The following is a 144,179-nucleotide window of genomic DNA, read 5'->3' as shown; positions in this document are numbered from 1 at the left end:
GCTTTACCTCCCCACCCCACCAAGCACGGCTGTAAGATACAATCTTCCACAACATACTCAAAATACGCATAAACAAAATATCCAAGGCTATCGACTTTGCACTAGTTTGAAGCATTTATACTAAGTAGATACAAGACACTGGAAGGGTTGTGAATACAGGGAAGAGAAAAATCCATAAAGGATACCGTCCCCTACTAAACTCCTGACTTGATAAAGTCTGTGTTGTTTTTATCATGGTACCTGTTTGCAATATAGAGCAGCACTGCAACATTCTCCGCCATGGGAACCAGCAGTAAAGAACACACTTGGGAAAGGGGTCCTGCCTAGTCAGGCACAGAAATAGGGCTAAGATTACACTACGATACTTCCACACCAGTTGTCTCTAGCCAATAATCCGCTCTTGAACATAAAAATGAGCACTTAGTACAGCCAGACTGATATTCACATAACTGACAAGGTTAAACTTCTATTAGTATCAGCATCACAGCAATTGAAATCAATAAAGGAAATAAAACCCATCATGAAGAAATTATTTGCCTACCTGATCATCATCATAATTAGGATCCTTAATATCTACTTCTTCCACATCATACACTTGGCCTGGTGTTCCCCAGACTCCTTTACCACCCGCTCCACCTGGTAAAATATGGGGCAGTAAGTACGAACGCCAGTTCACAAAGAATACTTCCGAGTTCAACCCAACATTCTTTCACTTAAGGGTAATGTATCACTGCTTGTGCCCACCTCCTGATTCTAACAATATATGCTGAAAAAGGTGTGTTTGTGTGACGTGTTCCCACATTACCAACCAGTCCTTTCATCACTTTCCAGTAAGATACTAGAAGCAGTATGAAACTACACATGCATTACTGAAGGCTGAAACTGCACTTTCAAACATAACCATGCTTTAAGTTTGCATTAATAAGAGTCCTGTGAACCACCAACAGTTCAAATTCTTGTACTAATTTCCAAAGAAAACATATTTATCTTAAAGACAAAAGTTAATTGTTGATACACACAGGAAATTTTCTGACAAGAATGCCACATACTATGAGCTCCCATTGCCATCTACTATCCAACACAAAGAACCAAATGCCTGCACAGAGACTGTAGCTTATGAAAATGATTCCCAGTGGGGAAAAAAAAAAATATACTACGTTTTAGACAGAATCTTTATCATGCTACTCTCTGCACTAAGTTACACCAACCTTTCTTTGGTAGACCTCTTCCCTTTCCAGACCGGGATCGCCTGTCCAGGAGCTTCCCCTTGGGGCTCGTCGGTACACCACCAATCTTCAGCGTCTCTCCATTGTCACTAACAGAGTCTCCTCTCCCAGAATCTCTAGAAGAATTTTTCCTCAAGCGCCTCTTTGCTTTAGCATTTATTTTGGCTTCAGTAATTGAAGTTGCAGGAATCCAATTTCCATTGATTTCAGTCTTTTGTTCCCCAGAGACCCCATTTTCTTCATCACCGGAAAATGGAGCATCACTTAGATTCTCAAGTTCTTAAAAAGGAGACAGAGCAAAAAAATCTGTTATGAACAGTTTTATGTTAGAATACCAAAACACACTATATTTAAAAAGGATTACAACATTAAATAGAACTCTCATTTCCAACAGCATTAAGGCAAATGATGTTGTTTTTAAAATATGCCTACACATCACAGTAATAAGGAGTTCCTTATTCTCCTGCGCAGACCATCCACAATCTAAACAGAGCATATGTCGAGTTGGAAAGCAAATGAATAAACCATTTATAAACAGGTAAACCACAGAAAACCCCACCCTTGTTGAACAAAAACTATCAGAACTCTGCAGCATGTAAGATGTAAGCGCCTAGTTCTCACTCCACCCACACATCTCTTGATTTAGAAACAAACAAAACTGCCAATAAGTATATTCTCTAAGAACTCACTAACGTTAACAGACTAGTCACCGAAGTAAAATTAATTTCCTAAATCATCATGCAACATTCCCCTCATTCAAGGAATTTCAAACAAAGCTCACCAGCTGGAAAAGCAGTAATGCAGACTTAGAGGAATAAAAAAAACATCACTACTCTTACTTTTTGTTTTTAAACCTATGAAAAAAAAAGTCATTTAATACAAAGCCTGGGGAGTTCCATAACGAAGACTCATAGAAAAGTAGTCTTTTGAAACAATCTGATCTCTCTCTTCTCTATGGATTGCCCCTCACTGTAGCTTTGGTCAAGACTGTTTAAAAAACGGCCATGGTTTATTTCCCAGCACAATCATATATAATAGGAAATTAGCTTTGTTTCATACCCAACAAAAAACTCTCACAACTTAAGGATATATACTTAAGGATAGATACAGTCTCTGAACACTGAGAAGTTCAGTAACTTCACTCTTCCAGGTAGTTAATGCACATTTAAAACTTGGATCTAAAGTCTTTTATTTCACAATGTTAGGATGTCCTGCACTTGAGCCATACGGTTCGGTACCAGTAGAATGTTTTACTGGGAGCATTATAAGCAAACGCCTAAGTTCTTCTTCCCCTTCTTAATCAAGATTAAAAAAAGCACCTGCGGAACTATTTACAGTCCAGGTAGTACCCTGGGAGTCCTTGCAAATTGGAAAACACACAAAGGAACAGCCTCAGCTCTCTTGTTACAAAGCCCTTCTTTTCTTTAGGATTCAGTAAAGTCTCAAAGATACTACCCATAGCTCCAGCCTTAGGAAATGCAATGACGAGGCACACAGAAGCTGCTTTTCCAGCTGTGCCAAGCCTGCATTACAGAAAAGCTCACTGCCATAAACCCAGAATATGAAAAGTATTTAAAATTTTTATTTGAACTTAGCTGAATGTATTACTTCACCATTCCAATACACTCTAGTTAGCAATGTTCATTTGGCAATACTTCTCAGAACTGTATTTTTTCAATTCAAAACAGGTTCATGAAATACTGTTTTGAAAACAAAGTGCACTAGTAAAACATTTCCAACCTCAAAGTACTTACCCATATCAAAGAGGATACTACACTACAAAATGAAGAAAGCTTGATGCAAGTGCCACCTCCATGATCAAAGTAGTAGCATTTAGATACTAGTGTTCAGAAATGTGAATGTTATACTGAACAATAATGCAGCCATTCCAGTCTAAGCTTCATCTTTCCACTCGTTACTCCCACAAAAGCATTCCTTTTATGCTTGCAAGCTAAAAAAGTATGCATTGCGTCCAGAAAAAGATCCCCCACAACAAGCTTTCTCAGTTTGTCTAACATTTTAATAAAACAATGAGAGATTTGCATAAAGCTAGCAGAGGGGAAAAAAGAGCAAAACCAAACAGAACAGGTTTCCTTCCTCTCATTCCCCAAGGAGACCCCATCAGCACAACCAGCTCATCTCAGACAAACGAATTTAAATTCTTCACATCCACTCTCCCATGAATTTCTCTAATTTAGACCTTCGATGTGGCTGCCCAGGAACTACACTCTTTAATGACCACTTCTTTCTCAGTTTCCCAAGAAAATGGCCAACAATTAACGCAAGAGGCTACATCCAACCTCCTTACACAAACCTGATCTGAGGTTCAAGACTAAAGGAAATACTCCACAGGAAACATCCAACCCATACGACTTAATGTTTCTCACTGCGTTACTAAACTACGTTTTTATATAACACTATCCCTTCCAGCTGCAACCTTTCTCCATAATACTATAACCAGCTGGCCCTCCACTGTTACTTAGTTACTTAGGCTGAAAAAATAGGTTAAACAGACAGACATACTTGTTTTCAACTATTTTCTGAAATAATTTCATAAAAAATACGTAAGATGCAGATCTTCCTTTCAACTTCTCATTTTTACATCATGTAACATATACATACACATGTATAAGCAAAAACAGTGTTCTATAACTTTAAGCCTTTCCTTACTATGTATTAAAAAGTTAGCCAAATTTACCTTATTACCCTGCTATGAAGCCTAGCAGGCACACTTAAAACCTGTGCTTTCATGGTGCTACCTTAATTAACAAAGCAGTCAGCAACTACTTACCTACATACAAATTTCATTTGACCAAATTAGGTCAATTTAGGTATCTAGCAGTTTCCCACCTATTATCCAAATATAATTCTAAAATGATAAGAAGCAAGGTATCTTCTACATTAAACTAATGCTCGTTTAAGATGTAATACAGAGCATGTTGCCACTTTGCATTACATACCACCTTAACATATAAATTATTTTTTTCCAAAAAACGTTTAAAACCTACAAAAAATCTTTGGTATAAAATGGTCAGTGCTGATCATCACAGCCTTTCGGAAGACACAGAAAACAACATGAAACTGTATTAACTTGACTAAGCATCATAAACCACGTCTGTGATACAGACAAAATACTCAATTTCAGGGCAGTCTCTAACACACATTCAGTAATTTTTTCCCATGCCAGCCCACTTCCAGTCAAGCCTTTTATCATTTGTTTCCTCTAATTTTAAGCTAAATAGCTACATAAAACCACAATTTGTACCTCTTAAATGCACCTACACGTTTTACTTCTGAGCTCATTCTTTTCTTCACAGTAGCACTACTTGAAGTCAGATAATAAGGAGTCCAGAGTCACTATTATTTAGTAAGCTAAAGAAATATTAACTTCATGATTTTAACAAATTGAAATAAATATAATCAAGCAGGATACTATAATATATAATTGAAAGAACAATTCTGTAAATTTTTTATGGAAGATTTTTTTTTTAAAACCAGTACTGTTAAAAATTGACAGTAATACCATTTTTCTACAGAGAACACTAAGGTTAGCTAAGCAATTTTAAATTAAAAAAATCCAAACAAACTCTGAACATATTACTTACCTGTTGGAGTAACGTAAATGTGCTCCTTTTCTACTTCCATAGCTGCTTAACAGAACTGACTCCGAAATGTGTAAGTCTTAACGCTTTCTCCTCCAAGGCCTAAACAGAAATGGAGAAGCTTAGGGGAAGAAAAGCACTAGACCAAAACTTAAAGAAGTAAAAAAGCTGAAAAGGCTTCACTCACAAAATACAGTGCAAAAACAAGAGTGGGGGTGTGTGTGCATTAAATTATAATTAACTATCAGGAACCACCGAAAAGTTCCTGGGAAGGTAAATGCTGTAACATGAGACAGCACCACCCTCAAACACACATCTATCTGAGCCTTGATGTCTTAGCAGCTGTCAGTTCTCTTGCTTATAAAGGAAGAACCAGGATAAAAGCCGTTACTTTAAGGGTGAAAGGCCTGTGTATGCAGGGTTTGATAAAAGCCACCTCTATCAACTTAATATTGTCGTATTCTGCAAAGTGGTTATCTACATAAGCATTCAATATCAATGTTATAACTGCATCCACAAGAAAAATGTTCTTCAGGTGAACTACACTGATAAAATAGTACCAATTTATTGAGTTCAGACCAGCCCTTAGAATACAAGCTATTTTTTGTTCCTCCCCTCAGAGTCTTTACATTTTACTGTATGCGTACATACAGATGACAAGCTTTCACATTTGTGTTTCTGCACCCTCTAAACACTCCTTATAACCACCATCCAATCTGCAAGGGATAACGTTGAACATTTCTCTCTCCGTTACTCTTTCTCCCTCTTCCCAGTAGCTGCTATTCTACAAACCACCCATGTCGCTGTGAAAGAGATGGTATCACCCATCCTTCCTTTACGTACACAAAAAATTAAGCAGCCCCATATACTTTTTCGCCTGAGAGTTTCACAAACCATTCTGTATCTGTGAATATTACTGGTATTTGTGTCTGCTCCAAGAATTCAGCAGCTCTTTCCCCTTTCTCATCCTTTGCTGTCCTGAAAACAGCTTACCGTTGAGCAGCAAGATTGTGACACTAAACGACAGCACTCCCTTCCCCTTTTCTTCTCTTTCCTTGGTTTCCCCTCTTATGCCCGCTTGCCTACCACAGACCATTAACGGCAAATGATTCATTACAGACCGTTGGCAATAAAGAAACTCTGGTTTAGGGCACAGTATCAAGCTGTCATGATCTTGCATTTCCTAATCTCAACTCAAACAGTTAACAGCTTTGTGTAATACGAAGTCTTTCCCACCCCATGTAATTTTTTTAGAAAAACATTTTTTCAGAGTTACCTCAATTACTCATTCAGGAGTTCTCAAGTATTCCCAGTCACTGTTGGTTGAGAGATTTTTTTGTATAGATCTCAGTCTAAACTGAGCAAACTACCTTGTAATAACAGTTTTAGTCTTCCTAGTGGAACGTTCCATCAGTTGTCCACCTCTTTGAGAAAGAAGACAAAGGACAAAACCTATATTAAATAACAATCATGACTTTCAGCATTTGTAATCAAGTCCCAGATGTCAAGGGGAGAAATACTTTTTCCATACAGGACCCTAGTTAAAACTATAGTTAGTTTCACCTATTGCCACATAATAAATAACAACACAATTTATATGCTGTCTTTTTGAGATTCAGCACCCTGCTTTCTTCCTAACAAGGGTGATGGAATAGCTGAGCTTTACAATGCATCTTTTCATACTGATCAGGAGACATACTCTCAGTTAAGCAACGCACCCTCTCATCCACTCAAGCCAACAGATCTGCTGGAGCTTCAGGTATTTATCACTGTATATATATTAAAAAAAAAAAAATACTTTATATTTTACAGAGTTATACTACCCAGTACTATCAATCAACTACAGAACACAATTTGAAAACCTGCATTAAAAACATCAGAATAAATAACTTCAAAATTTTACATCAGAGGAGATAAGGGAACACAATGGACAAGTAAACGTAAGCATCTGCAAAACAAGAATGCTGCAAGAGATCTTAAGAATAATCAGTGATACAAATGGTACTTTTAAGGTAGTTCAGCAGACGAGGGTATTTCCCAAGTCACTGAAAACCACCAATAACATATGCTCAGCTCTCTGCACTCACCACCACCACATGTACTTTATCTAAATAGGCAATTCCACCCCAACAGGCCAGTAGCAGCAAATTAACGTTTAGGAACCACGCAAACTGCAGAAAAACACTTCCAAAACTTATCAAGACCTTACGTCTATGCAAAACATCCCTGAGGAACTTCCACACAAGCTTACACGATTTTTCTCCCTAACTTTCGGCGAACGCTCCCCACCACCAAGCCCCTGAAGGCATGCTCCCCACCACCAAGCCCCTGAAGACATGCAAACACCAGCTGCTGCTCTGCAGCCACACGCAAGAACAAGCAGGTAAGGTTTAACTACCCTTACACAACTCGTGCCGCTGGAAGAAATCAGCGGCGGAGCAAGCCCGGCCCTTGAGGGGAGCCGTGCCCGAGGGCTGCAGGCCGGCGGGAGCACGGCGGGGCAGGACCCTGACGCCGCACGCTGGCACAGGCCCGGCAGCCCCTGACTCGGCCCAGCTGCGGCCGCGGAGCACCCGCACCTCACGGGACGGCGGCGGGGCCTCCCTGCGCAGCCCTGCCCGGCTGCCACGGGCGAGGGACCGGCCTCGGCGGCACGGCGGGAGCGAGGCGGCCTGCCCAGGGGGCCAGGAATCACTCAGGGCCAGCAGCTCCTCAGCGATCGCCCCGCGGCCAGGCCACCCCCACGCACCCTGCAGGGCCGCCGCGCCCGCACGGAGGAGGCCGGGCCGGGCCGCCCAGCCCTCACACAGCGCCCGCCGGACCGTTACCGGCCGCCCGCCTCCCCGGCCGCGCCGCTCCCGCCGCCCGGCCCCGCCCCCTCGGCCGCGCGCGCCCCGGCGTGCTTGTTTTTGTTTTCTTCCCCCCAGCGACACGGCCGCCAGCGGCGCCGGGGATTGGCTGGCTCCCGCACGCCGCCGCAGCCAATCGGCAGGCCGGGATGCCCGTGGGTGGGGACGGGAGGGTGCTCAGCCCTCAGAAAGGGGGGGCGTAGAGGGGGAGGGCGCGAAGCTTTCTGGGGCGCGTCGGCGGGGAGGCAGCGGGAGGGAGCTATTGGCGTGGCGTGGCGAGGCGTGGCGTGGCGAGGCGAGGCGGTCGGGCGGCCCGGGAGGACCCGTTCCGGTGTGCAGCGGCAGCTGGCATGGCATGGCATGGCACGGCGCGGCACGGCACGCGGCACGGCACGGCCGGCTCTACACCGCCACCAGCGCCGCGTCACAAGGGGACGCGAGGGGAACGCCTCGGTGCGTGAGGGCGTCCGAGAGACTCCACCATGCTGCCGCCTGGCTCCCACCTGCTCAAGCCCTGGCCTGCAGGCCCTCTGGCGCGTACCCGCTTGGGATGTCTGGCCTGGTGGTTAAAATAAAGCCGGGTTACCCTGCCTGTGCAGGTGCGGGGCGTCCTCTGCAGCTATCGCACACACACCAGACCTGCAGCTTCCATTTCCCTGTCTTAACATACCCCAGTCCACTCACAAAAGCTTACCAGGTCACCATCTCCTGACCTACCAACGTTTGAGGCGAGCATTATGGTGAGAGAGCAATAAGTTTGACAGTTGTTTACGTTCGATCTGAAACGCCAGATCCCAAGGACTGGGGGGACAGTTGCACCCAGAGACCATGTAGGGGACGGGCAAGCGTTTGCAGGCCTGCTGACAGAACCCGGCCAAGGAGAGGAGAGCCCTGCATGCACCAGTACCACAGGCAGCCATGGAAACCTGGGCAGCTCTGCCTAACTCTTCTTCCAACATTGTGTCTTCCTCCTCTGATCAGAAATTTTAAAATGTGTTTGGTTTTTTTTTTCTTGAAGCAAACCCATCAGAAAAATAATGTACTACCTCTTTGTGTTGCCCCCAGCTAACATGGGGATTTCAGACATTTTGCTCCCTCCTCATATAAGACCCCTCTACCTTCTCTTCAGCGCTGGGTGTTACAGGACAGAGGTTTAGGCAGAGGAACTGGAAAACACCACAACTGCCTCAGAGCTGGCACACAGGATTCCTACTGTTCAGGCCATCCCACAGGTTAAAAAGGTGCTGCAGCCACCTTCTCCACTGCTGAAACTCTTCAACACAGTGCAGGTTTAGGACTGACAACTAAACCATGCATATCCATCCACAATCTCTCAAACTTTCTACTTTATTTTAGTTTACAGTTACCCTGTTTATTGCATACCCACTGCCTGAGGCCAGACTCCTAATTAGAGATGATAGTCTTTCATTGTCATGTATTTTGCTTCCATTCACACTCTCTCCTAAAAACTCAGCTAACCCTTTGTTTTCTCTCTATAATTTGTCACTCCAAGAGCCCATGTCCAGTGGTACGGCAGAAGCAAATACAGATCCCTTCTGCTTTAGTACTTTTGATCGCAGGATTTTGCCAGCAAAAGGACCCTCCCTCAGTTAATAGATTATGACTTAACTTTTGCAGTGGTTTTACATATTTTTCCAGTATAATTCTACTTCAAATCAGTGTTCTTTTGACTGAAATAAGAGCCAAGCTTTTCTTGTGTAAGAGCCTCTGAATTAATTTACTGGCCCAGCTCTGCATGAATCATCTAGGTTTAAGAATTAAAACAATAGTGTCTGTTAAAAGAATGTGCAGCACGATTGCTGTAGTTTTAATGATAAATACTTGACCAATTGGACAAATGACAGAAAGAACATCTTGTTCAGGAAGACACTAAGTTGCAGACATTTTCAAGTCAGGACAGTTCAGCATGCTCACACAGGACTTTTTTCATGTGCAACCCAGAGGCAGCCTCAAAAGATGTTGTTTCCCCATCAATCAAAAAATAATTTCTAGTTTGCTCTTTGCACCTCCACTGCCTAGTATGTACCAAGCAAAACACTACAATGTCATCACCGAGATTTGGAAAATAAATTCTAACTATTAACACAGATTATTCAGCTTCCCCTGCAAGACAGAAGAGGGGCTTTAAAGTGATTTTTCAGTGAAGAGGAAAGAGGTGGCAGAGAAACTGAAACAGTAACCAGCACCTGCACGAGAGAAGATGCCACAAAATACTGCATCGCTGCATCGTGCCAATTACAGAATTTAAAGCACTGTGGAAAATGCCTAGAGGATTTTCTGGTAAAATTTAGGACTGTATCACTTCCAAAAGGCCCAAAAGCTGGGTGAGTAATCACAAGAAGATGAAACCCCCTGAACCATCCAGCACACCTCCAGACAAAAAATGGTGTGATTTTTCTTTCTTCTGCTGAATGACTTTATTAGCAGCTGGGTTATCAATCACTGAAAATCTCATTTAGATTTAACTGCACATACTTTCTGATTTCTAAAACACTGTAACCTGAAAAAGGGCTGATGTGCATGAAAGATTATTCGTATTTTTCCATTGTATCAACCGGTCTGCTAAAAGGTATCGCCTCTTTTTGCCTTTCTAACCTCTAAACCGCCTGCAATATTTACAAGACAGCTGATCACATGCTAATCTCTGAGCTGTAGAGACCTGCTTACTCCCTCCCAGCCTCCGTCCCCTAGCCGTATCAACAGCAAAAATACCACCAAAATCCCCATAAAAACAACACAGCATTCCCTCTCCCACAGAAGAAAACCCCCTCTTTCGACCCACTTCTGGCCAGTTGGCAGCTCGAGGCAACCTGCACGGGCTGCGCAGCTCAGCGTCCGCGCCCCGACACCTGTGTCCCAGGGTTACCTGCACCCCGGACCTCCGCCACGCCGACCCACACCAAGCAGGGACCCACCGGCAGCTACCAGACCCTTCCTGCGCTTCCACCCCTAACGCCGCTGATCACCTGGAGCAAAATGTTTGCACAGGGACGAGCAGGTCACTTTCTAGCTGCCTTCCTTCCTTAGAGCCTGCTGGGTTGTTTTCAAACTCTCCCCTCCCTTTCTCACATGCTGGCCAAACCCTCCCGTAACACCCAGGGGAGGAATCCATTGGCTGAAGTTCCCCAAAACGTGTGGAGCAGCCCTTCCCCCCACACAGTGTCTAGTGCACAATAGACACCACGAGTCTCAGGACTGCCCTAGCCACTTGGCTGCTGGTCTTTGCTTTTCATCAAGGTTTATCTGAGCTGTAAGCTGGGGTGACTTGTGTGGGTCATCCAACCTCCAGCACCAGAGATAGCAGTGGAAAGCAGAGAGAAGTTGTGTTGGGTTAGAAACATTGCAGAGCATTTTCGTTGTGCTCCCCGCTGCGGATTTTTCAAAGTTTTACTTCCTGTTTTAAATATTTTCGATAGGCAGCATCTGTGCTCCTGACACCTCAGCCGTGCTGTTTGATTACAATCAAGTCTGTTACTGTGTCACTTGGAATCTAGATTTCCACACATAATGCAGACAGCAAAAATGTATCGTATCTGTTAAATCAGTCTGCTCTGTTCAGTTGCCTGTCTCTTGGCCTTCTGCTTTCTTTTCCTTCAGCCTGCTTTTACTTTTGCATCTTCTGCAAAGGTGCCTTCATAAAATGAACTGCAAGCACAGCAATCCCATTCTTCATCAGGCAGCGTCAGCGCCAGGTTGAAAGGATACTAAAACACGCCTCTGCTTTTTTTAATGCTCAGTAATTGGAGTTCTTTTTGAACATCCTCCTGCAACTCCGACCTTGAGGTGGGAAAAGGGCTGCGCTGCAGACCTGCGTGTGCAGCGTCCGTTGAGGCTGGGCACCCCGGGAGGTGGAGGGGGATTGTCTTGCATTTGCCTGAGCATGGAAACTGGTGTCGCCCACTGCAATGGCTTTGGATAAACACTTTCCCAAACCACAGCTTGCCTTGTCTCTGTTGTGGCTTTCCAGGACTTGCCCCTCACATTGCAAAAAAAGCCTTCCCTCTTCACATTTCTGAGTACGCCCTCCTGGCAGAAGCATTAGAATTGGGTTTGCTTTGTAAAACTGTTCCAGGCATGTCTCTTCTATGCTGCAGTTGTCATCTGTTCATTCTTGCCTTAACAAAATGCAATCACGCATCTGAAAAGATGCTTTACTGGAAAGGGCTGAACTTGTGAAATGTGCAGAAGAATGATAGTACTTGATTTAAGAGTTCCACACAGGGAGTTCATTTAAAAGCTAACAACCAGAAACATGGAATACCGCCTTTACCTCAGAATAATTGTCTTTTTTTACTGGTTTACTGTGGGAGAAAATCTTAGCGAGCCATTGATTAAAACAAAGTGTGTTACTGCCTTGTAATTATTATTTGACAAGCTGAGGTCCTGTGATTAATAAATCATGTGCCTGCTTTATGTCTGTGTATAATCACATGCTCCATATTTATATTGACAGAGGGTTACAGAATATTTACTTTTGTGCATAGGACTGGCAGGAACTTCTGTGCTACTAGTTCTGCTATCACAGGCACCATGTGATATAATCCTTTTCATAAACTTATCAAGTTCCGTCCTCAAAGCAATTTAGTATTTTGCATGCACAACTGCAGTGGGGAGGCTATTACAGAACCACGTTGTCAAATGGCTAGTAAAGATCTTCTAACCAAAATGTTTGATGCCTCTTTTTGATCATTTACTCTGTAAAAGCACTGATCCTTAGCACCATCATCATACCTTCCTGGGAGTATTTACACAGAGAAATCCTCCTGCTCTCAGCATTCACTTTGCAAAATGAAGGGATATAGCCTCTCCTCGAGCACACCCCAGCTGTCACTGCAACCTGGGCTGCACCTTTTCTGCTGCCTTCCAGGACTGCATTTCTCACTCCATGTTTCCACTGTGTTGGCAAGTCAGTTATTCGGTGATCCAAGTGTGAGCTGCCAGCTAGCTTGTAGGAAAGGGTTTGGTCATTTGTGCCTATGACCACCACTTTCAGCTGCTGACTACTTTTTTCTGTGTCCTATCTCAAACCTCCTTTGTCCTGAGGTTGATTCCTATTTTCTGTCATCAGCAATTTCACCGGTTCTCCACTAACATTAGTGCCAAGCTCATTTACAAAAGCACTTTGCCAGATCTCCAGGAGTGATGTTTAACACTCCCTTGGTAACTGCCCTCCAGCCTGACAGCCGTGTGCTGCTCTCACAGCAGGTCTTTATGGGGTTTATACCTTGTGCTAAATCACTTCTCCCTTTTCTGAAGAACTTTCTACATGGCACCCTACGAAATGTGCAATTTGAGTCCAGATAGGCGAGATCCACCTCATTTCCTTCACTAAGCAAATGGCTTGCAGCTTGCCTTGCTCAAGAAAGATAAATGGGCTTGATAAACTCATTTAATCTCATGCCATTTGCCTCCCTCTCTTTTGCTAGCCTTTCCTTCACCATTTTTTCTGAAGCTTTCCATACACTATTAAGCTGAAACCTTCATGCCTGTTCTTGTCCAGGTCGGTTCACTTCTTCTGTACAGGCTCACTGTGCTCCTGTCCCTGACTGAGGGACCTGTTAAAGACATCTGGCCAGTTCTTCCAGAGCTCTGGCATGTGGATTAGCCCGTTCCTCTGCCTCCAGTGCACCAAGGAGCCCTGAGAGTTGCTTCTCTCCTGGCTGTGGACATTTCCATACCCCCGTCCTATAATCCTTCTCATCTGCAGCCACATGATTAACATCCTCAGTGAAAGTTAAGGCAAATTACAAGTTCGGGTTTTGCACATAGCTAATACACATTAACCTCTATCCCATGTAATCTCTCTTTTTCCTTCCCTGTTTTCTTCAGCTGTATGCAACCAGGAAAAATGTTTCCCCATTTTTATGAATATCCTTTAAAAGACAAAACTCTGACTCACTTTTGAGAGATAGCTTTTGTACCCGATCAGCTATTTTGCTTTTTAAAGTGATTCCTTGTAATGACTGCTCATTCTCAGTATCATTTCTGAGATTCATTTCTGAAATTCATTCAGGTGCAGCCTCTGTCTTCAAGTTTTTCCCATTGCCTGTGTTTTATCCCCAGTGAAATTATGCTTAATTAACTAGAATTTTATCCCCGGTCCTGGAGTCTCATCGCAGTGAAGTTTAGACATGTAAATCCCCAGCTCCTAAGGAAAGCTGACTATATGGATTAGTTCCTGTTATTTATTTAAATACACCCCTTGGAAGTCTGAAGCTGTATCAGTCATGCCTGCCTTGATCATAGGGATATAATATTCCAAGCGAGGTACTGTTCATCATTAAAAAACCTGAAGCATCTCAAGTCTCCCAGAAAAAAATTTACTAAAGTGGATTTTCCTGATATTTCTAGGGTAGAAATAAGGAACACAGTGGAAGAGCGTAAGCAGATTAGCTGCTCTTTTAAGAAATATTTTTTTTTCGTTAAAAATATAACTGTGCAAGTCACCTTTTGTGGTAAACATCAAAAAGGTGTTTTACCCCAGTAGGACCAAGAGATTCAGTCAAGGTCTTCTCCTGGCCAGTGAGGTCTCAAAGTCTACCTGCCTCTCTTCACCCTGTTTCACATCTGCTTTTTTTCTCTGTCTCTCTCCTCTCACTCTTCCTCTTCATTCCCTCTTTCTGGCTTTCCTCCCTGCTGATGCACTGTCCCGAAGTCCTAGCACTGAACTGAAGTCAGAGAAGTGTCGGTCTACAAGGGCTTGATATTTTCAGGTCTCTTGCTGCAAGGCATGGAAGGTTGGCACACAGTGCATCCTGCAGCACAGCCGGCTGAGCCTGAGCCAGCCAAAGAGCGTAACATCTTAGAAATGTATTTCTGATCTCCTGGCGGGTATCTGCACGTATATCTAGGCTACTTGGCAGGCTTGGACCACCTGGTCTGGAGGGAGTCAGTGCTGCCACACCTTCATTGTAGCCAGAGCTTGACCAGTGGGAGAGTAGCAGCCTAGCTGCAGTGCTGATATGAGCAAAACCACCTCTGGTCCTCACCAGTTCTTGCATAGCATGTTCTAGGGTATCCAGGTTGAAGCGTCTCTAGAAATGTCCCCCGTAAAGGAAGGTCCTCGCAGTTTTCCTGTGGGCATACGGCCAGCAGGATGTAGGGAGCGTGCCGGAGATGGGGGCTGCAGTGGAGATGCTCAGCCCAGGGGCACACCACACCGCACCTTGCTCCCCCTCCCAGGCCCTCCATGTTGCTGCTGCTGTGGACTCGGCCACACTGTGCAGTGGCAAGCTGGGCTGCAGCCTCAGGCACGGCAGGTCCCACACAGCACCTCTGCAGTGTGCAGGGTGCGCCGGGGGGAAGGAGCAGGGCTTGGGAGCGGTGCGGTGGGTGCTGCTCCCAGGCAGGTGCCTGATGGGCGCTGCCCGGGCTGTGCTGACCCTCTGGGTGGGCTGAGCGCTTTTCCCATCGCTGCATCCCCCAAGGAGCTGGACTGGAACAGGAGAGGGTGAGATGTGTCCTCACGTCAGGGCATGAGCCACGGAGTCAGCACTTCGGGGCCGAGTTCCCACCTCTGACGCTGACTTACTGCATGACCTAAGGCGAGTCACTTAGCTGCTTTCCTTCGTTTCCTGACTCTGCTAAATGCTAGGGATAATAAGTAACTTTGTGTGAGTGCTATGAAGCTTTGAAATCTCTAGATGAAAAGGTGCTGTATAATTGCAAAGCATTTTTAATAATGCTAATCATTTGCTTCACTCCGCATTACCCGTCAGTCTCAGGCTGGAGTGCTGCAGCAGCCACCAGCGTGCAGTCAGCGAGCATCAGGCTTTGCTGAAGTGAAGGGTTTTCCTGAGTTTGTTTCCATTTTGACCTCACGCTGGTCCAAACAGGAACCTGAGCTCAGCCCAGGACCCGACAAAAAGCCACAGACTCAGAAGAGCGCCCGGTCCTGGCAGGCAGGACTTTTCTTGGAAAGCAGGGGCGTTTGGGGGAAGGGATTCGCGCAGACAATAGGGATCTGATTCAAGCTGAGGGGGGCTGCGTGAAAGGTGGCACGAAGCTGAAATTAGAGCAACAGTGAAGAGGAAAGGGAGGGAAGAAAGGAAGATCTCTTGGCCTGAAATGCTCCCAGTTTGGAAGCAGCTGTAACCATGTGTCCCAGGAAGTGCCTGGCTGGCACCAGCCTCCTCTGCATCCCAGAGAGGGCTTTATACTTTTAAATGCACTCTGCCAGGGGTGCAGGGCCTTCTAGGGCAGAGCTTGAGTGTGAACATTAATCCGGAGGATTACAAAGGCAGCGCTTTTGTGAAGGACTGCAGCTAGGAAGAGATGAGGTTATCTTCTTTAGTTAGGCCTGCAGAGCTGATGTTTAATCACAGTGTTATTTTTATTTGACTCACTAACACGACAGTAGCTAGTGATGCCTGCAGCTCGCTGCAGTCCAATGCCTCCTCTTCCAAACAGAGGAGACTCTGTGCAATGCTGGCAACTCCTGTGATTTTATCACAACTTTAATGCTTTGGGGAATATATCTTAAAATCCCAGCTCCTTGAAACAAGGGAATTGTAACTTTCATTTACAAACAAAGTATGTCCCTAGCCCTCAAGGTTGTGGATAAAAGATTCAAAAACATGAAACTAGTACAACCTAAATGCTCAAAATACTGAGAGGTGAATAAAGAGATCCTGAAGTTTGTGGGCTAATTATAAAAATAAGTTAGGAAAAGAAAGAGTTGGCAAACAACTTCTTCTTGGGAAATGGGGCAGGGCTTGGGCTGACTCTGGGCTTTTCGGGACTTGGGATTACCAATATGCCTTTGAACTTTGCAGCCATTCATAAATCCTTACATAACAAGAGCAGCCACAACGCACTAGAGCTCTAGAAATGCTGACATGAGGAAAACGGTGGGAAAAGATTATTTTAGCAACCTATGACAACTCAGCTTGAAGCATTAATCTTTAAAGATGGAAGACCTGGAGCCTCAACAACCCATATACCCTTAGAAAGGAGTGGCTTTTTGCTCCAGGAACTCATTTTGCACTGCAGTAAACCTCTTGTAGGAAAAGAGGAATTCAACGGCTCCACAAAATCATAGAAGGGCATTGAAAGAGGTTGAATACATGTCTTGGTTACTTGCATTTCAAGAAAATGATTCTTCATTTCAGTGGGTGGTCTTTGCTGAAAGCCGCCAGGACCAAATAAGCAGATGCAAGCTTCAAAACCCTCCTAAGCACTGCTCTGCTTTATACCATCTGCATCTTCAGGCATGTTCACACAATCACAAGCAATCAAGATACCACAGCGGTGCTGGTTATCATGTATCAGCTGACCCACACTAACTCCTGGTGCACGCACTTCCCCTGCTCCTTCGGAACTAACATCCACTGGTTGCGACCACCTGCATGGTGGTTTAAGCAAACATAATTTGCTTCCCACTTTGCTTGGCTGACAAGAAGTAATTCATGAAAGTGAGTTCATGCCATTCCTTGCCATGGTGTGAACATGCCATGAGTGCAGCAAGATGGGGCAGCTCCTAGGGGAATGCACCCAAACCGTATTTCTGACAGGTTTCTTTCACTTTGTTGTTTGGTTTTTTTTTCTTGTTTCACTGGGCTAGCAGATCCCAGTGCTTTCTCACGCTGCTTAGGCACTGCTTGCATCTGATGCTGTTGTAAACAGGTACTTAACTTACCTTAAGGCTCAGGTAGCCCTCAATCCAACCAGACTCTCACCACTGGTTTGGGGATCAGACCCCATGGAGGAGGTTTGTGAAGAGACATGCCGATGGCTGAACAGCATCAGTAGCTCGTGAATCATCATCTGCCTTTGCAGGAAGAGAAAAGCAGAGGAGCAAGTAACACATAGCCTACAAACGTGAATTCACAGGGCCATCAGCTTGCTAGTGAGAAATACCCATGAGCATAGCCCTGCCAACTTATTTCAGACCTCTTGGGTCCATTTCATACACAGCCTGGCATCAGTCACACAAGGCACTGCCAGATCTCCGTGCACCCCTGCGGCAGCTCGGCTTCCTTCTGTGGCAATATCCAATGGCAAATCCCTACCCTGCCTCACCAAAATACCCCTTGTCCCCACCCTCACCCCCAGCCAGGCTAATCTGTGAGAGAAAAGGAAGGAGAAGGCTTCTGGGAACATTTACAGCATCCTGGCTGCCTCGCTGATCTCTTGGCAGACTGATATCTAGCATATCCTGCCTGAGTTAATCTTTCCCGATTGCAATCAGATGGAAATAGGCACTGGAATAGCCCCGCCGGAGCGGTGCCGATCCCCAGAGCATCAGGACGGACCCGTGCTGCTCTTCCTGTTGGTCTCAGTGTACTTTCTTTTTATGGGCCCAAACCTGCTATAAGCGTGCCTGTTTAGGGTCTGCCTTGTTCCCAGAGACCCTGCACCTGGGGCACGGGCACCTCGGGGGATACTGATACCAGTCCCTGCGTATGTCTCAGTGCAGCCAGTGGCTCTGCAAGCTCACCACCACAGCTCGTACCCACAGACAGAGTGTCATGGGCAGGAATAGTGAACAGGGGAAATAAGGAGGTTAGAAACTCCACTTGGGCACACACCAAAACAGCATTACTTGTGACTGTAATGTTGGAGAAGTACATCTGATTGCCAGCTGCTTAATGCTAAAGTCCATGCAAGGCAGCACAAGTCTTGCTCATGCACACACATGCACGCATGCACGCTGCCCTCCAGCATGCCCACATCTCGGGAGTCGGGACCTCTACCAAGCACTAATAGCACCTCTGTGAAACTGGTTTTAACATCTCAGCAGTGATGTTAAAACAAACAGGCAAATTTTTCCTAGTTCCCCACCACAGGTGTGCAAAACACAGTGTGGCTACGCCCCCTGAGCTCAAGGTGAAAGTTTACTGCCAAGAACACGTTGCTATCTGCCAAAGATAAACCAGCTGCAATGCAAACACAGCCCCACCAGAGAAGAAACCCACAAACAAAACAGGCTTCCTGTGTCCTCTAAAGACACCAGGATGGTGTTTAAGGAAGGTGGAACTAATATGCATGTCCTCAAACAAGGCTTAGGAGTAAGGGGAGCACAGCTTGTGAACAGGAACCTTCATTTCTAAAGCACTGGGAAGAAATCGGGCTGGAAAAGCTGCTGCTTCACCCAGGGCTGTGCTGCTGATACTGAAGTCTTACCTTGAGGAATTGGCCAAGACTCTGCCTGGCAATTATTTAAACATTTAATAGGCTGTATTCAGCCTGCCCTGCGTGGCTTTCTAGTTTACAAAAAGCTTTTGGACATGCCCACTCATTCAGATCTGACCCAGTTAATTAAAAATTGACGTATGCTCCTATTTCAGTTTAAGTGAAGCTACTTCAGGTAGCTGCTCCTGACAGATGGCCCTTTAACCAGAACCCTGATGTGAACTGAAAGGAGAGAGCTTACTGGCTTTAATCACCTTGGCTATCTGATTAGAAATCTCACCCTGCAGTAGGCTGATGCAATTATGTGCCGATGAGCCCTAAGAAAACCATCTTCACAGTGCGGAAGGTGGATCCTGGTGGCCCCACCACTTCCCTGCCTGCTCCCAAGCTGCAGGATGCCCAGCAGGGCCTTCCTGAGCCTCACATGGGCTGTAGAAGGGGGCAGTTAGGAAGGAAGAGATGGAAACCACCCCTGCTTCTGTCACCTCAGCATCTGGGGAGTCGTGTTTCCATGGTGCTGTGAATATATTAAGTTAGGATGAGACAAGTGTGTTTCATGGAGACTGGGGCCAGATTGCCAGTGCTGTAACACACCGTAGCTCCGCTGAAGGCAAGCAGAGGGGAGGTGTGACACGCCAGGGGTGGTGGAGGGGATTCCTGGCTACCAGGTCAGTAAGGCGAGCTTGGGCCCTGCAATGAGAAGCCTGACCCCTATGGAAATTTCTTTTGTGCAAGGGAAAAGGCTGTTTTCTGTTTCACTGCTGCATTACTCGGTTCCACTAAGATGTTGTGGGGAGAATCCCTGGTCCTTGCCCAGTCCCCCTCTTCTCCACAACAGGAGAACTTTTCCTCCACAAATACATACCGCATACTCCCATGGCTTCACGTTGCAGCACTGCATGAGGCAAGCCAAGCACCTGAGGAGCGCTCAACATATTGACATAGATAAGCGGAGGCTGGTGGAGTCGGATGTAGAAAAGTAAGCAAAGGCAAACCTGTTCTCTTGGGCTGCCCTTGCTGCCACCTGCACAAACAGGGCCGAGCCCCAGGCTGCGTTGGCGCTGAAAAGCAGGCGCAGGGTGGCTGCTTCGCACAGCGCCGGCATGTGCTGCAGCCCCAGCGCCGCTTGTGTCGGGGCAGTGTGTCCACTGGCCCAGCCCCACAGCAGCCCGATCCAGAGCAGGCAGCGCCATCCCAGCTCCCCACGCACCCCTGCCCTCCCTCCTGGTCAGCTTCCCGGGGAGGGTCCTGTCTTCAGACAGCCTGGACCTGGTCCGCTCCGTGGGTCAGGCAGCACAGCTGGGCTGTGGCTGGCTGTCCAAGTGAGGTCAGTCACAGCCTTGCGCCAAAAGGCCAAGCTGGTACTTGGGTGCGGGCTGGTGTTCACTAGTGAAGTCTTTCACACCTGAGTTCCCCCTTCCAACAAGAAAATCGTGATGTTTAGAATTTTTTCTGTTACAGATATATGATGCCTAGTTAACACTTACAAAATTGGTTTGCCCAGTTTCTAGAGTGAGACATTCACGGCTGCAGTGAGGTGGTATCAAGGTCACATGTATGAAGGTTTCACTACATCTAGGACAGAAGAACTGAAACCATTTGTGCTTAAAATACATTATATGTGTGCCTCAGCTGCAAAACAGTTACTCAAAAGATGCTAAAGCACTGATCTCATGAACTGGGGAGTCAGAAAACCCGAGTGCCAGACTTTTTGCCCATGACCCATTGCCCTGGCCATTCGGTGGGGCTGACAGACCCATCTCCCTCCCTCAGCAGGTGGCGGGAGGCACAGCTCCTGCTCTGATGGTGCCCCATGGCCTGCCTTGCACATGGACCGGACGTCACCTTGTCTCAGTCTTTCTCCTAGTGTTTTCCGCTGAGTGAATTAATCAAAGCTGGTGGTGAAGTTTCCCCTTGGCTTTTGTCCTCATTGCATTCTTTAAATATTTAGTACAAGCATGTCTTTACGTCACCCTGACTGAGGCTGAGTATTTCCTCCCAGGAGCTCCAGTTGCTGGCGATGGAAGTGAGCCAGGGAGAAGGCTGGGGAGTGGGAAAGGTCCCTGTGGAGCTGGGAGAGCACCCTGGAGGGCAGTCTGCTGAAAAGAAGAAAAAATCAGCAAAGGCAGAGGGAGAGTGCAAGGGAAACAGGGTAAACGGGCAAACATGGGGACTTGGGTAGAGATGAGCTGGAGAAAGTGCCTGGCTGGGGCTGATTTTGTATGGTTCTTTCAGGATGAAAAGACAACCTGGATGGAGACAGAGAAAAGCCAGTGCGGACCGACAACTTGCCCATTCATTTGGAAACAGAAAAAGGGAAGTGAGGACATATCTAGAGGGACAGGAGTGGGTAATAACAATAATAATTACAGAGTGAACTGCTGAGATATGTACACTTCAGCACCAGACGATGGCAATCACTCGCAGTCTGTACAGCAGGGGCTACCTGATAAGAATCACAACTTCTAGAAATTACATTTAAAAGGAAACATTTTGGTCTCCTGTTTCTTTCTTACCCCCAAACTATCTTTTATTTATTTTTTAGTTTTTAATAGATCCCCTGGGAAGCTAGAAGCATGTTGTTGCTGGGACAATTGCCCACCCATGTATATGCTTTATAATTCTCTTTATTAAAATCTTTCTTTTTAAGAAACACAAATTGAAATACTTTGCAATCAGTTACACAGATCAGTTAATATTGGTGACAGTTCCTACATAATTAAACAAGTACTAACAAATTCCAACTGTTTACAAGCCAAAATTTAAATTAACAAGATTATATAAGCTCAATAAATAGTACATCTGGTCCAGTTCAAGTATAATTCAACAAATCACAGCCTTAATCCTTAGAGAATAGAAAAACCCTGAATATAACAGCCTAACACTAATTTAGTGTTAAAGCCAATATGAAACTTTGTCTGATTTTATGGGGCAAATGTTTAATTCTCTTATTTTTTTACTTCAAGGAAAGTAAGTTGCAGATTGACATTAAAGACTATTTGAGATCAATACATATTTCACAAAGATGAAAAACATAGTTCCTATTAAAAAAAGTGCAATCTTTGGTTGAGATGTGTTGAAATGATTTCTATATATTAAGGAAGCTCCTTTTTAAATATCAATAGTTGTTTGGCTAGACCTGAGCCTGTTTTGTGGTTTGTATATATATATATATATATATAAATAAATATGTATTAATAAACAGCGTGGATTATATTTATAATGAATTATGCCAACTAAAAAAGTAGTCAAGATTTTAAATATAATAAACCAAAAGAAAGAACACATTTTTACACAAGCTGAGAAAGGTAAGTGGCTGCCTACGGTGGCCTTCCTCCTCAGCAGAATAGGTAGTAGAGAGAAGTTGGGGAGCTGAGCGCCTGCCAGCATTGCATGATGGCCTGTTGGAGGGGGAAGGAGATTATCTCTGAGTTCTTAAAGTGCATCAGGCTGAAAACTCATCATAGGGATCATTAGGACCTGGTTGAGACTTAGGATTGCTTTTAACTGCTTTCAGATGCTGAGTTTTAGGGGGAGAAAGGACCTTCTTAGAAGAGGAATTGCCTGTTTGGCCGTACCCAGGATTTTGAGGATCGCTGTTGCGTCAGGACAGAGCCCAAAGAGACAGGGTGTCCAAACCACCTCTACAAATATCTGGGTCTGATCACATCTGTGGGGCTGGGCACTGCACCTGCATCACTCACCTGAGTCATCTACCTCCAGAAGAGGAAACTGTATACAGAGGGCAGAGATGCCGTCTGGAGCCTCCTCCTTCCTTAGCGGCAAGCAAGGGCCTGTACCCATGGCCCTGACTAGGTACCTGGAGCCAGGACAGTTCCTGGTGAGCTCAGTCAAGACTCCAGCTTTTGGAGCCCTGGATGGAGACCGAAACTTCAGAAGGCAGGGACTGAAGGATGCCAAGGCCCACTCTCTCGGGGATTTTGCATGTCTAATGCAAGTGGCCAGGGGAAAAAAAAAAAAGAAAAAAAAAAAAAGAAAAAGGTTAAATAGGCAAGCTGTGAATAATGGGAGTGAACCTGGTTCAGAACCAGAGGAGGGGGAAGGTAGTTTGAATCATCTCCTGTACATCCCAGAATAAGCCCCTGGGTAAACACTCATTTTCATTATTCTGCTGCTGCCAGTCAAAATCCCATGGTTACCTACTGCTTTCCCTGCCTGCCTGTATCCACCTGTTGTCTGTTTTCAGAAAGTCTGATTTAAAGCGCTTTGGCCTGGGAAAGCCTTTGTTGTGGATGTGTACCGTGCCTATAATAAAGGCAGTGGACCTGTAGCTTCTACTGCAATACAAATAAAGAATAATAACAGTGATACTTTTCTCATTTGAGGTTACCTGGGGATAAAGTTGCTGGAGGCATATGACTTTGATATACAGTCAGCTATGTCTCACATCCAATTAAGCTTAACCACATGGTCTAACAAGCTCCCATTAGGCTGGTGAGAGCTCCAGTTTGATAGCAGGGTTAGCTTCAAAGATTTGATGCTTGCATTTGTAGTGATTTCCTTCCCTTGCACTCAGTTTGTGCTGAAGGGCATGAAGGGAACTTCATATTCAGATGATACATGACAGCTTGAGAGCTGTGCTTTTGAAGACAATTGCACAATCTTTACTGCCATTTTGGTAATCTTACAGCTTGCAATACAAGCTCTTGCCTTAACAGCCCTGTGCTCAAATTTCACTGCAACGTGAAAAACAAACAAAGAAAAACCCCAATCCTTGAAGGAAAAATACCTGGTTTGCAATATTATTTTTTTCCATATGGAAAAACAAAAAGAAAGCTGTTTTAAATGACAGATGGACCCAAGTCTTAACATACTTCAAGCCTGGACAAAGGAGGATTTAGGCTGCAATGTTTTTCATTTCCCCTTGTCTTTTGGATAGGCCACATCTGAATCCGGGATGCAAAGAATCCCTCAACTTGTGAGAAGCAGGAATTCCAAATATGAAATCTGACCCCACCTCTGGTAAAACGAGTGGAAAGCACAGGCCATGAAATGGAACAGGACTTCAGGCAACACCACCAGGCACCTCTGAGACACACTGCCTGGCTACAGGCTGCTTCAGAGAACAAGCATGGCTGCTGGCAGAAGACATAATGGAACAAATACTTTGTTGGCAATTTAGCCACTTTGCAGTATTTTGTGACATCCATGTCATTCTTAGGGATGCCTAGAACCTTCTGGGAAATGACTTCCTCTGCACAATGTCTAAACAGGACATCCAGCACCAGTAATTTTTACAGAACGTACTGTGATGAATATTAGAGTCAGGCAAAGAACGGAAATATGGCTGCAAACCCCCACCTGTCTAGATTGTGCAGGGCATTTTATAAAAGCATAACTCCAGGATCAATTCTGGCAATGGTTTGCCTCTGTATTCATTTTACTACACAAAGCCCTATTGAAATGAACCAGAAACTTGTACAGTGCGTTTCAAAGGGACTTTGCAAAATACTAAGCAACAACTGTGCAGAAACAATAGCTCATAATAATGCCAGAGCTGCTGGTGCATCCTGTGTTCTCAGTGCTGCACTCTGTGAGCCATCAGTTGCTGTATTCACCTTAAAAAATTCAGGGAAATAAAATATAAAAACAATATTAAAAGTCTGGCATCTTTCCATAAAAACCAGGAAAATTCAACATTGCCAAGCTGAGGAAAAGCAAGCTTGAAAGAGAACAAAAAGACCCCAAAAGCAAGGATCTTGAATAAAATGTCTAAAAGAGACATGGTCCAAACATGTGGCACTTTAAAAAGCCTCTCATGAGAGTTTCAAGTCAGTAGACTCAAAGTTGGCACCCTTTAGAACTATCAAAATGAAGGGTTTCAAACACAGTGGTACCTGGAAAACATCCTGATCACACCATGGAAAACGCTGGAAACCAGAGCAGGTTGGCTGTCAGCACATGCATTCAAATTGCTCTCGCTGTGCTGCGTTCAGGCTATAAGGTCCCTGGGACAGACTGTGGCTGCCTCCGTGCTCGTACAACACAGTCAGTGTACAGTCAGCACTTAACACCACAAACATTTTATCATTTCACCCAACTCTTACGATACACAGAGGTGGATGCTTATGGGGTTTATATTATGCCATCTACTGACTAGTTTTAGCACAATGGCTTTAGATGTCCTATGCAAATGCTACTTCTTACTGGGGCAGCGAGTGAAATGGCTGAAGATATTTTAAGCAACATTAAAGCCTATTTATAGTGACATCTCCTTTCCTTTCAGCGTCCACTGGAGGATGCTGAGTGCTTCTAAAATACTCCACCTGACCTGATGCATCACATCAGAATTAAAACTTTAAGAATCCCTGAGAATTCTGATTTAATCTAGGAAACCACTCCCAGCACACAGAGTGTGAGAAAGAATTGCTCCACTTCTTACAGATATGCCAGCATTGCTTCACCGTGGGAAACAGTTTCAGGCATTTTGGTTTTTAATGGCACTCTGGGCATAGATGCATGGAACATGCTCTTTATTTCCCCTCCTCTGTACAGTGCAAATTGACAGTTATATCATAGAAATTAAAAAAAAAAAAAAAAAAAAAAAAAGAAAAGGATCAGCATTCACTCATTATAGTTCTTCCAGTTCATCTGCATCATAGTTTTTTCTTCGTGAAGTGAGGAACAATGCCAGTGTCATCCTGAGGCAGATGGCTGCCTTCTTCCTTCATTTTCAGGCTCTCTTCTGCAAGCTGGGACAGATACTTCTGCAGTCACATCAAAAACAAAGCATTGTTACCAAAACTTAAAATATTCAACATGGGATGCTTTGTGCCTTTTCAGAGCTCCCACACTATCCCAGCATCTCAGAAGGGAAGAAAGCACACAGAAGGCCCATTTTGGTGAAAATTAAAGCCGGGAAATACAGCTGCATCAGGCAAACTACCTGAATACATGGAGAACCTCAAAGGTTCAGTGATTTACACTGTGCCACATGGGGAACTGTTGACAGAACCAGAAGGACCATGACTCCCCATCAGTTTCTGTAACTAGACCTCACCTTTTCTCCTTGCAAACTCCCTACTCCCATACACCACAGGACAGGAACTAACTCCACTGAGTCAGCTGCATTATGCGCGTATAAAACTGGTGTGTCAGAAAACAGATGCAGTTTTTGAGTCACATTTTAAAGCAAATATATATATATATTACATTTTCAGCATGTCCAGGTCAAAGATATACCTTTTGCCCAAGAACATTTGTTTTAAGGGAATAATCAAACTCAGTAATAATTAACACAATTTAGCAGTCTGGCTAGAGCATTTACGTTTATTGTGTTTCTCTAAGGTAAAGACTCTTGGTGCTTTAAGCAATCAGTGTGATTTAAAAATACAGGCATGGCCAGTGAGGCTTTCAGCCTTTTGGCAGTGCTCTTAGTTGGCAGAGCTGCGCACAAAATAGACGATGAGCTGGTATGGGTCTGAAAATGGTGGTCAGAGTAATTATTCAAGGTCAACAGACCTAGAAATGGATTGAAAGAAGCTTCTTCAGCAGCAGCTAGTGTAAAGACACACATGGGAAATTACCACATAATAACATAGAGATGTTCTTATAAATTACTTATACATATACCACATGTAAGAATAACTGACCTGCACATTATTAGGATTATAAAACTCTTTTCTACCTGATTATTCATTCTGATTTGTTTTGAAAAGACCATCTCACATCACTGGAAAATTTCACCTACTTGCAGGATTCCCCCAGATTACCGATTACTCTTTGGCATCCATGGGGAAGAAGTAAAATGAGAAACGGATGTTAAAAAATCAAGAGCTGTGTTAGGACTGGCAGGTTGTCTCATGTAAATACAAGTTTTGGATGTCAGAGGTAAATCTGAAAGGGACTCAGTAGTGGTAAAGAATGGGTATACCTGTGACAAAATGACGACTGTACCCTTGTTACTCTGAATATAGAGATTTGGCTGTGGAAATTACAAAACTCTCAGTCTTGATCCCTGGGTACAAAATTCCGTGTGGCAGAAAGCCAGAGTAAATGTTACAGTAGTATACAGAGATATAGGGTCCATAAAGGCTGGGAGAAGTGATCCATGTACCGTACTCAGTACACGAACATGTAGAACATGTTCAGAACATGAAGAAGTACACCATGAACGGTAGTAAGTCACTAAAACTTGTCGTTGGATCAGATAACCCATACATTTTTGTTTTTCCGTGATTACCCACCAAAATAAGACTGAGGTTTATCCACCACCTTTAGCTGACATTGTCAGTTATCATAAGCACCACAAACATCAGTTTTGAAGTTCACAGACCAGACATTCAAATTAATTTATAGCAAAATGACAGTCAAGGAAAAGGTATTTTTTCATTTAAATACAAGTTTTGATGAACACTGCATAAAGCCAGTGGAAAATAGGATAAAATGCTGCACTGAGCTGCCAAGGTAGTTTACACCAGATGAATCTGACAGCTTTTTGTGGTAGTGGTGGGAAGGACGGCCAAATGAAAAATGCAGTGGATGTGTAAATATAAATACCACCTGGGAAAGTCATTTATTAAGCTGAAGAGAATGGAAAATTACAAAAAGTCTGCAAGGTTGACAAACAATTGTGGGTTTTTTTTCCGTGACTGCTGTTCTTCAAGGGGCACCATACTCCGATGAAGCTGACTATTTTAATTCAAGACAAAATCATCATCGTAATCTAAGCAAGGCTTTTGGAATAAAACTCATAAATAACCTGTTTGGTTTTGCATTCAAATTCAAACACTGAACATATATTTTTCGATGTCGCCTCAAGGAGACAAATAGCAGATGAACTTATAGCCATAAGGGCATTTGGAACAATGTCATTGTCATGGGACAATGGTGTTTGTCATTTAGGCAAGATGACAGCCTGCAGCGGCAGTCCCATAGCTTCACATACAGTAAGAGTTAAAGTCCATAGTTCTTATGTTGGTGGATGCACTCGCTAAATTGCACCACCATAGGAGAAGACTGACATTTCTTGCAGAGTGCATAATTGCAACTAAAAGAGTTCTAGTAATACAGAACAATTATTTAAAATTTGCTGAGTTTCCACTTGAGCAGGCAGAAGTTGGATGCAATGTTTACTTCCTCCATTTAGTAAGATAAGAGGTACGGCTCACAGAACAGCCTGTTTTTATTACCGTATTTGACAGATTTAATTTTAACAGCTTTTGTGGTCTTTGTTCTCTTATCTCAAGTCAGTGTTAGAGATCTTCCACAGTGCTCATGGGAAATGTCTTAACAGGGACAAAAAGATGTTTTTTTCACACTGGCTCAGTTTTAGTTGGACCTTTTTTTTCTAAGACTAACAAAATAACTTGGAAAATGAAAAAAACCCTCTTCTTCCCATGGGACTAGTTGCCAGGGGCAGGGGCTGGAGTTGCAGTCTTTGCTTTAGCATGAGTTTCTTGGGTTTGGTGTTTGGGGTTTTTTTTGTATGAAACAAAAACAGGCATGAAAACTGGGCACCTGTTTTTCAAGCTTACACTCGGAGGCTCCATTATTAGCAAGCATCGCAGCTCTGCAGGCACAGTCTTTTGTGTGTAATCATACAAAGGCCATACAGAGGCCTTTGTACGATTACAGCTATGTAACTTTAGCAAAGTCAAGAAGAAAAATTCTCCCAGAGAAATTATTTGACTCTGATTGTCACTAGAAAAGCCAATGCCTACTAGCTAGCTAGGGAAGGATAGCTATTACTTGAAGATAAGCGGAGCTCCAGCATTTACTATGGGCAGAGGGAAGAAACGGAGAAACAAGGCACAGCTTTGCTTTGCTCTTTCATGACTAAGAGTATGCGAATGCCAACAAAAGTGTCTTCTGCAGGGTGCACACCCTGTACACAGGCAGGGATTCAAGGAGATGACAGGCAAGGCTACCTCCTCTGAGGAGTCCTCAGCACAGGGCAGTTAGTGCTCATGCTGTCACGACTGATGGTATCAACCGTGCATCTGAAAAGCGATAAAGGTACGGTCTTCTGATTGAACTGCAAGCACCCGTGGTCTCTGTGTGCTGTTATCAAGTGCTGACATGCTTATGGAAACCATAGAGGTAATTACACATTTCTGCCTACCCTTATAGGAATTATTCAATAGCGGTGTTCGGCGTGGCTGACCCGCCGTGCTGTTCTGCAGCACGGGGAGGTGGTTTCAGCGGGTGACAGGAAATGCCTCGGAGAGCCTGTGCGTCACAGAGGGACTGTGTGCTGAAACACGCTGCAGAAGTTCACACCAATGCACAACTAAGTCTGGCAACATTATTAAATGAGTGGCATGTTTAATGCTGCTGAAATTAAGAAATCATTTCTTATTTCAGCAGCAGCCCTGCTGCTGCTGAGCTCAATCCCAGTGACAGAAACACCTGGGACCCTCAAGAACAGGGAATTAAAGATGTGAATTGCATGCTGTACTGGTGATGAGGACCAAATATAGATGAGAAAATGAAGTTATCACCTGGCCTCACTTTTTTATGACCCAGAAGTTGATTTCAAGGATCAGGGAGTGAGAAATGACTGTACTACTGGAACTACTGAAAAGTTTTGCTTATCTAAATTTCACTTCATCTAAATTCTGTCCCACAGAATAAAAACTAATTTTTTGTAGCACTGTCTATGTATGCGCAAGTTGTTAGCTACCTCCAAGCATGTTTTTACCTGAAGATTTTTGTAGTGAACAGTACTTCTGCAGTGACTTGTCTTTGCTGTCTCTTCATTTGTATAGAAGAGTCCACAGAGCTTGCAATAAAACCCAGTTCTAGGCACCACAAATTCCACACCTATTGAGAAATTCTGAATTGCATTAAAATGTCAGTTGAAACCCTTCCCCTCCATAATACTTGTTTTCAAAGTAAAAAGTTGCTGTTTAGTTAAATGACATAGATATGAAGACTGAATCCTCGATTCACTTCTCTGATTTCCCTAATTTCGCAGTTTTAAATCCTGTGCATTGCAAATACACCTTCCACTTCTCTCTTAGATATTATACATATCTTAAAAAGTACCTTCTTGTGCATAATACTGACTGGAAACTTCACTGCACAAACTCAAGAGCTAGAATAGCAATTAGCAGTAAAATTATCCTTAAGTTACACAGATGCTCTTTAGGATGTACATCTTCCAGGTGTTTTACTCGTGATCAGTAAGACAAATACTTTTGCTTATAGTGAAAGTATAAGCAATACTTTTATGACAAAGACTTTTAAATTACTAAGTATTTCTCATATATAGTCCAAGGCAACTTATTTCATCTCATCAGCGACATTAACAGCTATCTTTTGGCATTCACGTGGAATGAAATTAGCAATGATCTATAATCAAAAGCCCATTTCTTTCAATAGCTACCCCTCTGTCATGTACCCGGTTCCTTCACTCTACTCACATCTGTTCTGAAAAATAAATACAGTAGGTAGCCTTAAAGTGACATCTTGTTGTAGGCTCTAGGTATTGCAGTGGGTGGTACTGCAGGCCGAGGGTGGCCTGGGTGTCCCAACGTACCCAAGGGGATGCTGAGCTCGGTGAAGACATCCTCTTGTTCCCAGCCTGGCAGAGAGTGCCTTCTTTTAGGCTCTACCTCCGGGTATTCCAGAGATCTCATTTCCAAGTACCTAGAATTTGCTTAACAAATGAATAAATGTATTGAATGAAAACAGTTTATTAGTTTAAAGAAACGTTAGTAAACTTCTTGGGAACGTTTTCTAGGTGGATCTATATATGAAGTAAAATCTGGAAAAAATGCTTTTCCATTTAAATCAGAGGCCTGCTCAGCACAACTCCCAACAGCTGTACTACACTGTGCAGTCACTCCTGTTTCTCCCAGCAGACCATTTTTCTATTTCTAATTTCACATTCATTATGTTTTTTCTTTTCATATTTTAATCTCTAAATAGATCTATAACACTATACGTGCCTCTGGCACCAGCATGGTCCGACTGCAGCTCTGTAACCACGTATGGTACTGCATGACCAGAGACAGAGCTGGGCTAACACAGGGGCTGCTGAGAAAGGGGGTGCAGCAGGACCTGCTGCCAGCAAGTCCCCACGCTGCCTAAGGAGGTGTGCGGGCAGAGCAAACCTTCCTCTTGTAGGACCCCTGCAGCATCACTGTCATCCTCTCCCCTGGAGCCACTCTTCTCCCATCCTCAGCTCTCCAAGGGACAGTTTCTGCTTTATGGCTCTTAGCCACTTGAAGATTTTGGTTCCTGGCCAGTAGGGATGGGATGGTTGGTCCCTGCTGACCAACATTAATGTACACAGGCTGGAGATTCAAGGCGTGGAAAACAGTGAATTGATTTGCTGAGGCAGGTAAAGCCAGTGAAAGGAACAGATGCTCTCCCTTCCCAACATGTGAATTGCTTTTATTCAAAAAAGAGAAATTTGTTATCACAGGGCAACAGAGTTACAGATTAACTGGTCTGATTCCTATTCTTCAGTTCTTACATCAAAGAATTAGTTCCCTTACCCTGACAACATTTCTATTGCATTGCAAATTTCATCTATATAAGGGATATATTTTCTCATAAAACAAATACATTTTTGCCCAAACCAAACCCTTCCTGCCTTTCAAGTCTGTAGTTCAAAGATCTGCAATTTCTGGCTATGAGAATGAATTTTTCTTCATTGTTTTAAATATGCCTATTACATGATTTAAAATAAAATAATATAAAATGCTGATAGGTTGGCTTTCAGATTAACTTTAACCCCATCCCAGCTTTCCAAATCTGCAGCAGAGATCCTGGAAAACCCACAAGCTTCAGTTAGGTCTTCTTAAGAGACCCAGAGTCTTTGTAGCAATTTAAGTTGATTTCTGGGCTCCTGAGCTGGCAGCTGCCTTTGCAGAAAGCCTAGAGCCTTGCACTACAGATCCCAGATATCAAGTGCATGGCAGAAACCTGGGAAGCACAAGATCCCCTGGAGCTTCCAGGCTCCCTGCTGGCAAGTTGGAAGCTGAGATGCTGAAAACTCCAAAGTAACTATGCTCTTGGGGTACCCAACTCTTTTGTCAGCCAGCTGCCCGTGAAGTGGGCAGCCCAGGGGAGCCAACCTTGCCATCCCCAGTCCGAGGGAGTTTGCATGGCAGTGTTATCTCCAAATATGCAAGCCTAGCAAGCTGTCTTCAGGCCAAACAGGTAAGTATTGTGAACTGAGCAATTTGCAAATCTGTCCTGGAGGAATAAGTCAGTTCAAAATCAGACGTTAAATGTTCCAGCATTTTCTGGTGAAAAATTGCACCCATAAAAATCTTTCAGCAACTTCTGTTCACAACCCCTTCTCCACCACACGGTCTCTGGTAGCAACAAAAAAGAGCATTCCTGGCCAACATGGTCTACGTTGTTTTCTACTTCACCTCATTATACACACTCCATTCGCTCAAGTTTCATTTGAAAGTGTGACGAGGAACTGAACTCATTTTCAGACACTCAAGATCCCTTTTTTCCTGACAGCTAAAATATTAATAGGCAGCTATGATTACATTTATTGGCATTATCTCACAGCATGTCCTATCAGTTATATTAAAGGCAGCATGCGGTAGATAACAGGAGATGATAAGGCAAGTCCTGACAAAAGGCATGTATTTGCATGAACAGGGACTGAGAAATAACAATCTGCAGATAATTTCCATGTTACTAATACTTCAGTACAGTGTGTAAGAATACCCACCTTGTCCAGGAGCCAGCCAGACATTACAGATACTTTTCTGTTGACCTTCAGAGACTGTCGCTCATTTCATTGACAATTCGAAATAAATTTAGCAGGGCACTGAAAGACTTCATCAAAACTCATGTGAACCTCGACATGACAATTATAGCAGCTTATGCCTTTCAGAAAGCTTGCAAGCTGCTTATCATATTTCCTTTACACTATTCAGCTAAGAGGCTCTAATGGTTTAGCTTGGCGAAAGGCACTGGGGTTCTTTTACTGAGCCGCTCCAAGGACAAGTCTTGATACTATTAGCAACATTTACTCTTGTTAGCGATAAATTTCAGTCTACTGTCAGAGAAAACATGCAAGGCTCCCTGTGGGCTGAAAAGAAAAAAAAACCAAAACAGTAGTTACCCTTGGCCTCTGGACTCTCTTGGCTTCCAGGTCTTGTTTCTTCACTAGTGTTTTTAACAAGCATTTCCATAACTTCTCTGCTCTCAGCTCCTTGTGATCCCATCTGTTTGTAATCATCTATAAATGTGTCAGGGAGCTGGAGAGTCTCTTCTTTCAGATGAACAGAAGGTATATGGTGATCTTCGAGCTCTAAACGAGTGTCGGAGCTCTTATCAATTTTTCCTTCCTTCTGCTGGGGATCAGACTCCTTAGCAGATTGGTCTTCTTGCAATTCCTCTGGCTTCTGCTCAGGGTCCAGATTTAGGCTTGATGCTTCAGTTACAGCATCATCATTATCATCATCCTCATCATCATCCCGACAGCCGCTAGAAGCTACACTGCCCTTTGCTGATCTGAAGTTTGTTTCTAAAGCTTTATGGGCAAATTTGTCTTCACTCCTGGTTAAGCAGCTGTGATCATTTTTCAGTTCTAACATGTTTGACATACAGAGACACATTTCTGAAGCAGTTTTATTTTTTTGATCAACTGGTACTATTTCTTCAAGCTCAGTTATATCAGGCTCCATGATTAAATCATCTTCTCCCACTTCATCTACTGTTACTAATTCCTCCATGTTAGCAGGATACCAGGTCTCACCCTCTACCTCACTTCCACTCTCCCAGTCTCGATCCTGTCACAAAGATGTAAAACATTTGAGACATCAGTGATTATAGATCATACTGTTAAAAGTAGGCTTTGAACATCAGTAACTGGGAAGAACTTCCATCTGGCTGTGCCTAACCCCTCTCATATTTTAGTTTCAAAGAACAACAGGCCTTGGTGTTGTGATTTTCAACTTTACGCACAAGGACAAGCAATATCTTTTTACATAAACTTCATTTTGAGGAGATTCTGTAACAGCCTTGGGGATTACAGTCTCTCCAGCCTCCTGCTTCTTAGCTTTCTATAAGCAGTAGAACAAAGTACAACCTGTTATCCTTTATTATGCTACAGATGCTACTGTGTGTTCACCAAGGAAATGAATCTCTCCCTCTCTACCTCCATCCCAGGGTGGCAAGAAATAGGCAGCACAATGGCAATACATTGAACCCCAGTCTAGCCACTGTGGCTTTCACTTCGCTGGACTAGGTCCTTTAAACTCCTGCTGTGACTGAGAAAACGTAGCTACCTTCTGCAGCCATTTCCTTCCACCAGCAAGAGCCCTCTGCCAGGGACTGTGTTGGTAGAGATTGGCCTAGACCTTAAGAAAAATCAGTTTTACAGTTATACTCCAAGGTACATAATCTGAAATACCTCATACATGCAGTTATAGACTTATAGGACTCAGGCATTAATATTGGACGTCAGAAGTATTAGAATTATAAGGTATATGTCACTTTTAAGACACACTTGCAGCTTAGATTTCAACTCCCAGACTCATTGAGTACACATAATCTATTAATAATCTGTATTCTCCTCCTATTTGGCCATTCCCACACTTCCCCTCCTTGAATCCTAAAAGAGCATAAAAACTCTGGGCGTTGACACTGTTCTTGCCAGGAGATCGGTTTTCTACAGCAGCAGATATCAATAGCTTCCATATCTGGCCATCAACCCATGACCCTACAGATATGAAGCTGGAGGAATTCCAAGGACATTGCTGTCCCCGACTGTGATGCTGCAGTAGGGGTGCTGTACAGATATAATTTAATTAAAACCAGAAACAATCAGAAGAGGCTGTTATCTATAGTCCATCTAAGGCCAATGTTCTGAAAAGTTTTCATCATTAGTCCCCTTCTTCTCCACTAACTGACCACATCTCCTATTTTGGGGCATGGTTCACAAAATTACACAGTTCACTTGGGCATACGTTACTTACAGTTGCCAGTGCCAGGGGCTATGTATGTACATGGGCAAAGAGCAACTAAAAAAAGAGTTCTGGAGACTTCAGGAAAAGCTAGCCCTTAAAGCAGAGGTCAAGAGTAGACAAGTTAATTTAGACAACCCCCTTCTTACAACCCCTTTACACGCCTTTCCGTGGGGGTTTAATATTTCAGCTGGGAGAATGTGCTACCAAGCCTGGGTTCTCACTCATTTGTCATGGAAGCTGCACCAACAATGCGTCACCAACCTTCTCTTTTCTGGTGTTTTCAAAAATCTCTCCAGATTCTTTTCCTTGTTTATTAGCTGAAGGTGAGCTCTTCTCTGGAACTTGCTCCTCTTTTCCAAGCTAAAATAAATACAACATATACATGTATAGTAACACACAGTGGTGCTTTAGTATGTTTCTATTCTGGGTCTAGGGAAGCAAAGTCACTCACAAGGTCACATTCTAAGTTTATGCAAGTCAACCGGACTGTGGGAAAAGACCCAACACTTGGATTTCATTAGCAAAGCGGCACAAATAAGGATTAAGAAAAAGAAATTTAAACAAAATTAGAGAGATGTAATTTATATCATAGAATTGGCTAGAAGACAGGTGGGGGAGAATGTGAATTCGTTAAGATTTCCAGTCTCCACTCCTCTGTTCTCTACGCACATCTGTTATGTTGGCTCAGACACAGTAAGGAGAGCAGCAGTGTTAAAACTCCGCAAAAGACCTCAACTGTTTTGTTCATTGATGTAGGATCAGCCGAGAATGCAACTGCTTGCACGTTTCATACTTCAAAAGAGCAAAACCATAATACTACCTGGCACTTGGTAAAGAGCCACAAAGCAAAAGTGTGGATTCAAGGCATTAAAACCTATTTCCTCCTTTTAAAATAAATCATTAGCAGAGGTCCCTGGAGAGGTATGCCTTTAACAAAGTCACTTTAAAATAACTTGAAAAACATGCAAAGGAGTGTGCAGCGCTTGTGATTTAGGATGCTGTCTGACATTTCTCTCTTGACATCTGCTCCCAAGGAACCATCCATCATAGTGAAACACCAGCCAGAGGAGAAAGATGGCAAAAGGTGGTACCGACACACATATCTATGGCATGACTTAGTGCTGCTGCCTGTTACAGAGACTAGCTGAGTGACAAGATACAGAGATTTCCACCAACCTTGCCTTTGAGAAGAACTAACACAAGGTCAACTAAAACCAACCACAGATGGCCTGGCAGCGCAGTCACGAGCTAGAGACAGACCCCCGGTCAGCAAAGCAGCCCTGCAGCCGCCTCTGCCAGCATCCCGGGGGGTGGCTGGCGGCAGTGTATCTCCAGGGGGTCTGGGGGAGGCAAGGTGGCCAAAAGCCAGTAACAAGATCCCTGTAGGGTAGGGATGTAAGCATGGGCTGTACTGGGACTGAGCAAATGAGGCATATTAATCTGTTCCCCCTCCACTTTTTTTCCCAGTGGAGAATCCAACTCACAAATGCTGCCGCTTTACTGACTAGGAGCATTTCTCCAGAGATCCCATAATTTTACAGGTGAGCTGATTCAGTGTTCAGCCATGGGAAGATTCTTGCCAGCACTTTGAAGGGATTGGTGAGAATTATCCCTGCCACAGCTGAGGGTAAGGACATGGAATTAATAGAAACCAATTACTCTGCTGAGTTGACCAAAAGTAAAATGTTTCTCATTAAAAGTTCATTCCCCATTTTAGCTGTATAACAACCAGTTCCTTGTATTGTCCTACAAATATTGTGTGTCCCTGTAAAATACCCCTTAATTCCTAGGTAACTCCGTCCAAACCGCAGGCAGTGAAAGGAGGAGCTGGATGCAGAGGGAGCAGCTGTGAGATATTCTGCACAGATTTAGAAGAGACAGCAGCAGGGCAATTGCCCCTGCACACACAACCTGCATACAAACAGCAGACTGTCACTTGGTTTTGCTTTCAGTTGGCTGTCCTCTTCCCCTCACTGGTTACCCAGAGGTTTTGTACTTGACACAGAAAGACAATGTCCACGTACCCAGCACCGCAATGCTATACTAGATCTGCATGATCTGGGCAAAGACATGGACAAGATAATCTCCCAAGATCTCTGCTAGGACTTTATTCACGATTTTATCAAGGCAAAACACTGGATGTCACCAGCAACACACCCAGAATAACTGACCTAAAATATTACAGAAAATATATTACTTCAGCATTTACCGCCTTCTTACATACAGTTTGAAATCTCTATTTACCTCATTCTCAGCAGGTTTGGTTTCCTTCACATCGCTGCCTTCAGTAGCAGCATCTTCTTCTTGGTCTTTTTCAGTTTTCTTCACCTTATTCTTATCATTTTGTTTTTGCCTGGAGCCCTCAGATGCTTTGCTGTGCTTCTGTTCAGCCACCTCCTCCCTGGCAGTGTCCTCACTGTAAGAATGCCTGCGTTCCCTTAACTTTGCTTCTTCCTTTCTCTTAGATCTCCCAGGTAAATCCTGCACCTGCCTCTGAAACTTTTCAGATTTTGACTTGGAGGTTTTTCGGTAATAGTCATCTTCCCTGCTCTTGTAGCCAGATAAAGGGTGAAGGGAGCCAGGGGAACTACTCCGTAAGTATTTTTCTCTGTGCCCTCTGCCTCCTTCAATCCGTTCATCCAAATCAAACTTGTCCAGCTGTCGGGAATAATGTTTCCTCTCGTGTACCCATGTGTCAGTCCTGTCCCTCTTCTCATCCCCATTCTCTCGCCATTCTCTGCTGTCTCTTTCCTCTTCCCGTCGAGAATACGGGGACTGATCCCACGACTCTCTCCCATTTCCCCAGTCGGTCCTGCCAGTCCCCATTGGGCTGTGGGGTGAACTGCAGGAAGTAAAGCTGGGAGTGTGGGAACGGGGCGACAGGGAGCGGCTTATGGGGCTGCGAGAGCGGGGCCTCTCCGTGCCATACCTGCTGCAAAGAGAAAAGGCAGTTGTAACTAACTGGCTGACCCGCTGTGGCCTTCCAAGTTCTTGTACATTGGAAACACATGGGGACTGCCCTGGTGCCTGTGAACCCGAGATCCCAGGCTTTTCACGGACATGCACTGCACAGCTGCAAACACAGCGAACAGGAGAAGAGGCAGTGTCATGTCCACAGAGCTTAACTAAATCCCCACAGATCTGTCAAGAATACATTCATTCATTCTTAAAAGCATCTCACAGGGGTTTAGCATTAAAAGCTTATAATATGTTAATACCTTTACAATGACCCTAATGTCTGTACCCTTAATACCCACTCATCTCGGGCATCTCTGAGACAAAAATGACAAAGGTCACCTGCTTAAAAGAGACATTTTAGGACTGTGATTCCTCTCCATTTTTGCTGGAAGGTCCAGAAGTCAGGCAGATCAGATATATATCCAAGTATGTTTAATCTGAACGGGCTCTTTCCCTCTAGGTCTCACAGCACTCCCAGCCTTTACACTTTTTACTCAAGCGGGAGGGCAGGGGAACAGCTTCATTTGTGTGTTCTTCGCATGCCAGGCACACTTTCTGCGTCATCATCAGCAGAAAAGAGTTCATTTATGTTCATAACATATACAGTTTCAATCTGATCTCATTATCTAGACCCTGTACCTACTGTTGTACCCACTTACATTTTTACAGTGATTTGAGGTGAAATCCAAATTAAGAAAGCAAATAAGAGAAGGAAGCACACAATGCTTTTTCTGCCTGCAGGTTTACAGACTTATCCAGGTCCAAATTCCAAACTACGGAGAAACTTTACCTGTCCACTTCACGCAGCAGGTCCCTCTCCCTCTGTGAATGAATGTCCTGGATGATAGCAGCCACATTCTTACCTGGTTTCTGAATAATACAAAGACACTGCTTAGCATGCTGCACTACTCTCCAAGCTAATATAGGTGATTTGCCCTTCAAGAAACAGCATCCATGCATCATTCCCTTATTCTGCTACTGAGGAATATTTGGTTTCAGTGTTGTGGTTACACTCTTTCCTGCAGCTGGTATCAACAAAGCAGTAAAATGATACAAATGGAAAATTTGCTCTGTTACATTGTAGCACTGTCTCCTCATATTTGGCTGTGGCAACAGACTTTGAAAACTAGCTCATCCTTTACACATGCGCCACAGAGTATTTGCTAGGAATTGGATGTAAGAGGAAACAAATCAGACATTTTGTCTAGTATCTGAATTAAGTATGTTTAGCTGTCTCTCTCTGATCCTCTGGGAATGAACTGCCTTCTCTTCATCTGAGTTTAGCTCATTCCTGGAGTATAGCTCTAAAAAACTGCTTAGACACAAGAGATTCAGAAAAGCTAAGTGCAAGAAAGATGCATACTGGAAGTGTTGATTACTTGAGATTCAAGGTCATTTACAAAAGATGCAGTACTCCAGGCTCAAGTGCATGCAGTTTATCAAAAACCTGGAGCATGCACAGCTGATCAACATAGTCATTCAGAAACTCAGAACAGTCTGCAGCGGTAAATAGCTCATGCATATTCCCCCTTCCATATTGCACATTTGTTTGTTTGTCTGTTTTTCACAAAGAGAAAGGGCTTTTGCTGATGCAGAGAAAAAGAATTTCATGACATCAGAAACTGCCATTTCATGACATCAAAAGCAGGCTGAGAATCTTCCTGAGATCTAGGCAAACTACCACACTCTCCTGGCTAATTCCTGTTCTGCCTCTATGTTAAAGATGCACAGTCTCCACCACCTTACATCTGAACCTCTCACCATACCACACTAAGAAAGATTGCCCTGGTTTACAAACTTTTGGCAACTCATTTAACTCTCCTTAATCTATTACAGATGTACAGGAGAGAAAGAGACTTTTCCAAAGGTAAGACCAAATCATCTGAGTTACTTGGTTTTCCTCAATGTATGAAAGGCCCCTTAACCTCATAAACTGCAACATTACGATTCTTCTATAAAATAACTTTGTGCTGTGTTATGTAATACAATATGAAGCTTTTCAGCTCTGCATTGCCAGTTCCAGTCCAAGTCTCCATAAAAAAAGTACTCTCTTTGCATTACAAATGGCAGTATATAAGCATCCATAAATATGCTTACAAGAGCACTCATATTTGGACATCACTCAGGTGTCCAGATCAGAAATATCACACATACAGAAAGTCAAAAGACTATTGCTCTGTTCTGACTCAATGTAAAAAAACCTAGATAATCTTGCTTTTTAATTTAGGTCATTCACAAGAAAGAAAGAAAAAGAAATCAGTGTGATGTTTAGCCCTCTCATCACCGCTTAGTATGGAGATTGTACCGTGGCTCAAGCATGCAAGCAGTGAAAAGCATTGCTTCAGGCTTAACGCCTGACTAAAAGCATAGGACTGTCTTATTTTTGCTGACATGTTGTATCTTACACATGGTTGTGTTTCAGACCGTTGTTAGACAAAGCAACGTGGGGAGCCTGCCCAGAAGGAAGCTCAGAAGTGATTTTTGAAATAATGGTATGCAAGGACCAGAGAAAATGGGATCTCTTCCAAGAGTTATATTTCAGAAAAGAGCAAGCAGCTAAGTGAAAAAGATCGTTAACATACATCCATTAATTTGCCCTTCCTAATTTCTTTTTCCATAGTATTAAAGCATTACTTAGAAATCAGTAATCAGCAAAGATTTTTAGATGTATTCTCCAGGACGTGCCATGGAAACTCAGGAAAACTGATCAGGAATGACTATCTTACCTTCAGCTGCAATTCCTTGTATCTTTTAGACATCCTAATAAGTAACTTGTCATCATTTATCATAGCAGGTTTTTCTTTGTAGTACTGTACCATGGCTTGGGCTGCTTCACTGTAAGCCATTTCCAGAAAGGCCTAGCACAAATGGGGAGAGCTTTAAAATCTACTACAAAATTAAAAATACAAAGTATAAGAGAGAAAAAGGCAGCACAATAATTTTCATTTATAGTACGGAACTAGGTAGCTTTCCAGCTCTGGAGCTGAAATAGTAACACTCAGTCCATTCCTCAGCCTTCTTTTAACTGCAAATAATAGTTTCAATCCAGCTATTAAAGCCGATACACAACTTTAGAAGCCAGTTTAGTTAAAACCTAAATGTCTGGAATCTAATCTTGCTCAATATAAGATAGCATCACCTTTGCCTTGCTTCCTCACTGGTGCTTCTACACCATGGTCAGCTGCTGCTGACAGGATGCAGAACTGCAACGTTGCAGCACGCACCAGTCCTGAGATTGTAATCTGTGTCTTGCAGAATTGCAAGAGAGCCAGATAAAAGCAGATCAGAGCATGAACAGCCAGAAAAAAGCTCCCCCCCCCAAGTCTTAAAAACCTGAATGATATCAGCTAGCACTTTTATTTACACAAAAATTGCATTAGAAGTGACTGCGGTTTAACTGGTTGAGGAATACCGCTCATAGCTGCGTAATGACTGCATTTTGAAACATTACAGTCTCAAAATTGCCCACTGGCTTGGATTCTACATCCACCTGTACTGTCTCATGCAGCTATGTGAGACAGTATTTTCAACTCTTCCCAGCCTACCACCACTGGTAGACTTCAGGTACCTTGAAGAAAGCCCTCTACTACAATCTGGTGCAGATTAAAAGGGAGGGAGGGAGGTGTCAGTGCCCCCTGTAAGGGGACAGCCTTTACAATGGTCACCCAGTGCAGCCATGGCATGGGGGCTCTGCCACCAGCCTGGAACTGTAATTACACCATTGCAGGATCTGCCTCTGCTGTAACAACAGTTCAGCAGCGTAGGGCAGCCAAACCAGGCTAGAGTGCAAATCATTCTCCAAAACCCAGTTCAGCTCTACAAGTATGGGTAAGGAAGCAACAAAAACCTCCCAAACAGAACAAAAGAAGTCTGAAAGTAACCCTAACAAATGGCTGAGAGAAGAAGGCTAAGTTACTAACTTCTTTAAAAATTAATATTATTATTATTATTATTATTAAAAGTAAAGTTTTACAACATTTCATTGAGATTTCTGGGTTTTTTAACAAGAACTATGAGGCAGTAGTCATGGCTATGCCATCATCTCAAAAAAAAAAAAAAAAACCGCCACCTTTTTTTTTTAAGGGCAGGCTTCCTTTATTTAAGTTTCTATTACAAAAAAAAGAGATTTTCCCCAAAGACTCAGTCTTCATATCAGTATGTCTTTATGCCAATAGATGTCAATACCAGTGACCACAAATACACAGTACCTGATTAGTGGATTTCATGAGGATATAGTTGGTGACCTTCCCAAATGGGAGGCCCAGGTTAATGACATCATTCTCTGTGCAGCTTCCCTCGGGGAGGTTGCAGATGTGAACAACTCGACCCAGTGTAGATTTCCTTTGGGGAAACTGGGGAAAAAAACAACTCAAAACAATGTTTTTATCTTAGATACTCCATCCACTAGATAAGACCTTACATTTCTGGAAAAAAAAATAAATGTTCTGTTCTGTGTACCTGTTAAGGACAAATATTCTTTTTTTAAAACCTTGGTTTTTAACATCTTGGTTTAGAAATACAAATGCAAAGGACAATGTTTAACTGCAGTGCAGCTTGCAATGGAGTCTCCATCCCTGGACATTAGAAAGTCCAGAGAGGATCTAGAGAAGAGATGCTCTCATTCAAACCGGATTAACGATACTGCTGCAGAAGCTAACTTTCCACCTCAAACATTATGGACTCCAGGGCTTCAGTTCCCAGGCATGTCACATCAGAGGGCTGGGCTGCCACAGACACAGGCCACTGCCCCTGTACTTTGCACCAGCAAGAGTTTGGAGGCCCCTCAGTGTTTGGATACAGAGGGTGCCCCTGCCACGGGGGTCTCAGCCCCTCCTGATGAGCTCCCTGTGGGGCCACTACCCATCTGGTACACCAGCACAACCCCTGTGGCTCCTCTGCCAAGCCAGATGGGCTTTCCCAGCCTGTCTGCATCTCTTGGTCCCACTGGGGGCTCTGTGCCTTCCCCGCACATGAAGGCACCATGCACTATTGCTGAGTAAAAGGCCCTTAGCAGACAGTTTGCAAGCAACACGCAAAAGATTAGTATTTTCAAGTATTCCATAAACACCCATTTACATGGTGCTGGTGGTGCCTGGAAATGGAAACAGATGCTCACTGCAGTCCCTGCTGAATTTGTGGATGTTAGAAATCAGTTTAGGTGACTATAGAGGCATTCCGGACAGCAGGGGCTGAATTTAAACCCTCCTTTTTTGCCCTGGTGGAACAGACCAGGCCAGGGGTAAAAGTGACCTCATTTAACTTGTGAGATGACACACAGCTGTACCTCAGGTTGGAAAACCTGCTACTCTCCCCTCTCATTGCAACAACACACAGTAGAAGGGACTTCTCACCTCAGGGGGGGCACGGGGACCACTGGACAGGCAGAGGCAGAGCTCCTGAACTGGGCTGGCACAGGCACACAGCACCAGTGTGGTAATCACTTCCGAAGGGTGGAAGTCTATTTTGGAGTGCTGGGGCAGTTCCCAAAGAGCCGCCTGTCTCCCTGACATGGAGAGCAGGCTCTCTACTACTTGTGCAAAGAGGCATCAGGGTATACTCAGAGAGGAACATAATTTACCCCAGCTAATGACACGCAAAACATTGCTCACACAGGATTAAGCCTTCCCGGACTACTTCCCTGTTTATGACCTCTGCTGTTGGGATTTTACTGAAGAAGTAACTTTACCTTCAGTTAAAATTGTTCCATTCAAGGGAAGATGCAAATCACATAGTCTTGTGGGATCAAGTTCACCAGAGCCATCACAAATGTTTGGCTTGTCATCAAGTTCACAAGTTACAGAGCTGATGTTATCTTATTTACACCTTCATCCCATTACCTTCCCTCCAGGCTTCACCACTTAACCATTTGTGTATTTTTGCTGCAGCAAGACCCTGTATTATATAGTGCTTTGCTATTCAGCTTGCATCTTACAGAGCCTGCCCAGGTGCGAAAGGTAAGTCAAAGACGTGCAAAAGTCCAGAAGTAAGATGTTTTCTCTAGCAGAAAAACTAACAAAGACCTGATCCTGAAAAAGATGAAGCAACTCAACTCCACTTGAACAGAAAAGGAAGTGATGGCTGCATGCAACTGGCAAGGCAGCATGTAGCACACAACAGAATACAACTACAGCTAGCAGAGGAAAAGGAAACTTTCCTGACAGCAAATGCAGTCCCAGTGTAGGAACACCCCAGGTCACCTGGCACCTTCTGTTTGTTCTGTTTGATCTGTTAAGAGATGGTATGTTAAGAGTCTATGGGACTAGAAAGACTTAGCTGTTTCCTACCTAGACTCCAGAGCCCATGTTTGGACACGTGCTCAGCGGTATTAAATCAAACAACTGTAAGATGTTACCATCTCCCCACAATTGGCAATGGCTTAAATCAAAATGGTACGCTATAAATCTGCTGTAATTCATGATTAAGAATGGTCACATACTTGTACTAGAAGTCAACGGGCTGTACCAAGCAATAATTTTGTCAGCTGATTGAAGTTAAATTGGATCCATTCATTAAATAGAGCTGTAAATCACAGTCAGAAAAGGAACAGACACCTTCCATATCCACAGTCAGGAAGTTAGAGGAGCCGTTGTGTGTCAAGCGTTGAATGTAGTTTTTAATAAGACTGTAAGTTAACTTTGCAGCCAATGTCTACAGAGGTTTACCAAGGCAGCTGCACAACTACTACAAAAATAATTGGATGCACAGCAGCAAAATGCACCTCATACTGTTTGCCTATTATTTCACCAATCTAATTTGGTTATTTTTATTACAGCTTTTTTTTTACCTTTTTTTTGTTGGTTTTTTTTTTTTGTTTCTTGCTCTTCAAAATCTTTATCCCTTTCTTGAGCTTCACCTGAATTTTGTCTAAATAAGAAACTGACAGTCCCATCCCTCCAGTGCTAATGGCTCTCCATGCCCGAGCGAAGACTTGTAGCACTATATTTGCCTTTTGAAGAGGGATAGAGTTATTTGCAGATGGAAAGCACAGAGCAAGCTCTTCCAGAAATCTGAACACTTTGTTTATGATTACATGCAGGGTCAAGTATAATCTCGCACTGCTCAGTTAAATGGCAGCAGCTTAGTTGAAAGTGAATACTACCGTGCAAAGGTGTAATAAATTATAAGCCACCTGGGTTGCAGAGTGAATGACAGCTGGCAAACTCTGTCTTAACACCTCTAATATAGCTCGCTGTCCACTCAGTGAGCTTCTGAAGAAAAAGAGGATTTACAGTGTCCAGCAAAATCAAAGTTATTGTTTCTTTTATCTCTTATAGTACTGCAGGTCATTCAGATGGAGGATTTCTGCAGGCAGCTTAAATGATAAATAGTGACAGATTCTAAGGAGAAACGATACTGGTATTAACAGTAATTTCATTTGTTGCGAGGTTGACAGACATGATGAAAAGGAACATTCCTCTGCACCCGCTGCTACTCCACCTCTGACCTTGGAGGCAGCTGTCATGAGCAGCTCTGCTCTTTGCTCCCCTGCGCACACAGTGTCTGTGACAGGCAGAAGCTCAAATCCCTCCAAATAACCTCCTGCACAGCAAAACCACGCAGGAGAAAATTGGTTGGATTAAACAAATCTGGGTGACGATTCTGTGAGCAATGCCTGAGGCGAACTGGAGTGCACAGGGACACAATTCAACCGGGCTTTCCAAAGTGCCTGAGACCAAATCAGGATATATACACAAAAGCTAACAAGGTGAAAACTTGGAACGCCTGGATTACTGCTGCTATTCCATGAACGCCCTAACATGAGTCCTTGATGTTTCTAGCTGTAATCATAGCTTTCCGATATATGTTAAGCTTCATTTTAACTCCAACAACTTTGTATTTCCATTATGTATATGATTTGTTTTTATTTCCTTTTTTTCCCCCTTTTTTTTGTTGTTTGTTTTTCCTTTTAAAATCTTCCTGCTTTGTCAGTGTAAGAACCACTTTTAACGCTATCCTTTTTTTCTGGTATTTTTTGATTATTGGGCTAGGAATTCAAGTGGGCATTAGAGCGATATAACTGGGGACCGGCGTTGAATGTGGGGGTGTGGCACTTATAAACTTAAGTCATAGAAGCCTGTACACAAAAGCAAACTGGCTGAAAGGCTACTGGTGGCAGCAGATGATATAAATGGTACACTAAAATAAACTAAGAAAAATTTAGTACAATATAACGAATTGACCTGGGACCTCCAGGTGAGTAACAGCGAAGGTGCAGCCACTATCTTTGCCACTATTGCTATCTGGGAGAAGGACCCCAGCATGGGAGAGGCAGAAAGCAATTGCTACAAATAAATAACCAGAGAAATGGAAGGCTGCTTGCTGGGATCAATACTCAGAGTAAGTAAAAACTAATCCAAATATTCATTCCAAGCTGAAGCTGACTTCCCTGGGCTGAAAAGACTCAGAAAGCTGGGGGGAAATGTCAATGGGATATACACAAAACCATTTACCCTCCTCCCCAAATCCCTCTAAAAAGCAAACAACCTTAAGCACTGAAAAAACCCCCTAGAATCAGGTTCTGATTTGGCCAAAATCAAAAGCATAAAAGCACTGTGGAGAAGTTGAAATAACAGAGTGAATAATCAGATTGTTGTCTAAAATGAAGCCTTCATAGTTTTAATTCCAGTAAGTAGAAGTGGCTTCAACAAGAATCTTGACAAGGAGATCAGTTTGCTTAGGTACTCACTCTTACCCCTGATGGAGGAGAAGAAAATGTAGGACCTGGCTGGCCAAAGGATCTTGCTGACGTAGTGATAAAAGATGCGCCGACATTTGGTGGATAATCTAAATAATGGATTATACAGATTTCATGAAAATCTTGACTCATATTAATTGCATTAGTGTGCTCAGTAAGCAATGCCCCATTTACATAATTCATTTCATAGTCTCTACACCAAATTATAGACTGTTTCATTGTACTGTGAAAACAAGCCATTGTTTGGAAGAATAATAAATTCATACTTTGAAAGGCACAGTACTGGCTCTTAGCTTTTCTGTGCACAACCTTGGAAACTCGCACTGCATGTAAAATGTCCACTTTTCCCCCAGAGAGTGACTTCACTTTCAATTAAAAAAAAAAAAAAAAAAAAAAGTGTTTTTAACTATTGCACATACAACCATTCACCTTCGATACTAGATGGATTGAAAACTGCTGCATTATTTGGTGATAAATGCAATGTTCCATCTGCTGAGCTTAACACACATCGGACACCAATGCTGGAAAAGAAAGAAAAGAACTTTATGAACATGCATAAAGTGCCATAAATATTAAAGCTTAATTATTAGACAGTAAATACCCGGTGTAAAGCCACTGAAGTAAGGGATGGTCTGTTAGAAATTCAGTTGGAAGACTGTCTCTAAAATAATACTTACTTATCAGAAAAAGCCATACATTTTTGGATGTGAAGACTTCCCTTAATGTGCTGATCCCAGTCCTATGTTGAAACAAAGAGATTATGAGCATAGGAAATTCCTGAGACAAATTTACAAGAGATTGCTTCTCCATTCAGTTTACCTTATTCTAAAAACAATACTGAGACACTGAAGATCATGTTGTGCGATGCTGGAGCCAAGCACACTTTCATCCAATGCATTTACTGATTTGTTATTTGTAGGTAAAATTATCGTTTGCTTTACAAAAGGAGAGATTCTCTGTATTAGTTTTTAAATCCAGTATATTTCTATTAATTCAGTTACTTCACCCTAGCTGAAGAGCTCATCCTGCATGTGCTGAGCACCCTCAGCTGCTGCAGTGTCCATAAAGAAGGTGCTCAGCACACAGGGCAGCCAGGGCAGCACTTATTCATTTCAATAGATTAGCAAAATCTGTGCAATCACATTTAGCTCTTTACACTTCTATGATCCAAATGAGGCAGTGTATTAAACGCTGACGAACAGATGAACCAAAACTCGCTGTGATGACATTTCCCCTGCCCTTTTTAAATGGTAATGAAGAAAATAAATGCCCAGCATGCCCTAGATGGGGGCTGCCTCAGACCAGCCTTGTAGCTGCAGTAACCACAGCAAATCCTTTTGCAAGCAGCTGCTCAAAGAGTAAAAGGGAAACATGAAAGAGCCAACGTATTCAAATATCCCAAAGCCCTGGGCCGTGTAAATATCAGGGGCTATTTCATTTGCTGGACATCTTCCTTCCTATACACACGCTGTTGTAATGTTTTCGTCAGGCCACCATCAGCATGAAAACACATGCCTTTGTGGTTAGGTGCCAGTCCTGCGAGGCGATGGAAAAGATTGTGAGGACTTGTTGAGCAGGGCTCCCCAGGAGGCCAGAATAACCCCAGCCAGAGCCCACGAATGGCTGTGTGGCTCTGAAGGCCACGTAAGTGGCCTTCTTCAGACCTGACCTGTATAACATGACCTAGCACACAGGCTCTCTGGGCAACTGGGAAGCTGCTTCTCAAGGGTGGGGTTGGATTTGCAGCTCCCCTTGGCAGCATGAACAGAGAAGTGGGACCGTGGTCTGCACCACACGTGCTGAGCAGCTTCTTGCTTTCAGGACAAAGTTTCTGGGGACCCTGAGTTCTAAACTTTCCTTAGAGATTCTAGGAGGAGGAAGAGATTCCAACAGAGGAATTATTAAAATAGTTTTATCAAAATGCACTGTTTTGTTTAAGCAAACTGCTTCCACAAGGCTGTCACAGGAAGATGTTGGGATCAGAAATGCAAAGAGAAAGGGAGAGGCAGATGAAACTGCTGATGTGTGGTTACAATACTGGCTTGGAAAGCGGGGGATCGGCTTCAGGCTCCTCCTCCCCTCGCTTCGGGCCCATGAGATGAGCTGCGACCCCAGCTCAGACCTCACGTTTCTCACGCCAGCGCTGTAATCTCACCAACTTTCACAGCGAGATGCGGAACAAAACCAGATCTTGAAACCCCACTAATTGCCATGAAACAGATGGACGACACCCTACGCGAAACTATGGCCCTTTGTTTCCGCTTCTCTCGGGGCACCTCGGTGGCAATGGATGCTGGTAGCAAGGGGTGGCAGGAGCCGGCGGGCAGATCAATCGCCAGGCAGCCTGTTCAGGGGTCCAAACCGTGCCCTGGGGGCGCCTTAAAACCGCTCACCTTCAGATCGAAGATCTTCTTGTCGCACAGGGTGCAGATGTGGGGGAAGTGGAGGGGGGCTGTGCTGCGGAGGTCGCCCAGCTGGTGCGGCGGCAGGGAGCGGGCGGGCAGGTCGGGCGCGCCGCCACTCCGCTCCTCTTTCTGCCTCATGCGAGGGCTGCTGAAGCTCTGCTTGCTGTGGTTGAGGCGGCCGAAGGCGGGGGGGGCAGCCGCGCTGAACTTTGTGTCAGGTGTCGGCTCTTCAGGGTTGTAGAGCTCGTTTCTTATTTCATACTGCTGCTGACTTGCTGACGACCACAGGCTGTCGCTGGGCACGAGGTCAGGCTTGTTTTGGCCGGGGAAATTAGGGATATTTTCCCACTGGTTGCTTGTACCGCTGCCATGCAAGACGGGGCCGGGATCTCCTTTCGGATGGGAGCCTGTGTGCGGGTCGCTGGGGAAGGCCCGCGGTGCCCCATGCTGTGCTGCTGCCACCGCCCCATAGGCCTCCTTGGGAAAGGCGCCCGCCGCCGCCTCGTGCTGCAGCGGGCCGGGAGCCCCGAAGTGACCCTCATAGCGCGGCCCTGCTGCCGAGGAGGCTGCGTGGGCCCCGCTGCCGTGGAAGCCATGCTGGCTGGGCTGCTCCCCCTCCGAGGCGTACGTCTGAGGGGTGGCGGCAGCGGTGTTTTGCTTGTTGTACTCATAAAAGCCCCCCGCAGCAGCTGCAGCAGCGGAGGTGGAGGCACCCACCTTGTTAAGACCCACCACCACAGGTTGCTGACTGGAGCCGGAAGCCATGACGCCTCCGAAGGGACTCATGACGATGGCGTTGGGAGTCTGGGCCTGGACGGGCCCCAGGCTGCCCCCCGGCGTGGCTAAGGCTGGGCTCTGGCCAGGAAAGGCAATGCCGCCGGAGGGGAACCCAGTGCCGGCGATGCCAGGTCCCTGCGGTGGCCCCGTGCTGTGGCCCTGCGGGGTGTTCATCACAGTGGGGTGCCTCAGCTGGTTGAAGAGCGGCTGGGACATGGCGACTTTGGAAAGCACCTGGTTGAGGACGGTGGCAGCGGCCGGGTTGTTGGTGACGGCGGTCTGAGCCAACTTCAGCCTGTGGAGCGTGAGCTGCGCCTGGAGCTGCGCCAGCTGCAGGCTCGCCGGCGAGGGGAGCAGGGGGCTCGGGGTGCCGACGGAGAACGGACTCTTCTCCAGAAGCTTGGCAGCGCTGCAAAGGATCAGAATCTGGGTTAGCCAAATTCATCCAACATCTACCCGTGCTCACCTCCCGCTAAAGCCTGGCATGGGATATGCAGCTGCTTCCGGAGATTTAGCTTATCTAAACCCAGAGAATGCAAGGTGGTGATTGAGAACGTAGCCATAACATGTCATCTTCCCTTCCACATCTGCTGCTTTCAATCAAAAAGCTACTAGGGAGACAACTACACCAAAGGTCTCGCTTTAAAACCCCCATTGCACCCCTCATCAACGTCTGGATCAGGCCTCTTCAGCTCATTTTAAGTACCTATAGGACTCACACCTCTAATGCAGACCAGAAAGAGAGGTGACACAAACCCTCCCACACCATCGCCAAATCTACAAGTTTTCCTCTTTGCTGCATTTCTTGCAATCCCCAGCCTTTCTGTTGAGACTTCACCGCTCCTGACTGATTTTGCAACGTCACCATGACTCCCTTTTCCCAGAGAGCAAGGGGATGTGAAGAAAAGGGCATCAAATGGGACTGTAAAGCCAGCCCTATAGATACTTCACACCTAGCACATCTGGCTGAACAAAGCAAGATGAAATGCACCTTGTGTTTTAATTGTTTACAGTTCTCGTTTAATTAACCTGCATGGCAGCCCGTTCTGTAACAAAGTATATCGTTTCCCTGTTGTACAGATGCAAATATAGAGGAGGGGAAAAAAAAGGGAATGACTTGCCAGAAGCTGGAGCAGCTACGAACAAAATGTCCCGAAGAGTTTTCACAGTTCATGGGAATGTAAGGCAAAATTTCTGCAGTGCCAGCTGGTGAAAATCAAGGTCTTTATACTTTCTAGAAATCAGAGGTGCATTAAGTGCTCTTCCTCAAGTCTTGTACATTAGATGGATAAATGATGACTAAACTGCCTGCCTGAATTCCAGAGTTGGGAAAATAGATTATATTTTCAGGCATATGGTGATTCCTGGCTTTGGAAGGCACCTTTGGGACATCTCACCAGTTCACAGCACCACACAACACCACCACCAACCCTTCTTCCCCCCACCCCATCAAACCCTACAAACATAAACCAGAAAAAAAAAAATCAAAATGGGTAAAGTCCAGCAAAGTTATAAGCAAGCAAAATGTCATAATAGAAAATACTAGGCAGCGCTAGCTTCCAGGCAGCTGCACCCATCCTGCTTCTACCAGCCCGCTGCTGTGCCCTTTCAGGGTGCCCTCTGCATCATCTGTGGCAAAGCCAGCCTGGTCCACATGTAGGTACACCGTCCCATGGCCACGCTCCCTTCTGTATGTCATGCTGCTTACGCTTGGATATCACCAGACATTTTCACACCCCTAGAAGAATAATGTTAGCCATCACTTTTTCCACCACCAGGAGCCTCTGCTCACAGACAGCAGAGCTACGCAGCACATTACAAATGGCTGTTCATTCTGAAAATGAGAGCAGAAAGCACTCGAATAACAGGGATGTGGTCCAAAGCTCAATTAATTTATATTGTAAAAATGTATTGAGTTTCAATTTAGGCCTTTCAAAGCAGCAGGAGCTATGCATCAACCGCCACACAACCCTCACTGTTAATAATTGGCCAATTTGCTAAACTGCATGGATGAAGTTGTAGTTAATGATAAATGTCTTGTCAGCATGCTACATTTGAAAACCACAAATTAGGAAAACATCTGCTTAAATCCAAAGTATGACTAAGAGAAAATGAATGGGTTTCATATTTAACGTTTAACTTCCACTAGCAACTGCAAGGCACATCTGTCTCCCAAAATACAAAACGCCGTTTGGATGAGTGCATCATTATGTAATGACAAGACTCCCTGCCAGCACAAGCTGACACCAGTGAGCTTCAGAGCTGAGGTGCCTTTTGTTTTCCTGTGTGGTTTCCATCGCTGACTCTCTGACTTGCACTCATAGCACACTTTGCTGTAAATTTGATTATGGATGAGAGTCAGGGTTCAAGTACAGTCAAAACAATATGGAAGCTGTCAGAAACCCAGCCCGTGAGTCCTTGAGGACCCAGAAAAGCTACCGAGGAGCCCCGTGGGGTGCGAGGGGCTCAGTGAGCGGGGGATCCCGCACTGGCACGCATACTGTTGTCACTGCTGGGGAACATGGCAAAAACCTGTGCCCAGGCTGTATTGTGCCACCAGCATCTGCAGCATCCCAACTTATGATGTGCTGTGTGGGACATGCTGCAGTCTTAACAACTGATTCATTTTATAGCTGGTTATACGTTCAGTACGCTAAGTAAGCTGTAAAACTCTTAAAAAGAGTTTTATAGAGCGTGCAAGTAAGAACAGCCTGGTGGTCTTAAAATAAAAAGAAAAGCCAGCAGCCAGAATATGAAGCTTTCAGGCTCAGGAGCCACAGATTACTCCTGTTCCCAGCAGTCCCATTCCACCGTGCGGCAAGCCTACATGGCAGCATGCATATCCCAACAGCTGCAGCTGCTTCCCAACTCTGGTGGCTACCTGCTGGATGTGGGCACGGGCTCCCTCTCTCCAGTGAACCCACCTCACTTGACACTGCCACAAGCCCTGAAGCTCCCTCAGCCCCTCCCTGTTTTGACCAGCTTTGGAGCACTGTCTCTGAGAAGCCCCCAGCACATCAGTAGTGCCCTGCCAGAGCAACCCCCCGCTGGGCATGCCCGGGGCGCTTGCTGCTCCCTGGCTCTGCAGCAAGGGCAGCAGCGCCCTGCACAGCTGCATGGTGGGCTCCTCTGGCCATCTCAGGCCAACAGCTTTCAAGCCCTGCTGTGGAGCCAGGCAGCACCCTGCTCCCTGCACCTGCCAGCTCCATCCCTGGACCGCAAGTCAGCGGTGGGGTGGGCTGGGGGGCTGCAGGGAGCCTTACCTGCAGAAAAAACACGTAAGGAGAAGCTGCAGCCCCCAAGCCACTCACAAAGGGATGGAGTTAGTGAGAAGGGTCATTCCCACACACCAATAGGTTTGGGAATAGCCACAGCCTCCAAATCCATTTGCCTGTTAAGAATTTTCAGATTTCAGGGTGTTTCAGGTTGCAAGTTTTATCCTCCCACAGCAGAAACAGAATATTCTATCATCTAATCAAGGCAAAGAAGCAAGGGCATGTTCATGGGTCAGTGGGAAAAGCAAATACACAGATGGGAGGTTGGAAGAAGAGCTGTGTATAAAGCATCTTTTAGAGTGACACCCACATTTAAGGATTTCTGTTCTGTTATGAAATACAGGACGTAAGAGACACATGGGACCAGCATGCACAGCTTTGAAAGTTCCTTTCCCTCTTTCTGTTCTAGAACCATAATATTTATATCTTTGGTAACATCATTTTGAAAATAATCCTGCTACAGATTTACTAAACCATTGGAAACTGCACATGCAAAGTGAAGATAGCACTCTGCTAAGGCATTTTGTGGGGGCCACTGACCACTCGTACACATACACCTCCCACCCCATCTCATCCTCAGGTTACCAAAACACAGCCCCCATCTGCTCGTGGGGGGTCTCTGCCACAAGATGAGTCAAAGCAGCTGAATGAAGCTCTCATTCTCCATCAAGTGCCCAGGGAATTAGCCTGCGTCAGCCAAAGTTAGCTCTATCCTGTGCAAAACATTCCCAATTATAAGGTCAGTGATGTAAAAAGTAAACAGAAGTTGTCCTCTTTGTTTATTTATTTAATGTTAGTTGTACAGCAGGGCTATACCAGCAATCTCTTTGTACAACCAGGAGAGCCAGAAATGGTCTTGCTTTACTAAAATAATGACAGGCAGGAGCGCTGCCGTACAGTTTCCACAAAGAAATCCATAAACCAGGCAAGTTTTCACAGCTCTGGGAGGCAGGAGCTGAAGATGTGCACCGACTACTGCAATACAATGAGATTGCAAACACTGGCAAGCTATATTGCTAGAAATCAGTTCAGCCCATCTGTTACCCCTGTAATCTTTATTATGCTTTTAGCATCCAAGAACAGTGAGCAACACACAGTGGCAGAGGTGAAGTAATCTAGATGGCTGGATTATTTGAGTAATCCTGTCTACAAGAGCAATGAAAAGGCCGAACACAAAACACATCTATTAGAACAGACCGACAACCTAGAGCTTGATTTTCAAATGACAAAATTAAGGATTTTAAAGTGCTGCCCAGCACCTTTTAAAATTAAGAAATAACTAAAAAAAAGATCTGAACTAACAAAGTTATGACCTTAGCTGCAACTTTTTATTTAGGAAGTATTTATACTCACAAATCTTTGAAATGCTGCTTCCCTCCCCTGTGACACATTTGCCTTTACACGTAATCACATCTACTTGTCAAAATCTTTAAAAGATAAATTTTTAATCTTTTTTGTTCCAAAATGTGCACATTTTTTCCCAAGCTGTCTGTATTACTGTGTTGATTTCAGAATTAAAATGGCCAAAGATATTAAGATACCCAAGTATCCTAGATGTGACTACTCTGCGTTAGGATAGTATTAGACCTGAGACTGTATTTGCAGTAGTACACTGCTCTTTCATCCATTAGAGCTGTTTCTAAATCAGTTTTTCTAACAGTTAGAAAACTTTAAATCTTTAATTCAGAGCTCTTGAATACATCAAAGAGAACCATTTCCTAATTCTCCAAACACAAAATCAATTATAATCTGCTATGTGGAAGTGTGAACAGCCCTTCCCTGTAATGCATCATGTATTCAAAACACATGGGACTGCCTTCTCAAACTCCTCCAAAACAGTTGCCGCTGTACTAAAAGACAAATTTAAAAAGCCTTAAAAATAAACAAATTAATTGGTGTATGGATGGAGCTGGTAAGATATTTAGAGGTAAACCTAGTCTTCAAATAAAAATGCACCATTTGACAGTACTTCAGTGAGATTATGTTTGTATGTGACGACAGAATTCAGCTTCTTGAATTCAAGGGAACTGCAAAGCCACACTTCAAACACTGGTAGAAGTAAAGACAAAGTTCAGCAATCTCAATTATAGATATTCATTATTAGAATAATTTAAATTATATTTTATGCTATGCTATTTCGCTGACTCCATTAAGAATACAAAGTTTACGTTCATTTTTGCTTGCTGAATAAACTCAGCACTTTCATCAATAAAAAACTGGAGCGCTGGCTAAAAAATGGACACAGGAACTTTTTCCTAAACTCTAGACTGCATCTGGCTGATACTAAATGACTGTTTACTTTCTCTTTAGCTCCACAAGTAGATAAGAAATATTTTCTTTGGCTTTTAGTAAAATTACTTTCTTGGTCAGAAAAGCTTGGAAAGTCTGCTGAATGGAGAAAACCCCTCCACCCTTATAATTTAAGCTCCAAAATCATCTGCCACCAAACTTTTTTTTTTGCTGAGTTCTAGTTAGAAATGACAAAAAAGAAGAGATCATGTTTCACAGTAAGTTCAGCTAATGATGGGGAGCACTAAAAACCTTAAGCTACTTTAATACATTTATAAGCTGCAAGTAAAACCCTTCTTATTCCAAATAAAAGTTTTTAAAGCTCTCCATTATACTATTGAGGGAGTAAAATACAACATCAGCCAACATATACATGTGCTTTGCCAAGTGAGTTTTGCATATGTTTGACAATGCTAAACTCTATTATCTGGACAGTCATCCAACCTAACAGCTGGAAGACGAAACATAAAATGTTATCACAGAGCTGCTAAACTCAAGGTTTACAAAGCTAATAGGAGTTAAGTGCCTGCCTCCTACTGAGAGTCCTCTTTACTTATTTGAAACTTTCAGCCAAAATGTTCTCTGCATATAAACAAAGGCAGAGAAGTCAGGCAACTTCCACTGGGAAAGGGACACGATAAAGGGGCAAACACAGTCGCTGTGTCTTGGATAATGGTTGTCAGCACAAAAATAAAATGGGGAGCAATCTTAGGAGGATGGTTAGACCAGCTCCTGAGGTGAGATCAAGCTGAACTCAGCCACTCCTGATATATTTATTTAATCTGCTCTTAGGAACCTTCTTTGGTGGAGATTTCACAACCTCCAGGGACAACTGATTGTTCAACAACCCTCAGTCTTATAAAGCTCCTCTTAAAGCCTGTGGTGGCTCTCTGCTGACAGCACAAACCAGTCTCCCCATGCACACCAAGAAGGGCTTCTCTTACCTTCCTGCAAGCTGCTATCCAATCTTCTCTACAACCATCCCAGCTCCTTTCGCTGCACGTTTTGTGCATTGCACTTGTTCATAACGCCCAGTGTGATTGCTTTGCTTCGTAACAGCACAGCCCCGCGGTCCCCTGTTACATCCAGCCCCTGTCCAGCCGAGAGGCGTTGGTTGGGAGTGTTCTCTGAAGCTCAGCTGGTCTGACTTCCCACACAGGAAAGGCTAGCTCAATCCTTTCTTCTTTGGACTGTCCAATGGATTTATCATATCACCATTTCATACTGTCCTCATCAATGCTGCATCCAGGTTACGTCAGGTCCGGTTTGCCAGGGTTACTCTGGATTCCCATTCTGCCTCCAGAGCAATCATAAATCCTCTCCTCCTGGCGCTAGCTGCAGATTTAATGGGTGCTTTGTTCACCCAAATCATCAACAAAAGTGCCAAATAGACTAAAGATTGTTCCCAAGAAGGGAATCGCGATGCACCTTTCCATTTTCTCCCCAAACACCAGTAATTCAAGGACAACTTACCAACCTTGCAGCTCTGCTTTGTGTGCTGAAAAGACCATGCTATTTCCTCCTTGGTGGTCCCTTCTGCTAAAAAAAAGCAGCTGTCCTATTTGCAGTTGCAAGATAAAAAGGGTGGATCATCTCTGGTGAGACTGATTTCTTATAAACAATTCTTGCTTTATAGTTCTGGGAGAGCTGTTTGGAATTGTTTAAAATCTGATCTGGTTTCATTACAGCAACATTTGCTTCTGTTTGATTTAGCCGCTTTCAAATGCTGAATCCAGTGCCATAGACAACAGCCTGCACTTATGGCGCAAGAACAACAAAACCAGGTACCACCGAAGTCCGCACTGGCCATCACGCTTCCTCACCCCGTTATTCAGTATATATTTTACCCTGGAAATATGTTTCTTATGTTGCGTGGAACTCCAGATTGTATACTGGGCTTGTTTCTTTCTGCTTTCCCCCATGCAACAATAAATATTTAATTAGGCAAAGTTCAACTCCTTTCAAGTAAGGGACACAGTCCTGCAAAAGTACCACCTAAAGCCAAGGTTGTAAGTAATTTCCAGAAGTTGGAAAAGTTATTGCTTTGTTTCATGACATTTAAATCTTGTTCTGTTTTGATGATATGCCACAGTATGTCAGGGATGTATCTGAGGATTATTGTGCGCATACAAACACTGGTCTATACTTTAAATTTCAATAGGCAGCCATACAAATTCCCTTAGCTATATTGTAACCATCTATCTGCAACTGCTTCCCAAGGAAATGTAACTCTTTGTTCACTGAAATTAAAGAATTTCAAAATTGTATTTTTAAAAAAATAAAAATACTTTAAATGTATGCTAAAAACTGTCAGAAACAGCTATAGCACCAGATCAGTGCCCTCCGTAACATGTCGCAAAGGTCTAAGTTAGTAGAGAAATGGCATCACAGATTTATGGAGCTTCCAGGGCATGCTGTGCCCGTCTGGCAGTGCCACGCTGCCCGTGCCTGCCTCCCCAGCACCCTTCCTGCAACAGCCCTTATCATCTAGGCTTCAAATACCCTTTACAGTGCAAAATACCCAGGCTGGACTATCCCTGCCAACCAGCATCCCAGCAGGGCTCCTGCAAGAAGGGGTGTTAGGGGTCCCCAGCCACCCTGACAGCCACGGACCGCATGCAGAGGACAGTGCCAGGGTGCTGTGCGGCCATGTCCCCAGCCCCCGTCTGCTCCTGCCCGGGCAGCGAACGGCACAGCCCTGGGGGCTTGCCTGGAGGCCGAGGGGCACAGGAGGCCTTTTGGGAGGGGAAAAGGAGAAGAAAAGGTGGTGTGGACAGTGATGCAAATCCATAGGGTGAGCAGGGAGGCCAGGACAGAGATTAGCGCTGGCAGAGCCAGGTAACCCCAGGGGAATGGGGCGAGCGACTCCAGCAAATGCACCCCTCCTTCGGGGACTGCGCCCGCTGCTGTGCCCCGTGCTTGCAGTGCTGCTCCCAGCCTCCCCTCAAAAATAAAAGAAATCTGAGGAGAATAAAGCTTATTATAACTTAAGGGAAAAAAAAAAAAAAAAGAAAATACAGCCTTTAAAAAAAAACAACAAAAATGCCCCCCAAGTCAGAAACCTTTCAAAGGCTTTCTACATGAGCACATAGACAAATGCCCAACTGAAGAATAATCCTTGGCATATAACACTTACTAGAAAAGATATTACAGTAATATCTCACCGCACCTTCTGCTGATGTGCTTTCTGCACGGTATTGTTAACCACTACAAAAATAATAAATTTGAGCATATCAATATCTCGCACAGCCTGGAGGCGCAGCCTTTTTCATTTGTGTGTCAAAAGTAGGAAGCATAATGTGGTAGGCAGATAATTCCTCATTTGAATAAACCCTTTCTATTTCACAGTACTATAAGACAATAGAAAAGCCCTTTTACAAAGGTAATTCTTCAGTTTGTAGACAGGAAAATGACATGTAACTGTGGAAAGGGTAAAGTACTAAGAAGGATTTTTACTTCTAAGTAGCTTCATTTGTGCTCAAAGAAAGGATTGCCATTTGTGGAAAAAATGAAAAATATTAAACTCACCTTTTTTATCCTTTTATTCTTAAATATTAGTCCCAATGATATATTTGAAAAGTTTAATGAAAAAGCACATTAGTAAGCTAAGTCCCTAGGAGAACACTAGCCAGCATTCATAATGGCAACGGCACGGGCTACAGAAATGGTGCGCAAACCTTGAGCTCTTCTGTTTGCACCCGAGGTCAGCCGAAAAGCGGCAGCTGGTGACTAAAAGTCATCTGGGAGCATAACAATAATTTCATAATTTATCTATTATCACCACTTCCTCTAAAAGCTGTTTAAATGCTACGTCTTACTAACCACCATAGCACAGGAGTGCACAAGAAAAAACACTGGAATACCTTCTATCTAAAGTGGCCAATATAATTTACTTTCTCTTTATGGCTACTATTCTAAAGTAGGCAACATAAAGTTATAAATTAAAAAACAAAACCACACCCAACAACACAGCTTCACTTATTTTTTTTAATCAGATTTCTGATTAGAAAACCAGAACTTCTGCTGATTTCCTAACATATATATTAGATAACTATATACTTAAGCCTATTTTTCATTTTCCTTTTATGTATATTTTAAAAGCACATAAATGTTATAAATTCTGATTGTTTACATACCTACACGCATTACCGGTATACCTAAATTATACATGAATCTTACAAAGCCCAGATCTAATTCAGCTGTTAGTGAAGTGTGCTCCAAAGCCTTTCCTGATTTCACTGTAGCAAGAGCAATGCTTCTGTATCCTTTTTTGGTTATATTTAATTTAATCATAGAACATCAAAGAAGATTGCTCTCTTTTCATGATCTGTTTGAAATCAGCCTTTAATACTAGGTCATAATATTCATACTGTTACATGGAAGTAATACGCAGTGTATTTTAGCCTAGAAGCTTTCATGATCTATTTTGCAACGAATGTTGCTCACTTTTTTCTTTAATGCACCCCAATTTCTATGCTAAAGAAATTTTCATGTGAACCTTGCAAAATATATAGGAGGTTTTATTTATTTTTCTTATGTTAAAGTGCAACAGTTAGTATGAATCAGACCTGAGCGTGTTCCTTCTGGCTGAAAACAGCCTGTGCCAGAACTGCTGGAACTCTTTAGCTTTGAGAAGTTTAATTTATTGTCTTGAATAATAAACTGCCATTCAATCAACCTTGTGAAACAAAACATAAAACAGGCCGGTGCTTAAATCTTGAACAGGGACCAAAAGAGTTTTTCCACAAAGGAAATAAAATCTGGAGAGGCATTTTATATTAAATAACGCCAATTATTTTGCTCTACCTTTTTGTCTGCCTTCAGTATTAATTAGGAGTAATTGACAGTGAATATGCTCCAAGCTCTGCACGGTAAAATTGATTAGTACACTAAGATGGAAAATAAGAATCAGTTTTTGATGAAAAATATTGGGTTTCAGAGCACTGCATGTGGCAGCTGTGAAGAAGGAAAAAGTGTGAAGATGTTAACCTGTCCACAACGCTCAGCTGGGCATTTGCCCAGTCCTGCTGACAAAACTGTCAATGCAGGCGGCCGGCCACTACGCTTTGGTTAAGCAGTGCGTTATTTCCTCTTAATTTTTACTTGCTGGTTTTGTCTGTTTTTACTGTACTGCACATGCTCTGCTCAGTAACTATAGTCTAGATGTCTAAGTAGTTTATACAACTAAGGACAAATAGGTTTTAATTCATTCTGCTGTTTGGCATAGTAGGTGTTACACCTTGTGTAACTGGTGTATCTTTCAATGTCAGAATGTTCTGGGACTCAGATTCAGTTTTCTGCATGAAAAGATGTCTAAGCAAGTTGTGACCACTATTGGTTGGTTCGGTTTTGTTTTTTTTTTAAATGTAATTATTTTCTTTCAATTTTTTTTTTATTTCCCAGGCTTTACTTCTAAAATTAAAAAGCTGTCTTGAGCTATAAAGTATCAGTTATTCAAAAAAATTCCCAAACACCCAAACCACCCCCACACACCCCCCCCACAAGCCCCCATTAATAATGTTGCTCTGATTCTTTCTCTTTTTTTATTCCAAGGAACTCTATTCACAGTCTAATGACAGCATTTCCAGATTCAACTGTCTTTGAAATATTTTGGTATTTTACCTTCTTTCACATTCTGCAAATAATTCTTTGCCCACTGGCTGTAAACAACATTAATCTAATTCTGCTTTGTGTCTACTCACAAAGACTATGAGGCTTATTACAGGGTGGTTAACCATGGCAAATCAATAGGATACAATTTGGCGTGGAATGTCTTTTAAAGTATAAGAGCCCTGGTATTACGAAAAGCTAAGCGCGCTAAGAAGCTACTGCACAAACCAGATCGTATCGTTAACTTGAAATCCCAGTTAGCTGTTACCGCCAGAGCTGCACACGCCTGCCTTTTCCCTTCGCTACGGAAAGAGCTGTGCTTTACAGATCACTAAGGTACTCCGCTTGGCAGATTAGCGTCCCTCCTTGCTGGAGACAAGGGAGACAAGAGTTTCGGCGCGGCAGTGGGAGGACGCGGGTGACACGACATGATCTTACCTTCTTGCAACATATAGGGCTGCTGGGAGCAACCAGCCGGTGCGGAGGAAGCGCGGCCAGGAGCCGATGTCAGCGTTGTGCACATGCCTCCTGGTAACATCCCACTGACATTCTACCTGCTTTCTGTGCCCTGACTATTTACAAGCTTCCTTCCAGAAAGTCACAACCTTAGGAATGAAAAAAAAAAAAACCAACCCACCCCAAATGGAGGACTGGAAGGCGGGTCACGTGGCTGCCAGGAGCCGGTCTTGTTGCATTACACGCAGCGAGTGTGGATGGCAAACAATATCGGTTGATGTTTATGCCATATGTTCTCGGTCTCTTCATGTATCGGCACCAAAATCCTGTTTCTGCACAGGGTAATGCCATGGGGTCCTACCAGGGAGAGGGTCACAGATTAATGAGGCAAACTGTGGCAAAAACACAGCACGCTAACGAAGACTGAGAGGGACTGACTTTTACAAAGCATATCCTCGCTCTGGGAGGCAACAAACATTACCCAGCTAAAGTTTTAACCGTTTCTTAAAACATGCACTCAAATATGTTGTGGTTTAGCCCCTGAGCAATTTGTCCATGTTCAGATTTCTCCTAAGGACAGTTGAGGTTTTGAGGAAAGACACTGTTGTTATTTGGGTTAATATTATTGCTCAGGTCAGCTATCTGCCTGCTCAGAAACAGTCAAGAGAAAGGAAATTCATTATTCAGTGCTAACCCATGTCCCAAATGGAAATGAGCGCTGACCTGCCCCCCAGGCTGTGCTGGGACTCCAAAGCAAGGGCAAGAGCAAAAGTAAACCCTTCCCATCCTTAACGCAGTATTTGATGACTTATCTCAGCAGGTCTCTTCACGTGTCTGATCCGTCCTTGTTAAACCAAAGCTTTTCAAGAACAAGTTTTGTACCTTTCTAAATGAAAATATTCTATGCTTTACATCTGGGTGGCAAAATTATGATCTTTCCTATATTTCACATTATTCAAAAATTAACATAGACATAAAAAATGCTATTTCCCAGTCCCTGCTTCTAACATACCATAGTGTATACGTCAAGTAAGAAATAAACGAGCTGTTATCCTGTGTCCAAAGATCAAAATAAGCCAAATATTCCTATTTGTGCCTAGGGTACATTAGCCCCTTCAGCCCATCAGACCACTCTCCTTACAGCTGTTTAGCTGGCCACTCCACTAACCACCTGGGATACAGTACGCGCTTGATAAACTTTCTTTTTGCAGTTAATAGCAGCAGTCTGGAAACGCCTGTATGTGACATGATCCTTTTATGGAGGATGCCGCTTCCAAAAGTACTTTGCAGTAAGGGAAGTGACAAACTAAATCAGCCTGTGAATATGTACCTCTTACCTTTTTAAAAAGATACATTATAATTCTGCGATACTTCACACTTGCTCAAAGTGGAGCCCAGAGGGGTCTCCATCCATGTTTTCTAATTTCTTTCTCATCTTCTTTCTTCCTTCCTGTGCCATGTCAGAGCTCTCTCCCCACCTCTCCAAAGCAGAAAACTACTGTTGAAGTTTCTGGCTTTTCTCCAAATAAAAAAGCCCTATCTTTAGGAGATGGCTAAGACTGTGACTGAAAGGGGAAAGGCACCCAACAGGTGTTCCCTCACACATGCAACTCCCATCAGGAAACAGCGGAAAATTCAGGGGAAGGAGAAGGAATTAGTAAAACCTACGGGGCTTTTCTGCCGCCTGTCGCATCTCCCCCCTGCACAGGCGCCCTCACGCTCTCCTCTGCATCTGCATTGCATTAACCAGGACGAAGAAACACAAACCAACTTTCACTCGAATCTGAACTCTCCATTTCACGTCACCCTCAGGACAATCACGTGAAACACATATGGCAAGTTCAGCCTGGGAACCGCGTCGGGACCTTTCCGGCCAGGAGCAGAGCTAATCCTCACCGCTGCCCGCATATGGCTTGTGACTGAGCGCTGCAGGTTCCTCCCTGTTTGCAGCTGCCGGCCCCTCGGCACGGGCAGGGCTGGCCAACTGGACTGTGTCAGCAGATGGACTTGCATTTTTTCCACCGAGTCAGAGCAGGCCAACAACGAAGGAAAGCAAGGCAAGTAACACATGCGATTTGATTTCAGAAAATGCTACCTAACACGCAGGCTGTACGCTCCCTGGTCTCTCTAGAGAGGAAAAAGATTCACTCGCTCAGCTCTACCATTTTCCCTAACCGGCATTTTCATCTGTCGTCAGATACTCATGTTTCGCTTCACACCCAGAGAAAGAAATTGCCCCAAAACAACAGCGTTCCAGGCAATCTGGCAAGTCTCATCCCTGTGGTGTGTCCTTGCCTCATCTATCTGCTGAGATGGGGAAAAAAGAAAGAAAAAAGAAAGAAAGAAGGAAGAGAAAAAACCCACCAGACAGACACAAGCAGCTACTCCTTTCCCTGTCTCCCTCCCTCTGAGGAAAGACCTGCCGGTCAGAATAAGTCAGTTAACATTTGCTATGATGCACCTTTCCAGTCTTTTTGCTACCTTAATTAAAAGTGATTAAAATACACGTTACTTTTGAAAGTGAATACACTTCAGAGAGAAACAGTGAAGCCTCTCAGCTGGTTAAATTTCAGATTTCATTGTTTTCAGATAGGAAAAATGTGCTAGTCTCAATATCCACCTTGCAGGCACATGCGAGGTCTCCCAACTGCCTGACACCTTTGCTAAGGTAATATGATGCTTCCAGGGGCTGGTAAGACTAGAAAGGCTCATTGGCAGTCTCTGGGTATTAGTGGAGGTAAGGAAAAAAAAATAAAAATCATTCAGACCACTTGTATCACACACACAAAAAAAGCAAAGAAAGTAATGCAGCTGAGAGCAAATTTTAACTGAGCAGTTGGCACACGTGGAGAGAAATCGAGTCAAAGGCAGTAATATACCCGATGAGGAGCTGGAAGTCCTGCTTTTCAGGAAATTTTGCTCTCTAACACTCTACTTGGGGGTTGTTTAGGCATGGCTTTCTAATTGAGAGGTCAACCTTTTCACAGATGTTGCCTAGCATAATCTCTGGACTCTGATATCTCTTAACACATTTAAAAATATATTTTTATTACAGCAAGCCCCAAGAAAACAAACCAGATTCTGTCCCTGTCTCTGGGGCTTCTGGATCACAGTATGCTGTTACAAAAAACACCAGTACATCATCTCAAAAACATCCTGAGAAGTCAGACACATCAATGCAAGTCAAGCAGGGATGTGACAGATCAATTTGAATATTTAAACAGCAGAATTAAAAAAAGAATGGACAGAGATCTCCAGATATGGGAGCATCCCCACTTAGAGAAGATTATCAGATAAATGACATATCCTGGTGGCTGGATGAAACATGAGCCTGAAAATCTCCTGGCATAAACCACCATCTTCAGCGTGGGGATTGGAAGAAGCTTATCTCCATATTCCACAAAAATGAGCTCTATAGTCATGCTTTCTATAATACCCTAAAACACGAGACACTGGCAGACAGATAGACTTGTGGTTGGATCTACTGTAAGAACTGATGTAACAATCTAAGTTCTTTAAAAGAAGTTTGCTACATCCATCTCAACTTTTATAATGACATATGCAATAAAACAGAAGTGTTCTTCCCTCAAGAAAGAAGAGATAAAGAAGCTGTCATCACAGTTCATGCAGAAAACTTCACATGTATTTTTTCTGATTTTATTTGCAGCCAGTCACTCCTCCTGAACTCTCATCCTGCTCTGTATAGTAATATTCAAACAAATGATTAAAAAAAATCCAGCTACAATTCTTTTTGCAGCCACTATTACAGCCTGATTTTGCCAGGACAGCAAACCAGCTTCCTTACTGGGACTGGAATCAGTCAACTTCATCTACAGCTTCTTTATGACAGACAGGAGAAGTAAATATCTGTCTTACATGTCTGTATCTCAACTAATAAACAGAAATACTCCACAGAACTGTGATTCCAAAATTTTTGGGTGTCTACACATTGACATTTTTGGAGGACCACTAGCCAACTCATTCAAAGTTCATAAGTACTTTTTAGCGTAACAGCAAGAAACAGTGACAAACCTTACCATAGTCTTCCAGGATTATGGGTGCAGCTGCTGTTAGATAGTAAAACAGGCCTGTATCAGCATTTCTAACTTTTTTCTTAGTTGCTGAAGCATCTGTAGAGAGTAAGGCTTCAGAGACTGGCAGCATCCAACCCAACTGCTGGTATAAACTATCCAGACTACAGCATAGCGCTGCTGCCAGGGTCAGGGTCACTCCTGCTGGGATAAGCTGTAAAATCTGGTTTTGGGAGGGTCAAAGCACTCTCCGAGTACCACGGGATGAGATATCTGATACACCTACAGTCAGACTTGATCATTTAATGGTCCTTTCAAGCCCACAAAACCTCTGCTGAGCTGGGATGAGAAGCAAGCCAACCTCCGAATGCCCAGAAGGAAGCGTGCAGGATTTGCTCGTGTGTCCACCGTCCACGCTTGTTCTATAGCTAGTTCAACTACTGCACAAAATCAAATGCTTTAACACAAGTATTTTAGCTCCATAGAAAATACAATTTAGAGAAAATAGTTCAATTTTAAACAGGACCAGTAAGTCCCCAGTTGCCTATGTGTGCACCGTGGGCTGAAGACCTTTCACTGCTGCCTGCACTAGTGCCAGCTGGTTCCCATCTACAGGCAGAGGACAGTTACCTGCTTTAATGGTATTTTTCCTATTTTCTGTCATTTCTACTGGGTTTTGTATTTTCGTCCATAGTGAACGCAGTGGTTCATTATCACACAGGGAAACAATCTGGTGGATGGGACAGCAGCTGAAGATAGTGTAAGCGTTAAGCACAATTATAAAGAGACCTTGAGCAGTTTCCATAGGTGTCTTGTTTTTGAATTACCTGATTGGATTACCTGAAATCCTCCAGCACAACAGATCAGTCTTGAAGTCTCTCTCATCAGATTTAGTAAGTCTTCAGTTGGGTCTTCTGGCTGTAGTCTGGCCTGTGGCCTCTGTGTCAGTAATACTTTCAGATGCTTTTACCCCTGATTTGACTATTGAAGGCAAAGCCTCCATTCACCATTGCAGTTTGGAAGAAAATGATACACACAACAAACTCTGCTGCCCACTCCAGCATTAGCATATGGGTAACTTAAAGAGGGCTACCTAGATGTCGTTGAGTAATTGATGTCCCTCAGTAATGAAGCATTTAGTTGGGTTTTGTCTCATTTGGCCATACATCCAGAAAAGAAGGACTGGTCAAGTAGGCTTTCACCAATACAGGCTGGCATTTATGGCAAGGCTTCTTGCCCTGCTCAGCTATTTTCACCTAATACAATGCACAGATTTTGTATGAATTAAAAGTATTGCAGAGCTACCATTAACCTGCAGCCCACTAAAGATGCATTAATTTTCTCCTCTAGGAATGAGTGTTGCTCAATACGCAGGGCTCCCACAGCCCAGCTCATCAGTAGCTTTGTTGGGAGTGTGCAGAGGTATGTAAAAAAGCACTTTCCCTGTCCTGTATGTCAGCCTTGGGGGGTGTGATGGAGACAGCCAGTCCCGAGTGCCATCTGCCCTGCTACATGTGAGCGTCACACTCTGCTGCCCCTTGGCATGCCTGGCTGGATTAGCCAATGTCAACAAGAAAGTTCCAACCTTCCCTTTATGGGCACATACGGGGCGTCCAACTCCGCGTGCACCACCGGGGAGGGACGGGACAGACACAGCACACGCTCGAGGCCTTGGGAAGCAATGTCAATCAATTTCTGACTCTTGAAACAGGATCAGAGGCCCTGGGAACAGAGCCAGCGCCTTCCTCTGGGGCACAGTCAGACACGCTGAGCAGATTTTGTCCTGAATAGAAGCTTCCCAATAGCAAGGCGTAAGACAGCCCAGCGTTTCGGTGCTGCCAGCCTTTCTGGTTCCTCATCTCTCATTCTCTCTAGGGTTTGCACAGCTGGCATGATGAGTACAGTGGCACCTGAGCATCCAAAAGTGATGCTGAGGAGGAAAGGCTCAATGATCTGCCCAGTTTGGAGCATCTCCAGGTTCTGTACGTGGTACATTTATCACCAGCACCATGAAGGCGGGAGACAGTAGGGAACAAACCCAGATTGTATCGCGTGTCTCCCCTGTCCATCACGTGCTATATTTGCTCTGGAGAAGGCTGCCGGCATGAAGCACAAGCCAGTCCTCTTGGCCTCCTGATCTCCAAGGAGGGAGGACAAGCACCATCAGGTCTATAAACAGATCATGCAGTGGAGAGGATAGACGTGTTTAAAATTAAGCTAAAGGCAGGCGCAAAGCTGCTCAAAGGTGGTAAATCTGGGGGCTGAGCAGAACATGAAAATGTCAACAAGAATGCAAGCAGCGTGGTTAGTTAGAATATATGTTCTTCCATCTGATACATACACCTTAAGAAAAGAAAGATACTTTTTTCACATAAAGCAGCTGAATGTCAATGTGAAATGTTGCATGAAAATCACAGGAATATGCCTGAGATTTAAATATCAATACTAAAAAATAGGATGAGCCATTTTAATAACATCTCCACACCGCTGCTCCCCAGGAAAACATGCTGATACTGGGCTGGGAAATCTGAGGAGCAGCTCATGTGATGCAGACTTCTGACATTCCCCGAGACGTGACTAAGCTTAAACAAGTGGCATTATCTGGTGCATTTGAAAGCAAGATGTGAACAACATGATAGTGGGGCTTTTTTTGGCACCACACAAAATGTTCCTGTTTGGATGGGGTTTGTGAAGTGAAGGATATTACGAACAAGTTAAAATTTGCCTGTAGCTTTCATGGTCTTGCCAGCCTGAACTTAGCTGTGAGTTAACAACGTGAACGTAAAGAGCAGTAGTTCTGTGAAAATGCCTATAATCGCGCTGACACCATATACCACGACAAAAATAACTATGAATCCTATTACAGAAAACACAACCTTAGCTCAAAATAGAGCCTAAAGTGGGCACTCTTAGTGAGTTTTGCAAGTTTTACATCACTACAAATACATTGATATTTAAAGTCTTCTGCTTCCAAATGTAGAATTAAATAGTGGGTCATCACAAATACTATTTTCCAATTGTGAAGCCGAACACATAACTGAGTTTTGTATTAACTAAAAAGTGAATAAAAGGAAAATTAAAATAAACATGCGATGTGAAGCCCAGATGCTGTTCCCACAATGTGTGTGCCCAGCTCAGGAACACCAAGCTCAAACAGCACCTAAGCTCCTGTGCAAGCACGCCCTAAAGGCGCACAGCGCACCGCCCAGAGCTCCTCCTGCACAGCAGTTTCTCTTACCCTTAGCACGGGATTAATTTTGGTCTACATTCATAGGGACTTCAGAAGAAAAATTAAAAAACTAAACCCAAAGAATTTTTGACATTACAAATTAAAACTTTCCCTCCTAAGGAAATTAAAGCAAAAAGGTCACCACCCTGATTAAAAACAGGCCAGGTCTGAGCTCTGGGCATCAGGGTAACTCCTTTAACAACAACAATATCGTGACACCAGCTGACTCTTTATCGCCAAGTCCTTAAAACCTCACCTGTCTCAGCAGCAATTGCAGAGGTAGTAACTACCTTCCTAAATGTGATACAATCAGAAAGTTCATTATTTTCTTACTGGTGGGGTTTTGTTTGTTTTTGGTTTTTTTTGGCATTTCACTGTATTTCGACCATAAAATCAGAGGGAGCCCTCTCAATTTGTGGTTGAACTTATGCAGAGAAAAGAACTTCAGGTTCAAAAGCCTTACCTGCAACTACAAACCTGTTGTAACGCATTGTATCTTCTCATTAGTTATAGATGTTATTTAAAAGATTTTCAAAACATATATCGTGTGAAGTTAAACACAGCCTTTACAAATACAAACCAATGCATTTTTTCCATTTAAAGAAACTTGTCATTCGTAATCTTTCCTATCTAGACTTTTGCATTTAGCTCAGCAACTACTTGAGATGCTCACTGGCTGATACTGCCACCCAATGGTTTTTTAGTCATTAACAGCTTAAGAAAAAATAATGAAAGCGGATGAAATGTGGAAACACCTCTATTTCTGCTATGGGAACAGAAAGTACCTGTGTAGGCAACTTCCACATAAGATAGCTTATGAAAAATTATATAAAATACACGTTAAAAATACTCATTTGACGAAGGGGGAAATGGAACAAGTTCTCAGAATTTCAGATGAAGATTCATACCAGCAATAAACACAGGTGAGCGATTCCAGTCAGATGGATACCATCTCCTGCACTCAGTACTCAGCCAGGCACTCCTGAAGATGTTCCCCAACTGCAGAAGAAGGGATCAAAAGCCACTTTCTCCTTCCCCTTGCACCCCAGTCCCTGATCAGTAACAGGAGCTGCCTCCAGGCAATTTTTTCCCCAGACATTTAAGAACCAACCCAGACCTTCAGAGGGGGAAACTCAGCGCCCAGTTTACACAGCAAGAAAATACTTATTCCCAGGTACCGTGACAGGCGCTGGGTATCGGATGGGGGGAGCTGTGTGGATAGTACCTCCCAAAAACTCTGCAGGCAGCCGTAAGCCCGGCTACTCTTTAGCCCTACCTGACGTAAGGCAAACACCGACTGGCCCTCAAGAGTTTTTAATTCAGCGGAGAGAGAGATGGATCCAACAAGTTATCCTGTGACCTTTGAATATGTATCTATGTAGATAAAGCAAAAAGGCCCTCAAGAAGAGAGGCAAAAGGAATTAAAAGGCCAAGACTGAGGAGAGAAACAGAAAAATCTAGCTCCATTCCTGCACTCAAGTTCACGCGTGACTTCTTTGCCCGGGGTGGAAGGGACTCCACGATGGAGAAAGCACTGTAAAGCTTCTTGTGAGGAAGAAGCTGGGGGGTTGTAGTCGCCAGCCTGGCGCACACCTTAGGTTTGCCTGTACGTAACTGGGGGTCTCCCTGTTTCCCTTTCCAGTCCCAAGCAGTCCTAAAAATGTCTCGCCATCTTAGGCCGTGACATCCTGAGCACATCCATTGGCCCCATTCCCCTCACGCCCAGGGAGGGCCATACGGCTGCACGACAGCCCTCACCAGGACAAATCCCAACCAAACCCCAGCCTTGAACTGCTCCTCACTCAGGGCCAAACACCAGCGCCCATCAGCCACGTGGGACCAAATCCAGTGAGTTATAGTGAAACCTGTAGGGAGCAGGACTGCCACAAGAGAAACGGGTGATTATGTTTTTTTCTGAAAGGCCAAAAAAGGGCTACCTGCAGCAGAAACATGATACTGCATCATTATACAAGCTATATAAGGTCTCAATGATTTTACTTTAATGTAATAATTTAATTCACAAATTACTATCCAGTAACCAATTCTTTTTGTCATTTTGTTGTTAGCAAACAACCCTGACACTGCTGTATTTTCTCACTCTACATACGGGTATGATGAAAAACTTTCTCATCTGCATTTTCTGTGTCAGAAGCAGTAGTAAAATAATTCCCTTCAATATAGCAGCAAGTTATTTTCCACACGCAAATTATAAGTAGTAAAAAAATTCCTTTACGGAAAAAAATTTGTAAGTACTTTATTCTGTATTCACAGCAGTTTCAGACATCCACAAGGAAAACACTGGGATAACGGGGGGAGCACGAGGGCTACAACTGGTCTTATTGTGCGGATGTGCAAGGCATCCTTCTCCCCAGACTGGTACCCGGTGAGTGAAGGTGGAACAGCCACTAGATGGGGATGTCTGGCTCGGAATGTAGGAAACCCGAGAGGCGCCCCAGTCACCCTCTGCCATACAGCCTTTTCAGAGTATTCGAAAGGAGGGAAAGAGGAAAAAGCGGAAAGAGCCCATGCGCTTGCCTTCTCCTTGTCTTTCTCTGGATTGAGTAAAAGACCAAGGAATTGATTCATATTGTGCAAGGGACAGATAAACAGTATGAGAGAAATATGTAGGCAGAATAATGGTATCAGGTCAATGTGCATATTCCCAAACTGACCTGAAAATAGTTTCAACAAATATCCAGACAAGACCAAACTGCTGGTGCATTCCCCCTGACCTCCTGGCAGGTTCTCACACTTCAGACCATCTCTCTTCTCTGACAAGGTATCTTTCATGGCTTCTCCTGCTCTTGGTCCTCCTCTTGCCTGCTTGTCCTCTTTTCCACGCTGCTAACCTTCTGGGTCCTCCCCTCCCTCCTCCCGCATCTGGTGGTCAAATTTTGCTGCTTCTCTATCCATGTCTTTTTACTTTCAGGTTACAAATAGAACTTCAACATGCATCTCAATCGTCAACTAATGGGACACCCACCCCTTCGTAACATTTGCATGACCCCCGCCCCTCCAACCCATGGCAGAGCTCCTGCCCAAATGTTCCCCCTCTTCAAATGGTTCTGTAGGTCCAGGAGCATGAAGCCCATGTTGTCAGTCCTCACCTTCAAACTCTTCACAGCACTGGCAATGCTCTTTTCCCTCCCGCTTTATCAGCTTTGGGGCCCACTTGCTCACTTGTGCCTCTTCCTCCTCCTGAGTGCAATGCCCTCTGCACTGAAATCTAAGGCCTCTTTTCCCTCCATCCTCAAATCTCTTCTTGTAATATTTCTCTTCTCCCCAGTGCCTGAAAGCAACTGCCCAAATAATCATAAAGAAGTAGGCAGTGGGGAACTACTCAGAGATACTTAAAATATTCTATATGTCATTTAAAAATTCTAGTATATGTCAAGAGAAGGATGCACACCGAAGTCAGACTTCTGTGTGCTCTTTGCATTTCATTGGTCGCAGCTTGTAATTGCAAAAGAATGTGATTACGCTTTCCCATAGATGTAGACAACCATACGTAGGAACAATACGTATCTACACATAATTACTTTCTTTGAAAAAGCACATGACAAGTTCACAACAACTTTTCGTACGATTAAGACCAAACCCACAGAAGACACCTGGGGAACGCTGTTAGGAATACAGACAGATTTGGGGGTATTTCGAATAAACTGGGTCTTCCTTTTATTCCAGCTGAAAACTACTTACATAAAAACTTTTTAACTGGTATTTGTACACACTGGAAAAGACATCAAACCTTTTAAACTCTTCATTGACTGTTTTTCTTTGTCCCAAGTAAAAGATTACAAACAAAACATGCCTGTTTTTTGCTTTGAAAGTAGCTGGGCATCTCTTTTTAAAACACCATTATGTAAAAGTGAAAAATGGTAAAAAACTAAGAAAAATGGTTATTAAAAAAAAGTTTTCCTCAACGTGCAAAATCTTGGATTGATTTCTAAAGCTGTGTTTCAGAGATTACACATATTTGGTCAGGTTTTCAAACTCTGAGAAGGGAAAAAAAAATAGTTAACGTCCAATACATTTTGTCATGGCTTTCAACTTACTGTAAAGGTAAATATAAAAAGCACTGCAGGCTGTATTCTTGATCTACCATTCATCTTGGCCAAAGATAAAATATTTATTGATCTCATCAGTACAGACTCAGCCTCCACGGGGAATTTGCTGTGTAACATATTTGAGACCTGAGAAGATGCTGTTAAGGTTCACATAGGAGCCTCAGTGCATTTACAATACAAGATTCAGTCCAAAATTTGCACATCAACATATCACACCACAGTGATAGAAAAAAAATCCTTCAATATAATTAAAAATATACTTACGTAATGACCTCATTTTAATCCCCTTCTCAGACACATATTCAAAGTAAACTGCAAGACAAGGTCACCGTATAAACTGACCAAGACCCAGTTGGGATGACTTAAAATTGCTCCCCTAGCTTGTTTTCAACTGCAGGCACTGCTTGCAATACTGAGTTTCATGTGTTTGCGTTGGCAAACGTTCGGACAGGCTACTACAGACTCTCGCACGCCATGCCTCTGACTGTGAAGGGGCATTTCGCCATTTGCAAGGCACAGTGCTGCCCCATGCTCTGGTCCTGCTCAGTGCTCTGTGCAGCCAATTACGCTGTGGAATTCCCTCCCATCAGGCATGAAGAAAATAATTCAGCACATTATGCTTGAGCATACCAGTATCTGGGTGGGCACTCTGATTTATTAAAAGAATAACTTACATGTGAGCATCAGAAAAGACTTCAGCTACAGCTCCATGAAAGATCCTGTGCAGAGATCTCTTGAGGAGCTATGGACAATACTCCCAAAAGGAAACCCGAGACCATCTTCGGAATTACAACATCATCCACTACAGCAAGGAAGCATAAAACAGCTCATTAGCAGCCCTATCGAGTGACAGACCTAAAGCCAGCTCCAAAGTTGCCCACACCTGTCTGCCTATAGCGCCTGCCAAAAAGCCAGATTCCACTGGGGAAAGAATCCTTGTCCCTCTTCTACATCTGGATCTTGCCACCCCAATACACTCCCGGGGAACGCATGTTTTAGAGCAGCAGGGTGCACAGCTAGGCAGAAAATATGAGCAGACGTTGTAAGACCCCTCCCCCCAAATGAATGAATTCCACACTCTGTTTCAAATGTGAAAACCAAAAATGTCATTAAAAGTATCCGTCAGTTTTAAGCAGCACTATTTTAAGTAGCACAACTTCAAGTAGTCCAGCAAAAGTTATACAGTGGTATTTCTAGTACATCTTGTTCACTTATAATGCATGAGACCTACTAGTACCTTAGGAACTCATTAACAGTAGGCACCCTGACACATTCCTTTGACAGACTAGGAGCAAACTGTATAAATAACATAATAGTTACTGCATAGTTTCACACTGAACTCCAATACCGCAGCGAAAAGCCTTAAGTATGATCAAGCTGAGCAGAACTCTTAAAAGCAAGCTAGAAAATCTATCTTTCCACACCACCCTTTGTGACAATCTGAATACTTCATTAGTCTCCCAGGATCTGTTTTCCAGAAACAGTGGGGTTTTTTTAACGTGCTTTATACAGAGGCCTCAGGAGTGATCTATCAAGAAATTTGATAATGAATTAGAAGAAATTAACAACTGACAAGCACACACATATCCATCAGAGTTTCAGTGACTGATTTTCCCAGACTACAAAAAACACACCCGCATCATACAACACTCCACAGAAGATGGGAACAGCCTCAGTTAGAAACCAGACATTGTTATCCTTGTGGAAATCTTCTCTAATTCTAGCAAACTGCTAGATAAATGATGATAAAGAGATGATTACACAATACAGTAGAAAGGGTAAGAGAAGAGAGATGCAATTTTTTCCCAACAATTTAATAAGAAATTTCACCTCTCCGTAACGGTGTCTTGGAAGTGTGAAAAAGGACTGCTCTCTAATGCCAGCACTGTTTGTTTTCCTTCCTGATATAATTAGCATTATTACTATCAGGTTTTACTGCACCTTTACAGTAAAAGAAATAAACTTATATGCAACAGGGTTGTAGTAGTACACAGTTGTAATAAGACCAGCACCACAGATCCTATACAGCAGAAGAATATTAAACAGCAGAAAATTAAAGCTCACTCTGCCAAAATGCTGCAAGGCACCACACCAAGTTATTTGCAAGCCAATGCATACAAATTTTTCAGAAGAAACTGCAATCTTGCAAGAAGCAAAAGGTAGAAGAATCCTTCCTGTTTCTTCCCTAAATGATTCATGCCCTTCCACTGCAAGAATATAAACATATGGGTGTGGACGTGGGGGTCTGTGCCTATATATTAAACTAAGTTTTAAGTTTTGATCCCAAATAACATTGCACCTAACTAGGTGAAGATGTGAAAAGAAGACTGGGGGCTTCTGTGCTTGGGAGAGAAAAGGATTTCACAACAGCCTGCATTCCCTGATCATTTCACTTCCCCATTGCCTAGAATTGCCTTAAAACCAATTCAAGGCTTTTCTAGGCTTAATTAAACCTTAAAAGAAATGCATGGTTTCAATGTAAAGAAAAGATGCATTAATGCTGGAGGACCATTTCATCTCTCTCTTAGATTACAAAGACCTGTCTAGCAAATGTTTGAAGTGCAATGCAGATCCCAAAGGGCAAGTTCGAACGGCAGCACCTGCGTCCGAACACCCCAATGGCCAGGCACCGCAGCGAGCTGGTGTGGGTTCAGCAGCTGGCGCAGGCTGATGCACTTCCCAAATTTTGGAACAACCTTGCATTGGCAGGAGACAGGGCAGAGCCTAAAGAATCCTGCTGGCCTGGGAGTGGCACAGGGATTCAGTAATCCGAAGGGCTGTGTTCCTGGCTGGCGTGAAGGGACCTGCAGCTCCACTTGGAGGATGCCCATGCTAAGAAGCCCGGTCAGTTATGTACTAAGTAGAGATTTATATTGCAGTAACAAGTCACAAATCATGGCAAAACGTGTGTGAGAAGTTCAAAAGGCTCCTTGTTACACGTAGGAGGGCACTAACTAACGGAAGCTACTTTCTAGGCTTCCCCTCTCTGCTGTGGCATTGAAACGCTTTTAAACTGTTTTCCACTCAGTGTCTTGCCTTTTGCCTTAAAAAACATGCAGAAATTTTAAGGAAACCCTACCTCTGGGAAAAAGTCTATTCCATAGCAAATCTGCTAAGCGATACCACCCACAGCAAGTCTGGGTTTTTTAAGATTAATTTCCTGCCTTATGAAGATAATAAAAGTCAGCTCCATTACAAACAGATGCAGGTTCTTCTAGCACTTGAGGGACAACATCTTTAAAGATACCCTGGGATCTGTAGCTGTAACCCCGTGTGGGAGAGCCCAGGGTTGTACCCAGCCGCTTGGTCACGCACAGGGTCCCAAAGTTAACACACCAGCTTCTGGCCTGCACCATCGCCCTGCCATTGCTGAAGCAAAACTTCAGACCCCACTGTCTGTCTGGGATAATAACTTAAATCCTAACCCATATCCCCCTCCAAAACAACATTACCAACCCAAAACATCTGTATATTTTTAAAGGTATTATGCATAACCAGGGTTCAGCTGCACAGTAGATGGCAGTAAATCTTCACTTGTCACCTTAGAGACCCTCCCACCTCCCTCCAGAATTTTAAAAAAATGTGAATACATTTATGGCATTTTCCAACACACTGTAGGAGTAAACTCATGCTCAGCTACGCTTGCCTTCGGCTTTCTCCTCAACTTTTTCCCTTGGTGGGCACATATACGATTCCATTATTTCACACACGGTTCCTTCTCAGAGCTCTTTTATTATGGAAAAGCAATGTGATGTACACACAGTTTAGCACTGTCAGATGAAGACTGGCTTATTTCAGTGTAATATAATCCAAAAACATATGAAACTTAAAACAGAGGATTCTTAATCACAGCTGTAAATGTGTTGACACATACAGGGTGAGGAAGGGAAAAAACATACTTGGTGTGGCTGACAGTATGTCAAACAGCATTACGAGAAAGAGAAGCAAGCTGCAGCATGTGATTTGGACGACCCTTTGTGACACAGAATTTTATCCTGATTTAGATTTTTCTCCCACAGAAAAGCACCCTCTTCCTGTCAAGCCTTTGCAAAGCTCTGAATCTCACTTAAGTTCTCAAATGCTCATCATTTAACCTCTCCTACCAAAGATGTCGTTTCAAACTTTAAAACGCTCCATGTCCCAGGTCTCAAAAGACACATTTGCCAAATGATTTTACACCTATGGATGTCAGTTCCTAGTAATTTATAAGACACATGAAGCCATAAAAGCTGAGCTATAAAAATGGTTTTCATAGAGGTTCTGACCCAGAACACAGATTGGTGGAAGTATTTCCAGTTCCCTGCCTGGCCTTTGGGTCAGGCCCAAAATGAACAAAGGTTTGCTAGACCAGCTTTTTGATCAAGTTTACTGTCAGTTAAGTGGCCATAATTCCAGCGAAACTGTACTCACGGCAGTGAGGAAGGCAGCCCTTTAACTGCCTTCTCTTCACACACTATTCAGTATAAAAATGAAGCCAAATACACTGTTATGGCCTGTTGTGTTTCAAAGACTTTCATAAAAAGCAGTGAGAAACCACAAAACAATCTCTCTTTACATTGGATGATACTAATTAAATCAAATTAATATTGTACTAACTCATAACAGCACACAGAAATCTGTTTTATATCACATCTTTCTGACGGACTGTATTCCAAAATAATTTTGGTGCCAGCTCTCACATTCCCAAAAGCGCCTTTAAAACTGCCTTGCAACCATCTGTAGAAGTCTTATAACTTGCATCCAGCACTTGAGCACTGGCCCTCTGGGAATTCTGGGCTAGCATTCAAGATCAGTACCCTGGCATCTGCACAGGACAGCACGGAAGTGTGAAATCATCAGGACTCAAAACCCCACCAGAAATGTCTTCTGACCACGCTACATTTGTATGACCGTCAGTCAAACCGCCACTGCAAGTGTGTCCTCCAGAGCAGCCACTGAATGGCTTGCAAAAAGCAATTTGCCTGCAGCATTGCAATTCCTCTGCATTGCTCCGGGGTGTTGGAGCAGCAAGACAGGGATTTACGCCAGGACTCGCAAACAATACTGCCCTTGTGCCCACTCTGCTCCAGCGTGGGACTTGCATGCAGTGAGTGAAAGTGCTTACAAACAATACAACTTCTCTTCAACTAAATGTTGTAGATTCATTTTTATCATAATTTTGAAGCACTCTGTACACATATTTGACCTTTTCTACTTTTTTAAAAGACCCACCAGGGAGTCCTAGCAGCCATTTAGTGCATGAACAGAAGGGAAAGAAAAAGTTCTCTATTAACATGGAATATTAGCTGCCATGCAGATGAGCTCAATGTAGTATCTGGTCAAGTTTGATTTGCTTGAACCCAGGAAAAAAGTTAAGAGGAATTATTAAGTGAAAGGGGAAAACTGCATTTTGACAACCCACCTGATAGCCAGGACAACCGCTGAAGGTCTCATAACAAGCAGTCTGTCTTTGGAGTGCTGAAAGGGCTGAGCCCACTTAAAGTTGTTATCAGTAGCATGCGTGCAGCAAAAAAGTGAACTCTAGAAATGTTCTGTTATAGACAGTTTTAAACACTGGAAGTTATTTTAGGGAGGGGAGGTTCTTAATACTTTTCAACGTACATAAAAATGAGCAACTGAAATTAGGGCAAATATCTCTTAGAAGCTGTAGAAATGGAATAGAAATAAAAAGCCCCTGTGATGAAATATGCACATATACATGGATGTCTTCACGTCAGTACAAACAACTACAGATGTAATACATACATTAAGAGAGACATATACAAAATTAAGATGACTATGTTCTTAAAATGATTTTTATGACTTGGTGTAGCTGCAGACCACATAGCACTGGCTACCTCGGTCCTCCTAGATAGCTTCACCCATTTGGAGGGGCAATGCTCAGTAAAACTGTGATGTTCTCTGAAGGTCAGGGGACTTGCACCCTCACCATCTAAGCCTGCCCAATTTATGGTCTGAGCCGCTCATTACCACTGTGGTAGATACCCATGCCTTCTTTTCTTCCTTTAGATGTTCATAGCATTGCCAAAAGAAGAAAGAGGAAGAGTCTGCCTGAAGCCTACAAATTATGTGCTTAATAAGAAGTAGGGTGTGCAAAAGATCTCAAAATCTCTTGTGATTTCAAGAAGCTTAACAAGAATGTGGTTGTATCTGTGAAAGGTCTCAGAGCTCTGAATTAAAACTTACCTGTTTGGTCTCCCAATAGCAAATGCTTCACCACCTGATGCCCGGGGAAAGCCCACTGGCCTCACACCGCTTCACAACATCTCCATCCTCAGCAAAAGCACAGGCTCCTTGACACCGCTGGAGGAATTTCAGCCCAAGAGTCCCATTCAGCTCAATGTAAATTGCTTTAGGAGAAGCACAGAGGAACCTTGCTAATTGTGGTCTGATGTTTCACAGCTTAGGAACACTTATCCTCCTTCCCAAATGCCAATTTGAACATCCTAATAGGCCCGCAAATTTAAGATTCTGTCGTCAATTTTTTACAGAATCCCCTCACAAAACATTCCAGTATAGTTGAAGTGGCATTACCACCCATGGTTAGAGCTGAACACTTGCCAAAGACAAAGCTATAATATACTGTAATTTTACAAAGTTAAAAATCAATCATGTGGTTATTTGCTTACCCACTAATTCTTCCAGGCCACTGAAGCATGTGTTTCATGTTCAGTGGGCTACTGATGGGTTTAAGCCAGTGGAATAACTCAAATAACCACTTCTGTTGCTTCCAGTAGTCCCCAGTTACTAAGTGTCAATGAAGCTATGTAGTATGGTATTATATTTATACATTTATTTTATTTATTTAATTATTTATTTATTCATACATTATTTATTAAATTATTTATATAATTATTTAATAGTTTATAAAATTATTTATTTATTATTACAGCATTTGCTCCACCCTTACTGTAGAATAAAATGTTCAGGGAAAGAAAGCAAAAATCCCAGGAGTGATGTGTACCCGCTCTCACATTAGAGGAGCTAATCTTTCAGTATGAGCAAAATGAACTAGGTAAGTATCTCTTCACACTCCATTAAGTTATAAGCCTCCTTCACATCAAAGACAACATATGACAGCTGAGTCATATACAGTATTTATGTGATGACCACTTGCCCAGCACAAACACCCTTACAGAATCTAAAGATCTTTGGCCCAAGAGGGAACTATAGACAAGTCTCCAGCACTGCAATGGCGAACACACAAGATCCAGATGGGCTCACAGACTTGTGACCTTTATAATTACATGCCACCACGGGCAGCTTGCTAGCGTGTAGACAACCCTATTTATAGCCAAAAAAAAAAAACAACCCACTGCAAGCTAGCCCGTCTGAAAGTCTGGAAACCAGCATACCTGAACCATCAAATATCTCAGCATTCCTCACCTACTGCCTGTTTTGTTCTAGCGAGACAGACAAATCAGGATCATCCCCAGCCTGTCTTGCTTTTCATTCTGACACAGGTGTGGGTAACAGACAAGGATATGATGCCACAGCATGAGGAGCCAGTACTTAACGCTGACTACTGGTGATCAAGCTGTTCCCATCACTCTAAAACAAACAGAAACAGGATTTTAGCAAAAATCGTAGCTCATGAGCCAGAATCAAAGCAGAGGAGGGAGCAAAGCAGTTGGAGATGATAAGAGATTATGAGAGATTTATACCACTTTTTACCACTTCTCCCTTTTTAATCCTTTCACTGCTTCCCTGCTGGATAAACACAATTCAGGTTTCCTGTCTCTACCTGGAAAACTGCTTGTTCAATCTTTTCCTCCGTTTGCAAGCTTTGGTTTAATCCTGACCCTCTGCATCATCTGCCTTTTCCACTCCTCTTCTCATAAGGCTGCACAAAATCACAGTTTTGTAAAGTTCAAGGCTGGACATGCCAGTGGTCCACCCTGCGTTGTCCTGTGTGCCACAGCCTGGGATGCTTCACCCAGCTATCCCGGCAACACACGTTTGCCTGAAAGCAAGACTTCCTGCAAAACACCACAGTCTTGAACTATGTTAGTCAAGAGAGGCAGAATTGATTCGGTTTATCTCCTTCTGATATGTTGCAGTGGCTTATTGCCCTTACTATTAAAACGGAATTTTATGCAAATTTAAACAGCCGTATCTGAACGTACTACTTTGGATTTGGCATTAAAAAGTGTTGCGTTAATAGGGGCCCAGCTTGCTACACAAACTAAGGTTACAGTCCTATTGTTACTTAAAACTGCAGTAATCTTTATGCCTCTAGTGAATAGCCTCTAGGTTTACTCCAAACTGTTAGTAAAAATGCTGAATAAGAGTGTTGCCAAGCCCCTGTGATATCACACTGAAAACATCCCTAGTTGAAGGAAATTTGCTACTGCCAATGGTTCTCAGACATTTCTAAGTTTTGGGGTGTTTAATCCAGTCAGGAGTTTCTGTACTGATAATGTGTTTTCTTCCTAAAAACCAAAAGACTGGGAGATAGGAAGCCACATACCTTTCTTCCAAACATGAAATCTTACTGTCTCTTTATCAACCTTTATCAAACAAAACTAAAGATCTTAAGAAAAAAATATTCACCACGCTCCTTCTAACAGAAGATTATGCTGACTGAAATAATTATAGTTCTACCCTCTAAGCTTTTGTTGTTTTAGTCTTTGCCAACTGTATTCACCTTAAAAATTCCTGTAATGTTGTCCCTTACTCATACCAGACTAACCAACACTACAGCTACACAGATCACCCCAGTCAGCATTTTCCAATGGTTAGCCCTTCTTCGCCAGTCTGGATTTACTCCTATATTCCATGATTTTTTTAAACTCTCAGGACAAAAATCTCAAGGAACTTCCAGATCCAACTCTTTGGATCCCTTGGTGAAGCTAACCAGACATTGATTTTTAGTGCAGTTCTACTAGGATAAACATTACCATATCTTCATTAAATATTTACTTTGGACTACTGTAACAGCCTTGTTCAACACAATTAGGTTATCCTGCTCTTTTCCAAAAAGAAAATGAAGTATTTATTAGAAAGCGAGGTATTTATTGAACAGTTCTGCGAGGATTTTGCATCAATTCTAGCCCCTTTACAGTCCTTCTCTGGTACAGGGTCTCCCTCCTTTCTAACACCCTTCTCCTGAAACACCTAAATTTTTCCATTTACCGTGGATCTTACTCTTTTATTTTTAACTTCCCAGACAGAATGCCCCTGTGTTGGTTTTTGGTTATTGAGTGGGAAGAGTACAGCAGATATTTTGCAAGTGCTTCTTAACAAAATCCCAATTTAATTTATACCCTTCTAATTTTTTTCTTTTCAATCGACTTTGCCCTAAGATTTTCCCCAAAGTGATGAAATTCAGCCTTTCTGAAACACCACGTCAGTGTGTTACCAGTGTAAACCAGCATATGCCTCTTGGTTGGGAAGTAGGTCATGCTCGCTGGTCCCTAGGCAACCATCAAATCTCACTCCCTTGATCAATTCATCTGCATCCCTGTTTATGACGTCTGAAATGGATTCAGCTGGTATTGTGTGCTGTGTTTTCTTGTATTAAAAGATTATTATCTATTTTTAGCAATGCTAAGTGAGTTACTATTGGCTGCATCAGATCTCTGATATATTGAATGGTCCATTTTTAAATATTCCACAGCTATTTTCCTTCTCCTCCCACACACTGCCATACCACAGACTAGTTCCAACTGATCTCTGGTTTTATTTAATGGATTCTTCTCCAGAACTTGGTTATCAAATTATTCCTTATGCAGTCAAAACTCAGTGGATATGAGTTACTCATCAATTCTTGAATACTATAAAATACAGCATCGTTTCTTTTTTTTATGCTCATCGTTTCTAAGAGTACGGCTGACCACATGGGCAGGGAGGGAAGTTACAGAGTATAGCCCATAGAAAACTACATTGCACCAGATGCACATAAACAAGCAGTGCATTTGGAAGTATGAGAAATGGATGGGCACCGTATAGCAAGGCAAGGACCAGAGAGCGTGATGGCAGAGCCCCAGCTTAGGCAGATGTAGATTTGCTTCCACTGGGGCTGGGTGAGCTCCCTTGCAAGAGTTGCATCTATTTCGCAAACCCACTGTTCAGTCAAGATAACCTGGCTTGCCACAGGTTCAAGTATCCTAACAGTTTCATCACCCTCATCACGCAAATAGCTCACCAAGATTTCAGCAATACACATTTCTTAAGTTCACTGAGAATATCAATTCCCTCCTGCTGGTCTTCCACAGCCCATCAGTGCTGCGTGAGCAATTTCTCTCTCACATGTTTTGTAATAGGGGATCAATTTGTTCACAGCAAGCTGAGCATAGCTTGTACATTTGACTCAGTGATAGCACACAGTCTTGTAAATTAAATGTCGATTCAGTGCCTTCATATGTGCTTCTTATAATGTCCAGACAGGCTTTGCCTTTCAGTTTCTGAAGTACAGGCTGCTGCACGCACAGAGCTCTATAGCTCCCTGGAACATGGCCCAGAGTTGTGCTTGGGCTTTACTATCAGGACAAATTTTGTTGGCTTGTAAAGAAACAGTTTGTAAGCTGCTGCATAGTTTTCTTCCTTTCTTCTGGCGATTATCTTTTGGTTGTAGATCAGAACTAGAACAACAGGATTTTATTTTTTTTTCTTAGCTACATCTAGAGACATCTCGTGCAGGTAAGAGTGGGAAGCAAAGTAGGTCCAATCTGCAAAGCTAAAATTAGATGAAGACGATGATGGGGAGACTAAAGCCAGCTACCAGAAATAATGTGTAAAGATAAATAACTTAAATATATCACACTGTTACATACTTAGAGTAACTGCATCTGTATGTTAAAAAAGGAGGCAAATAGAAAGATACTAAGCATACATTTTCCTATTGACACCATCCATATTTTGATTTAAAATTGGTGGAAAAGTAATATCCAACAAAATATGTGAAATGTAAAGGAAAATGAGAATAATGTATTTTTAAAAAAATGTTCTTGTAGATGAGAGATGGGTATGAAACAAAATTTTTCCTGTTCTTGGCTGGGAAAAAAGCATCACTTCCAGATATCTGTCTTGAAAGACACAGAGGAATAAGGAAAACTTTCTTCGTATTAATTAAAACTGGCATTCAGGCCCCAGTGCCTCAGAAGAGACAACCACGATACCCAAATACAACCACTGGCTGACCCTGGCCATCGCCTGCCCTGGCCCAGCTCGCGAGAGAAGGTAACACTTGGTCCAGAGAAGCAATGTTAAATGACGGCAACTTTCCTGACATGGGCTCGGCAAATGCATCAACAACACAGAAGTGAAGTAGATGTAGGTTAGATCTTCACTGGGGAAAGAAGGACAAATATATGACAGACTTTGTTCCTCACCTCAGTGAGATTGCTGCACCAATTGCAGCTTCTTTTAATACCAGCATCTTACATGAGCTCTCCCGAGCAGCAAGCCAAGAAGCCTAACAATAAAAGGCATTTAGGGAAGGCTGTTTTCATTCCTCCATATCCTACCAGTTCCAGGGACCAGGGGTTTGGGACTTTGACTTCACTGTGTGACTGGTGTTCACATAGCTGCAGCCTTAAAACCTGCTGGGCATGACCGCCTGCAGACACAGCAGATTTCCATCTGTCTTCATCATCAAGCTGTGGCTGTCAATCCCACCAGCTTCACGGGAAACCCTGGTGTTACCAATCAGCTTAGCCTACTGTGCACACGCCATACAGCTATAAACCATAAAATTATTGTTTTTACAAGGGCAGTGGATTTTAAATTGCCTGACCCCACCAATTCAAGACACACAAGGCTATTGGACCATGAGAAATACATATGTAAACAGATAAAACTATATGCACCAGCGCCTTGGGATGTATCAGAACGCTGAACCTACAATATATATATAGGCACAAAAGAGAAAAGGTATTTTGTATTTCTTACAGGCTGATGTATACAAGAACTGTCTTCCGAGGAGCAGTTTGCCGCATGATCTCTAAAGCCAGCAGCAGCAGCCGCATTGTCTATGGGTACAGAGAGACAACAGGTGGGAGAAGCAGACGAGACAAGTTTTCTTTTAGGTGTATGAAGTTTGTATTTCATTCATGCTATTTGTGAAATGGAATAACATCAGCAAGTAGTCATGAGGCTGCAAGTTAGGAAATTACATCATATATTTGGCAATAGCTACAGGATATAAATAACCTGGAACATCAAACCTTTCACAGAAACAGATGCAAAAAGGGATTCACTTGCCCATGGGCAATTTGCAGTGTTTAACATTTACATGTGGATAGGCAAGCTGTTTCTAGCTTCCCAGGAGCCAAGACAGACCTAGCAGAACTGGATTGCACATACCCACATGAAGGGCAGCAGGTGATTGTTACAAGCTGCAGAGCATAGCAAAGAAGTTAATTCAGTACACTGAAAAAGCATGTATCCGAGAAAGAATGTAAGGAACCTTTTTCTTTCTCTCCATTCCCCTATTCAAAGTAGTTATAGGAAGAGAAATTATTCTGAGCACTACAATTTAGTATAAGTAATCCTTATCAAGGATTTTCTGTAGTCAGCCTTACAACAGGAACAGTACACCTCCCCTCTCCTCTTTGGGCTATTTTAAACCCATTTGTATGTAGTTCAACACCTAGAGCCTGATTCTGCAGAGATAAAAGCAAAGGAATAACTTTACTTCCACAACCTGTCTTACAAGTCCTTATTGGAGCAGATGTGCATACATGCTTTCAGAACAGGTCAAAGTGAAGCATTTGTGACCTACATGAAATTAAATTTATACAAACTAACATTTATTGTGTCTGCTGCTTTTATAATATAATGACAGCTCCGTGGATAAAGTCAGGCATGGATTACTAGGATCCACAGGGTATCGGACCACACACCTGTCAACAATTATTGGCATCCTATAGCGTTCATTAAATGGGACAGTATGGATGCACTTCTCCTGGGCACTGCAGTGAACAGGGTCAATCTAGCAGCACAGAGTCTTCAGAACAAGGAATCACGAGTATACAAACCTGTCTGTTAGGACAAACACCTTAATTCATAACAGAGAATGCAAATGAAACAAAAACACTAATTGGAAATACCCTCAGCACTTCCCCACGCTGAGTTTTAGAAATTTTCCTTCTTCCTTCCCACTCCCGCCATGGAATAAGCAACAGCCTCCATGTGTTGAACAAAGATGCAGCTGAATCCCACCCCTTCTGCAAACATCCTTGCTTGCATGGGGTTCACTGCAGTGAAATTATAGATTCCAGGCAAAATACTTCACCCTGCCTTAGTGCCTAGCAGCTAGCACAAAACATACAGGTTTTGGTAGGTACTATGCAAACATACACAGGCATAATACTTGCTGTCCTGTTCCTCTCTGCTTTGCAACATCATAGGAGATTAATTGGGATTTACCACTAAAGGTCTGTATTGTTGGTCTTGCCTCTGCAAAATGAACCTTCGGTGTTTCAATCATCTGACTGAACTCCCGGAACAACAAGGTGCTTTAGTAATTTTTCCTTAATTATGGTTTACAGTTTTGGATTGTCGACTATTGACCTTAATGCACTTTTTACAGGTAAGCAAAGAGAGGGAAGGCACAGAAATCAAGCAAATCCTCCACAAGCAGGACCACAGCACTGGCATCCTCTTAAACAGGCTGGGTGAGCACGCATGCTTAACTAGCAGGAGGTGTACCCACACGACTTCAGTAAGCCTTCCACAAGTTAAATAAACAGTGCTCTGAAGGGAAGGTGTTCGTTCCTCCTTCAAGCTTATCTAGATACTGATTGAAGCAATGCACCAGGCAAATAACTGCAAGTTCTAGAAAGATCCCAGGAAATTAGGACTGCTTGTCTATTCTAAGGCTTGTTGCATTTCTGTCTTGCAGCTACAATTAATAACCATATGCAGAAGTTCTCAGATGCCTAACAGTTAATTGGAATCATGATCACATAAAAATAACTATCCTGCAGCATAAAAATAATCTAAATGCTGAGAAACAATTTAAAGCAAATGGCAGTCTCGCTGATTGAGATTTTACAGATGTTGCAGGGAAATTGCTTCCTTGCTTGTAGCACTGCCATAATTTTAGGACACAAATATAAACAAATGGTTAGTGTTACCCGTGAGCCTTTGCACACGGCTGCTGTAATCACTCCTCTCCTAGACTCTTCTTATTTTCCATAACGATTTTACCGATTTCGATCTGCCCCTCTTATTCATTCTCTCTTGCAGTGTGGGTAGTAAAATACAAATGTTATTTAAGTACAGAAATCCTTGAAGTAGATTTCACTGGGGTTAGAGGCTATTTTTAGCCCAGCTAGCACCGAGATGCACTGAAGTGTTTACTAGCTTGAACATAGGTCATAAAGTCTGCATTTGTCATTACCAAAGACCACCTGCAGTTTAGATAATTTATTATCAGTGACAACTGTTTATTACTCTCCAACAGGCAAATAAATTTAACCCTTCTCTATCAGACATAAAGCTTGAGTAAACACTACAGCAGTGACTTCTGTGGTGTCTCTCAAGTATGTCTTTTAATCCTTGTGCCTACAGAAACATACGGGAGAATTGCTGACCTCAGTTACCAGCTTGCTTTCCCTGCTGCTCAGGTATTCAAGTGGGAAGTGCCAATTACATAGGCAGAGCCACACACACACACACCACCACCACCACCCCCCCACCCCCCGCACCAGGAAACCTCCCAGAAGCAGCAGATAACTTATCTGGAAAACAAAACAAAACAAACAAGCCCATCTGCAGAAGATAGTGGAAAGAAGGCAAGAACTCAGACCTGAGAGCTAGATACATTACTCAATATCCTCTGCTTCACATTTTATCAATTTCAATATCATTTCACCTTAAATTAAGCCTGCAGGTAATTGTAAATACCTGTGAAATATGCAGGTGTGAAATGCAAAGCCATTTATTTTGCACAGTATTTTCAAATATCTCCTTTACTGCCTTTATTACCTTTTATGTTTGTATTAGTTTCCTGTTGTCTGTCACCATGTCTCTATGTCCCTACCACAAACTCATGAGCAACTCCCTCACAAAGTCCCCTGGCACACCTCTCCCTTGTTGACTGCTTTGGGTAGGATGCTGAGGGAAGCTGTAAAGGGCAACAAGACCTTAAATCACCAGGTTTGGATAAACACAAGAATTTGATCATAGGTAGTGATTTACAGGATCAGGACTCAGTTGCTCTGTGGTGGGTCTTCTCTGCTCTATTAAACAGTGACTGCATTTCAGCCCAGAAAAGCTGCTCTACGGTTCAATCTAGTAATAATACAAAGGATGGAAGAAGGAATTGCATGTTTTTTCAAAACAAGCTAATTCTCCCTGGGAATGTTATTATATTTGCCCACCACACTATAAATATGATAAGCCTAAATTCATCATCACGCTTGGTTTCATTTATAATCAATAAATAAAGTTGATGGTCAACAAATAAAGACACATGAAGGTCATAATTTGGATTTTGGACTGCCTAGGTTGGGAACAATGCAAAATTTCTCTATGACTAATTACCACAAGAAATAAAACCAAGTCTGGTCTTCTTTATAAGCCTAATTAACAGAATTTGAGCTTCTGAAAGATAAAACAGATTCCTGTTTCAATTCTCTTCTTAATGAATTCATGTTAAATAAAGCCTAGATCATCTTGCATCTAAACCAGGCACACAGCCTCACCTGGAATTCATTCTCTAAGCACAGCAAACAAGTCTGAAATCTGACTTCCAAAACAGAACTATCACCTCATGCCTCACCAACTCCAGTTCACCGTGTAAATTATACTTGATAAATTCTCATTTCTTATTTACAAGGACACAATTCTTCAGTGATTACTGTCCAGAGAACCCAAGCTTAGTCTGTATCACTTGTCATGCTTAGATGAATACTCATGTAAATAATTTTACACTGTGAATTAATATCCACTATGTAAATAATGACCATGACCTCCTCAACTTCATTTCTTAGAATACTCAGGGCAATTAAAAACAACTATCCTGATGTTATACCAAAACTTGCTGAAGCCAGAGAAAGATTTCTATTTATTTCCATGGAAAATAATCAATTATTTTCATCATACACTCATGCCTTTAAAAGTCTCACCTCTGACCTCTGAGTCCTTAATTAATTTGCAATCAAAATATCCTGTGCAAAAGTACTGAGCATGACAAGGCTGGCTGGTCTCCTTGGGTTCCCTGCCAGCCTGGTGTAGCCTGCAGTCTCCAGGGGCAGGCTCCTGGTACGCTTCCTCCAGGGAGCAAACCTGGCCAAGCCCTGGCAGAGCGGGCTGCAGGCAGGGCTGGGCTGCCGAGTCCCCAGCAAAGAGCTGGGCAACGCATGGCCGAGCCACGTGTTTGTGGAGGCAGGAACTTGAAGCACTGGGTGCAGCCCAGGCTCAGCTCCTGGCTCTGCGGCCAGAGGCTGGATGTCCTGGGAGCCCAGGCACACGCTGCCGAAGCCATCAGGGACCGCAGCTTCTCTGCGGAGAGCTCCTCCACATGCCGACACCTGAGCCAAAGGGCCAACGCAACTCAGAGAGCTCAGCTCCAACGCAGCGATGGAAGCAGAGACAGTGCTTTTCTCAAGAAGGGAGCTCCTGCTTGCATCAGTTGAGAGGAATAAAAGACCAGTCAGAAATTTTAGATCTTAAATGCTTGCAAGAAAAAGCCCATTATTTCAGAATCAGACAATACAAGTTGCATTTTTCATAGAGGGACGCTGCTTTAAAAAACAAGCCGACACATACTGCACTGGCTTTATCTTCTAAATGATTTCACATTCTGTGCCAAATCTGGCACATTATAGCAATCTTGTCCTGGAATGGAAGGTGGGAGTAATTAACTATTACAGATATCCACACACATATGTACCTCTCAAAATAATGTGATGTTTGCACATATCAGTGGCTGGGACAATAAATATATTAACATCTTACTGTCTCCCTCTTCTATGGAGATTATAGTTCTTTACTCCTTGGCAAGCACTTTGGATTGTGCAACAACATAATGTGCATCATTCTCACTTTTGTGCTTTGGAGGTCTTGTGCCAGGTGTCAAGTTCGTTTAAAAAAAAAATCTAAGTGAATTAAGTTTTAGGCTGTTGCATTCAATTGCTTATTGACACAGTTAAATATCTTCAAATATGTGTTCCAATTCCAGCTTGAACTGAAGAAGACTTTGAAAAATAAGGATTTGTTCATAATTCTAGAATTAACTTCCACTTTTGAGCCACATTGAGCCCAAACTTCAGCCTGGTTGCACAAGTGATTTAGAAAAATACATGTAATTGAAATTAAGGATGCCAGATTTACTGCTGGGATATGCTGCTGCATTTCCACTGATCTCCATAGCATTCGTTAAGAGCGAAGGTCACTTTGCATTCCAGCACGTTTGAACAACCGGCTGAAGAGCAATGCCATAGGCTCTGGGGAGCTGCTGAACACTAACAGAGCTCAAGAGAGGTGAACAAGAGCAAGATGTCACTGCTGCCGTTGAGGTACATCTTTACAAAAAAGCAGGGGGACTTGCAGGAAAGACCGAGTGCTAACAGGCTTTCAGAGATCTGATTCATCAAGAGAAAAAACAGGGCACTTGGTGCTAATTTTTTCAGAACTTACTGACGGCTGCAACTTCTATTTAATCAGCACCATTACTTTCATTCATTACAACAAATATTTACTTACTGATGAACAAATCTTCTTTAATATTTGTCCACAACAGTCAGTTCTTCAGAGGAAGGCTAAAAGCCTCTCAGCCCTCGGATGAACATGCTAAAACACATCAAGACAACCAATAGTAAGGAACTGAAACTGGCTGGTTAAAAATGACGTTCAACTGGCTGTCGGACGTCTCCTCAGACTATCCAGCTCTCATGATGTCTGAGAGACTAAAAGCCCTTTTGGCAATATGATCTTTGCACGTGTAGGGTAATCTGTATCTCCTGCATATCAAATTCCTGCCTCTCTTATCCCCCAGATGAATTTTTAAGCTTTTCACTTTTGCTCTACTAAAGATGAAGGGAGCCCCACGCTATGCAGGTGAACCTGCAGAGCCCCTGCTGCTTTTGGCATATGATCAGAACAATAGTTATTCCCACATGTTCATATAAAAAAGCAGTAAAATCTGCTGAAAGAAAAGCTTCTGTGGCGGAGGGGATGCTGTATTTTGCGAAACATGACAGCAGACGATCCCCCAAGCTTAGAAGGCTTATTCTGTCATGCAATGAAGCCCCAAATTTCATGACAGCCCAAGAAAAGCTACTGATTTTAGAGTCCTCAGAAAACTGAACACCCAAGGGAATGGAGCTCTCCAGCTCAAGCGCAGCGGAGCTACGGCTCTGCTATAATATACAGGGATTAAGCAGTGGGCTTACAATGCTCTTTCTGAAGATTAGTATAAGATTTCCTGCTTAGATAATGTAATCATATCATGAGTCTGTCCCATTTCTTCTAGTCATCAATATCTTTCTGCATTGCCATTAATAGATTTCTCATTTTCGGATTCCTAGGGAAGACATCCCATTGGGTTTTGGTGCAACGCCTTTTTCCCCACACAGGCTTGTTGTATAACTCGCTGGCTAACGTATCCACCAGGGAATGAAGCACAGAATTTATCTGACGTTCCTATGTTACTGCCCTGGAGCAGATGCTCCAGCACAGAAGATTTTCAGATTATCAAGAGGGGATATGAGGAATGTCACAGCCTCTGCTAGTCTATGTAGGGACATTTATCAAAAAGTCAGCTGGTATAAGACTGCTATGTTCTCCTCATGCAACAAAAGGTACTTTAAAAATGTTTTAAAGTAATTAGGTTGAAGCTTATTTTCCAAAATACAACAGAATGATGATTTCATTCCCCCAGCTGATGAAATTGTTCCCTTGATGCTGAAACAGCCTCAGAAACCTAGGATTATTCTTCCTCTCAGTCTCCATGTATGCCATCACATATTTCCATTATACACACTGCTCACAAAGCACTCAAGAGGCCAGAATCACAGTTTTCTGCCCCAACAAAACATTAGGCTGTTTCTTGAGAGAAACAGGATTCTGTTGTCTTGAGGTCAAGAAAACTCCCTGCTCTGGTAGGGGGGAAATATCTGGGGTATGTCACTTTGATAAGCAACAGAACAATTAAAACACTGAAGAAGAAAGGTAACCCATCAGCCTGTGGAGTAGAAAAGATTCATGTTTTGTATCTCAAAATGCAAGGGGGGCAGAAAGTTGCACAAACACTAATGAAACTTCAGATTGCAGTCCCTTGGTTGTGAACAAGGAATTGCACCTTTCTTCTGACAACAAACAGATACAACTGACACAAGAAACAGGAGTAAAATCTACAGGAGAAAATAAGCAGTACAGGAAAGCAGTCTGTAAAAGCTTCATTCCTAAAATACTTATGTATCTGGCATGGGTTAAGCACCAGAAAAGACGCATGAAGGAGAAAGGTTGTGATGGGCATTCATGTCGCCACAGCTCTGGAATGCTGCAGCGCATGTTTAAAGAAAGCCCTTCTGAGAATTGCAGGATCCACATGGCGTGGTGCACACATGGTGCACAGTACAGCATTATCTGAGGAGCAGATCGGAACAAGGAAAACATCTGCATCTCCTCCTGTTTACATGGCTACAATTTCTCCTTCGTGAGGGAATTAGGTGCCCCATCTGCATTAGCAGTAGCGCTAGCCAGTGCACAGTTTCCTTTGGAAGAGATTTTTCTCTAAGGACAAAAGCTGCTTTGAGAGTTGAACTTGAAGCTATTCTGCTCACAATGTGCTTCAGTGACATTAAAAAAAGAAAAAAATCAGCTCTGCTACGCTTTTTCTGAGTGTTAGCTTATTCAGGTAATATTTGCACTTTTTCAAATGTGTTTTCAGTGTCTGAAAGCCATCAGAAGGTGATGAACACAAGTTGTCATGCGTATATAAGTACCATGACAGACCTGAACAAAAATAACATTTAACCAATGAGCAGGCGCCCGCAGGACATATGCATGTGGGTTTACACATTTTGCTGTGCATGACTTGGCTGTGTAATACATATTTTGCATCAGCTTCTGCCCTGACTTTGTTCACATCAAACCCTTGTAAGAAGATCAACGAGCTCTTAGGAGGATATGAAGTTACTGACACAACAGAAGCCACATAAGCCATGACTTAATTCAGCCAAGTGTCCTTAGCTGGCCACCTTTTCCTAGAGTCTTTCCAGCTTCCACAAAATTTCTGGAAAGCAAGAGACCAATATTTAAGAGTCAGCAGGGGTTTAGCTAGAGTTTTACACTATTTACTTCTATTTATCTTATTTTCCCTGTAAGGTTTCCATGTGACAGAAGAGTCATTTGCAACTGATACCACTGAGATGCATGACTTTGCATACATTACCCACTATGGTGCAGCATAAAGATATTTCAAGCTAGCTTAAAATAAACTGGCTTCAGCACAAGAAATGGGTCTAGATGTAACAACACAGAGCTCTGCCATGGCTTCATCTATCCCAACAAGGACCAAAAGCAACTGGCACAGCTTGCAGATACTTCAGGCTTGGACCAGCGCCCACCCCTGAGCTCAGCTTTGTGTGCAGGCTCCGTCGCTCCCACCCTATCTTTGAGCAGGCGTTTTATCCCATTTTAACAGCGCTTCTGCAGATGAAGTTTAAACTCCTGCTACCCATGTCCTCAGCATACAGCCACTTGTCGCCAGCCCTTGCAGCAACACCCACATCAACATCAAACAGGCAAATGAGCTGTGTTGATACAGCAACAGCAGCTGTGGCATCTGCAGAGAGCGGGGAGCCTAAACTCCTCCCTCGTACTTTATGGAGATGCTACGGAGCCCTGCGGAGACACTGCAGGGGAACAGCAGGCACCCTGCATCGCTGCCACACCAAGCACGGGTCACAGTATTTCTAAAAGTAAGGAATAAAGTCTTCATGTGCCTCAAAGGTGATTTACAATTAAGGGAGAAGGGGAAATGGGAGACAAATAAAGTATTTTTCTCCACACTTGTACAGCACAGGAAATTGCCGTCTTAGGATATCTGGTCCTTCTAGGATATAAAAAAATGTAACAACTGGGAAAACAGCAAAATTATGACATAAGAATCAAAATGAAAATTAGGCACCTGAGAAACCAAAGCATTTTCAAAATTATACTAATAGTTTAAAATAGAAACATTTTAAAAAATGTTTCATAAAATATTCAATATCCTCTTCTTTTTGGCCAAATATACACTAAAAGTTCTTAAAATTGCAAAAATCAGAGAAAGAGGATCAGACATGACATTCCTGATCATGTAGGAAGAAAGTACCTAAAACCCAAAGAGCTGAAAGACCAAACATTGAATATACTTTCAGAAAGCCAGCCCACACTCAATTGTTCATAACGTTTAGCTATCCACAGATTCGGGGATCTCTGGTTTTCTGCCTTTAAAGCACTTCCTAAATATCATCTCTGCACCACCTAAACAAACGATGCACTCGTATGCATAGCGCGTATTTTATGATCTGCTAGACCAGGATCTCCTGACACATGTTCATGAAAGAGAGCATATGGAAGAGGTTTTCTTTCCACATGCAGAACTTAACTTAATTTTCAGTTGCTTCTGTATTTTAATATTTATTATAATGCTTCAGTTCAATTTCTATTCCACTCCCCCCCCCCACTCCAGAAAGGAATCTAGAAATACAAAGGGTAAGTCCAGCAAAAACTTGCAATTTATTACAGAGGCTTACTTGAAAGAAAAAACAGCCGCAATGGATTAATGTATTTCCTTTCCCACAGCTTTTTCACTTAAACCATAACTGCGCATATTTACTGCAATTCTTCCATCTGCCAGTGGCATTGTGCTGACACATCCAGTGCACCGGCTGCGGGGTCTGACGGCGAGGAGACGGGTCTCACCGCTGCTCCAAACTTTGTGATTAATATGGCATGAAGCCTGGTGAAAAGCCACCCTTACAGGCACTGCTGACTACTAACAGTGACCCAAATCCTTGTTATTCCAGCTGTTTATCCTAATTGTGAGTCAAGTCTAACAACAGCAAATGCTTACGAACAAAACCAAAACAAAAGCTTAACTCAAGGCGTATAACCAGATACACTCCTTTTTTTTACAAGAAGTCCTGCACAGCCTGTGTAGTGGAAGAAGAAATAGCTAATGCAGGCATTTGCTTTTTCTTTTATAAAAACCAGTACAACCAAGGAGGAGGTACTTACCTTTTTACAAGGTCAAATTAGGTCTGCATCACTGTCACAGTTTATCCTTTGAACCCGATCCTTTCAGCAGGCTATATATATAAACACATACACTTTTGACGATACGGGAAGTGTCACTGATAGATAAGTTATGTAAATGACAGAACATACTATAATCACCTTTAAACTTAATCTTGGAGTCCCACAGGTCTCTGGAAGAGATCAACCAGCCGCATTGTCACTCCAGTGCCCCAAAGTGACAAATCCACTAACTGCAGCGATGTCACAGTAATTCTCCCAACAACTTGGTGACCTCTTCACAAATCTTTCTCCACTCTAACACTGGCCTGAATAAACCTACCTCCTTGAGTTGAAAAAAGTATGTAAAAGCCTGTAAGTTGCTTCCATGCAGTGCACTTCCAGAAAAGGTGACATTTTTCTTCTTGTTTGGGATGGCAGGTCTGGTTTTGGGGTGGTGGTGGTGTGTTGTGTGTTGTTTCTCAAATGTCACCCTTAATTGCTAGTAATTAAATTGACCACAATTCTAACAACGACTTCAGAAGCCCACCAGTTTCCACAGGGGCTTCACCCCTCTTTCATATTCCCTTTCTCTTTAACACTTCCTACATGAGTTATGGAGAGCCCCCAGTTGCGACTGGCTGAGTCAGGCAACCTCAGAACAAATTGTGGCCATCTTAGCATCTTGAAAAGGCCACTGAAACCCACATGTAAATCTTGGTTGCCTAGAAAGATGAAATAGAGAGGTACTCACTCTACTGGGAAAAAGCGCCAGACTGGCCACCAGCATCCTACTGATGCACCAAAGAGCAGCAACACAGCCAGGAAGGAATAAAGTAAACCCAAGTAGCGCCCACACAGCAGAGAACATCGACTCCTCCAGAGGTTAAGGTAATACAGTCTCCCTTTGCCAAGACCAATAACCAGGCTTGGTGATACAGATGCTTATTCACTGGGAATCCAGATCAGCCCTATCAGTTTGCTGTGCTGGAGTCACCAAAACCACCCAACCTCAGCTACTTCTAACAGGGTTTTACACTCAAAGCCATGGCCTGAACACAGACAGCCTTTCCCTATCCCCACGAAGCATCCAGGCAGGTGCCTTTTCCTTAGAGCTGACTATTACTGTTAATGTCCCACATCAATGCTCTTCATGTTATTTGGAAAAAAAATCCCACCGCCTTAATTCTCTGCTGTAAAGCTCATTCTTTTATATCTTAGCACAAAGAAGATTCCCATGTGCAGCGCACTAGTCTCATCTGTCATCCAGCTGTGAAAAAAACAAGTCTATGATCTTGATGAGCTAGAAGGGTAAGGAAACGACTTTTGCTCAAGAGTGTCAGGCAGGATGGCAATCCCATCAAGGAATCTCATAGAAATATCACCCATTGCTGTTCATAAACACAAGCCTGGTTTTGCTATATTCAATTACAAGCAAAGAAGGATAATTAAGCAGTTCATGACATGGAATGGGTAAAGCATGTGCAATCTTATTTATGTTCCCTGCACCTGTGTTTTCTATGGTTTAGATTATAATACTGATCCTTTAAACTGCACTCGGGGAGTATCCCAGTTCATTCACATGAGAAAGAGTAATATGTTCTATTTTTAATCAACATGTAAACAAAAAAGGATGCAAGATATTGTAGAGCCTTACCAGCAGCCAAACATATATTGGCAAATTGCTATTAAATTGTTTACTATTGTCTCAAGGCAACCCCAGCGCTCCTGGAACCAGCCTGTGTGCCCAGTTCACTTGTCAGTGTTATTCCTCTCCTTTGTCCTCCCTATGTTTATTATCTCCTCTGTTGCGCTTCAGCTCGCATTATTCAATTCACAGTATTATAGGGACCTCTTGTAGCTCATCTTTCAAACTGGACCGTAACCTCTACCCGCGTAAGCCACAACTGCATTTTCCAACGCTTGGAGCAATGAAACCACACAATCCTTGCTAAAGCCCTCTAATCCTTAACAAAGTCTTTGAAGTAGAGGCAACCACTCCCGTTAGATGTGCACAGCGCCCATGGGAACGGCCCCGAGACCTCTCAGCCCCCCTGCAATCTAAGCCGTAGGGATACGGAGGGCAAAAGCTCCGGCGAGGAGGCTGGGGGCAGCCCCGTGCGCCGTGGGATGCCAGCAGCCTCGCCAGGGATGCCACCAGGGAGCGAGGGGCGAGCCGCCCTCATGCCGGGAGTCCCCTGCCACATGCGTACGGCCAGGTGGGTAATGCAGCAGGTTTACTGCAACTGCCCCCTCTTTTTCTGAGCACCGGCAGGCTGTTCCTGCCCTAAATAATCGTGGGAAAGACAGTGTCCTCACGCTTTTACTTAGTTGTTACATTTTTAATTAGTTATTGCAGTAAAACGGTAGATTATCGCATTGTCTGTAATTTCATCCTCTCTCTCTTCCAGTCTTTACTCTTCACAGATTGTACAGGAGTTACCAGATATTTCCCAGGTATTTTTGTTTTGTATAGCCCTTAAAAGTACTTGAAAAGAAAGCCCTGATAATCAGTTTGGATATAAAAACCAAAAGGAATCTAATACAAACTCTTTGTTTTTGAACAAGCCAGCTAGGTTCAAGCCTTCTAAACTAGTTTCAAAAAGAAAAAGAAGAAAATCACCATATAGGGAAGAAAGAAGAGATTGTACAGTATGTGTGTGTGTCTAGACAGGGGATTCATGATGTATGCGATGGCTCTGTATTTCCATTCCATTTTAAAGGGGACGAGTAATACACTACGGTATTTTTGTATGGCAAACACTTTCCCCTAAGGTAGAACAACAAAAGTGAGCTCCATAAAGGAAAAGTACAGCTATACAATCAAAAGAAAATTAAAACTTCTTTCAAGATATTTAAATGATAGGAAGGAAAACAATGTTTCTATCTTTACAGTTTTAAAATGCAACATTAAAAAACCTGAAATAGTTAATCATTAGTTGACTTCTGTATTATAATGTGGATTAACGATAACGAACAATATTTATGTAATATATCTGTTATACATCCCCCCCAAAATCTAATGCCAAACACATCAAAGAATTGTCCGACTGATATGAAAAGTTCGTATTGTTCAATCGCTGTAGCATACTGACATTTAATTACAACTCTCATATATTATAATGCTTCTGCATTTGTTCCCTGTACTCTCTGGACAGCACAGAACGCTACTTACTGAGCTCAGTGCTGATTTCAAGAAAATTTACTTCATTGCCAGCGCTAGTATGAATGTATTACCTTCAAAGAAACAAATTCTGTAACATTTTAACTACTCTCACATACGGATGAAATGCCTTGTTCAAGAGATTGGTTGTTTTCTCCTTACTACCGTTCAACGGTCTTTCAACTCTGCTATACTTTTGTTACACTATGCGTCTTAGAAATATAATTTAAAATTACTTAGAAAATTGAATATTTGAAAATATTTGACTGAAAAGGATAAAAAAGTGCCAGCTGAAGCCAGGTGTTACTATATTTTAAAAACAAGTTTCTAATACAAACCATTTACTTTTAGAGCATTCACAAAGAACGAGATGGCTTTTAAATAAGATGTTTCTACTATAACAGCCAATGTCTAGGGAAATTTTCATTGCACTTTTCCCAACAAGCCACCAGTGCAGCAGCTGCAGCTGTACGTGCAAGCCAAGCCACTCAGAACAGGAATACCAAAATAAAAATTTCTTAAATGTTGAATAAATTGTCAGCAGTACAGTAATGGAAAATTATTCTTAAAGTTACAGCAACACTGATACTTTTGGCCAAGTAATTAGAAAAACTTCTGTTATAAACCGGGGGGTGGGTTGTTTTTAACTGTTACTCTTTCTTTTTTGTTCCCCTCTAGCTGATATTTTATTTCACAGAAAAAGCAGTGCATACCCAGTTTTAGATTACGAAAGATTACAGAGTGTTAAGACTGTCAGAAGAAAAAGTGAAGGCAAACTGCGAGACAGATTAACACAAATGTTCCGTCACTGGGATTTTCCTCCTATCGCCTCATTTCATACATTTTTTTCCATTTAAAATACTCACTACTTCTTAAATCTAAAAGTAATCCTTCAAACGATCTTATCGGTGTCTTTATTTGAACTTAAGAAGTCACTAAGTCCAGGTCTATAGTTTCAGTATTTCACAGACTTCTCTGTTAAGAAGGACGTAACCAACCCAGCTGACACATTAACTCTATTGTAGTTCATGGCAATTTAAATATTTTCTTTTAAGAGAGTCACACAAGAGATGAAATTGAATATTTATTCTTAATAACTGCAGCTGACTTCCAAAACAATCAAATCTTAAACCCAAGCATATAATTTCAGACTTATACTTGAGAAAACCAGCAGAAACTCAGCTGACCATAAAAACCATGAGCATCCTTAACTTTTGGGATTTAACACAAACATGAAACAACAAGAATTAACACACTCGGTTGCCTCTCAATCTGTACTGTATATCTTCCTTAATAGGCAGGTTTGTGGTTTTTTCAATACTAAAAACATCAAACACTGTTGATGATCTTTTAAGATTATGTACTATTGATGATTAGTGATTACAGAAAGCAGTCATTAATGTACTCACCTACTAGCTTCAAGAACACAATTACAATTATACCTGTCAACCTTTCAGTTTTGGTTTTCCTGCAAACTTTAACATTCCAGAAATAAAGATGACTGTAACCACATTTTTTCTTATGACAACTTTCTAAAATATATTGTGACATGTATTCCAAACCACATTATTTTTATATTAAAAAATTCTACACAAATTAATATGCAGCTAAATAGGTCGCTAATTTAAACTAACAATCTTTGAAATAGAAAGCAGAGCTTTTATAAGTTGCCCAGACAAGTTTAATTATTGCTATTCCTGAAATCCAGAAGTCTCAGAGCCAGGACATGGTAGCCCACTGTTGTTTCCCCCTTGCAAATGAAACAAAATAACAGAAACCCAACAAACCTTTTTGACATGATACACAGGAACCTAAGACAGCTTTAATCAAATTAAACAACGCTAATAATTTGAAATTGTTGACAGAATTCACCAACAGCATATTTAGTTGAAAACAGAGACAGATAAATAATTAATATGAGGAAGCCTAGAACCAATTTTCCTTTCACAAATTGTCCACAAAAATATTTCTTCTTCTTTTTACTAGCTAGCCAATTATCTAAGCAACTGTTTACTTACATTCTGTTAAAAGCTGACTGATAACAGGGCATACTTGGGCCGTTTGCACTGCACATTGATCAGAGGAAACACTTCCAGGCTCTACTGAAAACACACAGGTATTTTTTAATACTCTTTTGAGCACAGAAGGAACTTCCCTTAAACCACCCAGTTGTGTGCTTAATGTTCTCTGCTTTGTTAGATATTCACACAAGTGAAATCAGCAGAAAGCAATTAACAAAAATAAAGGCATAGATTTGATGTGTTTGCTTACAAAATTCTGAGTGGACAGTAAAATGCAGTAAAATTACTCAAAGGATTATTTTTGTTGTTGTTGTTGGGGTTTTTTTGGTTTGTGGTTTTTTTTTTTATAAAAGCTAAAACTGGGCTAAATAGTCTCCTGGAGGTTATTTGTTGAAATTATTTCACAGTTTTCCAAAGGAGGACTGCATTCAAATTTTAGGGTCCAGATCCTCCAGTGAAAAATCTGCCCAAACACTGGGCTCCCACACAGCAGAGAAACTTGGCCCCCAAAGTCATTTATTTAGTCTATCAGAAATCAACTCCAGCGATAAGCTTCTAACGCTGGCTCTAGTAATTCCAGGTGTCCCCAAAGCCGTGTTAGCGTCACAGATGGAGAGGATTTTTACCCTTCCCCACATCCTGTTTTAAAAAGCAGATGTGGGGGCTCCTGGGACCCTGACAGACAACTCTTTGTTCCCACTGGATTGGAGGGCATCCAAGCATTCTCGCTACAGAAAACAGGGTTTCTGTGTCCCAGTTGTGCTACGAAGGAAACAAAATCACGAATTCCACGGGCTGCTTATGGGGGCACTTCTCAATGAGAGAGGCCAAGGTCACCAACACCTCCACAGTGGGTAACTCCTCATCTGTTGGTTTATTTTAAGGTCATTTTTGTTATTCTCTCAAGCCCCAAAAAATAAATTAACAAATTTCCATGAATGCAACAGCTCTAAGATTTAAGATCCATCAATGACAATTAATTGGGCTTGGGCTTCAAACTGTCCCATGCCAGTCATTCATAAAGGAGTATCTGAAATCACTAACTGAATGCAATGAAGTTATTTTCCTGCTCAACACAAGATTCCCATTCTTTTTTCAGTCATTTTATTGAGAAATTCAGTATTTATGGATTCTGTGGGATGTTTAACCAAGCTTAAAACTGGACCTTAACATCTATTTTGCTTAGATACGACAGAGTATATGGAGGATTCCCTAGCGTGTTTCCCCAAGCAAAGAATCAGAAAAAGAACGGCTAATTCTAAAAAGGACATTTTCAAGCTCCAGCAGGACTAACGAATAACAAACAGAAAACGCTAAACCAGCTGCCTTTAGCAATTTTGCATGCAAACACAACTCTGAGAACGCTGAACAGGACTCTCTAAAACATTAATTGTTGGTACAAGCTCACTGTGATACACGATAAAGAGACAGAAAGGAACATGAAATGTATTCACATGTTCCCGGAAAGGAAGACTTCACACTCCCTGCTGCTCTTTGGGGATAGAACATATTTATTGGTAAAATAGGATTTATAAAGCTACACGATTTGCTTAGTTGTATGCCTGTAATGTATACACACTGAGTAAAAAGGTACATGTAAAGAACTGTTTCAGAGCTAATTATTCCTAAGGAATATAATTCCTTCCTGATTTTATTAGTGTATCTTAACAATGGCTTCAGAGTATTTTTAAAAGATAAATATCATGTAGCATCAAGGTGATATTTGGCATATTGTGCAAATCAGTAAGTGCAAATATATATATTACATTTATAATAATATGAGTGCAAATCTTTAAGAAGAAATCTCATCTCTAACTGGAGAGGTAGAGAGGATCCGGCTAGGACCAAAGTAGCTTATTCTTTACTATAGTTCTTTTTTCTTCCTTTTTTTCCCCCTCTAAACTTTTTTCCTTTCTTTGTGACAGTGAATGACACTAAAAAAGATAAAAACTTCCACATGGCAACTCTATAGATCTGCAACCAGAACCCCCATACAATCCACTGTGACACAGAATGTACATTTTCTTAACAGACAAATGTTTTCATACCTACTCATCTAGTCCTAGGAGTCTCTGGGGATTAATCTACACTTAAAATCCACAGGATTAGAAATCTGATTATAAGTCTATATTGCTGAATTTATAATTTTTATAAGAGCATTTAACAAACCTGTGTAGCTGGAAATACAGACTCCCAGAACAAGGAGTGACTGAATTGTGTGATTTGGATTTTTCAGTTCATACAAGTAGGACTGTATGTAGTTAATACAGGAGTGGCACTCATGGGGATGACTGCCACAAAACAAGTTATCATAACAGTAAATAATAAGATAGACTGTCAACATTTTCCTAAAGGGTATGAAGATCTTTGTCACTACAGGAAAAGCAGGGACATGATTAACCCACAGTTTATTCTTCAGTGTTAATTCCCGTTTTTCACCTGAGACTATAACTGAAAAACTATATGTACTGATAAGAAGTACAGTATCAAGGAATATCTGTTCAGCTCTTTTAACTACTTTTTAATCTTACTCAATACCAACATGTAGCACTTGTTTTCATTTGCTACAGAAATATTCTGAGTCAAATTATCATTAGTCAGATTTCATAAAATTATTTCCAACCATTTTAAACCACTCCACACAGAATCCCGTGAGACTCATTTTGCAGATAATGAAAATGCAGATATACAGCACTAAGCACGCTGAAGATGTCCAGGGAAGACCTCATAAATGAGCTACTGGACTGCATGAACTGCCACTGTGATGTTTTCTCTGATTAAGAATTTGTATTGAAAGATGAAAGAATTTCAATTTTCCTTTGCTTAAAGCAGTACTTCCTCCTCATACAGAGATTTGCATCCGTTGCTTAATAATATTATATAGATGCAGGTGTCAAATAGTAGCTTCTGCCAGGCTTCACTAACGCAAGCTCAAATACATACTATTTGTCACCTTAATTTTGTTTTTCAGGTATGATTCCCCACTATTGCTGATTATACAACGATTGTTCATGTCGGTAGGCATGCCAACAAATGGCATACAAACCACTCAGCAACCACCAAACAAAAAGAAAATTCCATGTTTTCCATGAGGAAAATACTCCTGTAATACATTTTCCATGTTAAGATTAAGTAGAAGAGACAGAAGCAACTAAAAAAATATTAATAATTACATTTTATACAATCTGAATACACTAAAAAGCATTCATTTTCCCATTAATACGTAAGTCCATGCATTTTCACTTCCTCCTTCAAAGCCCTATTTAAATTTTGAAAATGTGTCTTTAGACAGGGAACCATTTGCAGTTAAATGCCTATATTGAATAAATTGTTTCTTCTCTTTCCCTTTGCCCCCACCCCTCCAGTAAAGGAAGAGCTGTTATGATACGAAAGAGACTGAAAACAGAGGAAGAACTACCACTTTGCCAAAACCAGTATTTATCCGTAGTGATACCGTAGCAGTAAGAAGCTATGCAGCACAACCTCTTAAGAGATTTTTTCTTTTGAGCAGATACTCATCATTTCTTCTGGAAGACTGTGCATTACTTATAGCTGCAGATTTCTTAATTCTCACAGAGTTACAGTTTGTTTACATTATTTTCTTCTACTTTTAAAGCCCACTATAAATAAAACCAATAAAAACATACGGTTTCTTAGTTATGTAATTCTTTATTATTAACCCACAGAGACAGTAGTAACTCTGCAGTTAAACTGCTTTGCTCTTTCAAAACTAGACAGTCCAAGAATTTGGGGCAGAGGGGCAATGCTGAGCCAAGACACGAAATGCTTAAACAAAAAAACCCATTTAACATAATGTGAGTGAATCTGGCTATTACCAAACTCCAACAAAAACCAAGCACTCCTTTACGCATTCTAATGGTTTGCACAGAATTTGATGTGCTCCTATTAGCTATTTTTAAGCTTCCTTCAACTCCTTATCTTACCTTTAAAAGGTGTATAATGCTGTTTATCTTACAGTAAATCTTTAAAAAACATGCACGTAACATTTCCCTTAAATGAAACACAATGTTAATTGCAGTACTCCTCCCTATAAAAAAGCAAAAAAAATTAACTGTTTAGTTAAAAATTTCCCAAATGCACCAGAAAAATATACTTGTCCTGAAAGTACACCTATTAAATAAAACTAAGAAATACATAAATGAGGAAGTTTATGAATCATTTAATACTTGCAAATTGTTTAAGCTTATGTAAGATTAATTTATGCTTTTAATACATCCCTGTTTAACAAAGCACTGTTGCAGGCAGCATGCTTTTCCATGGTTTTCTGGTCTCACTAGCAGTGTTCTCCCAAGTCTCATCCCGCACCCCTGCAGTTCACTGCGCCTTGCTAACAACTTTAATAAGCATCCTTAAAAATAGAAAAAGAAGTTTGTGACTTCTCCTATCTAGGCGTTTTAAATACCAGTGCTATCAAGCAGTCACCCCAGGACCCAGGAAGGATAAGGATATGTGGTCAACAAAGGAGAGAGGGAAAAAAGAGATAACTTCTTTGGTGCCCACCCCCTGACCCGACAAAATCCAGGGTTTGATATTGGTCTCCAGGTCAAAAATAGACTGTCTGCATCTGAAAGCAGCAGAGAACATTCCCATAGTTATCTCATTGTGAGTTGTTTTGTAAACCACATTAAGCACTTCATGTAATGGCATCCGTATCTGCTGTATCTCATTTGGGAACAACTCTGTATCGTGTTTGAGAAAAAACAAGTTTGTCAAGGGCAACAGGAACAATTAAGAAAAAGAAATCCTACCTTGAAGTCCTTTCTCTTGTGTCTGTGCATTATGCTTTCAACACAAGTAGATGACTTCTTTAAAAATGCCACCACCAGCCCTTTCACAATAAGAATTCAAAGCAAAACACACAGACCTTCATCCGCCTTTGCTAACCAACACAATAATATTACACACTGGAGGCACAAAGGCTTCTAATGAGAGATCAAATAGCCACACACAGCACTAAGATACCCTGCGTTCTCCTTTTTGGAACCTAGGAAAGAAATGTCATTAACTTATATTATTCAATCTTACAACAAACCAGTACCACCAAGTTAAATGAATACGTTACCTTTTCTGATTCATTATCTTTACTTTTGAGCTTTTCCTCTGCTTATTGATAAAAATTCAGTAATTCCCCATGTTCTTGCTGAGCACTCACACCAGTTAGCAATATTCAAATGCATGCATTGTCCAAGCCAGTATAGTTTAAATCCCAGCCGGCCAGGAAGCCAGGCAGATAAGCACTGGCCTATGGAAAGTTTATCTTTTGAAAGGGAATGGGGTGCTTGGAAGAGAACTTAAGGGCAGGACACTCTGTAAATCAATGTAATGTTACAGTTTGTAGATTAACAATTGAGTAAATGCATTGACAACAAGATCATCTGCCAGGTTCCACTAGATGTTACTAATTACTTCTCAATTCATTTAAGCTGTTTTGAATAGGCAGGTATTGGACCGACATTTTCTTCATTAAGTTTTATAATTTCATAACAAAATTAAATAACCCCATTTCTGAGATTCATAATTTAATTAATAAAAAGGTGTAAAGCTTTTTAGCTGAGACATGGAGATTTCTTTGCAGAAGAGCAAAAAAAAGCTTTTTCCATTGCAAGGCTGTCTTGCATAAGAAACGTTTTTCTTTAAGGAAAATCTTTGCTTTTATTTAAAAATAATAAATTCTACAAACTGAGTATGATAGATTTTTTTAAAGACTATATAACATAAATTTCTACATTTTTTTTAAATTCAAGATCAGAAACCAAGTTTTAAAGACACCTTCCAAAGCTATAGTAATTTAAGAATTCCATACTGTGACTAGATCGCATTGTTGCATAAAGATATTTTCACTACTGAAAGCATAATTTTTCAAACTGTACAAGAAAAAAAATCTCCCATTTGCATTTTACTCAGAATTTTCACTGGAAGAAAATTCTACCGATAACCTTGATATTTAACAGAAAACTTTAGAAAATAATTAATATTTGACTTTCAAAACCTTCAGATATAGTGCGATTCAGCGTACAGAACAGGACAAAAATCCCTACCAGACCAGATGAAATTAGCATTATTCCATGAAATCTGTTCCTGAATGTGCATTTCCTCGTAATTCAAAGCCTTGTATCCAGAAATTTAAATAACTGAGTATTTCCAAGCCCGACTTAAAAAAAAATAAAAATAATTATATGTAAAACCAAAATTTCCTATATGTGCTCTGAAAAGTAATTCAAAATAGTACCATGGAGATTCACACATGCCTAAATAGCTTTCACATTATATATGTTTAGTTTAGAAGTGATAAAGAATTTGACCTGCCTGTCTCCAATCTGGGATTCTAACCCCAAAGGTACTTCCTTTGCCAGAAAAATAAACTCTCACTTTTAGAAGAGGGCTTTTGCAATGACACACAATCCTCTTGATGGGATACAGATGAAAACATGTATTTTTCTTTCTGCGCTACATATATATACAAGAATGTGAAACAATTTTAAATAAGCCAGTATCTCTCAGAAAGTAATAGCTTCTTCAGATAATGATTTAAATCTCTGTGCTCAACATATCTAGAGAATAAACACAAAAATGGGACATATTTGCAATAGCCTTTGAGAGCAGATATACACTGAAATGGTAAGCAAGAATGAGCTACAATATGAATAAATGTGAGCCAGTGTTTTCTTTAACATCTCTAAATGGAAAATATTTAATTACAGTAAAATCGCACAACATACCACAGTATGCTATTACTGACTGATGGATAAACTTGAGTGATTAACAATTTTGCTTGTCCCATCCACACTGCAGTGTCCCATCACCCCCCACAATCTACTCAGCAGTCTCTGCACAGAACAAGACTTCTGGATGGTTATCAGTTTGATCTTTCCTATTATCAATGTGGGAGGGGAAAACAAGCAACAGAGTTTGATATCCTGTTCTATGATTTCTGCAAAAATCACTCTTTTTTATGTAAGTATAACAAAAGACTGACTGGACCATGCTACACAACTACTTCATAAAAACCTCCACCTTTAAACAGAAAAAGGGCAAGGTTAATACATACAGCCTGATGTTCGAAGACTAGAGTAAGTGATTTACGCAGAAGTGGTTTATGGTTTGCTCTGACTTTTTCTATAAAAGTTATGGTTTGACATAGCTGATTTAGATAACCACAGCTCCTAGGAAACAACGACAAAATACAGTACCACGTTACTGATTAACAAAAATTGCCTAATTGGGATTACTTAGAAACTGGGGGCTAAGGTGGAAATAAAAATATAATTAAGAACTTTAAAGGATCATTTGCAACATTAAAAAAAAATATCTTGTTTCTGAATTTTTGTAACCTACTGCTGCTAAAATGATTTTGTACTACAACTGAAAAATTACATGAAGGTTATTTTAACCGTATTACGCATAAAGGATTTACTTCTACACAGACAAATTGTACACCTACAGATAACTTTTTTCTCTTAAAATTAGAAGGTAATGGTAAATTCAGAAAAAGCATTAAGAGGAGTAAAGTCTTTTAAAAGCACTGTGTTTTGACCAACTGACTTTCTTACTGGCAGTACCACTTTAAACCATGGTGGAATTTTAAAAGCTGTTCCAATATATCAAAATCAAACTGAGAATATCTTAACAAATTTCTCAAGTTTCTATGACTAATAGTGTATCACAGAGTTGATAGTTATAGGCTAAATACAATCCTGACCTTTTGCGCTTACGACTACGAGACCTGCAGTCTGTGCGCTGAGCCAACATAAAATCTACGCTTACAGCAGCGCTCTGCACGCCAAAAATCCTTCAAGGCAGGATTTCAACTTGTTTTACAGTCTCTTCAAAACATAGGAAAGGGATCCCTACTCCTCCCTAGGAAGGTAACGTCTGTCATAGTCACTCCCTCCGTCACCAAAGTCAATTTTTTTTTGGAGCAGAGACCGTACAGTGCTAGAAAGCCACTGCTAATAAAGCATTTTCAGCCCTTTGATAAATGTTACATTTCCAGAACATAAAGCTTCCTCTTTACCAGCTTGGAAAATCTCTGACCTCTTCCAGACAAACAAATGCTCAATTTCCATTCCCACCACCTTAAACCAAGTCAGCGAGCTGAACCGAGCAAAAACCTTTCCAAGGTACCAAATCTGCTGTGATTTTCTATGGCATTTCTTGCAAACAGGAAAAAGCAATGGATATTTCTTCTTTGTAATTTATATACAAGGTTTAGCTGTTGAGGAAGAAGCAGCCTATTCTTACAGAAAAAGCTTAAAACTAAAGAAAGTTTGGTAGAGTAGAAACTAGGGATCTGTCAGATTAGGACATGACAGGGCATCAGCAGGACTAGAAAGGTTTTGTGTGGGAGGAAGCCTGCAAGAAAAGTTGCTGAGCAGTAGGGGAGGAAAAAAGAGGGGCTGTGGAAGAAAGGCATGAAAATACCATCCTTTCAGGACTCTTTCCCTTCCTCCGTCCACTCTCCCAGCCCTTATTTCACTGGTGAGCCCATTTTCCATATACTCTTTGAAAAAGATGCAGAGAAAGAGGCAAAGAGGCTGTGTAAAACTGAGCATCACAGCCGTTCCCCTGGACTCGGGTAGGAATATTTAATGAAAAATGTAATTAGCTTTCTGCTACTCCTCAGTTTCCAAAAGCCACTGTCATTAATTTTGTTTCACAGGACAAGCCGTAGAAATCAGGACAGCAAAGCACATTAATCACCAGCAACTCCGCAGCAAGCAAGGACAGCTTGAGTTGATAAATGAGCCTGGACTGAGGGACTATGACGAACGAATGCTCCTTGCAAGCAGCCAAACTGGAGATCATCAGGCAACTGTGAAATGAGACATGTGTATCATGTAAACCTCTCCTCCTCCTCCCCTACGAGGGGATGTTTTGACACTGAACTGTGGAATTCCCCAGAGACACGATAAATGAAAACCAAAACCAGCTACCAGCCAAGCCATGCCAGGCATGATAAAAACCAGATGAGGAAGTCACTGTGTACAACACCACCACAAACAAACATGGCACAACCATCAAAATGACAACTGGTTGGAAACCACTCTTCTTCCCAGTGTTTCTCGGCTCCTGTTCCAACCTTGCCTGAACGCATACAGACAGGGCAGAAGGTGCCATGCCAGATCAGATCAACGAGCTCAGCGATCTGTGTCCTACCAATGGCAACCTATGGACAGCTGCTCTGTGGATGATGAGACAGACACAAGATACTAAACCCACTTTTAAATTTTCTCCTCCCTTCCAGAAGCAAGTTACTACCATGTATTTACGCCTCTTTTGCTATTCTTCTCTCCATCCCATGTTTCTGGGCTTAACCAAAGGGTATGAGAGCCTGAATAAGTGCCTACAAAACCTACTCTACAGGACAACTGCCAGAGGACTGAAACCTCCTACCCCAGCCCTAATCTCCCTTGAAGACTTCTTGGATGTGAGTTGAAGTGAGAAACCCTACACAGCTGGATCTCAGGATGCACAGGGAGCTTTCGTTCCCCATGTAGTCCTCAAATCCTGCCTCTGCGCAGCAAGGCTGCACCTGTCCCAGCACAGTACCCCTGGCGCCTTCAATTAATGCTGAGAAAATCCTGAGCTAAGTGCCTACTTAAATTTGATGGGTTTGCCATTCAAATGATGGTCTGTCAGCCTAATAAAAGCACAGTTAGTAAACAACATTATTGCACGAACACTGGCAGAATTACGAGCAACTGCAAGCTGCCATTAATTTGACCTTAGCCACTATGCCCACGCAACCAGTGATGCTAGTGCTGTGGTTTTATTTCAGATCAATGCAAACAACGACAAATAAACATTCCCATCGCTTCTCCAAAGAAATCTCCAAATCAAAACTACCCAGTGCTGCTAGAGAAATTTACAATTGAGCAGATGTAAACTACTTCATAGCCCTGAGGAAAATGGAACTCATTCACCAAAGCGTAGCTTGAGCTAAACTAATCCAAGTTGCGTATCTAGTTCTTGCAGAGCTTCGAGTAGCAATCAATCTTCCTGTGCTCACCAACAAGTGATTTGTTAATCTGAAGTTTTCATAGCGTACTAAAGAACATTTGGATTAACCAGCTATCGTCATAACAGCCTGATGAGCTTCTTAAAGTCTCTCAGTTACTTACTGGGTATGACAGAGTATACAGTGCAGTGGAACAAACAGGACAGTATGGATTACATCATGTTCTGCCATCTGGAAAACATTATAAGATAATCACTAATACTGTGAAGCCTCCTGAATCCGTTCTTCATTTATAACGTAACCATCTGAGCTCCAGAAAGAGTATCTGAAGGGTGATTTGTAAAATACACTACTGAAATCCTAAGTAGGATATTGTTTTTAATAAAAATCATATCTAAGTACAAATTTGAATTTCAGCTTATATCCTTAACCAATTATATATCAATGCAAATGTACACTGATAAGTTGTCTTGCTAAATCCATCCCTGCAGTGGATTAGTTAGCCCAGGGAAACCATACTGGGATAGAGCAAGGTGATTTGAAGATAACCCAGTGACTGCTGAGCAGCTCGTGTCAGGTATGCAGTGAGATTCAAAAGTGTGATGGTATTTGACAGCAACACCGAAATTTAAGGTCACTGCCCCAAACAGCTCAGCGAGTGGGTGGGACAGGCTGGCAGCGGACAGAGCCACTGCAGTCATGGGGGCTTATAGGTTATTGCTGTGCTGTATGTTATTGCTGTGCTATATGTTATTCCTGTGCTAGCAGAGGCAGAAAAAACTGCTCATGGTCAGCTGCTGAAAAGAAACACTGCCTGAAGAATGCACCGGAGAGCAACTCAGCAGCTAAACACTGGGTTTTGTATAGTCGCAGTTGCCTTTAGTATCACCCACTTTTCCCATCAGGAATGCCCAGCATCCTATGTTATTTCTGGCCCATGATGCGTGTGCGGCAGGGCTCGCTCTCACTTCCAAGAGAAGCCAGACATGCTCCTTGCCAGCAAGGGACTAGCACCACTTCTGACATGCGAAGCAAAGTTTATACAACAGCACTTAGATCCATTTCTGTGAAACTTGCTCCATGGCTGAAAGCCAACAAGGGTCAACAACACACAGCAGTTTAGTTTCACAGTGGATCCCCTTCACAGATCGCCCTGGGCTGATACATCCCACCGTGCTCCTTGAGATATTTTTTTCCAGAAAGACAAAGCCAAGCCCTTCACAGGGCAACCTGCGGAATGCTCAGCAAATAAAACCTCTGGACTGGCTTTCCCAGGCAGCCATTCCCATTTTACTCTCAAGACTTCAGCATCCCTAAGGAGATATGCAACAGGGTTATTATCCACAGCTCAAGAAAACATACACATTTGTACACATGCACTCCCTATACAAAGCCATGCTCATATGACATTCTCAACTCTTCCACAATCCCCAACCCTCCAAACAGTCAGGTCAGGCTAACCTCGTCACAAATTTATTACAAATGTGGCAAAACCTATTGAAGGTTTTACCGATTTTTATCTGATCTTAAAGAAGCTGCTGTAAAAGTTAGGTCACTCCATGGGCCGCGTGATAACCTGGAATCTCAACTGACAGAAAAGCCAGGAGCTGGGGGGGAAGATGTGGAACAGTTCAAGTCTGTCTGTTTTTAAAATCACACCCTGAGAATATAAAGACAGTTTCCATCATGTCAATGCTTTCACCCAGACTGCCCCAGCAATGTAGTAAGAAACCAACTGACCTTTTGGACAATACAGTTTATCATATACATCATTGTCCTAACACCATTTTTACCCAATTCCCGGTTTAAAGGAGCACAGGTCTTTTTGGAGGACACAACAGCTGTGTGGGGGACCACGATGGAGTATTTATATGCTGGGAAAGGTTAGCAATATTAATAGCTAAAATTGTGAATGATTTCTAAAATAGGAATTCCTTAAATAAATAAAACTCTATATAAGTGCACAAACACACACACACCCCAAAAAACCATGCGCACATAAAAATGTTGACACTATTACATACATCTGTATTACTAATGTTGACATAGGTGTTTTCTATTCCACCTGCATGACATACTATACAAAGTTATCTCCTCTTGTTTTGTTATGAGATCACGACAGGAATCTTTGTATTACTTTTATATGTTTTAGTGAACACCCCTTCATGACCTGGCTCTTTAGTTTTATAACACACTTAAATAAATATATTTCATGTACCGTTCTTGGAAATAAAACCAAGGATGCTTCAACTTCTTCAAATAAAGTGCTATTAAAACTATTTCAAGCCACAATATGAAAAGAGCCAAAAATTTTTATAGTCTAGTTCTAAAACGGTACGTTTAGCTCAGCTAATCAATCTGTTCATGTAAACTCTGCAGCATTCAAATGTATAAATGCTCAACCTCCTAAAAAATGGATAGAGTTTCTAGTTCTCCAATTATTTAATCCAATCTACTGAAAAGGACAGTAGAGAATTTAAAATGTCTGCTTTAAAATAAGACAAAGCCAGTAACATATTTTTAAACAGGCGTAGCAATTACAACACAGTCCTTAAGCCACCTTGAGAAGAGCACTTTTAAGATAATCTAGAAGCACAATTAGCAATTCTACTAGATTTGCTTCGTACCCATAAAATTCTTCTTTCCCTTTCAGTATTCTTCAATCAATTTTAAAGTTAACTGCTGTGCTGATCTCGAACAGATGAGCACTAGTAAATCAAAAGCTGTCCAAATCTCCTACTGTGGATTAACATATACATAATGGCTGCTTGCCCATGACTGGAAATCCTTCTGATAGCTTAATGCTGTCAGGTGCTCCATTTCCAACAGCCAAAACATAATGTAAGATTCCAGAGGACAAATTCTTCTGGCTCCATTTCAAGCACAGAAATATGTGAACACCGTTAAAACCCACTGCGTTTGTCAAGATGCTTGTGTCAAACGTGTTTCACTAATATGCAATAACTATGTCCATTTACAAAGACAAACATACAAAACCCAATCAGTGTTGAAAGCTAAAGAGCAGCAGTAGATGCAGAGAGCAGCAGCAGTTCTGCTGGTATGGTTAGTGCAGCATTTCTAATATTGGACTATAGTCTTCAGTTGCAGAAAAGAAAATCTATTAATATAATTAGCCTTATAAAAAACCCCACTGTCTCAGTGAACATCATGTTCGTATTTGAGTCTTAAAATGCAACTCTTCATTTCTGAAAGAATAAGGGGTCCGTGTCTTTTTCCTTACAAGACGTAAAATGCCCACATCAACCTCTGTGCTGACAAATTTTCAGTTTGAAGTCAAAAATGGGCAACAGGACAGGGCAGCGTGAACAGAGGGGCAGTGGCCAGCTGAGGCAGGAGGATTTACAGAAGAGATGGTTTGCCAAGGGTTTTCTGGAGAGGGCAGGCAGGGGCTGGAAGCTTGGAACAAATTAATGGGCAAACTGTTCCAAGCACCAAGATTGGCATGGGAAGATGTGTCTAAAAGACTGTGGCTCCAGGTTTGTGTTACTTAACATCACTGTCTAGCTATCTAACTAGACTGCCACTAAACCCCGTGAATAGCAACATGTTTCTCACCAGCAATACAAACACGCTGTCACCTAACACCCAAACCTATGAAGTCTCTGGTATTTCTGGTAAGCAGGAGAGGGAGTCAGATCAACAGCACGTGGGATTTGCCTGGGGAGACGTAACCACACTTAGTGCGGTCCCCAGGTACCAGCCACCCTAAAGCCAGTTTGCAGCAGACCGTTTACTTATTTAGTTGTCAAAGGCAGGACTCCATACAGACTCCCATACGCGTGCTCCAGGAACATGTGGATGCTGAAGGCAACGCCTTTCAAAACTTACCGCTTCATCCAGCTTCAGGTACCTGACAACACACAAACGACCCAGCAGAGCGGAGCCTGATCACTGCTTGGCCAGACACTGGAAACTGCGGGGAAAGCTCTCCCAAGATCTCCGACACCACAGCTGCTCCCACTGACAAAAGCAAAGGAACCAGGAAAAGACTGAGACAGAAAACGCACGTATCTCCATTTTGTACTATGTTTAGGATGGACAGCCAGTCCCAGAAGACGATGCAAAGAAACACTGTGTTCTCTCAGGAGTGTCCTTTTCGCTGTGAAAGGGGTCAGCTGGGAAGCAGTCCCACCGCCTGTGCTTCAAATGGCTGACAGTCAAAGAAATTGAAGGACAGATGTCACAGGGGACAGAGATGGACAGATGCCCTTTTCCCTTCGTACCTCTGGGTGCAACGCCGGGTGCGCAGCGCGGTGCTAAGGGCAGGTGCATTACCCGCTGCGCTGGGAGATGATGGTTTGGAGGAGGAAAGCACACCCTCTGCAGGCTGAAACTCGGAGACTGGAAAACATTTCTCTGCTCAAGCAGAGAGGGCTCAATTTAATTACAAAGGTGGTTGACGGGGAGTTTTCATAGATCCACTGAAATGCAGGAAGGAAAATTTAGTATCTCCAAATCAGCAGAGAAAAGGGACAAATCTATGGTTTATAAACAGTTCTACTGCACCTCCTGTGCTAGGGCCACAACACCCCTTCCACCCAAATGAAAGAAAAGGCTTATAAACAAAATAAAATAGGAACAAGTTTGCACAGAACATAAGATCTGAAGAAATGAAAGTGTAACAAAACATTTCAGTTATTATGTAACTTTCTGTTATTAAGGTCAAACGAAATTCATTGAATCCATTTTACTGTTTGGTGTTTGGGTTTTTTTAAGTGGACTTCCTCATCATATTTTCCAGAAGAAAAACATGGACCAGATATGCAAAACCATCATCTACTTGCTAATTTTTTAGCAGATCAAAATAGATTTTAAATACTTAGCACGAGGGTTCCATCACTGTATGTAACCACAGAACTACAAATTAAGCATAAAACTAATTAAACAAATATCAAGTAGCTAAAGTGTGTCCACAGAAAAGATTAATATAATTATAGCTCAGCAATTTGAGATGAGAATATTTTGAATAAGTAGGTAATTAAGTTAAGAGAAGCCTAAAGAAAGATTTCACACTCACATGCATATGCTGAAGCAGTTTAAAAATAGAGGGCAAGAACTGCCTGACTTCACCTTTTAATTTTAGCTGGGTGATGAGCTGGTCCCAAAGACAGAAAGGCACAGCAGGATTTTTTCTCAGCAAAGTGCCCTTCGTATTTTTATGCAAAGGAAATGCAGTATGTTCTATTAATATCCCGCTGTAGCCCTAGATAAGTCTAGGCACCCTTTCAATCAGGAAAAAGTTCTGGTTTGTTTCTGCAAATCACTTGTACTCTCAAAAACACATACACAAGCTGGAGAACCTCACGACTGCCCCATCCACTTCCCAGGTGAATAACATCCACATAGCGAAAGACGCTTACTTACTTTTCCCATCAGTTCCCTCTTGCAATTACTAAAGTTGTAGTAAGTATGCTTCTTTCTGCTCACGAGGAAGGAAAATCAAATGACTTGAGTTTGAAACGAGATAAATTTAACTTCAGTCTCATTTTAACTAATAGCTGGAAAAGAAAACTATACCAGCTAGACCAAGACTACATTGCAGAAAGGGGAGGAAGGAAAAGTTTCTTGACTTAATGCCGGCATAACGCCTAGGCTCTCCCAAAGAAGTTGGGGAGAACTACATAGGCTTTTCCCCACATAAAGAAAGATTAATTTTTCTTCCGGGCCTGGCTCCCCCACATGCTTCAGCTTCCTGCATATCTCTGACTTTTCCAACCCAAGCAGAAGCTTGCCCACAGCAGGTCCCAACCCATTCAACACTGCTTTGCTCTGGCAAATTCGCACAGCGGGGCAGGGCTGAAGCACTTCCTGGTCAATAGCATCCCATGGAGAACTCTCCTGTCCTTCAGGAAATGGTGGAAATGCAGGATAACCAGCATGCAGATTGCTCTCCAACATATTCTTCCCAAAGTGTCAGCTATCCAGGTGAAGATCAGATTCTCCCCAAAATCCTCAGCGGTCTCAAAAGCACCTTTTTAACTATGACTAATTTTGCTTGCTAGACGGTAACGGTTAAAACCTAGGCAGGAGTCTGAGTTAACCCTGCAGCGAAAACAAGCCTGCTAAACTCTCCTCTCATCCTCCGCAGTTGCGTTCCCTTCCTTGTATTTTAGAGCAACAACCAGCAATAAGGCTCTAGATTCATCCACCCCCTCTTATGTTTAGCCTTTAATTATAGTCATTTAGGCTCTGCCTGGCTCCACCTGTAAGCCTCTTACATGTGTAAAAAACTGGTCATTGATTCACTCCAGCTACTTCTGTGAATAAGCACTTGCAAATTTTATTTGCCAGGGAGATGCAATGTGAGTTAACGGAAGCTTGCATTAAGATCCTGCCGGTCAGCAATTACTAGGCAGGGGTGCTCTGCCATTCTTATCTAATGAACTGTTTGCCCAAAAGCGTAGGAGTTCCATACTGTCCTCTTTGTGACCTGCTTCCCATCCATTCAGTTCTTGAGGAAATGAAGCAGAGCACAACACTTACGCAGGTGAACAGAGGAAGATGTATGTAGTTTGCTTACACCCATATAACTGGTATCTTTTCTTTTTAATCTGAACACTGTTTTGCATTTTCAATTACTGTATTTTTTTCCCACTATCCTATTCCAATACCAACTCATGCTAGAAGTTCCATATTGTTCTGAAAACTTTTTTCCATTATAATATACAGATGAAAGGTGTTGTCTTTCCTTGCTGCTGAAGCATGCTCTGAATTTCATTTGCACACACGTAATTAGCTCATTTACTCTTATCACTCCTAGCATTTCTAGTTTAAGTGTCAGGCTTAAAACTGGCCCAGGCATCAACAGCACTCTATTCCCACCACAGGAATGACATCTTCCACTTGACTTCTTCCATCAAATGAATTTAAAGCACTTGAAACTAAGGACTAAATTGTTGACTGATTCCATTTCTTTTACTGAAAATCCCTTTATTTTAATCAGAGATGCCTCCTTGCAAGAAGGTTGGCAGCTGATATTTTTACTTTCTCCTGCTTAAGTTCAACACAAAGTTTGTAGGGCGAGATCATCACTCACTGTATCACTATTTATAGTTACTTGCTCTATCCTTATCCTAACAAGACCCTAATCAACAAAGTTTCTTGTCCTCCTAAATTAAAATTTAACATGAAGGAATTTTTGTTTGAAAGAGCTTTTAATATGAATGAACTTTCTGCTTTTCTTGCTCTAAAAAATAAATATATATATATATAATTGTAAATAAGATCAAAAGACCACCACCAATTCTTCTTCCTTTCCTTTTCATAAATAGTTTAGATGATGCTTCTCTATCACCCTCCTGTGTAAAGAAACGATTAATGGGTTACAGGTATGAGAGGCTGGTTTTACGCAGCAGAGGATAAAGGTATACAATTTATCTTTCCCTCTTCTAGAAAGGGGAAAAAAAATCCCTTTGTAAGAGCTTACCATGTAGACACACCCTTCTAAACAGTCCCCTTGCCCCTTCAACAAAGTAAGACACCAGACTCCACCAAATGGCAAGTACATCCTTGGCAAAGCCGTTCAGATTTCAGAAGGAAACATATTCATTAATTGCTCAAACAAGCAGCCAAGCCTGAGTTTGCTTCCAGAGACCTTCCAGCAGGATCCAAAGCCCGGCGAACAATAGGAACCTCTCCTCTGGCTTTATTCGGCTGCCCGCTGGGGCCCTAGTATATAAGAAGCATTCTCCAGGGTTATCAAAGATGCAAAATACAGTCACTATAGCACTGATTTTACTGCATGATTATACAGCAATGAGACTAAAGGGGATGTGGTCTCAAAGCAAGGCTTCCAGCTGGATCCAGAACATCGTTACCATCGAACCCTGGCACCCAGAAGAAACGCCTGCTGCTCTCACCACTCTCAACCCATGCAGTTCTGTTCTGACAGCAGCAGTCACTCCCAAATTCTGGTCACTCTGCCAGCTTCGCTACAGATAGATAAGTACAATTACCTCAGGGAATTTAAATTAAGAGTCTCACAGAGTGATATACAACTCTGCCATGTTTAAGCCTGAAGAAGCATTTTTTCTGCCTCCCTTGATGAATCTGTTATTTCTTAAGAGCAGGGGCTGGAGGTGGGGGGTGAGAAATGATGTACTCCAAGTCTCCTTGAATTACTGGAACGCTGAACCCCAGATCTGGGACGCATTTGTCACAAGTCACACACTCAGCCAGTCTCTGCCTTGACCACTGGGAGTCAACCTGCAAGCCCTTCTCCCACGCCGTGCTCCTTGTACAAACTGCCAACTTGGAAGGAAAAGTAGACACAGGGCTGCTTTGCTTCCAGTGAGGTCCCCCTGGCATCCAGCTAAGAGGTGAGAAACCTAAATATAACAAACTTAAAACTACAATTATTGTAGGGGAGCTTGCCAGAGCCGCTCTGAAGCTCCTAATGGTCTGTCGGGGATTTATGGATCAGCTGTGAAAATTTACTCACAGCTAAAACTTGCCAATCAAGTCTTCGGCTTTGGAACACTGCTACCAACTTTCATATAATACAGCTTGAAATTATAGAAGCGTCAAAGCAAAACAGTAGGTTTTAATGCATCAAAGAAGGACACACAAAAGAAAAATCTATCATATTAAACAGATCAATAAGAAATGGGGGGAGGGGTCTCTTTTCTGTGTGCTTGTATCTTTGTGTAAAAGTCTTATATTCTACAGAGCAGGAGGAGACTACAAACACAGCAATGCCAAGGACTGCCAAAATTCACAGTAAGAGACAGTATGTTGTACAGAAAAGGTTACAAATGGTTGTCTGGCAGTTTAGAGCAGATTCCTCCTGTAAATTATGCCAGCAATCCATAAAGTAATCTTAGTTGCTAATAGTTTATGTCCTTGCCATATGGATTCAGATAAAATGGGATCTTCATAAAATTTATAAAAGCTCCTTTGAATATAGGGGAAATAACACAAAATTGTATGTTACTTTCATGTTATTCCTGTAGCAAATGTAACAACAACAAAACAAAACAAAACAACAACAACAACAAAACAAAACAAAACAACAACAACAAAACAAACCCAAAACCAAAAAAAACAAACCCTGAGAACTTACATGGAAAACAAAGCAAGTAGCCAACTTAGACAAGAGATGTAAGACCGTGCCTTTTTTCTCCCAAATGCTCAGCACAAATTGAAGACAGCAGTGATGGACACCTGTCAGTGCAGCACTGCACAGAGGAGTTGATGGGCTCTTTGTAAATCCCTCTCCATGCCCGACTCTACAAACCCCTGTAGCTAGTGAGGATTTCACACCCCAGAGTACTGGTTTTAAAACACGTCAGACCATTAATACGCTATTCAGAAGCACAAAGAGGCATGGATCCACACTTCCTCCCTGCACAGCTCCATGCTCTCTTTTAAAAGAGAAGTTTCAGTGCTGGAAGACAAGGTACCTTCCTATTATTTTCTTTGGCTTCTACTCTACCAGATCGCTCCTATCAGCAATCACTGCTCTTAACATTTCTGTGCAGGATGCCTAGTGACCTGGCCAAAAAATAAAGCCACCAAACCCAAGCAGTCAATAGTCATGAAACCTTGCAGATTTAGATGAAAGGATACGATCCTCTAAAGCCTTGAACACATAAATAATCTTCACGTGTATGAATACAGTTTTGCAAGATCAGTCTTAAAGTATATACACTACATCCAAAGAGGATTTTAAGTCTTTTTTACCCCTGACAAGCAAACTGGCTTGGCCACCTAACATATTTATGTAATATATGAGACATGTTGCTTCATTCTGCATAGATATACTTTAGCCATCTAAACAAAATGGCTAAATTCCTTCAAGCCCTGATAAATTTCCATTTTACTGCTTTTTTTTGGGGGGGGGGGGAGGGGAAGGAAATTCAATCCTTTAATACTTTGCAACACAGAAAACCTACAAAACCTAGGTTGAACAGTAGTGATTCCTTGTCTTTAGAAGTCTGACCTACCAAAGATCCACTGATAAGTGATTAACTTAAATTTCGCTGCCAGATTTGAAGTAGTTAGTTAGCACTTTTTAATTCACCAGAAGCTGGAAAAGGGAAGGTACATTCAAATAATATCCAAACCAGTGCAGAAAATACAAGAGTTGACTTTGATTCAAGTACAGCAGAACTTTTGCTCTTTTGTTTACACCACCTATGAACCTGTTTGCCCATGCTGCCAACAGAGGGATCTAAAAACACCATCCCTATCAACCACTATTCTTCTGTATTACTTACAAACATGTTCATTTCTAGACACATCAATGACCCTTTCCTAAGCGCAATGCACATCAGAGTAACCTGAGGCAAATGTCTTGAGCCACCTCAAAAAGAGTCAACAGAAAGATGCCAGCAAAAGGGTAAGCACTGCCTGTACCGTGAGGAGAAGGTGTTGCTACAGGATAGAATAGTGACCTTGAATGAAGCAGTAAATAAAGAAGAGAGCCCAATGTTTGGTTGTCAGCTGGCGGGACAGTGGAAAGCTGTAGGTGACCTTACAAGAATGTGCCATGAGTGGGGCACAAATGGATGGCGCAGAGCACATGGATAGCAGCGGTGTAAATGTTAAGATGTGTTAATGGAAGAGTTTGGAAGATAAGAGGAGCCTAGGGCTGAAAAAAAATCTCACCTTAGTTTGTTAATATTTCTCTCTATGGTTTCAGGAGACAAAGAGTCATTTTTCCTCCAAATCCCATCCTCAGTTTGAATTACGCATAATCCTTGACAAAGAATGTTATGGGAGGGAGCAGAGGAAATCCCTGACAATCTCTGGAGTAGCATCCAGACTGCAAACCACACACATACATAGCGATGCCCAGGTCTGCAGAAAGTGGAGCAAACTTCTCTGCACCAGAAATTAATCTGCCCTCACTCTAGTTCCAGGTGAGTTCTAGTTCTAGTTCCATGAAGAAGGGTGAAAAAGACTATTCAAGCATTATACGGCATTTTGTTCTCAATAAGTATTTTGCAATTTTCTTTTACAGCTTTTTTAAAAAATGAGGCCAGAAAGAGTACAATAAAAGTTGGTCAGTGTAATGACCTGTTGTGTCATCAAACTAATAAAATTGCTCAGCACATCTTCCCCCAAGAGGAGAACATGTTAATCAGCAGAGACAGAACTAGTATTTCTTACTGCAGAAACAGACTGTGGTCAATTTACTGCTGCTTTTCAATTATACAATATGCAAAAGACCACAGAAGAGTATTTATTGTCTCAGTAAAGGAACCGCCAGCCATCAAGCCACTTGTTGCAGGGGTACTTACAGTCTATTTCTTAAAACAAAGATTCAAATGTAAGTAAAAAAGCAAAAGCAACTCCCACACATTTCCAAAGAAGTGGCCCTAGCTCACAGACACCATCACTCACGCCTCCTCCCCTTCAGGAAAAAAGCCACGACACGTAAAACTGTAGCTTTTGACATTATCAAATTCAAGACATTTTACATTGCCTGAATTCTAATACACTGCAGCCTACTGTACAGAACACTGCAAGTTCTATGGCAAGTTAAGGAAAGCTCAGACTAGATAACATCAGATGCTTTTGGTATCTCAAAAGCCAGTAAGCCTGGGAAGGGACCAGGTGATCAGAAATCAGCCAGGGAGTTTGCTTATAACCTGCCCACAATACCATTTTCTCTGTCCTTCCTGGCCAGCAGAAGACATTACTCGAGGGAACAGGAGTTAAACACTTCCTTATCCTGTCCCTGTCTTCTCCTAGTAAGAAAAATATCCAGAAGTGATGAAGCAGAATATTCTCCCATCCCTCTTAAAGCAGTCACCATCATTAACTTTTCATGTAACACAGGCTTTGAAGTTAAAACCATGCAGGAGATGGACTACACTTCACAACCAGTATAGCTCAGATTCGTACCATCCCCAGAGTCAGGCAGGGCTCGTGGCATCTTTGGAGCATTCTGCAAAGGCTGGTGAGCCACCTGCATATCCTTAAACAACGGAGGTGATGGAGGACAAATCTGAACAGCATCATTTAGTGCACATGCACACGTGCACACACACCACAAATGCAGTAAGCCTGCAACAAAATAATTGTCTGTGCAGACATAAATACTGATCCTTTAAGAAAACAAGCCTTTGCCCCCTTCCTGCAACAGAATACCCAATGCTTTTATTTGGCATTTTTTCTAAATTGGCAAGAGACATTTGTAAAACAGGCTAGGCTGGAGTTGTCAGAACAAGACAGATATTAAACCTTTCTAAAACCCAAAGGGGCAGGTTTTCTGGTTTCACTCAGCGTGTCAAGCAACAGCTTCACTGTGACCAGTCATTAGCGTGACAAAAAGAAAGCAGCTGGACATAGAGGGGCAGAGACTAAAAGAGCGATTACATCCTTAAGTCAACTATAAAATGTTACAAAGGATGAAGAGGGGGGAAAATGGGGTGAGTATATTGAGGAGAATAAGGTCAGTCTGATAAAGTGTCTAGCCGCAAATCAGATCAAAGAAGTTCGTTTAAACAATAAAAAAAAAAATCAAGACAGCTTACTCTTCAGAAAAAGCAGATTCTGTTTGAAGGGGTGTTTTAAAGTGACTAAAATTATTATTTCATGCAAACAGTCCATTTTTACTCTCCTAAATAAATTTCTGAAGTCCTCTATGAAGTACAAATATATCTCTGAAGATCTAGTTCCTCTCATTTTGACAGCCCCCAGAAAGGATCAGAACTAAAAGGTATTGAGTTTTTTACCCATCTTCATTTTCCCTTCCTCCAGGGGGGGTCAGAAGATTCTAGCATCATCACTACAGCTTAGCAGTAGCTCAGCAGGTGTCACACCTAGCTACTCAGCAGCATGCAGCTTTGAAGGGTCAAGGGCTGAATTAAGAGGAAAAACAAAAGAACACATTTCCCAGTCTTCCCATTGATGGGAACACTAGTATTAAATTTCCAATAAAAAAGCAACATCCAGGGAACTTCGTTTCAGTAAAGAGGACTCCATTGCCATGTGTTGTGGTCCAAAACCCACTTATTACATTGCTTCTTATAAAGTACATCTTATTTTACATCTTATCTAACTTTTTACTAAAGTTGATATCACTGCTGTTAACTCTCTCTCCACTAAAATATGTGAAAGAATTTTGACATTTCCAGGCAACTAAGAATTGATTGATAACTGATAACTCAAGCCAGATTACATGAGATGTTCGTATGCAAGGCATTCCTTCTAAATTCTTTTTTCTGACCCCTTTCCAGTCTGTACCTCTGCGCTCCCTCTTCAAGCCTCAAATTCAACTTTTTTTGTGTTTTTCTGCCAATAAGCTGTCAGGTTTTAAATGACAGTTTAAAAAACAAAACAAAACAAAAAAAAACCAAACCAACGCAAAAGAGTTCAAGACAAAGAAACCCACACTTTCAGGCATTTTTCTTTAAAACAGAAAGCATTCATATGATTAATGTATCTTTAAGCTCTGGGTCTCACCTGATATACAGCAGGCGTCAGTGGTTTACATTTAAAAAAAGAAAAAAAGTGTTTCAAGTGAGAAATATTAAGAAAAGGAAATGTTAAGAGAAAGAGAACTTCTAATTACCTGACTTGAAGGTAATTATCATCGCTGATGCTATTTTTTGTAAGCAACTAAAACTTAAAACTGAAGCACCCCCTACAGTATTGCTGTCCCTGCCCTCCCATGCGCACACACATTTGGTACACACAGTTTAATGTGATTTTAACATCAGGTGAGGTCTAAGAAAAGCCTCAATAACTACACAGCAAGGAGCCAGACAACTCCAAGAAAACTGAGGTTCCCTCGATGTTAGTTTCATAAGATACAGAAACGATGAATGGCAAACCAAGGAGGAGTTTCATAACACGGGTTTAGTTCCCACATTTTCTGGCAAGTCCCACACCGTGCAGGCTGATTTTCCAGCTCCTGCCCCTTATTTTGGTAAAGCTTCTCAGCTAAGACAGCTACAGCACTTTCTGTTTTGTTTTCATCTCCATTCAGGGCTGTTAAATTTATTACAACACAAACTCCATGAGTTTCCAGAGCTCTGTTGGCCAGGGAAGCAACACAGATTTTGGAGATGTACTTTAAAAGGCAAATAAATATGAAAAGCCTGGATCAGTAACAGTAAGAAGAGAAACAGTAAAACCAGTGTTTCTCCTAATATCCCCTTGTTAAGTATCAGTTTAGCCTTTGCCATATATGCCAAACTATTTGCCGTGACTAATGTATATAATGGGAGTACATTTCATATTTTATCCCTCCTGAGAGACCCTGACTTGGGGGGGGGGGGGGGGGGGCGGGGCCGAAAGAAAGAAAAATGAAAAAGAAAATCCCACACTTTACATGAAATAAATGCACAAGGAAGCAAATCAAAAAGCATGTTTAACATAAGGGGTTTAAGTTTAAAAAAAAATAAAGTTGGAGGTTATTTTCCCCCACAAGTTGCCTCCTCGCTGCTATAGGAAATAAAGGACTCAAAGTATTCAGCACCAGCCTGCTTACTCCTGTCTGCCCCCAGAACCGGCACAAACTGATGACAACTCGGGCGCAGATGTTGGAAATTCCATCTTCCTTCCAGAAGAGCTCAAAATCTCCAGGGCACAACCCCTTATGAAAAAAAATATTTACTTTGGTTTTCCCCCCATTGTTTTAAGACGTCTTTATTCAATCTGTAAAACAAAAGTACACGCCTGTATCAACACAGGGAGTTAAAAACTGCTCCATTTCCAGTGGACAGATATTACCCATGACAAACCATTAGAACTGGAAGCACGCAACCAACCATCAAAACATACAAAGAGATTGCATTTCAATACAATTAAGTCTCCTACAATTATGGAGTTTACTTGCAGCATGTTTTAAGCGAGGACTATCAGAGAAAGCACTCTCTGTGCAACATCTTGATAGTTAGCCCACAGTCACCACTCGGCCCCTTCTCTCAGTTATTTCCAGCAAGTTGCTCCAGCAGACTGCCATGAATCACACACCTGGGATTATTAATAGGAGTCTGGGCGCTCTCATGCTGCTTGGGCACTCCAGTCGTGGAACAGCAGGTGCGAAAAGTTCTCACACACAGAGCTGTCATCTACAAATTACATTTTGCAACATAGTTGCAAATTATAAACAAAATCTCCAAATCATAAATAAACATTTTCTCCTAAGAGCAGAAGGGGGGAGGGGGGCGCGGGCGAGCAAATAAACCAGTAGTTCCAAAAACACATTAAAACCTTTCTGTGCAGAACAGATACTTGAGGTCTCTTCAGAGATTTCCCACACCTGTTTCACCCGCTGGTACTACAGATCCTACCCTGCATTCCCACTCCTTCCACACAACCGCAGTACAAACCAGTTACGAACACTAACCAGCACCATTACAACCGTCCTTCTTCTTCTCAGTCTTCTGCTTTATTTCATTAGCAAGCACATGTTTTTGCAAGTCATCCTCTCTAGTCTGTAAATTCAGGTTTCCCTTCTCCACCAACTTTCCATTCTCAGCTCTACAACTGAAGGACTTTGAATGCAATAACGCTTTTACTTTTGGAAAATACAAAGTATTTTCCCGTCAAACATCACAACAACCTGCATAGATAGAAAGCTTTAACTGCTCAGTAAATCTTACGATTGGACCTTTATTATCAACTGAAACGACGTCACTCGGAGGAAAATACAACATGTAGAAAGCATATTTCAATTTATATCTTACTGTATTTGGGTACTATCAGCAGGGAATTTCAAACTAGGGATTCAGTTATATTTTAATATTAAAATTACATTACAAATGTTAGAAGAGAGGCATTTAAAGAACATGGTACCTGCTACCTGCTTTGCATGAGTTAGCCAATGTAGCTGCTACCAAAAACATTTCAGATCTCCGGTTTTGCTAAATTTTAATCCTTGTTCAATACTCAGTATTCACAGTGAAAGTTTACCAGCTGCTCACGTAGGAAGCAATTTTTTTAAATTATATTGGTCTTCACCTAACATCTGCAAAAATTTCTGCCAAAAGTACTAAGGGGGAGAGAGAAGGAATCCATAGAACTTTTAAAGTTTAAGTGGTATAATGAAAAATAGCGGTGTTAAAACAGAGAGATCCAGTTCAACACCACACAATATTCTGCCCTACATGGCTCTCAATTAGCATTCTGCGACTGCACATTTGCTATTGCAGCTCACAAAGCAAAAAGATGGCAATTGTTAAAAACAAAATGGAACCCACAAAAAAACAAAAAAAAACAGCAAAGAAAATTAAAATGCTTGGGAAAAGAAGTCAGTGTTTTCTTTCCTAGTAATGAAACTGCAACATCATTTTGTAGAAGACTCACTGCTTTCCTTTCCATCCTATTTTGCCAGTCATGATACCTGTTCTAGCATATTAGAAATAAATTCAGAAGAGCCACTTAAGATATTCCCTAACATCTCCCTTCCTAACAATCACCAAATACCCAATTCAGCTTACAAAGCACCAAGTTATTAGCAGTAAAGCAAAATATAATTTGCCTACATTTCCAATTAAATGACGCATGGAGATATACTAACCATCAGGTAAACACAGAGGCACACACCAAATTATGCCACACGGTTACAAAACTGTACGATCGAGTTGCAGGACCTTAGATGGAGATGTTCCACATTTGCCATTCTGTGTCACATTACCATGACAAAAAAACAGTCAGAACATGGCACCCCTCTCAAATCTTTCCCTTAAAGATAGGCTCAAAAGGAAACCATGTCAAGATTTCCTACTTATAATTCGCTAGCAGGCATGACTGGCAAAACCATGATGCCTTTGTACATAGTATGCGCCGCATGAGAAATACAACCATGAAGCAGTCTCGGCAGCTTTGCCGATCTGACTGGCAATACACATCCACATGAAATCTTGATAAATGTGAAAAAATACGGGCCATCCTTAGAGACTAGTTTAAAATTTAAGACTGATCTTGAGTAGGTATAAATTACCTTCTGGTTGCAAAATCATTCATAGGTAGCACTGCAGCTGCCCAGCGGACTTAGGAAGTGACCATTAATGTTTCAGTTTCAATGCAAACTCCCAAGTCTATATTTCCAATTAGGAATAAAAACGTGGATAACAGAAACCATTAAAGTTTTCACAACGAAGTCACAAAACATGTTTTAAAAGCAAACAGACAAAAGGAAAACCAAGCATCGAGAAATGTACGGGCCATGCTCTGCAGCAACTTTAAAAGTCTGCTTTCATACAGACTTGTAAAAGACAACATGGTTCCCAACTTAAAACAACGTTCACGCTCAGTTTGCTGTAATGTTCAAGCATACATGCACACATGTATTTATATACATGCACATCTGTGTTTTGCAAGCATAATGGAGAGAGCTGACAGCGTCTCCTCCATTAGTTACGCGGTTGGGTTTTGTTGACAAAGCGGTAAAGGATGCCCAAGCCAGCGCCCTTGCTGCGGGGCTCGTGGCCGGGCAGCAGCGCCAGCCCAGCGGCAGGGCCACCGCTCCCAGTGCTGTGTCACACCGGCGCCCTGCCTGGCGGCCAGCGCGGCCTCGGCCCGGCTGCTGGCCTGGGACAGAATGTCAAAAGCGTTCCCCAACCTACGCCGCTGCGCTGCGCCTGGCCTCCTGCTCGCCAAGCTCTGGCAGCAAACCTTAAAGTAATAGAAGGCAATTACAATGGCCCCGCAACCGGGCGTTCGCCAGGAGATTTACGGCTCTGTTAAAAGCCCCCATCTCTTTGAACATGTTTCAAATTGGGAAAAATAAGATAGGGTGCATCTTGAACCAGCACGGATCCACTTGTGTCCCTGACGCTCCCCGCGCAAGCTATGGAGCGCTCGGTTTGCCTTCCAGCTTCCCAGAAAAGTTATGGTGGGCACCACTACATCTGTGCAGCAAATGCACTTTTCCCCTCTTCCCGCACGGAAAGGAACAGCAAAACGCCGCCCGCCCCGCTGCCCTCCTCCAGGAGCCCTCCACCTTTCCCGCACAGGTCACTTTTCCCGTGAGAGCTCGGCGGCGATGCGGCGGCCCGCAGGCCGGGGGACGGCGGGGCACGGCGGGCACCCCCGAAGGGCGAAGGAAACTTTCCCGAGCGAGCGGCGCGGCCCCGGCCCCGGCGAGATGCGGTGCCAGGCCAGCCCTGGGGAAAGCGGCACGGGCGGCCCTGCGGGCAGAACGCCCGCGCCGGGGAGCGGGGCCGGGGCCGGTCCTCGGGGAGAGATAGGTGCCCCGCATCAGCGGGGCGAGGCTCAGCCCGCCGGGCACCGTCCGCCAAGGGGCCGGGGCGCCCCGCCGCCCGCCCGGCTGTCAGTCTGCCCGCGGGGGAGGGAAGGGGGGCACCGCCGCCGGGGAGGGAGAGACACCCGCGCCCCGCCCGCCCTCCCGGCCCGGCCCGGCCCGGCGGAACGAGGGCGGCTCTTACTTGTGGAGGAGCTGGGGCAGGCTGGGCGGCGGCGGCATCCCTCGGCCGGAGCCGCGGCTGGCGGCCCCGCTGCGGGCATCGCTCTCCGGCGGGTCAGCGCCGCGGGGGACCGGGGCCTGGCTCATGGCAGCGGCGGGGACCATGCGGGGAGGCCCCGGCGGCGGGAGGCGCGGCTGGCCGCGCAGCCCTCCGCAGCGGCGGCAGGGCGGGAGGGCGGGGGCAGAGGACCGGCCCTGGAGGCAACCGCGCTCCCCCCGCCGCCCCCCCCCCCGCCGGGCTGCGGCCGGGCTGGCGGCGGCGGGCCGGGCAGGGTCCTGCGGCTGAGCCCGCCCTGCGGGAGGGCTGCCGCTACCGGCCGGGGGCGGCCGGCGCCGCACGGGAGCCTCGGCGGGGCCGGAGGGGCGGGCGGCACCCCCAGCCCCCCCCGCCGCGGGCCGCGCCTCTGCCGCCGGCCCCACCTGGGCGCCGGGCCCGCTGCCTCCCGCCGCCGGCACCTGCCCGGCGGAACGGACCCCCGCCCGGGGGGGGAGACCCCCGGGGGGCGGCCGGCACAAGCGGCTCGGTGCCGGGGGCGGCCCGGGGCGCACCTGGCCGTACCCGGGGCTCGGCCTGGGGGCAGCAGGGGAGGCACAGGCGGCACCGGCCAGCTGGCTTGGGCCGTGGCTGACAAGCACCGACCCCTTCTCCTTCCCAAGGGCAGGGGGCAAAGCGTGCGCACCACGTTAATCCCCCGCCGGTGACACCTCTGCAGAAATGTTATTAGTCATTTATCACACATAGGCTCTGTCAGCCGATAGGAACGGGGAAGGAGAGCGTGCCCCTGCCCTGGCCGACAATACAAATCCCCTCGAGTAACAGAGCGACCCCAGTCTGGGCCCAACCAAAGAACCTGCTTTTAATAAAGGGTTGCCAGTCTTGGGCTCCCCCTTCCAAAGACGTGCCTTGGTGGGGTCAAGACCTACCCAGCAAGGCTTTGCCCGTGGGACTAAGGGTTGGAATCGCCCCACGAAGACACCATGTGACAAAAAGGTTTTACCTGCACAGGTTTTGGGAGGACATTTCAGAGGACTGGTGGAACAGAATTCGCACTGCTCGTGGCAAACAAGCAACACCAAAAACGTTCCTTCCAGGTCTTCTTGCTTCCTTTCTAACACGCTTTGTTAGAGAGGGCTGAGTCAAAGACCATTTCGATACTCACTCCTGCACTGCCTCTGTATGCCATGCATCCTCCACCCAGCACACACACATACGCACACACATGCATGCACGCACCAAGGAAAGCAGAAACATCCCGGCTTCTTTGAAAAATTAATCCTAATTCAGGGGAAAGATTAATATTGGATGGGGGTCAGGTTCCCCTCCCCTCTGCACCTGGCATAGTCATTTACAAGTTATGTAGCCTTGTAAATGGGTACAAAATACTACCACCAGTGACTGGAAAATTTTAAGTTACTTGCATTTATCACGTACTTTACACTTTGCAGATGGGGAGCACTAACCAGGTGCAAGGGCAGCAGAGAATCTGGCCACATGTTGGTTGCACAGCTACTTAGTAGTAACGCAACACCAAACCCACTTTCTAAAAACAAATGGCAGTCAGTACTCGTTTAGACACATCAACTTACACACACTGTTTTCTGAGAAAGACAAACAACAGAGGTTCACATCCTTTCCACCAAGGAAGAAAATTTTGCAATATTGTTTTCTGGTTCAGCGAAGGCCAAGGGGTGGTCAGCGCTGTTTCGCTAACAGATGGGTGATATTCCAGCAAAGGAAAGGTAGGATCTGGCAGACAGGTGAGGCAATCCATGGAAACAAAAAGTTTAGTATGCGGTGCTATCTTTGCCTGAGGTTTAAAGTGAGTCTCAGGTGCCGACTGATCATCTACAGAAAAAAGTGGCTTTGTGTGAATTTCCTTCTTATCACAGGGGCGGAGAAAGCCCTTGAGAGACCAAGCGACAGACACTTTCTGCTGCCTGTAATTATTTGAGGAAGTGAAAGATGGTGACTCATGGCTCAGAGGGCAGCAAGAACACAGCTATGACACTAATGCACGGCCCTGGATTAGAAGGTGGATAGTCACAAGAACGTGTTACTTCACACAGACAGTTGTATTACATCAGTTGTAAAAATGGATCAAGTGTGTTGTACTAGGCACTACTATTTCTGCATTTAATACATACAGTGTACAACTTGGCATTCAGACTCAGCAGGGGGTCTTAAAATTCTGCAAAGATTTTCTCCGTTCACTTTCTTTAAAGCCCCAGTCCTTATCCTCATGTCTGCTTTTTGTCGAGATTTTTTTTTCTCTCTTTCTGTCATACCATGGTGTTTGGCTTGGCATGATCAGGTGTGGCTGGAGCTCTGCCCCCTCGTCCCCAGCCGGTCCCTGCCTTACCAGAACACATTAGCACAAGGCTCACTAGGATGACCAGGTTATTTCACTGGTTGTCCCACGTGGAAATAAATGGGTGGGTATATTACTGCTTGAGAACAAGCACAGACTGACTACAGGTTCATGGACTCTCTTATTCAAGAAATCAACATAAACAGTTCTCTGTCCAAGCCTTATGGTATTTCTGGAGCGCTGCCATAAGAGAGGAAGAACAGTATCTGGGCCAAACAATGTCATTTTAGGGTCTGGATTTTGGAGTAGAACAGAACAAGTGCAAACTGCTGTACAAGTTCCTATTCTCCGAATACGGAATGTGGTTACTTAGGCACGCGGAGAAATCGTGTCTATAGGTCTTTTTCCCTCGCTAGAGTTGCGTTCTATGTTAGTGTAACTGTCAGCCAAGGGTGATTTCGGCAATGGACCTGGCAAAACACTGACCTTCCCGTTGCTTATGTCCACCTTATTAAATGTCTATGATTTTAGATTAAAAATGTTCATTTTTTCAACATATCTATGCCATGTGTGTCAATGAGCACTCATGCAAAAAACACTCCTAGCTAATAATCTCAGCTGAGATTAACACATTCACTGCATTTCCAAATATGATAAAAAGCAACCCCCTTTTTTTACAATTGCCTTTTTTGGTTTGCCAGTTGTAGGAGTCTGCATGCCAAAACCGAAATCCTGATCCAAGTGCTGTTCTAACTTGTAGGACATAAATAAGAAGCAGCTCTTTGGTATACATGGAGTCACAGCCAGAATGTTTACTTTTTAGGAGGGCAGATTAACAAAGGTATGGACAGAAACCAGGAAAAAAAAAGCAGAAAAAGTAGAGAAAGTAAGAAGTAGAAAAGTGATGGAGCCAGGCACACACAGAATACTGTGTCCCCAAATAGTTCAGCATCAAATAACAAAAATAGCCATAACTTCATTGCTTTAAGAGCTCAATTAACCATAGAGTTACGCAGTAGCAAGGAAACACATCTAAGAATAAAAGATTATATCAAGTCAATATGCCGACTAGTCTAAGACCTTTCTTTGATTCATGTCCGAACCTGTCTGTTTCTCTGTAACCCGAAATTTAATCTTTTGTGAAGAATTCAATACACTAAATCTAATCCCCTGTGAAATTAATATACAACCAACCCTCCATTATCAGGGGAAATGGGTTGAAAAACTGGAAGATGTAAAACGTAGATAATACAAATACTTCTGTGCCAGAGTGGGCCTGTTCACAAGCCTTGTGCCCCAGTGTGAATGTCCTGCTCAGTTAAGCTGCAAAGTGCAGAACCCATTCAGGTACTGCTGCACGTGTAACTTACTCCCAAACTGGGTAAGGCACCCAGAAATAATAGAGAATAAACTCTGTCTTTTACTGTTACTACAGTGCACAGGAATTTTAATTCCTGTTTATAAAGTGTGATCTAGATAGTGATCTAGATAGTGTTGTAATGGTTCCACAAGCAGCAATTAAATAGTCATTAAAATACAAAAATGATTTCATGAAGAATAAGATGTCAGCTCTTAAACAGGACTGAAGTAACATAAGTATCCAATTGCAGGAATAAAAGACTTCATCTAGGAAGAATGGCAACATCATACTCCTTAACACACTGTGGAGGGAGGCAGGAAAGCACGCTCTTACTCGACTTCTAAAACTAACGCAAGAAAATACCTACAAATTCCAGAAAAAAAGATGGAAAACACTTCACATGTGGCAGATTATGACTATTAACACATTAGCTTTTCCCCAGTTATGCTGAACTCTCTTTCTGGAGCTCACTGAGCGTGCCTGCTTGTTGTTCTCTCCGATCATTGTTTGGATAGAGAAGCTGAAGACTGAAGCAGAAATTTCCAGTGCCTGGGTGTATGAAATCTGCCTTCTGGTAAGTCTCTATTCACTTTATGAGCTTTTGCTATCAGCCGCTCCTGAAAAATACTTCAGTCAGCACCCTTTTTCACTTGTTCCTTCTTGGTGATTTTCTTTTCACTGGATGTGAATGGAAACAGGTGGACACAACTGGCAGGTTCTTGCTTTGCTTTTTCCTGCACCTGCATGGGCTCCACTGCCCATGACTGCATGTAAGTGGCATGGTGGTGTTCAGAAATACTCAGGGTTACATTTACAAAGGACCAGGTAAAATTTAGCTCAGGGCCCCAGGTTGCTTTATAATCAAACAAAAAAGATTGTCTGACATTTGAAAGGACCAGAAAGTTTCCTAATGGTTTGAAAGGAAAATACACGGGACATCTCGTGCTTTAAAAGTATTTGGCTATTTATAGGGAAAACAGCATCACCTGAAGAATTTGAGTAAACACATTAGGTTGGAAGCAGGCTAATCACGCCATGAACAATCAGAAAATGAAACTTTTGAACGATGCACCAAGACAGACAGCCTTGTTTCAGATCGGTGAAAGGAGAGAGACAAAACGCAGGAGCTGGACTGACCACTGCAGTGATGATCATGCATCTTTAAGATTCAAGCAGATCACGATGCAAAAAGGATAACCTTTGGAGACAAGTTAGCAGAGACTCATCCATGGACAGCCAAGACTTTCAAATGTACTGGGGCAGCCAGCTAATGAAAGGCAAGTACTGCAGAATTTTAGCCCTGATGCAGAACGATGTGGAATAATTAATGTCGTCCTTCTGCAACTACTGTGAAAACCTGTACACTTCCTCAGCACCTCAAGCCGGTGACAGTATAATCCTCAATTCACATATTGTAAATTTAGAAAAGGTTGGAATGCGTAACTGATCATACCTAGGATATTTACACATACTGTTTGATCCCAAAATACTGGCTTATGTCATTAATGGCTTGTGTCATGCTCCTTTCTAGCTTTAGAAATGGCAAATGTTTATAGTTTTAACTACATTAGCCAACTGCTTAAAGAAAAGCAAAAAGGAATCATAAGGAAGCATAATGGGCACAGTAAAAAAAATCATGTTAAATTACTCTGAGGAACAACTGTGCTTTAAAAAAATCCTTGGCGTTACTTTCAGCTCTCGAGATAACCAAAACATGCATGTTAATAACGCAGCTTATCTTTCCATGCCTTCACTACTGCATACTTCAATTCACATCATGGCATAACTGGTCTGTTTCCAGTCATCCCTCACTTCTGGTTCTCATCCTTCATGACCCCAGAAGCACAAGAGAATTTATAATAATTGCTTATTTATTTGTTTACCCCATCCCTTTCTAACACATGTGCATTTATATTGGGGATTTTTTCTCTCATCCCCGAAGCTGTGGATAATAACAAGTACCCTTTTACTATTAGTGAATATAACTATAATTAATACATTTATTACAGATTCTACCTCAGTCATTTTTAATTTTTAAGCATATTAGACTAGAAATATTATCCAGCCCTTAAAAAGCTTAATTTTCCAAGCCTTTCAATACTAAATCTTCTTTATGTGCATGCAAGTTCTATGGACAAGCAAGTTCTATGCATAGCTGGAGGCAAAGTCTAAAACTTTAATGTTTCCCCCCCCCCCCCCCCCCCCCCCCCCCCGGAAAAACACTGATTGATGCAAAACTGCCAAGTGCCATTCGATACAGGTGAATAGTACCGATGCTCAAGGACAAACTGAACATAATTTAAATGCAAAGTAGGGCCTTTAAAATTTTTGTATGAAGACAACTGATTTCTAAAAGTATGCTTAAGTAGTACAGCACCAAATACTGCACACCTTATGTACCTATAACTGATGTTTGGCCATGGTGATTTTATCATCTTGCAGAGTAGGGCCTTATTAACCAAGCAAAATATTAATTTCATCATTAAAATCCTGCAAGTCATTTTGGTATCAAACCAAACCCCTTTTCACTTAGAGATGCACTTGATTATCAATAGTTCTTGTATACTGCTACTGAGGCTGAACACCAGCACGGACTAAGCTGAGCATTTACAGCATCTGGGTTTTAAAACAAGAAAGAAGAGTGGGTAGCTATCAAGAAAACCTTGTATTTCTTTAAGAAGTACAGTCCATGGGGGTTTTGTGCTTGGCATGCTGTCTCCAACACAAAATCAAGATTTATTTTTCTATTATTATTCTTCTGATGAAAATTTTCTTAGAACCACATATTGGAAACATCTGGCAACCAATGGAGTTACCATACCTAAGTTCTGCTTTGCTGTCCTTAGAGGTCAGCATGTGAGGGGCAACAGGAAAAGAGAAATATCACTGAAAGCAGCCAGGGACAAGAGACTTATCTCTGCCAGGAAGGCTGGTCTGGACTAAAATGACTGACACACGCTGATCTGGTCTATGACAAACAGATCTATTCCTGGGACCTCTCACTTGAGAAAGATGTTCTGCAGGACTGAGTTTTTGACAGGCCACTTGTCCAAGGCCCTTCTGCTGGTACGACCTGCCTAGGTGCTCTGACTGTGGAAAGGTGCAAAGCTCATGTAGAGTGAACGCCAGAGCTACATTGCCTCCTGATGGACTGAGGGAGAGCTCCTTCCCCTTGTCTGCTGACAAATTGCACAGCTGTGGTGTTACATGTCAGCACTTGCACTGCGGATCTCCAGAGACAAACCAGGAATGTTCTGCATGCCAGACAGTGCCGCTGAGCCACTACATTGAGACAACCTTCTTGAGGGAACTGTGGACCCTGAGTGAACAAGAAGGGAATCCACTGACATTCTGACCCACAGCCATGTAACAAAAAGCTGCCTACTGCAGCGAGGCAAGCTCTGCAGCTGAAAGATGTCTTGCAAGAATGTGCTAAATCCATGCAGCATTTGCAGCATAGATACTACACTGATTTCAAACAACTCATGCGGCATTTAGATAGGGTAGGTGAGACTATATGTCCCTGAAGTCTGAGGTATGCTTTCATCAATGTTCATGGAGAGCCTGAAGTTATTTGATGATGTTTATCATCAGCTGGAATGCTTCCAGTGGAAAACATGATCTTGCTGACCTGGAATCTAACTCAGCTCCTGTGATCTATATATTCAGAGTAAGAGTCAACAGACAAATTCACATTGACATTTAATGCAGAGAAGCAAAGGACTCTGAAGTTACCTGAAATGATCTGCTCACCTGTTAAGGTCATCTTCTAAAATTAGCTTTTCAGTTCAGAACCTATAGTTCTTACTTGTTTCACTGAATGACCACAGCTGCTAACCTTTTGCCAGGTCCTTTCCCTTTAGAAAAGCTAAAAGGGCTTTTGAAGTCATATTTCTACTAAGAATCTGAAGAACATCCATTGGCTTGTAGAAATAGATTTTGCAAATAATTATCATAGGAACAGAAAAATGACAAAGCAGTCTTGAGAGACAGACAATTATAGAGTGGAACGCCCCCCCGCCCTGAAACATTATTGTAACCATGGAGGAAAAAGGTAACCATTATTATCTCTAATGACAGAGTAGTTTATTGTAATATCTGGCATCTAAGACAGGGAAACAATAAGAATAAAAAAGCCCTTTGAATTGAACTCTGGAGGGCTTCTCCTTTGTTACTTCCCACTGTACTAGCAAGTTTACCTCTTCCTTTATCAGCATCTTGTGATAAAGGGCATAGAAGAGAAACAGCAAGGACAAATATTGGGATAATAAGAAACTTGAAGAGCAATATCTCAGTCATAGGTAACACAGCAAAAGCTTCACCACCTCAGCACATATTCTTAACAGAATACTAGTGACACACTACAGATGAGGCTCCAAGATGATGGCTGCACAGCTTCTTGGAAAACTTTACTCACAGCTGGTATGAGTAGTTTGCTGTCAGACTAGAAAGGTCTAGTCTGACATTTGGGAATCGGTAAGGGTTAAGTCATTTTCCTATATTGTTATTCAACAGTCTGGGTAACAGAACAGACCACACATTTGAAATCTGGGGGGGGGGGGGGGGGTGGGGGGTGTGTGTAAGGTGCCGTAGGCAAACTGGAGCAGAGAAAGAGTTTTCAGAAATATTTGGAGAGATCAGAGAAACAGTCTGAAAAACAGGATTCAATAGAGCAAGAACAGCTGCTAAGTCCTGTACTTAGGAAGGGAAAATATTGTCTGGGAAAGTACAGGATGGGGAATGACTAGACGGATAACAGTTGTTCTGAATAGGGCTTGGGGAGTATTACAGAGGATCAGAATTGAACATGAGTCAACAATATCATGCTGTCTCAAAGAAGGCATCCATCAACCTGAGCTGCACAAATAGGAGTTTCATCTGACGTAATTCCCTATTTTTTCTTGGTGGTGATAAGGCCTCAGTAAGAATGCTGCATCCAGGCTGGCAGTTGCACTTTAAGTAGGAAGTGGATTGAGCAATTCAGAAGAAAGGATAGGACTGATCAAAAAGCCTACAAAAGGAGAGCCATAAAAAAAGGAAGATGGAAAGAGTATTGTTCAGTCTGCAAAGGAGAAGACTGACGGCAGAAAATAACCTTTAAAGAAGAATGGAATAAATTGTTTTTGATATCCAGGGTGAATAAGATGGAAGAAAGCAGACTTAAAATCACAGCAACAGAAGTTCAGATTAAACCTCCTAATGGCAAATAAGAGAGTATGCCAAATTTTGAAACCTCTGACTCTAGCAGTTTTAAAAATAGGTTGCACAAAACATCTATCAGGAATGATTTAAACATGATCCACCTTTGGGGCAGGAGGAGGGATTAGATCACTCCTAGATGTCCCATTTTCCATGATTACAGGAGCAAGCATACTCTGTGGTCGCAATGAAATACACAAAATCCCTTAGAAAGCAAGAAGTGCAAAAAGTTGATGTAACTTGTGTAGTTTGCAGGCTCCAGCAATTTTTCACATTCCTTACAAGTCCATGGTTCAGGAGGTTTTAAGATTGCCAACATTTTACGTTAACAAATGGCAGGACCATGCATCTGAAGAGGGTCTTGAAAGTGATGAATAAATATAGTCAAAGTAGGAAAGAAGAAAAGGCTGTTTTATCAGGGACAGAGACAAAAGCAGAGATCACACAAACATTTTAAATATTTGTATTTGTACTTAGAAAGAACGTAAGTCATAGAGCATCTCTGAAAACCACATCCCTCTCCCAGACACAGAAGCCACTGCAGGCACAGGCCCTTAACAGACAGCAAGATTTCACACATAGAATATGCCTTAAACTCAGCTCCATGCAGGAAGCCCTGAACCAGAGCCTAAGGAAAGCTTAGTTTAATTGATGCATTTTTAAGTTCAAATATATTAAATACTTTAGCTAATAGGCAGTATCTGTCCAAGTAAGAGCTCTGAAGAAGCCATATCTCCACACACAAAATATAAAATAAATACTGTCAGGTCAAGATGCTTGTCACTTAAAAACTGGCTGAAGAGAGTCAGATGCTTTAATCCCCTCATAAACCCAGTCCCTTTTCCCTCCGCTGTTAAAAAAAGATGTGTGATGAAATTGTGGCTAGTAATCCCGGGGTGAAAGAAGTGGCATAAAACCCACCCATCAGTCACAATCCACAAAGCTCTTACTTGGACTGCCCTTGGCTGTCATAACACATCATTACTAATCTTCCAAACATTACACACATACAATCTGGAATGCAAGAACTACCATACAGTCCATAAACAGACTGAAGCAAAGCCATCGGATTAGTTCAGTCTCAGGATTCAAGGAAAAACAAAACCACCCTTCAGTCAGGGAAAGTCCTCACCTGAAATCACTTATGAAATGAATTCTGATTTCCAGAAATGCCCAGTTATAAAACTGGGAAAACAGCAGTCTCTTCAAACCAAACAACACACAATCCATTTTAGGCACTGAAAGCTCCCTTAGCTTGTGTAGTTTACAAGCAAATTGTAAGTAAAGTTTTTCAGTTTAGAACCAAGCATGCAGCTCTCTTCGGTACAAATGGGTGACAGGAGTTTGCTCAGCATGGCTTATATGATACACCCTATGTGCCTTGGCATCAGCAAGTGCACACAAGTCACTCACGGACCCCTTCTACAAGTCCCTAAATGCAAAAGGCATATGGAATTTGTAGGCAGCAGGAACTAAGGCTGCTCATCTCACGCTGGCTGCAGCACACAAAGCTGCAGGCACCTGATATCCCAGGGAGCTGGGAATGGGGTAAGGAGGTACAATCACTCATCCTGGCCCAGCTACCTAAGGTTCAGTGAAGTCATCACTAGAGGCATGACAAAATTAAGGCAATGAGCTCCCCAGAAATTCTGCTTCACTCGCACTGATCATGATGCTCAAACAGTGTATTAAACATTGCAGTCTGTTAGCATACATTTATCCTCTGCTCCTCAGCTGTATTTTCCAAGAAATCTCTTCTGCTCTGTTCTTGATGCAGACAGGAAAAGCCAAAAGCCCTATTTAACTTCTGATTGATTTTTCATTAACTTAAACATGTGGGGCTTGCAGCCATTATCACAGCCTGCAGGACAACATTTGTTAGATATGTTAAAGTAAGCTGGCACCGGCCTCACTAGGTAGCCTCAGGCAACCCAGAAAAATGTCAGTAAACTTTTACTTAGCAACAGAAACCTCTCCAAAGAGAAGATCCAAAATTTCTCAGAAATTGGTGGCTCCTTCTCTCTGTCCTCTGTGACTAGAAGCTTGGAAAACATTGCAATCTCTGTGTTTAATTTCCTTAAAATCCATCTTTTTTTCCTGCAAGTTTTTCTGCCTTACTAGTGCTACATAAAAAAGTTTTCCTGAGTCATCTGAACAATCTCCTGCTTTTTTTCACATATGACAGCAACTGACATCATCTACCTGGACTTGGCAAACCATTTGACACAGTCCCACATGACATCATTGTCTCTAAACTGGAGAGACATGGATCTGACAGATGGAGCACTCAGTGGATAAGGAATTGGCTGGACAGTTGCACTTAAAGTGTTGCAGTCAATGGCTCAATGTCCAAGTGAAGACCAGTAATGAGTGGCATTTCTCAGGGGTCCCCATGCTGACCAGTGCAGTTTAACATCTTTGTCAGTGACAGGGATACCAGGAATGAGTGCACCCTCAGCCAGTTTGCTGACAACATGAAAGGTGAGTAGTGAAGTTGACATGCTGGAGGGAAGAGATGCCATCCAGAGACACCTTGACAACAGGCTTGAGAAGTGGGCTTGCGCAAACCTCATGAAGTTCAACAAGGCCAAGCGCAAGGTCCTGCACCTGGGTCAGGGCAATCAAAGCACAAATACAGGCTGGGCAGAGAATGGATTGAAAATGGCCCTGAGGAGAAAGACCTGTTGGTGGACAAGAAGCTCAACACGACCTGGCAGCGTGCACTTGCAGCCCAGAAAGCCAACCATACCCTGGGCTGCATCAAAAGAAGGGTGACCAGCAGGTCAAGGGAGGTGATTCTTCTCTTCCATCCAGCTCTCATGAGACCCCATCTGAAATACTGGGTTCAGCTCTGGGGTCCCCAACGTAAGAAGGACATGGACCTGTTGGAGCAAGTCCAGAGGAGGCCACAAAGATGACCAGAGGGCTAGAGCTCCTCTCCTAGGAAGACAGGCTGAGAGAGTTCAGGTAGTTCAGCCTGGAGAAGAGAAGGCTCTGGGGAGACCTTATAGCAGCCTCCCAGTACCTAGCAGGGTCCTACAAGAAAGCTGGAGAGGGACTTTTTACAGAGGCCTGTAGGGATAGGGTTTTAAACTGAAAGAGAGTAGATTTAGATGAGATATTAGAAAGAAATTCTTCACTGTGAGGGTGGTGAGGGTGGAGCAGGCTGCCCAGAGAAGCTGTGGATGCCCCTAGAAGTGTTCAGGACCAGGTTGGATGGGGCTTGGAGCAACCTGGTCTAGTGGAAGGTGTCCCTGCTCACAGCAGGGGGGTTGGGACTAGAAGATCTTTAAGGTACCTTCAAACCCAAACCATTCTACCATTCTATGACCTGGCTGAGCCATTAGTGATTTAGCTGGTGGTGATCTATATCCAGCCTGTGCTGAGTATGTTCAGCTGAAAGCTGCTAACACTCACTGTGGTTTCCCAAATCACAGCTGCTGCTGCTGGTTAAGGCAACACAAGGCACAGGGACTGCAGGCCCATCCCCTGCTGACAGGAGCAGCCTTCTTGCTGGGCCCTCTGAAATGGAGGAGCGCTGCACCAGGATGGGGAGAGGTGGTGGAAAGATGCAGATTTTGCACCTTATTGGCTGGAGCACTGAAGGAGGAAAGCAGAACTGTGAGCCAGAGGGGAGGCAGCAATGGCTAAAAATGGACAGAACTTAGGAGGTGAAGGGTGAAGGAGGACAAGGACTGGCTTAATTTCCAGGATGGGGTTTCCTGGGCACCTCTTGGCAAAGCAGTAGCAACTAACCAACCAACCAACCTTAACCAACCTGTAGGTAAGGAACCTCAGCTCTTCAGAGCCTCAAGAGACATTCAGTACTCATCCCCAAGGCCCCTGGCCTGAGCAGTGGTGAAGCACTGCAGCAAAAACACCATCCTGGATCTGGGATTCAACACAAAAAAGCAATTCCAACAGAAGACCCCAGAGAGACATAGGGATGTGTATGTATTTGAAACCAGGACAGATGGTTAAGGCTCCATCCCACAAGGCACTGCTCAGCTCCCGTAGCTTACAGAGCCTTCCTGACAGCATTAAAAACACTGCTAGAGCTTACAAGAGGTTAAAGCAGCCAGAAGAACCCAGCACAGTGGGTCTGAGGGTAAAGCACTCACCAGGAGCCTTCATCACCTCCAGGAAATGTCCCCAGTTACAGACAGGTCTGCCATTCCCTGGGCAGTGAGAACAGACCCCCTTTTCCAAGGGAGTATCCACATAAAGATATGTCTGGATAACAGCACATAATAAATGGTACTGTAAATTGCTTAACAGTACCTTACAGTTCCACTGAGGTATCTGCTTCATTATTCCAGCTGATGGACAGTTTATGCTCTGAAACGTGAGGACTGGTGGCCCCTGACATTTTATTCAAGCTAATCTGACTGCAGATGCTGTTCTTATAATCTGAAATGCCTAATCATCATTTTCAAAACTTTTTACAATTGTCTTGACAGCATCCTACAACTGTAAGCACCACAGGTTAAGTAGAAATTATTATTTGTTTTACCTTAGCAGCTCATAACTCGCTTCTGAAAAGAGCCCTGAACTGTGAGGCTGCATGGAGAACCTTTCTCACTTTTCCCACTTCAAGCAATCCCATTACAATATCTGGATCCCATTCTGTATATGGCCCTGAGTGACTTGCCCTGAGCCGTTCAAGAAATCTGTGGTAAACCTGGGTATTGAAACTAGGTCTCCCAACGGCTCATCCAGAGCTTATTTAAGTCAACAGAAGTATTTCCAATTGATTTCAATTAACTTTTGAGCATGTTCTGAGTCTCGGGGCACTGCCCTTGCTGTGACAGCATGCTTTTTATACTGCTCATTTTATACACCTATCAGATTTCTTCCAACAATTCTTTCCAAATTAAATTGCCGTAGGGTGTAAGGGAACATTTGAGAGAGATGAGGGACTGCAAGCTATCCTATTCTCATTGAAAATCAATGTGACTTGGATAGTCATCTGCAAATTTGTGCTGTTTCAAATTTTCCCCTTAATCAAGCCGATCTTTCTGCAATACCTTTCCCCATTTTTGTCTCTTTTATGTGGATCACTTGTGCTGTCTTTTTTCAAATGCATAATGGGAAGATGGCAGGAGATCCCAGCATAGCTGGACACTAGACATTGCTGAGACACTGATGCACAATAAATCTATCTCAAAGAGTACAGTCCCAGAAAAAGGACTTATTAAAAATTAATGAAATTGGTTATTAGTTTAGTTGATATGTGCTCCTCCAGTTTTATGCTCTAATGCCAGTAGTACACAAAAAAGCTGGAGTGCTGCCATGACAAAATAGGCCTATCATTTTCCAGTGGCTTTAATATGGGTCAAAACAGTTAATCAGCCAATGTTAATTTATTTCAGTATTCCCTGGAGAAACCCGGGTTGACTTTAACACAGAACTCCTTCTAGCTATTTAAACAAAAAAGAAATGGAAGGACATCCGCTGTGATTTATTTTCTCTGGATGATCAGTGGAGAAATTGGATACGCATGACACACATTCATTTAGTCCTCACTTCCCTTTGATGATTAGGGCTGAATTTTCATTCTGGTGTATGGGGATTTGTGTGTGTCACTCCAAACAACAAGTGTCATACATCTAAGTCCAAATGTATCTTTCCAAGAGTGAAGTTCAGAGACACAATACTCCAGTGTAAGTGGACAAACCAGACTATTATAATTGCATGCAAGCAATATTTATGCTCTAAAGTTGAAGCTTAAGCCTCACAGGGGCTTGAGTGAATTTGTAAGATCCTTTCCCTAGCTTTGGTAAAAAAACCCACATTGTAAAGATGTGCAGGCATCAACTTAATTAAATCTATAACAATTGATTAGCCATTTCAAAACATCTGTCACTTGGTTCTTTGTACACTACTGCAAATAACCTCAATAATGAGGTGTGAGCAGTCGTTCTACTGTGTGAGCATTGCAGCCTCAGCAGAGGAAGGCTGAAGAGGCATAGCTGTAGCTCAAACCGATTGCAGTGAAATGCTAGGCTGGTGTAGCCAAGTGATGGAATTTCATTTTTTTATAACAATCATTTGTTGATTAATATAACCTTTTTACAGACCATGAAAAATCAGACAGAAACATGAGCAACAGTTTTTCAGAAACAGTCCCTTTACCCTTCAGGACTACCTGACATTCACTAAAAGAATTCACCAAACAAAAGCTAACAGAAGGATGAGAAAAAGGTTTATAATGGATTATAAAGCTTTGTGATCACTGCTGGAAACCCCAGAGGTGATTTGAAAGGCTACTACTATGGCGTAATGTTTTCCACTTTTCAACAGTCCCAATGTCAAGTGATACAAGCAATAAAGCTCTCCCTCCCCTTCCCCTGTAAGACTATTCCATACATCACATTGTGAGCAAGTTTTATTTTTAGACTGTGATGAACATCTCACAGGATCAGGCCAGTAGCAAGGCACCAAGCACGTGGTAGTGATACATCACATGTATTCAAGAACAACTGCCTTCCACCACTACAGCACTGAAACAACCACAGAATTAAAAATACAGCACAATTGCACTGCTGTTTAAAACCCAAAGGAATATAATCTTGACTAAATAATTGCACTGCACTCAGATACTAAACATCTGGTGGACCTATTTTAAAAATAGATGTGTGCCATCCCCTGGACAGGTCTCGGCACTAGAGTAGGGATTCAATTCCAAGGAATCAGATGCGAGCGCTCACAACCACACACGCACACTGTGAGAATGGGAAAGACTGACCTTGCATGGCGGAGCTGTGTCCAGCAAAAGCCAGGTGGCAACAGCAAGCAACCAAAGCTCTACTTCGAGGAGGCAGTAGCCACAGAGCTGCCTCTGCTTCATTTGCAGATAGCTGTCCCTGATCCAGCTCAGGAGAGGGTGCTAATACACTCAGTGTCTGAAACACTTCAGTCTTCTTTGTACATATATTGTATGCATAAATGTCGAGAAGGGAAAAAAAATAAGCAATAGAAATATAACTTTTTGGTATCCAAGGTTTATGTCTGGCCATTTAAGAAAACAGA

The 144,179-nt window shown here is 42.7% G+C and overlaps 2 protein-coding genes across 13 annotated transcripts in view; both read right to left on the bottom strand.

Annotated features, from left to right (window-relative positions):
* Positions 1 to 10,758, bottom strand: part of PDCD4 (programmed cell death 4) — a 19,828-nt gene extending 9,070 nt beyond the window's left edge. The window contains exons 1-5 of one of the 11 annotated variants that reach the window (XM_027789268.2): positions 10,665 to 10,758; positions 6,105 to 6,252; positions 4,832 to 4,930; positions 1,209 to 1,505; positions 542 to 636 (exon numbers count right to left, since the gene is read on the bottom strand). In XM_027789268.2, coding sequence (XP_027645069.1) covers positions 542 to 636; positions 1,209 to 1,505; positions 4,832 to 4,871 — 432 coding nt within the window. In that variant the 5' untranslated portion in view covers positions 4,872 to 4,930; positions 6,105 to 6,252; positions 10,665 to 10,758. Of the gene's footprint in view, positions 1 to 541; positions 637 to 1,208; positions 1,506 to 4,831; positions 4,931 to 5,015; positions 5,189 to 6,104; positions 6,521 to 7,226; positions 7,710 to 10,564 lie in introns of those variants that run through there. The other 10 variants (XM_055793698.1, XM_055793704.1, XM_027789271.2 and 7 more) reach the window with 10 other exon arrangements.
* A 14,673-nt stretch (positions 10,759 to 25,431) lies between these two features.
* RBM20 (RNA binding motif protein 20) lies at positions 25,432 to 128,474 on the bottom strand. Of its 2 annotated transcripts, none has more exons than XM_055793651.1 (14): positions 128,242 to 128,474; positions 48,789 to 49,986; positions 47,073 to 47,134; positions 46,825 to 46,916; positions 46,393 to 46,484; positions 41,909 to 42,052; positions 40,427 to 40,558; positions 38,491 to 38,570; positions 36,987 to 37,674; positions 35,004 to 35,102; positions 32,894 to 33,563; positions 30,335 to 30,454; positions 29,495 to 29,616; positions 25,432 to 25,559 (listed from the first exon to the last, which is right to left on the bottom strand). In XM_055793651.1, exons 1-14 carry the CDS (start codon positions 128,382 to 128,384, stop codon positions 25,449 to 25,451), a joined length of 3,753 nt encoding a protein of 1,250 aa, XP_055649626.1. In that variant the 5' UTR covers positions 128,385 to 128,474; the 3' UTR covers positions 25,432 to 25,448. The 2 variants fall into 2 exon arrangements, with proteins under 2 accessions (XP_055649626.1, XP_055649632.1); XM_055793657.1 differs by having other exon boundaries at positions 36,987 to 37,671.
* Between the last annotated feature and the right edge of the window lie 15,705 nt (positions 128,475 to 144,179).

Source organism: Falco peregrinus, chromosome 1 (assembly GCF_023634155.1).
Source record: "Falco peregrinus isolate bFalPer1 chromosome 1, bFalPer1.pri, whole genome shotgun sequence".
Lineage (NCBI taxonomy): Eukaryota > Metazoa > Chordata > Aves > Falconiformes > Falconidae > Falco > Falco peregrinus.
The sequence above is the reverse complement of the archived record's forward strand: the minus strand, read 5'-3'. Positions and strand labels throughout refer to the sequence as shown.

Bases quoted from the DNA above. Each gene is read 5' to 3' on its own strand.
- RBM20 (XM_055793651.1), bottom strand. From the start codon at position 128,384: ATGGTCCCCGCCGCTGCCATGAGCCAGGCCCCGGTCCCCCGCGGCGCT. The intron at 46,917-47,072 runs GTAAGTATTATT...TTTCTTTTCCAG, and splicing joins TGTATGGCTTTTTCTGATAA to CATTGGTGTCCGATGTGTGT. The intron at 37,675-38,490 runs GTAAAGTTTCTC...TTCTCTTTGCAG, and splicing joins CTGCTGCGTGAAGTGGACAG to CAGGTATGGCACGGAGAGGC.